The sequence below is a fragment of the Emys orbicularis genome, chromosome 1 (assembly GCF_028017835.1).
Source record: "Emys orbicularis isolate rEmyOrb1 chromosome 1, rEmyOrb1.hap1, whole genome shotgun sequence".
NCBI classification, from domain to species: Eukaryota; Metazoa; Chordata; order Testudines; family Emydidae; genus Emys; species Emys orbicularis.
Window position 1 is genome coordinate 99,695,715 of NC_088683.1, and position 138,324 is coordinate 99,834,038.

General features: G+C 48.0%; 2 protein-coding genes across 4 annotated transcripts in view; both read left to right on the plus strand.

Moving 5' to 3' along the window:
- IFT27 (intraflagellar transport 27) overlaps window positions 1-7,778 on the plus strand; it is an 11,154-nt gene extending 3,376 nt beyond the window's left edge. For 2 of the 3 annotated variants that reach the window (XM_065419790.1, XM_065419781.1), the window contains exons 3-8: window positions 3,253-3,332; window positions 4,653-4,712; window positions 6,053-6,112; window positions 6,756-6,873; window positions 7,201-7,310; window positions 7,481-7,778. In XM_065419790.1, the coding sequence (XP_065275862.1) occupies window positions 3,253-3,332; window positions 4,653-4,712; window positions 6,053-6,112; window positions 6,756-6,873; window positions 7,201-7,310; window positions 7,481-7,579 (527 nt within the window). In that variant the 3' untranslated portion in view covers window positions 7,580-7,778. The remainder of the gene's footprint in view (window positions 1-3,252; window positions 3,333-4,652; window positions 4,713-6,052; window positions 6,113-6,755; window positions 6,874-7,200; window positions 7,311-7,480) is intronic. The other variant, XM_065419798.1, reaches the window with a different exon arrangement.
- A 23,146-nt stretch (window positions 7,779-30,924) lies between these two features.
- On the plus strand, window positions 30,925-89,723 carry CACNG2 (calcium voltage-gated channel auxiliary subunit gamma 2). The gene is made up of 4 exons (XM_065422875.1): window positions 30,925-31,135; window positions 81,129-81,212; window positions 88,094-88,234; window positions 89,188-89,723. The coding sequence occupies exons 1-4, from the start codon at window positions 30,925-30,927 to the stop codon at window positions 89,721-89,723; spliced, it is 972 nt and encodes a 323-aa protein (XP_065278947.1).
- Window positions 89,724-138,324: the final 48,601 nt, after the last annotated feature.

Consider the following 138,324-nt stretch of genomic DNA (forward strand, 5'->3'; position numbering starts at 1 on the left):
TAAGATGACTGAAAGGCATAGGTGTAGTTTCACTTCTATTTGGGGGGGGGGGAGGCAGCTCTAGCCAAACCAACAGGGTCATGCATGGGGTGCAAATTCCATGCCTGCTGAGGCTTGCAGTTTGGGGAGGGGGGAGGTAACACCCCCCATGTTTCCCCAATTTATGTCCATGATGAAAGGGGCTAGGTAAAATGAAAGATTCTCACTTCCCTGCTGGCTTCAGGAACCTTCGAAGGGGAAGGGTCTTAACACAGAAGAGGAGCCACAATGAATTAAAGGGGGAGAAATAACACAATTAGGTAGGAGCATAAACATCAGAGGAGGGAACAAAAAACTCACATGTACCTACTCATGTGGAGGAGAGAGTGGCTTACATTGCTGAGAGTTGCACAGAGGTCAAGGAGAATGAAAAGAGAAAAAGAGTGTTCATTAGCAGAAAGAAGGAGATTGTTAACTATACGATGCACAATGATTCCTTTATTATTTCCAGGGAAGATTTACAGTCAAGAATATTGTTGTGAGCTAATTGCTGAGAAAAAGGGAAGGTTAAGGATAGGGCAGTAGTTAGACGGTGAAGGGAGTGTATTTAAATAGGGTGGTAAACAGCATTTGATTTTTTTTTTTTTAGAGAAATGGGGAAGGTACTGGAGGGCAATGGAATTAGTAACATTAGGAATAGCACAGGGAGCAATGGTGGAAAGATGGGACCAAACTAAAGGAAAAAGGCAGGCAATATTAAATTACTGTAATAAAAAAGTATAATGGTGGATTGGAGTGAGGGGAAAGAATGGAGCAAGGGAAGAGAAGAATGTCACTAATGGGGCATGCAGTGTTGTTGTTGGTCTCAGGATATTAGTGAGACAAGATGGGTGAGGTAATATCTTATTGGCCCAGCTTCTGTTCCTTTTGTACCCTCACAAAACAATTTATTTTCCCAACACTGCTGCTAAACGATCCAATAATCCTGTTTCAATACATGAAATAGAATTAGTACTCAAAGGGCAGAGCAACAAATCAATGTACATAGTTTACTTTTCCAGTTGCATTAAATTCAGGCTTAATTTTTCTTAAGAACTGTGTCCGCTGAGCCCAGGGTGAGAGAGACAAGCTTTGGCGCATATACAGAGCTCTTCTTCAGGTCCTGAAGAAGACTTCTGTGTAAGTTGGAAAACTTGTCTCTCACCATCAGAAGCTGGTACAATAAAAGCTATTCTCTCACCTACCTTGTCTCACTAATGGGGCAATCAGTCTGAAATAAGATACCAAATTAGATAAGAATTTGCACTGAGAGGTGGAAACAAAAGAACTTTCTGCAGTTTGGGACAGGGTGTGAAGAAGCATCGTGTCATGAAACATGGTCTATTATGGTCTATTAAACTATGCATTAGCCTCCCCAGGGAAACAATAGACTGGTCAAAGCACAAGAGAACATACTGTAGGGAACAATCCTGAATTGGTCAAGGTTGAACTAGATCAGCGGTTCTCAAACTTTATTGGTTCATGTACTGCCTTCTTAAGAAGCTGTTGTGAAGTGAACTCCATGACCTTACAGGGCATTTCCATCTTAATTTGTGGACCCAATTCAGCCCTAGTATAAGCAGGTACCGCTATCTATATAATAGGATTTCAAGATTGTGACTCTGATTCAGCAGACATTCTAGACTTCAGTGTGAAGCAAAGGAAACCGCTACAAGCATGGTTGAGAGCTCTTGTTCAGAATATCACCAGGTTCAGTCAGCACTGGTCCCTGTGAGAACCAGGTGGAAAGTTGGAGTCCAAAGGTTCTGTGGCAGTCCGAATGTGACAGCTAATCAGAGAAGGTGGGAATAACAGCTACTTGGGGTAACAAAGAGGTGGAGCAGGTGTGAGCACAAACTTTGGGAACATGTACAAATAGCACCCTTGCTCGTTGCAACACAGCTCATGAAACGAGCTCCATTTTCAGCTTTTTTTTTTTTTTTTACACACATGACTATGAAGTATACCCATGCAATAGCATAGGCTTTCAGCTACTAGTATTAAATATATTTACTGCAGGGCTAAATTTGGCCTATGATTCTGTGAGCAAGTGTCACTACCCAGAATACTCTCCTGCTCCAGATATATGTGTAGCTTTCCCACTCTGTCTCAAAACACAGTGTGTACACACTATGGTAAGGTCAAAACTTACCCCCTTCCTGGATTCAGCTTTATTAACAAAGTAACTCAACACAAAATATTAATTCCAGGCTTGGTTGCTTCCTAGAATCCCTCCTTATGAACTGTTCAGCCTAGACCTCTAGACCCTTTGCACTGGGTAGGCCAGCACAAAGGAGGAGGAAAGTAGGAGTATATCCTGTGGGAACATCAGGACAGCTCTATGCCAGCTTCACAGGAGGTCCTGTTGTAGAGCGTGTTCCAGGGAGTAGCCTGTGCATTCTTAAGATCCAGCAATTCGGTGCCACTGCTATGGCCCATAGGGACTATTACAGCAGGAGTCTAAATTAGGGCAGCCCTGGGGGGTAACCTACACTCGGGGGCCAAACCAGCACCTGGCAACCCCAAAATAGGGGCAGCACAAGCCATCTCCCTATTGTCCCTGCACCCAGCTTTTATGGGTATGAATCAGGAGGCCTTTTCGCTCTAGAGAGTGACACTCACTTCCCTTATGTCCAGGATGGAGCTAACAAACCATCTGCAGCAGGAGTTGCTTAGCATCTCCCAGGGCAACCCCTGCTAAGTGGGGGAGGGTTCATAGGAGAACACTGCCACCCTCTTGCAATTCTCCAGTAGCATGAATGACCTGATCGTCCCACAAACATATTTGGATTTTGGAAGATATGTAATCTTGAGAGAGGAAGGTCTCCTATCACAGCCCCTTCTCCCATCCTAGTCCACAGTTTTTTGTCTTCACATTAAGGTATGCCTGAGTAGGTTTGGGAATCTTTAATTGTCCATGCTAGAAAGGATACAGGACTGACCTGTGAATTTCAGAACAAATGGCAAGTCTGCCCTGATGTTTAGGGACCTCTCAGCCATGGATATTGTAGACACCTAAAGCCAGCTCTGCACATGCAATAGCCACACTCATTTCACCACTTAGACAATTGTCCTATTGATTTTTCTGGCTGTCTTGCCTGTAGTGACTGGTATGAGTAAAATTGCAAATGCAGGTAACCAAAAGTTGTTTGGGGGATTTGGTGGGAACAGGATTGAAGGGAGGGGAAATGAGATTGTCCATCCACAACTAAACAAAGTGCTTTGGCCATGCAGGTGACTCAGCAGTAGGGAAGAGTGCCCTGGCCCAGATGTTCTGCAATGATGGAGCTCATTTCCAGAAAAACTACACACTGGTAAGTTTTGTGGGATGATACATCCAGGACAGGGATTGAGGGAGGACACCAGGCTCAGTCTGCCATCGAGTGACTTCTCTAAAACTCCATGAGTGAGGAATAGGAAACGCCAAGCAGGATGAATTATTGAGGGCTGGTTTTAGCTATTGACAGACCTTTACACGGATGCGTTAAAGGGGGTGTCTAGTAGGGTTTTCTTTCAAAATACTTATAGACACCAGGTTGTAAAGAGAAGCTGACTAGCATCATAGTAGATTTCCATATACCTAGGGAGTTGGCTTCAAAGTTTAACACAGAGTAAACTAATTGCGATAGTTTCCTTCTGTATCAGAATTTTCACAAGCTAGTGGGGTCTTAGACAATTTCCCATTTTCAGGGAGCTCCAAGGGAAAATGGCTTGCTGCAGGAGGAAGCTTCTTACTCCAAGTAGAATATCTGAGTGTGAAATGTATGCTCTTCACTATACAAACATGAAAATATGCTCCATGGCCCCAAGCTCTTGAAATCTAAAGAAACCATTCCAAGAGGAAGAGGATGCAGTTTGCAGCCCTTCCATATAAAAAATATTAATGGTGATAGGTGTACAGAAGCAGGATGAAAAATAAGTCCTGTCACATGTGTTATACATTGAAATAAAGACCAAAAGGAAAACTGGAGAATAGAAATAGAAGAGACAAAAAGGAAAAGAGGCTGGGGGAGGGGGAGAGAAAGTGGAAGAGGCATAAAAAGAGGACCCCAGAATCCTATGTGCCAGCTGCAGCAAAGTACCTGTGAAGGATCACATGGTCAGTGCAGAGGATTCAGGGGGATGTTTTGGAGCAGCCAAGCAGAGAGGAACCAGTGAGTATTGATCCAGCTCTAGATCCGAAGTTGTCAACCAATATCCTGGTATGTGAGCAAATCTCCAGAGGCTAGTTCTTTTCCATCGCCTTTCCCCATGTGAGCAAGTCTCTAGGGGTTGACAGTATCTTTGACTGTAAGAAAGTTTAGAGAGACAAGATCCTGAAGAAGAGCTCTGTATAAGCTCAAAAGCTTGTTTGTCTCACCACCAGAAGTTGGTGCAATAGAAGATATTACCTCACCCACCCTGTCTGTCTAATATCCTGGGACCAACACAGCTACAAAAATACTGCATACAACATGTAAGAAAGTTTGTCGTTAGGACTTTAGGAAGTGTTATTGTGAAGTTGGTTCTCCACAGTCTCAGTTTGATGGTATTCTGGTGATCTAAGATGATTGCTGCACCCTAGAGCATAGTGTGTAAGTGGACAGGCCTCTACAATCCCTGCTGATCAATGTTTTCCTGGTTCTGCTTGACAGACGACGGGCGTGGAACTGTTGGTGAAGACTGTATCTGTTCCAGAGACAAGTGATAGTGTGGTGAGCCCTACTGTGTCACAAATAGGGACAGAAGGAGATCTTCAGAGCACACAGTCCATCTATTACGTGGATGTCTGATATGTCTCATTCCCTTGGATGGACTCACCCGAGGTTTACCTGAATATTAAGTTGGAAACCTGATACACTGCTCATGTGCTAAAATAATTCAAATAATAAATTAAAATAATTATGCACAATAGCTGATTTTTTCCAGTGATAACTTATTTTTAAAACATACATGTTTACATATTCAACTGCAACATGACTTTTTAAACTGAAGCTCTCAGCAATCCAGTTAGGGCCCTGCACTGCCATGTAGGATACCCAGGTATAATTCCAATTCCCTAGAACAGTGGAGACTGAACCCTTTCCAGAATGCTATGTGTTAATGCTCTGCACTACCATTAAGATATAGGTATACTCAGGTTAGCATCCCAGTCTCTTGTTCCACAGATCTAGTTGGTGCTTGGAGTGGAGACCAGGCCTGGTGCACTGCGGCGTAGACCTTTTCACTGTTTATGCAGGAAATCCAGCTACTGCTTTGCACTTGCCCTCTGGGCTAGGTGCACTGTGGAGGCTGTGAGCTTAGCCACTGAGGCATGAGGCTATGTTGCTGTGGTTGTACAAGAAGCAAGTGTGACAGCTTCTAGTATACACCTCCCAAACCTTTCCCCACATAGAATCATAGAAATGTAGGACTGGAAGGGACCTCAAGAGATCATCAAGTTAATTCCCTGTGCTGTGGCAGGACCACGTTAATCTAGACCATCCCTGACAAGCGTTGGTCCAACCTGTTCCTAAAAACCTCCAATGATGAGGATTCCACAGCCTCCCTTGGAAGCTTGTTCTACTTCTAACTACAAGGGTAGTTAAGCCAGTTTTTCCTAATATCTAACCTAAATCTCCCTTGCTGCAGATTAAGCCCATTGCTTCTTGTCCTACCTTCAGTGGACACGGAGAACAATTGATCACCGTCTTCTTTATAACAATCCTTAACATATTTGAAGACTGTTATCAGGTCCCCCCCCCCTCAGTCTTCTTTTCTCAAGACTAAACATGCCCAGTTTCTTTAACCTTTCTTCATAGTCAGGTTTTCTAAACCTGTTATCATCTTTGTTGCTCTTCTCTGGGCACAATACTCCAGCTGAGGCCTCACTGTACCGAGGGACAGCTACCTCCTATGTCTTACAAACAGCATCCCTGTTAATACACCCCAGAGTGATATTAGCCTTTTTTTTTCAACTGCATCACACTGCTGACTCATATTCTGTTTGTGATCCACTATAATCCCCAGATCCTTTTCATGGTCTTCCATGCTAAAACCTTCTTTCTGCTTTCAGGAACTCTTCCTTTTTGACTCAGCGGGGAAAGAACTATTTTCTGAGATGATGGAGAAACTGGTAAGTATCATGTAATAGTCTTCTTGTTCCTAAAGAGGTGCTTTTGCTGTGAAAAGGATCTGAGCTACCCAGTCTGACAGATGTAGCAAGCCTTGGCCTGAGTGGGAGAAACTCCTCTCGGTTACCTATGACCCCTATTCCTTTACTTTCTGAAACTTGGAACAATACTGTAGGGAATCTGTTCCAAAGGAAGGGAGGTGGGATCCCAGAGGAAGCTCCTTTCGCTCTTAAAAAGAAATGGGAATACTAAACTGCGATAACTGTGTGGATGTTTTTGTTTTTTTATGGGCGTTTTTAGAGGAACTTCCATTTTGCCAATTCTAGTATATCAGATTTTTGCCTTCAGCCTGATCTTTCTGTTCCACTGAGACTCTGCCTTCTAATGGGACATAGAACTGCCCTTGACTTTTCACACTCCAGCAAGTGTGTCCCTGTCCCCCCTACATTAGAGACCTTTCCATTGTATCATCTAATTTTGATGCATAGGGTCAGCTAATTGAGCGTGAGGTCTCATTATATCAGACTCCTTTTATTCCTGTCCTGGAATGTATTTCCTGTACAGACACTTCTTCTCTGGGGATGTATTGACCATTGGCCTCATCAGTTTCACTAGAGCTGACAATATCTCCCTCTTGATGTACAGTGGGAGCAGCCCAATGCCCTGTGTATTGTGTATGATGTCACCAATGAACAGTCTTTCAACAACTGTGCCAAGTGGCTGGAGAAGCTGAGGGCACGGACACTTGGAATGCACCTTCCAGGTAGGAGATGGTGAGATTCTTTGCACCCATTCTCATGTTTTATGGCAGCGTCTCTTCCCATTGACATGTGGCATAAAGCATTATCTTAAATCCAAGCCAGGCATGGCTTCCTCCAACTCACCCAGTCTGTTAGTAAGACAGACCAGGGAAGTGCATATTCCAGGTGAGTTCCTTGCTGTCCTCTCTAGCACCTTCTTTAAGCAGCCATAGTCTAGCAATTCAATTTTTTTCCTCCCGTTTTCTAACTCACCCACCAGGTTTTCTGGTATTTATTGCTAACAATTCAGCATTTCTTTTTTCTTTTCCTTTGTTTCACATTTTTTGTAGGTGTTTTAGTGGGAAATAAAACAGACCTGATTGGTCGACGAGTTGTGGAGCAGAAACAGGCACAGGAGTGGGCTGAGATCCATGGCCTACAATATTGTGAGACATCAGTGGTGAGTGTCTTCTCTCTTCTCCATCTGTGGAAGTGGGCGAATTCTCTTTTGGGGGCTCTGTTACAATCCTTTATCATTTAATCGTGGGGGGGTTTATTGAGCAGTTAAGAGTAGAAATAGTTCAATGCTTCCTCCATCCGTTTTTCACATCCTCTCTTCTCTCTTTACAGAAGGAGATGGAGAACATCGAAGCCCCATTCCACATACTGGCAAACTCATTCCACCGACTGTACAGAGAGAAGGTGGAAACCTTTCACTCACTAGTGTGAGGGCCTTGGGTATAGCAACTTGCTTAGCCTCTGTGGGGTTTCTTTTAGTCCGGAAACACCCTGATGCCTAGAATCCCGCAGACTGGAAGATGGAGAGAAAGTGAGAGATGAGATTTTTTTTTCCCCCTTGTGACTGTTTCCTGACCATTCAGAGTAAACCAGAAATAAATATGGGGAAAGGCAGCCTTTCTGGGGTTGAGACCTGGTGTTTCTTTCATGTCTCCGGACTTGGTTTTCTTCTCCGTAAAAATCTGTTGGATAGTTGGGGGGCTACAGAATGGAAATTGCCAGCCTTCTGCTTTGAGATTGCCCCATCCTTTGTCAGAATGGCTTTCCTGCTAGAAACAAGGGTCAGATGATTTGGTGGGGTTTTTGAGATGGGGAAGGAGTAGGGAGGCTAATGGGACATTTCTCACATTGGACAGCCCAGCACTGACATATATCTGAAGGGAGTAGGACTGCGGAAGTCCTTACACGTGGAAAGCATATTCACTAGCAGGGCTGGAATAGACTTTAGGCCCAGAGCCTGTTGAGATGTGCCCAGCAATTATGGCATCTGCAGGGATTCTTCTTGACTCAGGAATGGTTCTTAGATGTGCCTACAGATTGGGGCTTGGCTTACGTGATGTTCCCAGGTTCATCAGCTTGGAGCCCACTGCACTGCTGACGTAGTTTGTGACCCTAATCTATGTTTCTGACTTCTCAGAGTCCAGTTCTTACTCTGACTTGGCTCATTTTCTCTCCCTGTTAGAAGCTGTCTGGCTGCCAGGAGCTTTTCCCCTGTACCTCTCATAACTTGGTAATGCAGTGCCCTCTGCTGGTCCCAGGTCACAAACGTGCCCAAGAAGATGCCACTGTATTGTAGTGAGCAAGAATTGTGCTCCTATCTTCCTTCCCCACCTCCCAGATCAGAGCCTTGGATAGGGCGAATTGGGGCAACCACTCCAGGCCTCGCACTTTGGGGGACCCTGCAGGCCAGTGCGATTGGCCGGCATGGTCGGTCCCGGAAGAGACGAATCCATCACTTCTGCCCTGGACCCCGTACCCCCCTAAGGACGGCCCTTTATCCTGAGGAGGGGTCCTCAGGATTTCAAATAGATAATTTCTCCTGCTCTCTCTCCCCATGTTCTCCCCCCACCCCCCAGCTTGCCTTTGTTTTGTGTATTTGGGATGTGGGGGCTGTTGCAGAGTAAATTCAGTAGTGGCAACTCCTCGCTAGGTCCAGTTTTCCAGTCTCTTGGTCAAATGAGAACCTCATTTCGTTGTTCAGTTTTCACCATCCATTCTCACATTTCCTAGCTGATCACTTGGTTCTGGTATCACTAGTGCATACAGGACACAGAAGGAGAAAGAGGCCACCTGGCTCTAAACTATTGAGTCAGCAGAGGGACTTGTTGAGGTTTGGTATGGGGAGGGGCAACATCTCTAGGTAGAATTCTTGTCTCTAATATAATACTGATGTAGCATGTGTGAGAACCCTTTCAGATCTCCAGTGCAAGGAGATGCACTGCAGTTAGGCAAAACATCTGTGCAGTTCAAGATAGGATGTAGCTCTTTTATTCCAGAAGAGGGACAATTGCAGAGATTCTCTTCTGCTTCCAAGGTCACAACATCTTCCCTTGGCTAAGGGGTGCTGATTTTTCTGGGGTATGCACTGAGTCATTTCTCTGAGACAAGCTTTCCAGGAATCTCTGCTCTTAGTAGGTTGGATGTAATGCATCTAAGTAGGAGATGTGGAGGCAGGAGCCAGCCACCTCCAGCTGCTGTGAATAAGATATAATTATTTTTAATACTGTGTTGAGTTAGTCAAAGAACTTTAGAACTAAAGGCTCACTTTGATTTGATGGCTTCTACTACAGTTTTACTAGTAATGTGCTTCTGTTACATGATGGATCTTTTCATATTTGAAATATTTTTCCAAGTGTGTCTTTGTCACCTGTGGCATGATCTATGGAGGATTAATACCTTGGGGATGGAAGATAAGGGGAAACCCATGTGATTTTTATCTGGGAACGCCTTTCTATCTGCCCCAGGAAAAGCCTGCCATAGCTCTTAATGACTGAAGAAGAGCTCTGTGTAAGCTCAAAAGTTTGTCTCTCTCACCAACACAAGTTGGTCCAATAAAAGATATTACCTCACATACCTTGTCTCGCTAATATCCTGGGACCAACACAGCTACAACGATGCTGCAAATAGCTCTTAATAAACAGTCTGTAAAATGGAGCTGGGTGAATGTTTTTCACTGAATGAAAGCAAAAGCTGGAGAATCTAATTAGAAGAATGCTTACAGTGCTGATTGGTGATTTATAAGCTAGCTGCTTCCTAGGGGTTAGTGAAGAAAAATGCATCCCATTCAGGGAAAGATGTATTGCCTGAGAGTGAAAATGTGTAGTCTAACTAGCTAGCTGTAGGGATTCATCTGCTGCCCCTTTTCCTCTTCCCACAGGCCATGTCTAGAGTAAGAAAACAGGTTGTGTTTAAAACATGGTGGCTAACCTGTTTCAACACACATTTTGAGCACTAATGTAGACATGATTTAATGTCTTTTAAAACGTTAGCTGGTCATGGTCCTCCAAACGGAGGAACTTCGGTTTGACTATATTCAGCTAATGTGTTTCAGAGGCATTCTATCCTGTCTGCTCTAGTATTTTAAAACATGTCAGCTTGTTTTCCTAGTGTAAACGTGGCCCAGCTGGGGAGGTTGGTAGTGGCGTGGAGAAGGGGTGCCTGAGAGCTAGGTGGCTTGTGGGTTTGTTGTGGCAAGGAGGCTGTGGATGCTCAGTATGTCTGTGCATGAGGGAGCTTGGGGTAGCTAGGTGGGCTGAGGGGGAGCCTGGAGCAGCTGGGTGCATGGGATGTGTGAGGGAAGAGTCTGGGGCCCATGTTGGGTTCCCCGTGTCTTCTGTGATCACAGTCAAACCTACATTCCTCCCTTTGAAGGGTTGACCTGCCATCACCTCTTCCCCATGGGTTGTGTTCTCTGCTCCTGTCGCAGTTCCGTGGCTTGCATTCAGAGGGGAGAGCAGTGAGCAGGGCGGCAGAGAGGCTGCCTGCTGAGCAAGAAACCTTGCTGTCTCCCTGCAACTCTACTGCTTCCTCCAACTGTGCAGGACTCTCAATTTCCAGGGTGGATTTTTAAAACCCAGGACAGTCCCAGCCATACCAGGACAGCTAGAAATTCTTCAGGGTAAAAATCAAATAGTCCTGAACATACCAAGTTCCTTTCAACAGTACATAATCCTTCAGTCTCCTTTTTCCTATTTGCTTCATGGCTGAGCAAGCACTTCTTTTTCTTCTCCAAGCTCCCCTCTCAGCTTTCCAGTGGCTCATTTTCATAACCCTGTTTCACTGAGCCCCTCGTTAGCTCTTTCGCTGCTCACCTTAGTATGAAATATCACAGGTTGTTTATGTTATCTGTCTTTGTCATTGCCCCACTAACTGTCCCAGAAAACCAAGTGGCATTTCTTCTCAGCAAGGTTAATGAAAGAAAAACAAATCTGGAGTTTTTAGACCAAACCATTTTGGAGAGATGAGCCGAAAATAGTTGCACACATTTTCAAAAGGGAGCTTCCAGTCTAATTTAAAAATGTTAAAACTCCTGATTTTCACCACACTTCCCAGAAACATTCTACTCTGGAATAAGCTGCAGCAGGTAAAATGTCAGGAAGATCAGCTTCTCTTGCAGAAGCTAGTGGGAATTTAAAAACGGAGCTTACAATGAGAAGTTTGCCTTCAGGCTCAACAATGGAACAGTCCCTGCTGCTCTGTGATAAATGGTTGAACACCCTGAGACAGGGAGGTCAGAGCAGATTCTTCAAGACATTAATTAAGCTGAGGGTCTCAAACATTCAGAAAGGACATCTTGTAGATAAATGATGATAGATTAATATACTATTTGGCCCAAATTCATCCTAGTATAACTTCACTGACAGCAAGGGATGGGTTTGGTCTGTTATGTCCATTGACTCCTTTGGCTAAGGTTCCTTTGTACAATTCATATCTTGGGCAGGATTGACCCTGTAGACAAGAATGGCAGAAGGCACAATGTTGTTGAGGTTGAAAGGAATAGGGAAAGGGAGAGGGTACTGTGTCTGGGGAGTACAAAAGGGGTTAAGCTGTAAAATAGCAATTAAAGTGGGTGCTGGGCAGGCCCCAGCAAGAAACATATAATCCATCCCAATTAGGAACTGCCTCTCAAGAGAAACCCCGAGCCTGATGCAGGTGCTGACAACAGGGGAAAACACTTCATCTCTAGTCTCCGTGCAGTTTCGACTTTGTCTTTTGCTCAAGGCTGAGGGCTCTGCTTTCGGCACCACACCTAAAACATTCAGGTGGGAACTGCTTCCAGTTGCCATCCTGCCTTCCTGTCCCTCTGTGCTTGGACCTCCACTGTGATGAGTCCCCTGCTGGCAGCAGAGAGACATTTCTATTCTTCCCACTGTCAGTCCTGGGGACTCGGCTCCCCCTGCATTGTCAGTCGCCTCTCCCACAACCTGAGCGGATATCTGATTCCTTGCCCGTCTCTCTTAATGGACAGCTGTCAACTATGCCTGTTCTTATCAAGTAGTTTTTCCATCTGGTGGACTGCGCTCCAGGCTCACCAGGCACAGGGTCCTGGGGCTGTGCAGTTTTGTATTTAGGGAGTGCCCGAACTTTCAGAACTGAGGCGGAGGGCTGAGGAGGAGCTGTTAGAGGGCTGTGTTCACAGGCCCATCCTCCCCTTTACCCTGAGGGCCCATCTTCCCTCCAAAATCAGAATGTTGTTTCCTCCTACTGTTGTCATCTTGCCTTGAGAATCCTGTCCTCTTGGCCACTGGCTCATGGTTCTTGACCCAGAACAACAAGGGGGGTGGGGGGAAGCTGCTCGGTCGCAGTTAAGGTTTCCCAGTCCTTTCCAAGAAATGCTCTTGAGTGGGTCATTGAGTCCCGATTCCCAGCCAGGCTGCCCTGAAAGCCCAAGGGTGTCGCTCCGTCCAAGGTGTATTCCCCTGGCAGGATGGCCCCTGGCTAAGCACTGGCAGCCTAGTCCTGGCTCTGCTGGGGTTGCTGCAATGTAACGTTCACAGACACTGGCTCTTCTCATTCTGACTTGGAGTTATTTTTTTTTCCCCCTTGGGGGAGTTTCTCTCATTCTTCTGTCACAGCCTCACATAACTCCTCCCCTGGAGCTGTTTGTCAGTGAAGCCTGGATTTTCTCTTTTCCCTGGTCTCTGAGATCAAATCCAAATCTGGCAATGTTTATAGGGGAAATGTGACAGACCTTGCATGTCAGGCTGGGGTCAGGGATGGGGTCAGTTTGATGAGGTTCCCTCCAGCCAGACATGCGTCAACTGGAGAAATGTGGAGCCTGTAATCACTCTGCATGAGTACTGGAAAAATACCCAATGCCTGTCCCAGCCAGCAAGGGGCACTGAAGGAGCAAGGGGTAGTGGGCAGAGGAGAATATGCAGAGGAGAGATCAACTTCTGTGTCTCAGACAACCAGGGGAATTGCAAGAGCAAAGGGGAAAGAGAATATGCAGGAAGGAGTGAATCTCTTTCCCACCTCACTGAGGGCACCGGGGGAATTGAGTGGAAGGAGATACATGGGGAAAGACCAATATTTGGCCCAGTTCATGGAGTTTACTGTGGAGAATAGAATGGAAGAAGGAATGACCAACCTCTGTCCTGGCAAGAGGGAGAGCTTCAGGAAACAGGACAGAGGGGACCAATGCTCCAGTTTCGGGTTTTGATGTTGGAGTCAGGCTCAACAAGGGTACGCTCCAGATTGGTATGTCTGGAACAGGGTCTGTGTGGAGATGTCATAGCTGCAAAGGATATGGTAGTGACAGGTTGGGCTCAAGATGGTCAGTGCCAGAGTCAGAGCAAGGAGTGGCCATGCAAGGGTCAGCGTGGAGGTGTTGGGACTGTGGTGGGGATGTGAGGCTGAGGTGATGCATGTAGTCTCAAGGGTGTGGGCCTGAGTCATATCAAGGACAATAATGTGGGTCTCAGATAACAAGAGTAGGGTCAACATGGGGAAGTTGGAGCTACTGGCAGTGGTACCGGGATCAGGGAGCAAAGCATAGAGGATAGGATGCTGGGGCCTGGGGACCTGGAGCTGGAAAATGTACAGTGGTAGGGGCTGAGAACACTGTGGTGAGAGTCAGCGTAGCTGTGCTGGAGAGGTGGATTGAAATCATTGTCACAGTATATAAAGCCCCTGAATAGAGCTGGGCCGAGATCTACAAATATTTTCCACAAATCTTTGTGTGAATTAAAACATCAGTTATCTCTGGCCACGTCTGCAGCCCTATTGTATTTTGCTTTCCCCAAGATTTCAGTGATCCAGTCGTGCAAACACTTGCAGAAAATAAATTGTAAATTCATGTGTGAATTATTTGCCCCAGCAACCTGAATATAGACGATACATTCACCCATTCAGAGAGCAGAAACAAAACCACATGACTCGTCACCAATCACAACTAACCCAGACATCCTGAATTTTGTGTTGCATACTCACAGCAAAGACTGTTCACGACCAAGTCATACAGCAAAAGAACTCAACAACAAATATTGACAAATTCAAGAAAATTGCAATCTCCACATGGACATTCTGTGAACAGAAAAAAAGGCTAAATTAAATGAGCAAATTACTTGCCATAAATAATTCACCCAGCTCTTCATGTGAGAGACCTATTTTATTGTGTGTGCTTCAGTTGTTTGGTCTTTTAAGTCTAAGCGAAGCATCACTGACTGCTCTTTTTGTAGTTCATCAGTTTCATGTGGACTTGGTGCAATGTTGCTAGGGCTTGTTTTTGTGGGGGTGGGGTTTCAACCTGAGCATTTTGTAGCTGGGAGTAATGGGGCTCAAGGGCCATTTGGAAGGCGTCAGGCTCAAAGCCAGCTGATGGGGATGTCAGAACATGGGGTCTGGAGGAGATAGCCTTGAGGTGTAGGGATGGTGGGTTTCACAGCTGATGTTCGCATGAAGATACTCAGGCTGGGGTCAGTGTGGCTATGCTGGGCTTGGGGAAAATGTATGGGCGGTAGGGACAGGAGGAGTGTGGGCTGAAACAAGTTTCAGAGTAGCAGTCGTGTTAGTCTGTATCCGCAAAAAGAACAGGAGTACTTGTGGCACCTTAGAGACTAACAAATTTATTAGAGCATAAGCTTTTGTGGGCTACAGCCCACTTCTTCGGATGCATATAGAGTGGAACATATATTAAGGAGATATATATACACACATACAGAGAGCATGAACAGGTGGGAGTTGTCTTACCAACTCTGAGAGGCCAATTAAGTAAGAGAAAAAAACTTTTGAAGTGATGATCAAGATAGCTCAGTACAGACAGTTTGATAAGAAGTGTGAGAATACTTACAAGGGGAGATAGATTCAATGTTTGTAATGGCTCAGCCATTCCCAGTCCTTATTCAATCCTGAGTTGATTGTATCTAGTTTGCATATCAATTCCAGCTCAGCAGTCTCTCGTTGGAGTCTGTTTTTGAAGTTTTTCTGTTGTAAGATAGCCACCTGTGGGGATCTTGGGGCTGGGTACCTGTGGAATTCAGGGGACGGTGGCCAGCATAATGGTTGGACTCAGATCTGTGTGGAGATGCTTGGGGTCGGAGGGAGAACTGTGTCTGGCAATGAGCATGGAGCTGAGTGCGGTAAAAAGCTGGGGATGAAAGAGTGGTGCTATGACTCACCGGAAAGCCCCTAAACTTGGAGGAATAAATAAATCCTTTCCATCCACTGTGGCCTGCCCGCCCACTGAAAGCCTCAGGATATTTCTCTTGGGCAAGAATTGAGTCACTGCTACTGCTGACGACCCTGTCACCTGAATCTGCCTAGTGGTGTGGTTTTTACTATTCACCGAGATAGGAGACGCTGCTAAGCAGAAGTGACAGGGGCTTGCAGAAGAGACGGGGCAGAGCACGTGGCTGAAGAGGAATCTGCTGGACATCAGGCAGTTATATATGCCTCTCGCTGCCTCCCAACATCTTCTATAGCATTGCCCATAACTCCCACCCACCTTTGTGCTCCTGAGGCTGTCCCTACATACCTTTGGTGTGCTGCCTGTGCCCTGCACCCCCATACTGCACCTCCTGCACCTACCTATCTCCTTGGAGCTGCCTGGGCCCTACCTAACACCCATCTTTCTGGAGTCTAAAGCCACAGCCTGGAAGAAGCACTTCACATCCTATCCCTTGGCATGCACGCCTGCCGCTGTCCACCTGGGGCCCCGTGCAGAGCTTAAGCATTGGTTGGCTCTATGGTCTGGCAGGAGCCTGCGCTGGTATCAGGACAGTGCCTGAGCTTGGTGTGTATCTGTCGGGGGGGGGGGTCCCAGGCAGGCACCCCTTTGCCCCCCCATCAGACTGCACTCGTTTATTATACCATCTGTTTTCTCAGTGCTGGAGATGATGCTGGGGATATGTGACTTGGGGCACTCAGGCGGAAACTGGCCTGCACAAGGCCGGCCATGTGTTTGCCTCCTAGCAATGCAGCGGTCAGCAGCAAATTCTTTGCCGCTGCCTCCTCTCAGTAGGGGAGAGAGAGAGCGTGGGCCTGGGTGTGTAGGAGACAGAGAGATGGACTGTGTGGAAGTGGGAGAGAGAGACAGAGATGGGCCAGTGTGTGTGTGTGAGGGTGAGAGAGATGAACCGTGTGAAGGAGGGACAGACAAATGGGCAGTGTGTGGGAGTGAGGAAGAGAAATTAACTGATGGAGGGAGAGACAGACAGATGCACTGCGTGTGGGAAAGAGAAGGACTGGCTGGAGGAGGAAGAGAGAGAGAGCTGTGAAGGAGGGAGAGACAGGCAAATTTGGCAGTTGTGAGCAGGGAGAGAGATGGACTGCGTGAAGGAGAGAATGTGGGGAGAGAGACTATAGTAATGGGTGCGTTAGAAAGGCCATAGATGACTGGATGGATGGAGATGGATACACAGTGTGACAGAGAGATTGTGTGAGTGGAAGGGAGAGGGGCTGTGTGAAGGAGCAAGTGAGCGAGGAGAGAGAGGTGGCAAGAGAGAAGGAGACCTTCATCTGAATGGCAGATGGTATCTTCAACAGGCTGTGTGGAAGAAAGTGGGGGTGGGGGGATGTGTGAGCCCTTCCATGTGTGGGGGTTTGAGGTTCCCTTACCACACACTGGGAGAGGAGACTGCAGGGCAGAATTCGGAGACTGGCAATGTCTCCCTGGTACTAGCAAACAGCACTCACACAAGGTTAGGGTGAACTGACAACACAGAGAAAGGTGTTCCCAGGCCTGAGAATGCAGAGAAACATTCCCTGGGCACTAGCACAGAACCCTTTCCCTTTGTTAGGGTTCAGGGTGCCCTAGAGCATTACACTGCAACCTGTTGACCAGTTGTTTCTGGAGGGTCATTTGAATGAGTTTAAACTGACAGAACAGGTTTGTTTGTGTTGGTTTTTTCTCACCCTGTTCTTCCAGTGTGGGTTCTCAGGTGGGACATGCACCCTCTCTTCTCCCAACCAGGTCTGAGCCCGTGACCACCATCTTAGTGCTCCTTCCTTTTTATTCCTGGTCTTTTAGCCACCCTCTTTCCTCTCTTTCTCCATCTGACTCCAACTGTCCCTTTGTTCTTTTGGCTACATCGCCTCTTTTCTGTTCTTTTTTCCCCTCTCTTTTTTTCCAGTCTCTTTCTTTCTCTGCGACTTTCTTACCTTTTAGATTTCGCTCAGTCTCTCATCTTCCCTGTCCCTTCCTCTCCTCCGTGTTCCAGACTCTCTCTCTCTCTCTCCCAGATTATAGGTCTTTCTCTTTTTGCATCAGCTGACTTCTTCTGGTTACCCCGTTTCAAGTCTCATTTTCTCTCCTTAGCCCCTCTATCCCTTTCTGTCTCTGGCTGTCTGCCTCCTTTCTCTCACTCTCCGGCTGTCTCTCCTGAACTGGGTTGTGAATTCTATCAGCATCAGAGCAGGGCAAACTGTAAAACTGAAGTTCCCGGAGGGCCAGGTTGTGATCATTTTATTTTAGCAATGCCCTTGGATGTATAAAGGTGTTTGAGGGGGAGGGGCAGCATGTGTGCTGGGTGGGGGAAGAGAGGGGAGTGCAGGCCAGAGCAAATGGAGCTTAAGACTAATATAGGTCAGTTGCAGACAAGAGTCCCAGTGGTCTGGGTAAAAGAGGAGTGGCTTGTAGCTTTGGGCGAGATACTGGAAAGATGGCAACTGAAGAGTTTTACCCAAATGACGGATGGATCAGACACACAAGTGCACACAAGCAGGCAAGTTCTGTATCATCCAAGAATGCAACTAGTAGTGAGCGGGATGAGACTCTGATTCTGCACAATTGGCTGCTCCTTTCCCAGGCATCTCCCCAGCTCGGAGAGTTAATGGGAATCTCCTGAGACTCCAGGCAGCTGGTTCTATTTCTGCTTCTTCTGTTTAGCTCCTTGTCCTGTGCTCTGAGTACAGAGGTCGGAGGCATTGCTGGCAGACCCCTCCCAAATGTCCTCTGCCTGCTGGTTGTCTCAAAAGAAATGGCAGCAAATAATCAACAAGCACAGTAAACTAGTTAATGACACTCAGAGGAGAAAGACCCCCCCCCCTCCCGCCATATTTGATATTGCAGTGAAGCGGCTAGGATGTGTGTTCAAGCTGCCCTTTACTGGAATCAGAACTGTCCAACTGTGTGTCAAAGACCATAACAGCTAGTGGAGATTCTCCTTTAGGTCAAGTGGCAAGAGCCTGGAATTTTGGAGCAGAAGGATCAAATTCTGTCCCTGGTGATGCCATGAAATCCTGAGCTGCCATGGTGCGTAGCATAGTGACAACTGTGAAGTGACCTAGCTGGCCACAGATTTGCCACAATATGTGTGAACAGATGCCTCTCTCCCTCCAGACAGCTCCCAGATATTACACAGGGCCACATTAACACACATCATCATAGTGTACAGTAGATGATAGATAATAATAACCATTGATTATACACCCAAATCACAGCCTCTGAAATCCTAGCTTAATTTCTACTAAGATTTTTTAAAAATAGGTTCTTAAAGTTAAGCTCGTAAATCAATATTTAGCCACCTAAATAAGTAGCCAGATTTCCAGAGGTGCTGAGTTTCTGTAGTTTTCTGTAAAGACAGTTGGAGCCGCTGTCTGCTCAGTGCATTTGAAAATCGGTCCACTTATTAGGTGCCTAAATATGAAGTTAAGAGATTAAGCAGGTTTTTTTTTTTAAATCTTGGTCTTCATTCCTAAAGAACAGGCTAGGACTATTATTCTATCCATGACTTCTGTCTATGACAAGCTCTTATACTATGCCGATCACCATGGTGTCTGAGTGCCTCTGTGGTGTCTGACATGCTTAGTTTGACATGTTTAGCAAAGTTCTTCTATATGGGTTCACTTTGTGGTTCCTAAAATTTGTAATATAGGATTGTGTCATATGAAATATTTTCAGGGTTGCCTACAGCAGCTGTGTATCTACAGATGGCGAAACTCCCATTGATTTCAAAGGAGCCATGGCTTCACCCATTATGATTTGAGTTTCTATATGTTTGACCCCTCTGAGCTCCTGTACTCACAAAGTTCCTAAATAGTCTTTGGGTCGTATATTTCTCTAGATTTGTTCCTCTGCAATGTCAGACGTGCACTTACTAATGAATTCCAGAGGGTCAGCTGCTTTCCCCCTTTGGATCTTGCACTGTGACAGAACTTTTGATTTGGACATAACATTTCTTAGAAAATTCCCTGTCTCCATCATTAGCTCTGACTTGCACAGCTGGATGTTAGAGAAATGAGAGGATCTGTATCTCATTGCTGATCCACTAAACTAGCCAGTCTTTTGTGGCAAGAGGGCTGAGGCTGGCCTAAAGGGGAGAGAGGAATGTGTGGATGGCCTGTCACTTCCAGTGGCTGCACTGGGAAAGTAAGTCTGTTCCTTATGAGGTTCAACTGATGAAGTTTCTATGATGCTTCCATAGAGGATCAAATGGAGGGTGCTTGTATTAACAGTGGACCGTGGCTTTGGCAGATGAAAGTGAAAAGGGTGAGGCTGCACAGGGGCTTTTTCTGCACTACTATAATAGAATCATAGAAGTGTAGGGCTGGAAAGGATCTTGAAAAGTCATCTGGTCCAGCCCCCTGCACTGTGGCAGGACCAAGTAAACCTAGACCATCCCTGACAGGTGTTTGTCCAGCTTGTTTTTAAAAGTTTCCAATAGGGGGGATTCCACAACTTCCCTTGGAATCGTGTTTCAGAGCTTAGCAACCCTTACAGTTAGAAAGTTTTTCATAATATCTAAACTAAATCTCCCTTGCTGCAGATTAAACCCATTACTCCTTGTCCTACCTTCAATGGACATGACTTGTTCCTTAAGTACCCTACTACGAATTTCATCTCGCCCTGCTGACTTAAATAACTCTAACTTATCTAAATATTCTTTAACCTGTTCTTCTCTGCCTTGTACACAGGGAGAAGGTCTGCTACCAATAAATATTGATCAATGTCAGAGTGAATAATCCCCATTGTAGGCCTCACTTTCCCTTGCCATTCATTTTCCTGCTTATGCTGCCAGGAAGCCTTTCGAAATCCTTCCATTTAGGTACAATTAGATTTGTCTCCCTCTCTCCTCACTCATATTCTCTGTTTTTCTCTCTTCCTCTTGATTACTGGTATATTTGCATGAAAACAGGGACCGTGTTTCCTTAACAGCCAGTCCACTCCTGCAATGTATTTCCCTACTGGAGTTTCACAGATTTTTTCCTGTGAAATCATTAGCTCACCAGTGGACCCTAAACCTGACCTGACGGGACCAGCAACCAGCCCCTCCTCCTGAAGTGTGAAAAGAATCCAGGGCTAGAGAATGTTCTCATTGTAATCAATGAGAGTTTTGGCATTGGCTTCAGTGGGAATGAGGTTAAGCCTTCTGTCTCTGAATTTTGTTCACTTTTAGCCTTACATGCATATACGCTGCTCCCCCAGTGAGGCCCCATCCTTGTGCCTTCTACTCAAAGCAGTTCCTGACCACAAGATAATTCCACATCCCATTCACAAACCTCTGCCAACAATGGGCAAATGGCTTTTCCTTCTTTGCTGTTTCTAGCTCTGCAATTCAGACATTTGCTCATCCTTGTCTGCAGCCTCCCCGAGCCATTCTGCACGACACCTGGTTCTGGAATTTGCTTCCAGGGTTGCATGTGTCTGTGTGCTTGTGGGTGGATGTGTGGGGAAGGGCAGGTGTTTATGGAAGATTTGGTCAGAAGGGTAGGGGCTAGGAGTGCTATGACAGGTGGATTTCTATGGAGTATTGGTCTGTATGTGGGTGGAGGGATTAGGTACATGTATGGGTGTGAAAGAGCAAGCAGATGGGGGTTGTGCAGGGATATGTGCAAACCTGGGTACTCTGGGGTGGAAGCATAAGGAGGATTAGATACGTGTGGGGTTCATGGAATGTGCTCTGTTTGTGCAACAGTGTGGGGAGGGTTAAATGTGCTGCTGGGAGTGAGAGAAGTGTTCTCCCCAATTGTCTTCGCGAGTCCCATGCAATAAATCTGTGTGTGTGCCTCAGTAAGGATACTTTAGTAATTCTGGCTGGAGTGACTTAGCAGCAGCCTGCCCTCTGTTAGAGCTAATGGGTTACATGCATTGATTTCTTTCCTATTCCTATTGATCAGGCAGTTGCTGAACATACAACACCCACCACAGCATGGAAAGAGGGAGAGAGGTAAAACAGTTCACATCCCAGAAAGCCAGTGCTGTGGAGAATTTGCTATGGAAACCCTGTCCATCTCCACTGCCTGTCTCACCCAAAGGAGGAACAGTATTTCCCTGTTGGAAGAAATCCACCCACAAGGCCCAAGAGGTGACATTTAGCAGCATGTGATTAAAAAGGGGTTAGAATGAATACAACACAGAAAGGTCTATTAGGGGAGCAGTGTGTGTGCACTTCGGGAAATTCCAGGACTGAGGGACCATTTAGACCAATTTTTTTTTTTAAATCTCATCCCAAGAAAAGTGGAGAATCCACCAAAGAAAGGAATGTGTGTGTTTGCATGTATTTGTTTGTGTGTATTGGGGGGATACCGGCATTAATTTAACTTGGAGACTGAATTCCCCTCTTACTCTGGGAAAAGACAGGACAGGACAGGGCGGGGTTGACTGGAAAGAATCGTGTGGAGGCAAAAAATTCAAGATTTAATGGTCATGGAGAAGAGGGACAATGACTAGGAGAGGACAAAGAAGGTGAAATGAGGGCAAAGATGAGAGGGAGGAGGTGATTAGATAAAGGGAGGAAGACAGTACAGCCAGGGATAGCTGTATCCCCCCTTGGGGGGAGGGATAGCTCAGTGGTTTGAGCATTGGCCTTCTAAACCCAGGGTTATGAGTTCAATCCTTAAGGGGGCCACTTGGGGATCTGGGGCAAAATCAGTACTTGGTCCTGCTAGCGAAGGCAGGGGGCTGGACTCGATGACCTTTCAAGGTCCCTTCCAGTTCTAGGAGATGGGATATCTCTATTATTTATTATAGGGCCGGCTTTAGGCCAATTCCCCCGATTCCCCGGAATCGGGCCCCACGGGTAAGAGGGCCCCGCGCCCGCACCTAAGAGGGCCCCAGGCCTTAGGGTCACCGGGCGGCGGTCCATTTCGGCGGCGTGGGGGGGGGGTCCTCTTCGGCGGCATTTCGGCGGCGGGAGGTCCTTTAGTGCTGCGGAAGACGCGGAGCGGACCCCCTGCCGCCAAAGTGCCGCCGAAGACCCAGACCGCCGCCGGGTATTCGAATCGGGCCCCACAGGTCCTAAAGCTGGCCCTGAGTACAGCCCTTATCCCATCCAGAAGTCCTAGATGCTGTTTGTGCACCATAGTACTCATGCATCTGAAAAAGTGAGGTTTTTTACCTACGAAAGCTTATGCCCAAATAAATCTGTTAGTCTTTAAGGTGCCACCAGACTCCTTGTTGTTTTCATAGTACTCATCTTTTCCTTGGAGATTTATTTTGTTCTGTGATCTGGTAGAACAAACAGAGAATAGAATCCTAAAATCACAGATCACTGAGGGTTTCAAAAGACCCCACTTAAACTTTGGAGAGCAAGGATGGTCTTGGAGTTAAAGCATGGAAGTTGGGATTCAGGAGATTGGCAGCTGGTCTGCATGACAAAGTTAGGATGGCTTACCTACATTGCTCAGAGCTGTGAAAAATGTCATGCCCTGCAATGTAATTAAGTCAACCTAAGCCCCAGGGTAGACACTGTGGGGTCGACAGAAGAATTCAGATGAATTTACTACAGCAACAGAAGAACCCTTTCTGTCACTGTCTACACTACAGAGCAGCTACAGCACTGCAGCTGTGCCACTGTAGCATTTCTAGTGTAGACATGCTCCTAGTTTCAGTTCCAGCTCTGCCACAGACTTCCTGTGTGACCTTGAGCTAGTCACTTAGAACCTCATCCAGATCCCACTGAAATCAATGGAAAGACTCCCATTGACGTCAATGGGCTTTGCATCAGGCCCCTATTTGCAAAATGTGGATAATAATACTTTATAAGAGTGGTATGAGAATAAATGCATTAATGTGTGTGGGGTACTTAGATACTATGGTGATGGAGGCCATATGAAAACCTAGTGAGAGAGTGGGTTATCTACTCCACCTTCCTTTGCTGAGATACCTAGTTCCCTCTGTCATGGTTCCACTCCTTCCTAACAAATTACCTTTTCCTCTGCCTCTGGAGATGGCTCTTCTTCTGCACCAATATCACTCCGCTATGGAGCCCTACAAGTTTTAATTCTTGACCTCTTTCCTACCCACCTTCTTCTTCCAAGTCATATTGGCCCATGGAGTTACACTACAGACAAATTTGGCCTTTTATATATATGTTTAATCTTAAATCACTTCAGTCACTTTTATGGCTAGACAAGGAGGCTGGGAGTCAGGAATCGTGGGTTCTCCCAGCTGTATCGGTGATTCACTGTGTGGTCTTGGCAAAAGCACACTTAACTTTTCTTTCCTCAGCTCACTCATTTGTAAAATGTGTATAACAGTCCCAACCTCATTTAGATGTTGTGAGACTGATGGTTGTAAACCACTGTGAGATCTTCAGATGAAAGACATTAATGAAGTGTTGTTACTTATGGACTGTAGATAGCTTTTGATACTGTTAATAACTGCTCTGTTCACCCTCTCTGCTTGTCTCACCCATATCCTTTTATGGCTTTTTTCCTAACCTGCAGCTAAATATCTCAGACTGCAGTGCATCTTTTGGATAAAAGGAGCCCTCTTAAGAACTCATCCCCTTCCACAACTCAGATCTCCCTCTTGTCTCCGCTGTCCACTTGGCATCATCCATGACTCTGAATTCTACTTTTCCCACATCTCCTATATCTGTGCTGCTGCCTACTACCATCTCCACATTGCCTATGAATACAACTGCCTCAGCTCCATCACAACTCCAAGTTTACATCTCCTCTCAACTTTGACTGTTGCAACTCCTCTCTCTATGGCTTCCCCGGATCCTTAGATTCCAGCATATGCAGAATATCACTGTCTGCCTTCTCACACCTACCAAAAAGCTCCACTGCATCACCCAGTCCTCAAACACCTCCTCATCCCTTTCGTAATCTAATTCAGAGTTGCACTCTCTGCTTTTAATGCTCTCCTGTGAACTTGCTTCAGCCCACTTCATCTCTTTCTTTACACTTTCCCCCCATCCTTCACTGACAAAGTACGATCCCTTTCTCTCTCCTCCCCAAATTACATCACTTCTGGCACAAGAACCTACTTGTCTTCTGCTTCTGCCACCTTAAACAGATTTCCTATATCTTTCTGTTTTATCACTCTCCATTTCATTTCAAATAGCATTCAGATCTCCTTTTTCTCCCATAGCCTATTACTTTCTCTCCCATTGCTCTGTAGTTGTATTGCATAGTTCTGTTTAAAGCATATAGTAGTATCTTATTGTAGCTCTGTTATAAAAATCTGTGACTGTTGTTATTCTGTAATGCATTTTTGTATAAAAATGATTCTTTGTATAAAAGATGAACTCTACACTGTATCTCACCAAAGTATGAGCAGCAGCAGCTGCATGCACATTGAAGATTTTGAGTGATTATGTGATTTTGTTTCCTTTGCCTCTTTGCTGTAAATGGTTCCATTTCTCTATCACATCACTGCGGATGGTAGAGGAATTATTCAGAATTGTCCAAAGGCATATTACTAGGATAGTGGGAAAGGAAAATTGTGTCTGAATATCAGGAAAAAGTTGGTAAGAAGCTATATTAGGTCCCGAGCACACTTAATTCCCATTGCAGTCCATGGGAATTTAGGGTGCTTGTCATCGTGCAGGAGTGCGCTCTAGTAGATTGTGGAATAGTCTCCCAAGGGAAGGATCTCCTATTGCTTGTGTAATTTGAAACTATACTGGTCAAAGCTCTAGAAAATGCAATGAAGGGAACAATCCTTTGCTGATGTAGGGAATTGCCTAGATGACCTGGTAGGTCTCTTCTGTCTCTGACTTCTATGATTCTTCTAATATCAATATAATTAGAAACATAATTCTGTTGTTTCAACTGCATTGTTCTTGTTTCAGTTTAAATCTATGTTTTGAGTTTGTTTGATTTTGGGGGAAGGGGGGTGGTTCTGTTTTGTTGTTGTTTTTTCTGGTCCTCTAGTTATATACTGTGGTCCCAGTTGTGCAACACTTACAATGGTTAGCACTTAGCCAAGTAGTCCCATTGGAGTCAAATGCTCACTTGTATGAACAGGGCCCAGATCCCATTGAAATCAGTAGAAGTTAGGTACCTAAATACCTTTGAGGATCTGGGCCTAAGCTCCTTGGGGTGGGGCCTGTCTTTTTGTTCTGTATGTATAGCACCTAGCATGATGGGGTCCTAATCCATGAGTAGGGCTGCTAGGGCTTGTCATACAAATAATAAGGGTTGTACAACTGGGCCCTAAAAAACAATCATAGCACCAGACTATCTTTCCCGCTCCTCATTAAACCACCCCTTTCCGTAATGAGAGCCTAATTTGCAGAGGTGCTGACAGCTGCAGCTCCCATTGACTTCATCTGGAGCTAGAAGTGCTCAGCATTTCTAAAGCACAGAAGTAAAATTTTCAAAAACACCAAGTGACATAGGCACCTAAGTCTCATTGAAAGTCAATGACATTTAAGGCTCCTAAGTGACTATCATTTTTGAAAATATGACTTAGGATACAAAGTCAATTTAGGTGCTTTTGAAATTTTACCTAATTTCCCTAGTATTCCAGAATCACATCCCCATGGATTTTCAGTGTTGTTGTAACCAAGTTGGTCCCAGGATATGAGAGAGACAAGGTGGGTGAAGTAATGTCTCTTATAGACCAGCTGCTCTTGGTGGAAGAGACAAGCTTTCAAGCTTCACTGAGTCCTTCTTCAGATCTGGAAAAGGTAGCCAGATTGTCACAGCTAAGTACAAGGTGGGACCGATTGTTAAGCATAAGGAGTTGCAAGAAACCACTTCAAATGAAGTAGACAATTAAAACCCCTGTAATTATAGGACAAAGAAGGTTTACTAGGTTACAAAATGTTGTATTGAGTCATAAAACCAGCGTCTGTGTTGCAACCATGATTTTTAGTGTCTAGCAGAGTTATAAATTTAAGTTCCCTAGCTCATTTTTTGAAGGCATGTGGGTTTCCTTTGAGGACGAGGACTGATACGTCAGATATAGAGTGATAGCTTTGTGAAAAGTGTTCTTCCACAGGTGATAGGGTGTTTTTTCTCTTTTATCATTTTTCTGTGTGGGTTCATTTGAGAGCATAGTGATTGGCTGGCTTCACCCACATAGCTGTTGTTGGGGCATTTGATGCACAGGATGAGGTACAGCACATGTTGTGATAGGCATGCGTAGGATCCATGGATCTTGAAAGGTGTGTTGTGGAGGGTATTGATCATTGTATCAGTAGAGATATATCTGCAGGTTTTGCATCTGTTGTTCTGGCAGGGTCTGGTGCTGCTTTGAGTTAGTGTGTCTTGGCCTGAGGGGAGCTTACTTCTGATGATGAGCTTGGAGAGGCTGGGGGGTTGTTTGAAGGCTAGAAGAGAGGGTTCAGTAAAGATTTCTTTCAGGATGTGGTCCCCATCAAGCATGGGTTGTAACTGTTTGATGATGCCCTGTATAGGTTCCAGTGTGGGATGGTAGTGACACATAGGGGGTGTGATCAGTGGGGTTTTCCCCCATATTGAAGCAGGTTCTCTCAGGGTATCTGCATGGCCTGTTCCATTACACAGTCTACTCTGATGGAGTGTCCTTGCTTGGTGAAGGCAGGTTTAAGTGTGTTAAGTGTGTGGGACTTTCTCCTCTGAGCATGTCCTGTGGTATCTGAGTGCCCCAGGGATTATATGTTAAACTACACCTTTAACTTTAGTCATCTTTCTTCACCAGAGCTCCTGCCTCAGAGCCCTTTGTACAGCCAGCTGCTCTGTTCTCTCCTACCTCCTGTACAGAGCGATTGTGGATTCTGGGTGTAACTGAACAGTCCATGATGGGCTGAGATCCCCGGAGGAGAAAGGAATGAAAAATGAATGCACTGACAGAGAGGAAATGGATCAGGGCCACCACCATCCTCCCTCTCCTAGAACCTCTCCCTGTCACAGTAATGGAACCACCTTGGGGGAAGGAAAAAAACCTCTTTGATAATCCCACTAACACTAGCTCCTAAGTAGTCTTAGTCTTGGAGCTTCAAGCCCCCCAGGACTTTCCTCACAGTTATAGCCCCTCTCCAAAGATCCCTTTCTGGCAGACGCAATCTCTCTGGAGGGATCCCTCTCCTGTATAATTCTAGTGACTCCCCTGGACTCGAGGTTGGAGGAAGGGGTCTCTGAGGCTATTGGCCTTTCCAGTATCTATTTAGTAATAGAACAAGAGAACACCAAGGGGGAGGGGAACAGCCCCATCCATCCCCTGCTGAAGACAGCGCAGAAAAAGCAGCCGGGGGGGTGGTACCACCTGTAGCCAGCAAAACACGCTCTTTGCTCAGGGGAACCCCCTTTTGTGCAGAAAGAAACCCCCAATTCCCCTCCCCCCAGTAGGGAGAGAGCAGGGTCACCAGTTCCGTCGCTGAGACTAAGAACTGAGCAGAGAATACTCTCTGGCTCGCCTCCTTCTCTTTACGGTGTCATTCCCAACCTCCAACAAGCAAACCCAACACGCCCTGGTTAACACATCCCACATCAAGCACGTGTGTTCCAGACAGATGCCAGCTGCGCCCAGCTGTGCGTGGAACCGCTGCAGCCCATGCCGCGTGTCAGGCACGGGACCGATCCGGACAGGGCGGCGGGGGGGGGGGTGTCTCACTGGACAGGCGAAGGGGTCCAAAACGAAGTCATGAAACCACACTCGGTCCTCCGATCCTCCTCCTCGTCCCCGCCAAGAGGAACGGCGGCGGCTGCTGCGGAACAGAGTAGCTGCTGCTATGGCCAGACATCAGCATTCAGTTGTTGACAAACAAACAAAACCTCCTGAGGGTGTTTGCCATTTTACTCCGTCTTGGGTTACAGTTCTGTGCTCTGAGGGGCAGGGCCAGGTGGGAATTCGGGGGCGAGACAGCGAGGGCTGCTCTGCTGTGGCTGGGTTAGCAATTTACAGGAATAAATAGGATTGGGGCGGGGTGGGATCATAAAGACTCTTGGAGTAGGGCTGGGAAAAGATGGGGTTTGGGCGTTCTCCTGCCCAGCCCGAAGGAGCTTGCCCTGCACACGTTTTGTTGTGCTGCAAGACACTAGCTTTTTGGTAGGGAAAGTGGGAGTCTCCTGGTCCCACCCATACCCCAATGTAGCCACGTGGTTGCCCCGTCAATAAACTTTGTTTCCCTGCTTGGCCAGGCTGTTTAATGCACTGAAAGTCGTTTGTAGACTTTCGTGGGTTTAAATGTGCTTATTGGGACCAAGAAGACAATTAGAGGTCGTGGACAATGAAGCCACACTGTTAAGAGGGAAAGAAGAAAAAGAAAAAAAGCAGAAGACAAAGGAAGAGAGAATGTGTAATCTTCACACTACAGCAAAGCTGTCATTGCCCGTGTGGGCAGAAATGTTTAGTCTAGAAAATTAGGCTAAAACCCAGGTAGTTTGGTAATTGACTTGCAAAGCTGAGAAGCGGGTGTTTTATTGTAGGTCAGTCAATTCGATAGCAGAAGGCAACCTTTAGAGATGAATTTATACCTGGTGCAAAGTGGTTTGTAATTCACTTTTTTTTTTTTTTTTTTTTTTACAAACTCTTTAGCGTTCAGCAGACCTCTGAGAGTTTGTCTTCTAAGCATGAGCTCAGCGGGGGGGGGGGGGGAGTTATGAAATTGCAACGTGTCTCAAACGCTCCAACTGATTCAACTTCCCTGCACACCCCCCCCCCCCGCAGAAAAACAGTGAACCCAAAGCAGCCCTTCTGGTCTCTTGTTCTCTGAACTATGAAACTGATCAGAGATAAATTAAATCTGTAGCATCAGGAATTAGATGAAGTCATTTTTCTCTTTACTGGTGTTAGATTAAAGAACAGCTACACATGTAGAATGACGAGCGAGGTGAATAATGTAATTAACCGAGTGTAATGATACTGCTCGGAAAGGGGGAGAGGATTATGACATGATTTGATGTCAGCAATGTACAATGTTATAGACATGATTTCGGATTCGGTACTAACGAGTTATGTCTGACACAGGAAACTTTAAATACAATTAACTATTCCGACTTTGATTCGAATGGATTCAATCAACGCTCTTTTCGGTTTCAAATGTAGACATGAAAGGAGCATTATTTTTTGAGCGGAGAGAATTCAATTTGCAGCAACTCTTTTTTTAAAAAAAAAAACCCTTTTCATTACTAATCTTTTCAAAATGTCTGCTTGTTGGAGCAGCATTTGGGATTTCAAGGAAAGCTACAAAGAGAGAGAAAGACACCCAGAGATTCATACACTATTGGATAGGAAGAGACAAAGAAATGAGAGGAGAGAGGGGGGAAACCCCACTATGTAACTTGTAGCCAGCCCGAGAATAATGGAGATCAAGTGCTTTTTAAAAAAAAAAATTATTTAATTTTTAATTACCCTTCCACGTTACATTTCCCCCGTCTCCCGGGAAGAGAAACGGCTGATTGAAGTTTTGTGCTGGTCTAATTGTGATGTGAGGGTTGTATTTGGAGCTCTGGGCACGTATAGCTGGAATGCGAAGGAGGCTGGGCTGAGAGCGAGCGAGCGAGCGAGATCCAGCTACGCCTTTCTCTCAGCTCCTGAAGCCTAGGGGAGTTATCATTTCAGGGTTTGGAAGAAGAGGGGTAAAAACAGGAAAGGACAAGTGGGAAGGCTAATCAACCCCCTCCCCATCCTTCCCTGCTCCTCCGAGCAGAGCGAGGGTCACTCGCATTTGTAGACGCTGGGGGAAAGAGGATATAGGAAGAGGAAGCGCTTGCCCCCCAGTTTCCCATCAGCATCCCGGGCAAGAGGCACAGGAGCTGTTCTTCAGCACCGCGGAGAAATCGGTGCAGGGGAGCTGTCCAGATCAGCACCACCACGTTAATGCAGTAGGTGGGAAAGGAACTAACAAGGGAAGAGAGACAGAGGCAGCAAATCCCGCAGCAAGGCACCGGTTCCCTTATTTTCAGAAGCTTTGCCAAGAGGAGGAGGGAAATCCGTCTCGATTCTCTGGGAGAAACCCCCCCTCCCTTGCCCACTTTACCAACAACAACAACTGCTGCTGCTGCTGTGGGGAAAGCCATGGAAGGCAAGACCTCAGCACCTGTACCGCTGAAATCAAGGGCTCACAGTATACTGGGAAGTCTGGTTTGGTGGTAGGAAAAAAGAAAGGACGAAAAGGAAGGAAGAATTTGAACCCCCCAAAAAGCCAACCACAAAAATCCCAGGAAGATCACTGAGAAGAAAAAGGATTTTCATGGCGCAGGCTGCAGAGCTAAGCAAGACGCCTGAAGGTTGCATCTCTGCTCTTACAATCTCTAACTGTCTAGGTCCAGATAATGAGAGATTGTGCTGAGGATGCCGCTGCTCCTGCTCCCCTGTTCACTGTGGAAGCCATCTCCAAATTAGCCATTACATATGGAAACTGGAGACCAGAATTTTAGAAAAAGGGATTAAGGCATCTCATTTTGGGGGGGGTTCTCGCTTTAGTCTTTTTTGTTCTTTTCTTTTGCTTTTCTTTTTCTTTCTTTTTTATATTACAACCGGAACGTTTCTGATTTAAAAGGCAAGCCTCTTCCCGTGCGGTCTTTATAATTTACACTGTTTTCCGTGGGCTTTCTTATCTCCCTTTTTGATATCTCTCTCTATATATACCCATTATATTAGTAGTGGAATTATTATTTTATTAACACATACACCCCAAGAATCAGAAGGCGGTTGGGTATTTGTATAATGAAGAATTATGGGGCTCTTTGACAGAGGTGTTCAGATGCTTTTAACCACCGTTGGTGCTTTCGCTGCCTTCAGCCTGATGACCATAGCTGTGGGGACCGACTACTGGCTTTACTCCAGAGGGGTTTGCAAGACTAAAAGTGTCAGTGAGAACGAAACCAGCAAAAAGAACGAGGAAGTCATGACCCATTCTGGATTATGGAGAACCTGCTGCCTGGAAGGTATTTGATTCCGGATCTCCTCACCCCTCCCCAAATAAATCTCTCCACATTCCACCATTTTCTCACTTCCACCATGGAACAAGGGTGGTTGGGTTAGTTGCTGAGGAAAGAAAAAGCAATAAAAGGGGTAAAATATGCTCTCTACTCTGTTCCTTTATCCTTTCCTCTTCCCCCCTTCCAACTCCCCCCCCTAATTGGAGTAATCTATGCATTGTGTAAACATCCAGAGACCCCGTTAAAAGCAATTGTGTGATCCGCCTCTTTCCGGATCATTATTGCCTGGGAAAGCAAGCGAAATACTACATAACTGGTGCACGGTTGGCTATAATAACAGAGTAAAATAATTGCTCTCCTTTGCAAATTGCTTTGATGATCATAAGTCTGGGAACTGAGAAAAACGGCAAAACACTTCATATGTAAATATCAAGTTCCCTTTATGGGGGGAACACACCTAACCCCCAATCTTGTTCTGTCTAAGCAGCCTTATTTGGAAAATCCGAATGATTCCAGTCAGCTCAAGCAGAGTTCAAGAGCATTTCGTAATGTCTCTGAGCAGCCACACGCTGCTGGGGTGGGTTTTGTTTTTGCGGGTTTTTCCCCCCTTCTGAGTGTTTGTTCTCGTTAGAGGGTTACTGCAAAGTCTAAAAATAAATAAGTCTTTGAACAGAAAACCAGCCTAAGTATAATGTGGTGAAACTGAGCAGCAACTCAGCTCCCACCTACAGTGACATGTCTGATGGCCACTGGAGAACCAGCAATGCAGGCAGCCCCTGGACTCAGACGCTGGGGGGAGAGGAGGCCGGCAATTTGCTTTTAAATCTGTGTTGTTTAGTATTGCTATTGGTGTATGTGTGCATGGGGGGGGGGTCTTCAAATCACGTCCTGGAAGGAGAGGGGCACGGATGCAAATGTCTGGTTTATGGAGACACACACAGAGCATTTCCGCGGCTCGTAAAATCGGTGTTCAAGACGAGACTCTAAGCAGAAGGGTCGATTGGGGGTGGGGTGGGGACATCCACAGATAATGTGCATGTATGTCCATGTCTCCATGGGTCCACCTTAACCGAATTAGCCTTGATCGCTCTGATGAGGAGGAACGGGAAGTGGATACCGCAGAATTGGTTTTCTAAAACCAGCCCTGGAGGTTTGGGGGTGGGGTGGAGGCGGGGAGGGAATAAACTGTGTTCTGTCCTAACGTCTCTCACCAAAGCAGGCTGTTTGGAAATGGTTGTGGTCCGGGAAGAAGCGCGAATTGTCCCCCCACCCCACCCCACCCCCTCCTCCCCAGTTCTTGGTGCAAACGGTTGAGTGATGGCTGAACATGTTTTGAATAGCTAAGTGACTTCATTGAGCGATGGTCTGTTTGACGCATACTGCATTTGGTGCCCTTTCTCTCTCCAAACCGCTGCCTTTTCACATATTCTGCAGAGGAGCTCTCTGCTGAATACTCGATGCTAGCTCCAAGCCAGAAAATCAATATCAGTAAATTAAGCGGGGAGGTTTTAAACACACACCTTCCACACACAAAAACCAAACCCACCACCCCAGCATGAAGAGCCTCTCAGGCAGCTTTCAGCCGACTCGGGGAACGAGACAGCGACTTCATTAAACATTGATAAGAGCCCTTCATGGAAAAAGAAAAGCAAAGCGAAATGAGTAGGGGAGCTTTGGGGGCAAACAGCCTCTCGGTGAGCTGTGTCCCTAGGCTTGGAGACCTAGCGGGGAGATGAAGGCGAGAGATAAGAGGGGGGAAAGGACATTGATGTAGGGAATATTGTGCATTCCGATTGTGTGTCTACCCACAGGCACGTAGCTATGGCTACAATGGGGCGGGGGGGGAGAGGTTGCATTCCTTCTCCCCCACATTGGACCGGCCCCTAAAGGCACAGGGACTGACATGGCCTCAGCTGGGACCACCCCTAGATTCCAAGCGCTGGAATATTTACATTAAAAGGTCAGAATTGCCCCCCTCTAGGGTGACCAGAGCTGCGGCTATTAGGGGCTTTGTCTTGTATAGGCAACTACCCCCCACCCGGAAAAGCGTCCCGATTTTTCACACTTGCTATCCGGTCCCCCTCCCCCAAGGAGCCATCAGCCCCTTGCACTCCCTCGCTAACGCGCTCCGGGGCTCTCTCCCTCGCTCCGGGAATGAGCTCCAAGGGTTGGGAATAGCAGCCCTGAGATACAGACAGACAGACAGACAGCTGACTTGCCCCTGCAGGACCCTCTCCCCCTCAGCCTGCGCTGGAAGGGCTCAGCGCCCCGCCCCCTGGCAATACCCAGCTCCCCCCTCCCCACCCCCCTTTGTTTAATTGCTCTGCCGCCAAGCCGTGTGAACCTTCCGCGGGAGATGAGGCTTCCCATCCCACTACGGGGGAATGCGGAGGCAAAGAGGGAGGAGGGTGGAGGGCACAGCTACTGCTCTGCTGCTAATTAACTAGCCCAGCTGCTAAAATCGGCCTCTCCCGAGCGGCAAGGCCAGGTAGAGTTTGCACTAAAACTTTGACGGGGGGCTGGTGAAGGAGTTTTCGCGTGGCAGCACAGCTTGCTGGCCAAGGATGTGTGCAAGGGGGGGATTTTAGGGCATTCACACTAAGCGGGATTGGCCTTTGTTGCTGGGACAAGTCAGCATTGCCTCATGCTTCCCTGGCACGGGCCTTCCCAGCAGGGATTTCTGTGGGGTTGGATTTCTTTTCATTCCCCTTCCCTAGCTGACCATATTTCAAATCTCTTTGTCAAGCTGCTGTCTAATGGTTGCAAATGAAAAGCAACTTTGTGTTTGCTTCTCATCTCTCTGGGGTTTTTATTAGTGCGGTTGGCTTCCCTCCCTCCCTCCCCCCAGTCCTTTCTGGAGAGAGAATCAGAAACACTTCTCTCACACACCCTATTTGAAAGCTGGCTGCTTGGGGGCCAGGACCTGTTCCTCCCTTCCCCACAGAGTTCACCAGTGGCCTGGCACCTGGAAGGACAGAAGGCTGAGATCTCACCTGGGGGCTCGGCTAGATGACCCCCTTGCAGTCCCTTCTAACCTCATGATTCTGTGAAGTGCACAATGAGTGGAAATGGCAAAGAGGGCCCTCCACCTGAAATCCCCCACATCTACAGGGTGGCGATAGGTTGGAGTTTTTCCATGAACTTCAGTGGGCTTTGGGTCAGGCCTGTGAGGTGAGGAGGGGCCATTGATGTGTGAGAAGCTATACTGCTGGAAAAGAACTGAGGAAGTAGTCAATGTTTGTTCTCGGCCTATTGGTAGGAAGACACTGTCCAGGCCACTAGCATGGGGTGTTGCCTTGGTCCTCCAAGGACTCAGTGAAATCTGGGCTGGTGCTGGAGAGTGGTGGATGAGTAATGTAGTAATCATTTGAAATTGGGTTTTTCTTTTAGAAATATTCTTGTAGTTATTTACCTTTATATAGGCCAGGTGTGGCTGGGCACCCTGATAGATGCCTCTATTCAGGGTTCCTTCTGCTTCACCAATCAGTCTCAGTTATCACCTAGAGCTCTCTCCTTCCCTGGCCCCATCTATCTCTCAGGTACTTATCTGGCCCCAGTTACCATCCTGTCAGCCTCCATGTTCATTCTGTTTTTGGCTCTCTCCACCCATTCTGTTCCCTGCGGTGATCCACCTCCTCAGTCCCCCTCCTGAGGGAATAAGAGGGAAATTTAGTATCTCAGCCAAGATTTCCAAAAGTGATTAGTTATTTGGGGGAAGGGGGAGCATGTTTTTCAGGGGCACTTTCTGAAAACCAGGTCCCTTTAAGGTGTCTCAAGTTAGGCACCAATACATTCAAGCACTCAAAGTCACTAGTCCCTTTTGGAAATCTGGGCCCCCTGTTCCTTCTTTGTGAGGGTTCCACTTCTTTCAGATGGTAGCTTGGCTCCCCACAGTGGACTTCCAACCTTATACTGGAGGACCTTCTGTGCTGAAGTGAATAAGGATTCCAATCTCAATGCTCTTTCATGGCAGAGGGTCCTTTTCCCTCTTCCTCCAGCCCACCAATGAGCTCCAGTCCTACACTAGGGTAAGAGGAGAAATGTAGTCTCTGCTCATGTTAAGTACCAAACTAGCTATGTTTTCTGATCTGCCTCCAGGTACCTCTCTCTCATTGAGCTGCACTGTCTAAGCAATTTCTCATGTCACTCAAGAATCTTTGTGCCGTTTTTCTTAAAAGGGCAGAGACTGGCTCTTTTAATATAAAAACCGGCACTCTTTTTTAATTGCTCACCCACCCACCAAACAGCTCAGATCTGTAAACTCACTGCACCCATGGATCTGCTACTCTACGCCTTTTCTGCCTTTAAGAAAGTTGCTGATCCTCCAAACCATTTCCCTCTTTGCATGGAACCTTTTGTATATTTATTATTATGAATGATACTTCTGGTCTAACTGTAGATTTCCATTACTAGGGACTAAGTTGAATCTCCTCTTATAGAATCTTAAAAACTGAAAGACAGTCGTTTATTGGGGCCTTATGAAGGCTAACAGTATGTTAAGAACTATTAGGAAAGAGCTAGAAAATAAGACAGAAATATCACAATGCCACTGTATAAATCCAGACTGTACCTCCACCTTGAATACTGTGTGCAGGTCTGGTCACCCCATCTCAAAAAGGATATAGTGGAACTGGAAAAGGTTCAGATAAGGGCTATGGAATGGCTTCCATATCAGGAGAGACTTAAAAAAATTAGGGTTGTTCAGCTTAGAAAAGAGAGAACTGGGGGATGGGGGGATATGATAGAGGCCTACAAAGTCCTGAATGATGTGGAAAAAGTGAATTGAGAAGTGTTATTTACCCTTTCACACAATACAAAAAACAGAGGTCACCTGATGAAATTAAGAGGTAGCAGGTTTAATACAAACCAGAGGAAGTACTTTTTCACACAACGCACAACTCACCTGTGGAACTCATCACCATGGGATGTTGTGATAGCTAAAAGTATAACTGGATTCACAAAAGAACAAGATAAATACATGGAAAATAGGTTTATCAATGGCCATTCGCCAAGATGGTCAGCAATGTAATCCCATGCTCGGACCGACCCTAAACCTCTGATTATCAGAAGCCAGAAGTGGAAGATGGATGGATCATAATTGCCTTGTTCTGTGCAGTCCCCCTGAAGCTCTAGTACAGATACTGGGTAAGATGGACCCTGGTCTGACCCAGTCTGACAGCTCTTATGTTCTTAAATAGAAATGAACTGTATTTTGTATTTCTGTATTGTTATTGGCTCTGTCATGTCTTTATTATTAGAAAAGGGACAGCTCTAAGAGGCTTTTTATACTGGAGAGGAGGGAGAAAATAGTCCGGTGAGGGAAGGCATGAGTGATGTGCGCAGGGTTAGACATCCCTGTAGATCTCACTGGTGTGAAGACAAGTAATTGAATGGATGTTGGTGCAGAAAATAATTCCTGCCTAGAGACCCTTCCTGAGGAAAATTAATGAGCTGATCTGTTTCTCTTTCCAGCTTGTTATATCTGAACAGTGCATAGGAGTTTAGTGCAATTTCAGCGTTCGTGAAAAGGAAGGGTTGACAGCAAAATAAAGCAGGGTGTAGGCAGACATTGGGTAAGCTTTCTCCACACAGTTCTGGCAACATACCTCATCCTTGACCTGCGTAGACCCCCTGTTGTGTCAGTCCTGTGCCACCTCGCAGCTTTGTCATTGTACCTTGATCATGATCGGCCCCTCAATCTCCTGTTATGGTCCTGGTCCCAGTACCGCCCCCCACAGCTCTGCCAATGCACCTCTGTTCAGCCCTGCAGAACTGCCTGTTACTCTAGTCCTTGGCTCACACAGCTTTGCCAGTGCCCCCCAGTCCTGACTAGTAGTACCCCTTGCTGTTCTACTCCTGGACCTCCTCTGAGCACATGTTGTAAACAGCAACAAATTAACTAGGGTCCTTGTACCTTCAAGGTCCAGGATCACAGGAGGCCTAGATGCAGTGCTGAGCCTGAGTCAGAGCAGCAGGCGATGGCCCAGCGCATAGCTGATTGCTGCTGGCTTTCCACCTGCTAAGGGGAGGGAGGGTCTGGGCTGGCTGGCTGCTTCTTCATTGTGAAAAAGAGCAAGGACTCAAAAGTGAGGGAAAGATCACATTTCATTAGTGTGAGGGACAGCAGATAGGAAGTTTGCGTATGGAGCCCTGAAGCTTTGGTGGTTTTGGTCCTCCTCTAGACTTAATTCATAGCTGTCTGTAAATCATGGCAAGTTGTGCAGAGCTTTTATGATGTGGGTGAATATCCAACAGGCTGAGACCAGCAAACTCATTTCATTTGTGAGCTATGACAGGTTTAGTGCACATCTACAATGGTGAACGGCTGGGAACTGACTTCTAAATAGCTCTAAAAGAGCAAATATGAATCCTTCTACAGAGAGAGAGGGAGCAATGAGTTAATATTGTCCTGAAATGCACCAGGAATTGCCTTGTTGAAGGGAGTGGGTGGGAAATGTAGTGGGAGGGATACAAAGATGTAGTATGGCAGCAGTAACGCATAAAGAAATTACATGGGGGATACGATAAATGTTCTCTTTTCCAGGGAGACAGAGAGCTATTTCTGTTTGATGTTTCCATTTTAACCCATGCATTTCTCCGTGCACCCCTTTACCCATTCTAGTTTGGTATAGTCTAATCCAGAGTTCTTTAGTGGGGAGGGGGGACAGTAGGCAGGGGTGTTGGTGAGGTTTTACATCAGCACCATCCTATTCTAAAACAGAACCCAAAAGCAATGGTAAGCCTGGGAGCAGGGAACCCTTCAGAATCTCCGATCACTGCCCCTGTTTTAAGAACAGATTCCCAACTGAACATGCCCTTTTCATCCCTGGGGGAAGCCATCACTCCTCCATTCTGTGCCGTTTCTGCCCTCCAGATTGCGCTAGTTGACAGGAACTGTGCTCCCGCACATCACACATGAGGTCCTGCCCATTCCAAAGGGGTCACAGAAGAAAGTGTGTTTCACTAGAGAATTCAGCTGCTGCCCACCCCTTTCCTTCCCCCAAACATTCAGCGATTTAGGGTGTGTCAGGGGGATCATAGAACTGACATTACAGAAAATTCACCTCAAAGTTAGGGGTTTTTCCTTGCGTATGTGACCTTACCTCTACATCTCTGTTCCCAGCTTTTTCCTCTCCCTCCATCTTTGATTCATTCTAGCCATCTCCATTTTATTTTGTTCTCGTTTCTCTCCATTGTTTTCCCTTTTTATTTTCTTTTTCATCTTCATCTCCCTTCTGTTCTTTCTTTCAAAAGCAGCTGTCCTTTCCCTTCATTGCTTCTCTCATCTTCACTCCCGGTTCTCTGTTGTCCATTCCCCTTGCCCCCTCTCTTGTTACATGATCTTGTCCTCTTGCTTTCCTTGCTCTGTTCTTCATCCCCTTTGCTCCTGCATTCTCCTCTTTCTGTCCTCTCTCCTCTCCTCTATTCCATTATCCCCCATCTCTGGCTCTTCTCTATCTCTCCTCACTGAAGGATCCCAACCCTTTTGAAATCTGTTCCTCCTTTTCCACTTCTGAATTGTCCCAGCTCCCCCCAGCTTTATAAACTGTCTCTTTTTTCCCTCTCTCCTCCCTCTTCCTTTCACCCTCATCAGCTCTTGCTATCCTCCCTTCCTCCACTAAGGAATTTGACAGCTGTTGCTGTTGTGAAGGGGAAGCCAGAGTCCACACTTTCCTGCCCTCCTTCCCCCATTGCCTCCTCTTCTTCCCTCAGGGGGAATGCTGCCGCCACTGGGGCTGTCTGAGACATGAGTCCCCCCTTCTTCTGCTCTCTTCTGATAGTTGCCTGCAGTTGAGCCAGTTCCTCCACTTTGCTGCCTCCAGCCCTTTGTGACTGGAGGCCTCATTGGCAGCTCGGCAGAGGATCGGGCTCAGCTGCAGGCAGCCAGCCAGTGGGCCAGAAGGAGCTCACGGCAGCCTTCAGACATGAGTTAGTCCACGGTCCTACCAAAAAATAAAGGGTGCCATGGCCACAGCCCTGGGCAACTGTTGTGCTGTGACTAATCTGTGACTGTCAGGGAGAAGTGCCATGGCAAACATTCATTCCCAGCAATCTGTTTATATTGGGGAGGTTTTCTTTGCAAGAAAGGAAATGAAAGCTGAGATTAGCACTGACATTTAAAGGATTTGGGGGTGGGGGCAATGCCTGCAGGCTGCTGCTTGAGCCCCAAATGAATAGCTAGATGAAAGGACAACGTGATGACAGATGAAATTTAGTGAGGATAAATGCAAAGTCATGCACATTTTGGGGGAAAGAAACAGGACCACTCGTACACCTTTACAGTTTTCTAAATTAACAGCATCAGCTCAGGAAAGGGACTGGGTAGTCATGGTAGATAGCTCAGTGAAAACCTCTGCTCAGTGCGCAGTTGCAGGCAAAAAAAGCAAACAAGATGTTAGGGTGCATAAAGTACAGGATGGAGAATAATATGGAAATGATAATGCTTTTATATAAATCAATGGGGCGGCCTTCTCTGGAATACTGTGCAGTGCTGGTCACCTCATCTCACTAAGGTTATTGCAGAACTAGACGGGATTTAGAGAAGGGTGACAAATATTATTAGGGGCATGAAAAAAACTCTCAAATGAAGAGAGTTTGAAAAGATTGGGATTGTTCACCTTAGAAAGGAGATGGATGAGAGGGGATATGATTAAAGTACATGAAATAATTATTTGTCTAGATAAGGTAGGTCGGGAGCATCTGTTCTCCCTGTTGTGACACAACGAGGGACCATGCAATGAAATTGAAAGGTAGCAAAATGAAAACAGATAACGGGAAATACTTTTTCACTCAGTGTGTAATTAGACTGTGGAACTCACTGCCACAGGAAGTTGTTGAGGCCAAGAACCTTGTAAGATTCAATGAGTGAATGGACATTAATGCGGATAATGGGAATATCCAGAGTTGTCATAATTAATTATGATAACCATTTTCCACGGGGTCTAAAACCTCTTGCTTCAAGTCTTAAGCCAATCTCTCATTGTTGGAAACTAGATTGAGGTCTTTATGGGGAGAGATTATGTCACATTTTCCTGCCGTGGTGTTCTTACACCTTCCTCTGAAGCATTGGTGCTGCTCGCTGTCAGAGACAGGATACTAGACTAGGTGGGCCACAGGTCTATTTCAGTCTGGAAATTCCTATGTTTCTAAATGCTAGCCCTGCTCAATTGCACTCATAGGCTTTGAAGTAGCCTGTGTTTCTGCTACTGTCAATGATTGCCCTAATTTCACAAACTGATAGTGAGACTAGGTCATTTTTATCATATTTCCCTGGGTAGGATCCAGGGATCGAGGGCAATTGAGCGTATATGGAATTAAGGCGAGTCTTTTCCTTTGTACCCTATTGAATAAAATGAGTAGTCAGCAACGAAGATGCTAGATATGTGCAAAGAATTATTCCTATCAGACTCCTGGCTGCAAGAGAAAGCAGTAGGCTTTGGGCCTCTTTGATGCCATCATGACTGAACTAGAAATGAGGTTGTCTCCTTTCTCTTGCCTCAGTGGGAATGATTACTGAACTGGCATTCGATGCCGTACAACGCCGTACTGTTTCCATACCCAACAGCAAAGGGCCTGATTCTCCTCTCACTTACCCTGAAGTAACTCTGGAGTAACTCCACTGAACTTAGTGGAGTTGTATTGCTTTTTACACCAGATGCAAGTGGCAGGAGAATCAGGCTCATACAATGCAGTACTTGTGTTTAGTGAGTGAAACAGGGATCTCCGCCACTGTCTTTCTGTGCCCTTCCCTTTCCAGCACACCTTAGGGACCCAGAGCTAAATTGGATGCGGGTGTAAGTGGCTGCAACACCAGTAAAGTCAATGGAGTTGCACAGCCCCTTATACCAGCAGTAAATTGGACTCCCACTACCACTTTCTGGGAGCTGCTTCTATTTTTATGCCCATCACCCTGTCTAGAGAATTCAGAAGGAGACTAGAACAAACTGGCTTCTCTCAGGCGCAGATTCCTTTACTAGATCAGCAGCTTGATTTTGAGAATATGCAAAATGGCAGATGGGACAGTCTGGCTTTGAGTCTCTGACCACGAACGCTCCACCATTCTGTCTGTCTCCTTCCTTCCTTCGGAGCCTTCTGTGTTTCATTCTCCCTTCTTCACTGCCATCCCTCCCCATCTCCTGTTACACTCTTTCTCTTAAGAGCACAGTCTCCTCTCATTTTCCACCCCACGCACACAGAGCCCTCACACGTCAGGTTTTCACAACAGGGCCCGGCTTAGGAGAGGCAGGAGGCAGAATCAGTAGAATATGCTGACTGAAGTTCATACCCCAGCCCCCCACCAAATCTGTAAGCAAATACCCCTCAGAAGCATTATGGGCTTTATCCTGAACCTCACAACCCTGAGGCCGTATACTGATACCTGCCAGCTTTTCAAAACACAAAATGAGGATGATCTGTGGACTGCGGTATCCAAAAGGGGTCAGATTTGGGCCCACAGTGTCCCCTCTTTCCTATCCAAAGCTAGGGATTTGTTTGTTTTTGCTAGAAGCCGCCAAACCAGCAATAAATCAAAGATTCAAAATGTTGTATAAAGCAAACACTCTGTCAAATAAAAAAATAACACTAGCTGGCTACCTCCCCTGGATGGTTTTTTCCTTTCCTTTTTCTCTTCCCATTCCTCACTTTCTCTTCTCCATACCCATGTGCCTTTTTTCAGTGTCTGTGTTTCCTTCCTACCAATTTGTCTCCACATTTTCATTCTTCCTAAACTTGCTCTTTCTCTGAGACCCTCTCTCTTTCTAAAGGCCTTGTTTGCGCTAGCAGTTTAGCTGCACTGGGATTGATCACAGTTTAACTGTGAATGTAGACAAGGACACACCCTGGGCAGCACCAGTTCAGCTAAACCAGGGGTAAACCACAGCTTGCTGAGCCCAGTGCAGCTAAATCAATTGCTGAGACCCAGCCATTGAAACGGGGCTATTTCCGACTGAAGACAGTGCCTAAGACTTTTTCTTTTCTGAATCAACTTTTCTCTACTCCCACCACCACAACCACCAATCCACATCTAATTTAAATTTAACTGTTTGTTCTCTCTGTCCCACTCTCTCCGCCCCATCTCTGATACATACCCTCCTCCCACACACACACACACAACTTTGGTCCTCTTGACCCAACATTTCTAACCCTTTGGTCCTCTTAGGGTGGGGGTCAGAGCTAGGTCCTGTTCACCTTCCAAATGCAGCTGATTAGAATGAGTGGGTGACAGCGTGTATTTGGGGGGGTGTCCTCTTCCAAAATGCAAATGAGTTGACTGCCCTGCTATTAAGGTGGAGGGTTTGGGGGCTGAGGATTGCCCTCATTTCTTAGTGCACACGCCCCCCAAGAATTGCACCCAGCATGGGTGGATTCTAAGAAGTCAGTCAGAAGTAATTACCGCCGCTTCATTTAGATCCCGAGCATTACCTTTTCCCTTAGCCCAAGGAGAAACTATTTGGGCATTAGTACCGTCATGGCTTTTTGAAGGTCAATAGCAGAGAGAGGGTGGGAGACATTTTTTCTCCATGCTTATTTCTGAGCGGGAGAGTGAATGAACTGTGATAAATGTTCAGCCGGGTTCTGTACATCGCCAGAGCTGCGTGGGAAGGTGGCAGGGAAAAGAGAGGCAGTCGTCTTCTACGGGCAGCTGCCTCTGTCCCTTAAGGTGTCACCAACACCAGCACAAAGACAGGTGTTGGAATGGGGATGCTGGAGGTCAGGGGATCTCGGCAAAAAGAATGTATAAATAATGGTCCCCCTGGGCAAAGAGAGAGAGAAAAGGGGGAAAGAAGAAGGGGCGGCAGAACTGGAAGAAGCTAGGGACGGGAGGAGTGGTTTAGAGAGAGGATATATTGTAATGGGAAGTGGCTAAAACAGCCTGGCAATGCCTCATTAGGTGACGGCCCCCTTAAAAGGCAGACGCAATGGTGGGACTGGAAGGTTCCCTTGCCTTTGGGAAGTGACTTTGGCTCTCAGAAGAAACAGCTAAGTGGGGGGTGTGAGGCAAGGATTGTATCTGAGGCTCAGCCCACAGGGATGTGGAGAGGAAGCAGCTGAGTGAGGGAAAGACACCCCCCCCCCCCCCGCAAAAAAAAAACTGTTCTGGAAACACAGCCTGAGAAAGGGGGAAATTCAGGAGAGACCAAGGGGCTCTGGCCACAGGACCGTCCCAGTCATGTCACCTCCTGTCTTTGATGCACCCCAGCCTATTCCAGCCAGCTGCAGAAGACCTTAGTGCTTCTGAGGAGACAGCACAGCTTGGCACAGAAGTACCTGTCCAGTGGCCCTGCTGTATCTGCACAATTAGCCCAAGGGAGCCAGGCATAGGGCACTTGCGACGTTGGCCCCAAACTATCAGAGATGGAGAGATGTACCTCTTCCCCCAACAACCTACTAAAGCCGGCCACTTGCATGTCTGCCAGACACGACAGGGTTTAACAGCATCCCGGTCCCCCAAGTCCCCCTCTTGCTCTGCCAGTGTCTTCCGGAGAGGGAAGCATTTATCCCTTTAAATGAAGAGGAATTTCACAGGCCAGATCAGTGAGAGTTCAGAGTAAAGACTGTGATTAAACTGAGGGAAGGCAAAGACAGCGAGGGTGTGTGTCTGGGAGATCAAGGGCTTGGGATCATGTAATAGATCCGTGTGGGATTTGAAGATTAGAGAAGCTGAAAGAGGGCCATTTGTTCTATCTACCAGGGGTATTGCTATGGCCTCCATTTCTGTAGTATCTGACCACCTCACAGTTCTTAATGGATTTCTCCTCACAACAGCCCTGTGAGGTAGGGCAATGCTATTAGCCCCAGTTTACAGATGGAGAACTGAGGCACAGGGAGACTGAATGACATGTCCAAGGTCACCCAGGAAGTCAGTGGTGGAGCAGGGACTTAAACTCAGGGCTTCTAAGTCATAGCCTCATGCCCTGACAGTTGCACCCTCCCCGTTCTACTGTATGAACTGCCACCATGTCTGTCCTGCCACAATCACATACAGGAATATGTGATTGTGGAAGGACAGACATGGTTTTCCAGGAGTTAATCTCAGGAGCTGGAGTGAGATCACAGGACAGGTGTGTTTCTTTGTGCAGCGTGATTATAAGTAGGTGCACATGACAAGGACAGCAAGGGGAGAAAGTTACGAGAGAACCAAAACTTCTGAGAACACTGTGTGTATGGAGAAGCAAGCCCAGACATGGAGAGAGTTTCTCCCAACTCCCCACCCACTGAGTAGATCAGACTTTTCTAGAGCTGGATTGGCTGAAACAGCAGGGGGGAAACCTTGGCAGAGTGATGGTCCCTTTAGGAGGCAGGTGGCATAATGGGACAGGAAGACACCATGATCAGAGAGAAACAATGGGAAGGGGGCTGTGCCCCAGGTCCAGTTCACTGTGTGGGAGAGGAGAGGCACTTCATTTAGACACATAAAACATGCCCAAGGCAGCAGGATCTACCCTCTTCCTGGAGTCTGCCATAGGCAAGGGGATTTTGGAGATTGTGCTCTAGTGGGTGGGGCTGTCATTGCCCCTAGGTGCCTGTTACAAGAACAGGAAAGACCAGAGAGTGGTGGGGAGGAAAAGTAAATCACAGGAGTTGAAGTTAAAATATTTAGGTCCTACCTTTTTCCTAGAGGACATTTACCAGACACATCCCCAGCCTCAGAACCTGGAGTATAAGGCGGCAAACTCTTTATTTCTCATCCCTTCCCTTTTGTAAAGGAGAAATAGTCCAAGTGGGGAGGGAGAGTGTGAAGGGAGAGGAAAGAGAGGAGATCGGAGTGGAGCAGACAGGGAAATGGGGGACAGGGACATTTGCAGGATCCATAGATTCCAAGGCCAGAAGGGACCCTTTAGATCATTTAGTCTGACTTCCTGTATAACGCAGGCCATAGAACTGCCCCCAAATCATTCCTTTTGCATACATGTCCATGTAAGCAAACTTCATACAAACATAGCCACCCCTTGCCTGGGCTCTCCCCTGATTCGTTCTGGTATCATTCTGTATAGTTTTGTGCTGGGAGACTGGGATGTAACTTCAGTGGCAGCTACTTAGGACTTTGATCATGCAGTGTCAATTAAACAGGGGAAGCAAAGCTTGATGTTCCCCTTCATGTGCTGCTCCTTAAGGACCAGAGAGCTCATTATTATGATTATAGTATCATTATTATTGCTACTTTTATCTCTATTGCAGCATGCCCCAGACGCGGTCGGCACACCTTTGTACTAGGTGTTGTACAAACATACAGGGAGACATGGACCCTACCCCAAAGAGGTTACAATCTAAGATGACAAGCACCATACCACAGGTGTCAAAGCAGGATACAACCAACATATGTACAACTCTGATAGACACCATATACATATTTATATACACTGTTGTTTTCTACATCAATAAAAAGAGTATTTCAACAACTGACTACCCCTCTTCCTGTGGGGTAGTGGAGAACGAGATGCAGAGTCTTTTCCTACCTTAAATCTGAGAAAATAATCATAGGACACTAGTTACTCTCTGATCCCTTTCCCAAGATTGATTGTGTTTAAAGTTGTTCCCATTTGACAGCTGTTTGGTGCCCTGTGTGAAATGAATTGACTGATCTCATTTTAGTTCTTAATGGACAGGTCTCTTAGTGAGGAGCCTAAAAGGGAGCCGAGCGCTTTTGAAAATCTGTCCCCACTTGTGAGTGCTGAGCACTTGGAAAATTGGGCCCCATGGGATGTTAATCCACCATCACAACTGGATCTCTCATTTGCCGTCTCAGCAGAGAGAGGCCAAGGACTGAATGAGCCATAGAGCCCAGGCTCCCATATCGCCTCTAGACATTGTCCCTCCAGGTCAGGGCCGAGGGTCATTGGAGAGGCAGCGCTGCAGTGCTGCTGCCCGGGCTGTTGCTGCTCTGGGGATAAATTGAGAACTGCAGTCTCTAGGGCTGTCAATACAGCACGATTGACCAGTGTAAACTCATTCCGTTTATGAAAACTAAACAGTGCAGGAGTTACTGGCAAAGAAATGTTTTTCTGTGAAAAGAAACAAAACTCTGAGCTGGACATAGCCGCCTGTTCAGCTGTTCGCGACATCGGTTATTCTGGGTCTCCTTGCTCATTCTCATTGAGCATGCTGGATCTGCCGTGGCTCTTGATGCCACGGCACTGACATCATTGTTTTCTTGAGGAAAGGGTGGAATTAGATTCATGAGCCAGTTGGCCCCTCTCCAGTGATAAATCCAGGGAAGGGGCTCAAAGAGAGGAAATCCCCAGGGCGAACCCCTCATGGAGATGCCACCACATCGTTCCATCAGGGAGGGTGCTGCACTCACTCAGATAATGGGCCGTGGGTTCCAGCCCGGCTTTTCCTCTGGACTCGGCGTGAGGAACTGGGCCTCCACTGCAGTAGCTGTTCCCAAGTAATGTACTCATCAGAAATACTAAAAATAGGTGGCAATGGAGTATCAGGTCAGCCATTTGGAAGGAACAGTGAAGGGCACTGCTTGTGTTTTATGAACTGAACTATAAAGTGAGAATGTCTTGGTTGGTAATCATTGGGAGAGTGATAAACACTTGATAGGTGATCAACAGGGAACTTTGCTTTCAATGTTGTGACTTTTTTTATCTGCCAACACTCCCTGGAGCGACCCTTGATCTTCCACTTGTTAACGGGATGGAACCTCCTGTTCTTTTCAGGACCTAATTTAAGAATATTGTAATATCTCCTTTTCCCAGACTACTGATTTGCGGTGCCTGGGTCACTCATCAACTTTTCATGAGTTACTAGCTGAGGCCACACTAACCTAGGTCTTAAGAACTGGGTTGTGTATATATAGGAGAAGAGGGCGAGATCAAAGAGGAGTTGGTTCAGATATGTGTGGGGGTGTATGAGAATGAGGGAGGGAGTTCAGGTGTGTGGCAGGGAGAGGATAATGGGGAAATTAAGATTAGAGCACATAGAAGCAGGAATGATGGGGGATTAGGATTGGGTTAAAGAAAGCATAAGGGCAGAAAATGGGCAAGACCATGGGGATAAAGGGAGGTTTAGGTTATATGTGAGAGGACGGATGAGCAGAGTATTTGGGCATGGAAGGGAAGGTAGCAGAATTTGGGAAGGGAGTGTCGGGAGGGGCTGGAGGAGGAGTAACTAGATCAGGTGTACGGGTTGGAATTGTGGGATTGAGATAGGTTTGTTCACAACAGATCCTGTTAGTTTGCTGAGTCCCTTCACCGTATGGACTCTGGTCTAGCAGAGTTACACTTGATCCAGGACCAAAAAGGGGGAGCAGAAATGGCTTTAAGCTACCTTTATGTTCCTCTGATCCTGAAGTTGGCTGGGGGGTAACCTAGCTGCCTCTGGGCACCAAGGAACCATTCTGGTGGCCAGGGGATCATTGTTTTTCCCTTTTCCTTGACCATCTCCTCTGCAGTGGGGGGTGGCACAGGGAGCTGCTAGGATGGCTTATGCCATTTAGGGATTCCCCCATACTGGAGGAATCCTCAGGTTGCAAGTTATACAAGTTTTATGGCTGCTTTGTGCCACCAAGTGGCCCAGAGCAACTGGAGTGAACCAGAGGATTTGGCCCTAAATTTGAGTATCAGCTGGTTTACGTTAATATCTGTGGGATTCTAATGGGGGGATTGCCAAATTGTCTCAAGACAATTTTTGAGTGTCTGTCCTATGTTCTGCAGAACATTATAAAGAAGGTCCCTATAACCTCACACTACACTGTTACAACTGTTGTCTTATCAGACAGCCCTCTTAAAAGTGTCAACTTAAATTATAACTGAAACACCCAATCTGTAGTCAGCCAGTCCAGTTGCTGGATGATAGAAAAAATATCCTGATAAAAAAAATCAAGGAAACTAGGAAAAAGCTATTTTCTAATAAAACTGCAGCCCACCAAAGAGCAGCCAATCTACCAAGAATGATGTGCTCATACACCAGGGTGATGAGTGCAGTGGAAAAATATAAATGGGTTGACAGAAAATGCTACAATAAAATAGAGATTATTTAATTACACTTTGGTGGATTAGCTGCTCTCTAATTGGCTGAATCACTTAATGGGTGTCTTCCAGAAGCCAATCACAGAGGGACAGTTCAATAAAGCTATAGTGAGCAACACTCTGCTGCGTCATTCGGCATCCTCTGGTGAGAATGATTAACTCTGTATCATAGGCAATAATCGTTGTCACGGGGTCATTCTAATGGGTCACGCTGGGTTATACTGGTAATTTTGCCCTGATTATATCAGGTACTGTTGTGTCATGTCTTGGTTTATGCTGGGTCATTTGGACATGCTAGGTTATCTAGATGGTCTATTCATATTCCTCTGAAATACTACTTCTTCAGGGTTGAACTGAAAATGTCAGGAATTTTGTTGGACTATCTCAAGGGGATAATGATAATGGTATGTTGTGTAGCATGTCTAGCTCAAACCGGTTGCTGCTTCCTACCCTGGATGCGGTAGCTTTTCAGGGATGTGTGGCCCTATGTCTGTTGCGTACCCTTACAAATGTGCATTTACCTCATTTAATCGTTTAAATAGCTGCAGTAATTCTCCATTGTACATATAACGAATCCTATCAGTACTCTAAAAATGATAAATGTAGGAAACAGCATGGTCCTAAGGGCATCCGCTGTGTGTGCATCGCACACATGAAGATGATATCCATGTGATAAATTATGTAGCTGTGTGCTGACTGAACAGCAATGTGATAAATGAAGTTATCATGCACCTTTGACTGTTTCATCTGGCCTCTGCCCGCTCACTCACTACATCTGTCATTCGAACACTCTAAATCCCTGGGCAACATCAAATAGCCACCATTTAAAAAAAAACCTTAACCAGCCAAAGAGATATTTTCTCCTTCCTCTTCAAAGAGTAAATTTGTCCCTTCCCCCCCTGGAAATTAAACTTGCCCAAGGCCCAGGATGGGTAAAATACAGTCCTGGGCCAGTGACCTTCTTATAACTAAAAAGGGCATGAGTTTAAAGTTCATTACATTGCCATGTGACTCCACAGAGTTAAAAACAGGGGCCGAGAATCTGTCCCGTGATAAGGCTGCTCTACATTGCTAGTTTAACTGGCTACCTGGAGATTAGGAGTTTAGGAGACATGAGCAAGGGAAGAGTGTTGCCAGAGTGCCATAGTTCTACAATGATCCCCAGCAGCTGCAACAGCATGTTCGGGCCATGAGTAACCTGGCACAATTTAGAGCAGCCCTGTGGTTACTCTAAGTTGCACTACGGACCAAACCAGCCCCTGCTTTTCCAATGATCAGAAAAACACAAAGGCAGCATAAAGATACCTTTAAACCACCACACCATCAGTCCTGTTCCAAGTACATCTCAGCCACACCTGACAATTAGGGCCAGGTGCTTTATACCATTGAGAGGCTAGAGGTTTCTAGTTTCCTCATAGGACCCAGCACCCACTTAAGATGATGGAATTTAAAATTGTGACATTTATATGTATATGAAAGTGAGGTTACGTCACTTTTAGAGATATTTATGGCTTCCTCTGAAGCCTGTATGGTTGGATTCAGAGGAACTAAGATACCCAATTTTACTGTTGGAGGGATACAAAAAGAGTTCCAATAACATTCTTAAAACTCTGATAAAACAGGTTTTTTTCCCCCCTGCAAAACGCATGAATAGAGAATGACAAAGGGGGGGGAGAGTATAAAGGTTTCACTGGCACCAATCAGGATGATCCCTCTAATACACCTGGTCAGAACAAGGAAAAACGAAGACTGAAATATGATTTTCTGAAATAAATGGCCCATTTGACATCACAAATTTCATTGAAAATGTTTTAGCTAATTATCTCTGTGAATGCTACAGCTGCCTGCCACTCATGCTCATACAGCCATCTTCTTATATGGCCCTCCTTACCATGGTATCTGCGCACCTCACCATTTTTAGTTATTTACCTCTCTGAGATAGGGAAGTTTTATCAGCCTCGTCTTATAGACGTGTCACAGAGAGACTAAAAGTGACTTACACAGGGTCACACAGGAAACCAGTGCTAGAACAAGGACTTGAACCCAGGTTGCCCAAGTCTCAAGCTAACACTCTGATCAGTGCACCAGCCTTCCTAACATGCTATACTGCATTATGTCACCTGGTTCTGCAGTTTATCAATGTATTGCCTGCCTATCAACACGATATATGAGATGTATATAGATAGTCTATAAAGTGCTCCAGGAATGTCATGGATCACAATCATTCGCTTATTAGATCTCATTTGGGTTTTACAGTACTTCTTGCAAGGGCCTAGATTGTCTGAACATAGAAGGACTCTGTAGGAGCCGCAGCAGATACTGCTGGCCTTCTCTAGGAAACAGCCAGAAAGAAGTTATTCCCTCTGCGATTCAAATCAAACCCACATTTTCTTCAGCAGAGCTATTTTAAGTCATTCATTATCTTTTTGCTCTCCAAAGCAAAGACTGTTTGATACTCAGAGGTTGCTAGAACCAAAGGGGGAAGAGAGGACACTGGGGTATTATTCTTCCTGCAAATTCAGACATATTTGGGGCTGGGAAAAGATTTTATGTCTTGTAATAAAAACACCAAACACTTCACATTAGAAGAAGCCAAAAAGAAAAGAGAGAAAGAGAGAGAGAGAGAATCCTTCCCCTTGAAGTCTAGGGTAGTGGGGTTTTCTAGCACTAGCAGAGAAGTTAAACCTGCAATTGACAGAATGGGTCAGATCCTCAGCTAGCATAAATGTGTGTTGTGACGTTGCACTCCATATGTTTATGGAAATATGGTTAGAAGTGTAAATATAATGTAACTGGAATATGCTTTATGTAAAAGGTCTCTTGTAAGGTATCATTACAAATCTTATAATCTACTGAGTGTGGTCATCCTATCTTGTATCTAAAACTAGAAATATGAAGTTAACTCAGAGGTCCTATTATAATTATGCAAAGTGTGGGCCATTAATGGTGGTTTAGAATCTTGATGGCACCCATTGACTAGGACAATTGGCTGTAGATGGTTTATTTACCTGCAAGCCTTCTTGTGGATGTGGGGGCCAATCTGTGGGTAATGAAGAATGAGGTCTTACAGTGACCTGTGACCATATCACCTAAGACTGGAATCCATTTTTAACCTGGTGCTTTTCCATTTAGAAGGAGAGGTGGGAACCCAGAGAGACAAAGGGTTCCCGCCTTGTGCCAAAGCTATAAAAGGGAGTGGAACAGAACAAAGGGGCTGCAGTCATGAGAAATCCCCTAGTTATCACCTGAGCTGGAACAAGGACTGTACCAGGGGAAAGGATTGGGCCCAGACTAGAAAGGAGTCTAGTCTGTGAAAGAAGCTTATTGGACCATCTCTGAGGGTGAGATTTACCTGTATTCAGTTTCTTAAATGTTTTAGGTTTAGACTTGCGTGTTTTGTTTTATTTTGCTTGGTAACTTAATTTGTTCTGTCTGTTATTACTTAAAACCACTTAAATCCTACTTTTTATACTTAATAACATCACTTTTGCTTATTAATTAACCCAGAGTAAGTAATTAATACCTGGGGGAGAAACAGTTGTGCATCTCTCTCTATCAGTGTTATAGAGGGCGGACAATTTATGAGTTTACCCTGTATAAGCTTTATACAGAGTAAAACGGATTTATTTGGGGTTTAGGTTCCCAGAAAGACTGACTACTGCGTGCTGGGAAAGTCCCTGTTAACTGAGCTGGGCTAAGTGAATCTTAGTTTCTCTGAACTGCGGGGGGCGTGGCCCAACCTCTTGGTCTGTGCTGGAGTCAACCGGTGTGTCTAGCTCAGCAAGACGGGAGTGGAGGGAATCCTTTTCTGGCAGGAGGGTTTGTTCTCAGTGGTATCCCAGCACATCTAGTGACAGTCTTGAGGGAGTTTCTGTGACCCAACCTGTCACAAGTGTAACGCTGGGGACTTTACTGGAGCTACTCCTGTTTACACCAGTTGAGGATCTGATCCAGTAGCTCTCGTTTGGCCTTTGTGATGTGAGCAGGATTTGGCTTGCAGGTATTGCCAGGATAAATGGGTGACAGTGCCAGGGTGAATTGGGGGGTTTGGCTTGACTGGCAACACAAAACTACACCACTCTTTGGTGACTCAGCTTGTCTTTTCTGCAGTGTCTGGTAAGAACAGTTACCAGAGGTGTACCTTTGCATGAAATGTTAGGCCCAATTTTCCACCTCGCTCTTCCCACAGGAGTATTGAACTTCATAAGGAGGCTTCCACATGTGATCTTCTGCTGCACCAGCAAGACATGAAAGGGCATCAAGATTATCCGGCCACAAAGGTCTGGCTGTAGGTGCATTGCACAGCTTAGATGAAGACAGGATTTGGCATCTCCGATCACCGCTCTCTTTCTCCCACACACTGAACCAACAACCCACCTGGTCCCTTGTCTATGTAATTTCTCTCTCTGTCTGCATGTCTTCTCATTCTACTCATTCATGCACCGTGGGTGCCTTTAGTTCTCAAGCATATCCCAGATCGTTTCCATTGTCCGCTGTAGAGCTAAAAAGGCACCTGCTGAATATGACTGAACAGAATATGACTGCGCAGCATCAGGAGCAAGTGATCAAAAGCGCCACACCTGGAAAAGAGCCACATAGGACTGGCCTATGCACCATGCCAGTCCAAACACTATTCTAGTCATAGTGTAGGTCTAACAGCTATAGTGCCCAGGGAAGCGACCTGTAGCCCCATTACTACACTAGTAGTTGTTGGCTACTTGGCTAGCATTGCCCACTGGAACTTATGCTACTTTTAGAGGCTAGCACTTGTCTGCCTGAAATTCTTCTACCAGCTCCAACTCTTTCGGAGTGGCGTTGGTAGTGGGGAAGGGTGGGGCGAAGCCACAGACTCGATTCTATTCTGGCAAAGAGGCAAGGAAACAAGGGGGGTATAGGATCCGGGAGGACAGTGTAACATGCAAATTTAAAGAAAGGAAATATGAAGACTTTACTGTCAGCAGATGTTGTGGCTTAGTTAATGTTCCATTCGCTTACTCCAGTTTCTGAGGCACTGTGAAAGCTTGACTTAGGTGCTGAAGAATAGAGGGCTGGGGGGTCTATCAGAGACATAGGAGGCAGGGGGAGGCTTCTGGTGTCAAGTTTAAGCTACCAGACAAAACTCCACCTCACAAATACGCACATGAAATACACTCTTGGAAGGTGGACAGTTTGAATGTGGTTTTATTATAAACAATCCTTGGTTCGCAATGGCGAGCAAAGTTTTTGTAATTTTTTCTGCCCTTCTGGATAAACTTTCGTGGGTTGAATCCTCTGTAAAGTCCTCCCCTCTGTTCTTGGGGTGGTGGTGTGAATCCAAGAACACTCTGGCTCTTAATATGGTGAAGTTTAGCAAGTGAAGAATAACTCTGAACCAAAAATTCAAGCTCCCCTAGTTAAACATCGGGTTGTTGCAGGAAGTGATGGCACACTAACAGGAAGTAAACACTGCACTGTGGTATATAAGGCTGTAATGACATGTCATTTACACAGCTGAGTCAATCACATGGTGATTATAAAGCAAGAAACTCTGTGAAGATGTAACTATTTAAAATCAGCTTAGGAGAAGGGAGTGTGGTTCAGTTTGGAAGGAAAATGGAGGGAAGGCTGTGTGGCAGGACTTCTATTGCTAAATGGATGTCTGCTCCATGGTGGCATTCCCCACCCCCACCCCTTTCTTGTCAGGACAGTGCCCAGTCAATGGAACTGCCTGGGGTGGGTGGAAGACATCTAGCTAATGAGGAACAGATGGACACCCACATGCTATAGCTGCTCTTTCCTCAGCTCTTTCCTCATTTGCTTAGTTTCTGATTCCTGTATTCTCCCCCACTGCTGAGCTTTGCCCTCTTTTTGCTTTTAAATACCGAAACCCACTTTTTTCAGAATGTTCATTCAGTTGGAAAAGTTGGAAACATTTTGTTTCAGCTATTTTTTAATAAAAGCAAATGGAGTGAAGGGCTAGAGTGCCAAAATGGAGGAGGAAGAGAAGCTCCTGTTTGCCCTTTGGTCCAGTGGTTGGGCACTCCCCTGTGATGCGGGAGACCTACCAGTTCATATCGTTACTCTGGAGCAGGCACTTGAATTCAGATCTCTCCTCCATTCCCCCTTCAAGGCAAATGCCCTAACCCCAAGGCTATTAGGTATTCCAGGATGGGCCTCTCTCAATCTCTGCCATTGAAATTGTTCCGCTTTGTGTGAAATACTTGAATAGTCCTTGGGCAGGGATTCAAACTTGGGTCTCCCACATCCCGTGTGAGTGCACTAACCAAGCGGTTAAATGTTATGAGGGGGGCACAGCCACCTCCTCCCTGTTTTGGGGTGTGAATTTATCCCTAAAAGCAAAAAGGAGACATTTTGGAAATATCAAAAAGGTTTGTTTCCATTTTTCCACTTTCTTTATTTTTTTTACACTGAAACAATTTGCCCAAATTGTCACGAATGCACAAAACGTTTCAGTCAACCCAAATCTGCATTTTTTGGCGGAAAAAAAGTTTCAGGCGAAAAAATGTAGAGTAGGCATAGCGCCCCCTACTCTCCCAGTTCCAGAGCACCTACCCGGCTCTGACAATGCACGTCTTTTCTGCTCTGCGGGGGAACAAGGGGCATACGATGTACAATTAATACATTTAGACTGCTGTGCCCCAGGGTAGAGGAGTAGGCCGTGTGTAATGGAGATTATTATACTCTAGGGTGCTGTTTATTTAGTGCGACCTGTTTTAATGATTTGGGAAGGACTTTCCCCAGGATTTTCTTGATGCCGTCCTCTGGAATAGGCAGTTTATCCCATTGTGAGAATTTCCGTGTCCATCCTCCCCACACTCTCTGTAGCACACTGGTGACTTGGTTAGAATAGGTGCATGTGATTAGGGCTGGTGACCTGAATTTTCCTTCCACTTCTCTGGCTCCCTTGCTGCCTGAGGACAAGATCGGTGTCAGTGTTCTTTTGTTCTTGTCCAGTACACAGCAGATTCCAGTAATATGGGCTTGCTGGTCTTCCAATAATGGCCTTCAGCAATTTGAGAAGCCAAGTGCACACTGGGCCCTGAGAGAAGCATGAATCCTCAAAAGATGTGTGCATGTCACAGCTCATAGGAGGGAGGCCAATGCCCCTAGAGGTGCTTACGCAGATGGCATATTTCCATAAGTCCCTGCCTTCCAAACCATGATGAAGAGAGAAGAGTTACCTTCCTATCAGGCTCCAGTTGGTTTTTATTAATACAGTTGATTTTCCCCGAGATCTTCTCCCTGAGAGATTTGATGAGAAGGTCAGTCCCTGAGACTTTTCTCACTCCTTCTGATGACAGCTTTACTTCATCACTTCGATGCTTGCTCACAGGCACGGGGTGGAACTGACCCCCGGGTTTAAGTTTGGGAAGGAATCTGTTCACCCTGAGACATTTGGACAAGGACCTTGGGGTCTTTTACTTTCCCGTCAAGCACAGAGCAGAGACTGTAATTGTGGTTCAGGAGGGTATATTCCCCAGGATCAGTCCCTTTCAGTTGCAGTGGGCAAATGAGCAATCACTCAGTCCATCCCATCTTCTTCTGTCTGTCTAATTCTGAAGCTGTCGCTGTGTCCTGAACAGGGATTAGCTTTCTTCGCCACTCTGGTTTGGATGAAAGGCCGCCACAGCTCCTTTGTGCTCTCCCCGCCAGCTCCATTTGTGACATTTCCTGATGATTATGTAGGGCACAGCTTCTCCTCATCACAGACCGCATGGATGAGGGAGGCTGGCTTCAGAGGTGGTTGATTTAGAGACCTTACACAGGGTGGGGGAGGAACCAAGTGAATCCATTTGATTTAATTTAACCTTTTCAATGATATAAATAAGCTGGGTCCCTACTGCATCCTCACCAGAGCACACAGACCTTTGGCTAGCGCTCAAACCCAGGCCCTTCCTGGGGTCTGGCTTTATTGGCAACTCAAAACTATGACACAGTGTAAACCTCAGCTTAAGCCCCCTCCCTGATCTTGGCTATTCCTAGAGTTTCCCTCCAAGACCTTCTATATGTCTCTTCTCTAGTGTCCCTTTCCCAGAGGAGCACTCCCACCTCCCTTATATCCAGGGTCAAGTTAACAAGCTGCCCCTGCCACAACGAGTCAGCAGTGCTTCCGCAGCTGTACGCAGAATTCTAACACCTACTGGCAGTGGTGGGAGGGGGTGTCAGCTGGAGAGCCTGGTACATCCCTTTTCCTCCCCACCAATCAACACCTACTTGCTTTTTTCCCTGTGCAACCCACTCAGCTCCTAGAGTATCATATAACTCCTAGGAGACCTAGTCTCCTTGCTGCCTACAGCTTTTCCAAGGCTACAGCACAGGGTTAGGTCCATGACCAAATTTTGGAATCTAGGATGGTGGGAAGTGCTCTCAGTCTCTTCCCTCACCAGGTAATGAGCCTGACCCTCCTCCCATGTGGAGTTGGCATACATTTCCCCTTGCTCACTGGAAGATTGCAGCCCAGGGATAAGTCCAGGAATCCTCACGGACATAGGTTACCAGAATAAGATTTGGCATCTGTAGCAGCTCATCTCTAACTTAACATTCCCATACTAATATGTGGGTGTGTCCCAAGTCTACTAGGCTGGACACAGTCTCCACTTTCTAGCTGCCTGGGCACAGTACACTTCTTGGTCTCTGAGTCTTGAACCAGACCCATATCTCTCCTTAGTCACAATTATTATTGGAGCAAAATTTCTTCTTGCACCTCAGTTTTTCCACACAAGAAAGACACAAAAGAGCTGGTGATTTCCCCATAAATTTGGGACCAGGATCTATTTTGGGTTTCTTCTCTTGTCCATTAATGTTTTTTGATCACTCCCCTGCCTGTCTAATGGAGTGTCCCTCCGATTTAGAATGCAGCTATGGCCATGATGACATCGTCAGTGGCTCCATCACCAGATATTCCTCCCTTTGCTGTACAGCCTCCACCAGTGTGGCAGGACAGTGCCAGTGCACCCCAGTCTGCACCCTCCCAGGGAGACTTTCTGTGTACTGCTCTGATATTATGAAGGCCATTAGTTCCCCTCCTGTGAAGGTCTTGGATTTGAGACAAGTGATCTAGTAAATCAAGGTGAAGGTGTGCAGCCACATTCCTGGGAGCCAAGGGCTGACCTCCAAACCATCACTGGAATACTTCTCTCAACACCCTTAGCTGGCCCAAGATAGCTACTTTCATGGCCTGTAGCAACATCTTCACTGAGGGACTGGAATGCAGTTTGTGCCTCTGCCATCAGAAAAGGTACTAAACCAATAAGCCAGGCCCACTGATCTGCAGGAGCTACCTGCTTGTGGGACAGCTTCTGATCACAGCGAGGACAGGGAAGGGCTGGGACTTACTGGCAGCCTAGGAAGTGCTACCAGATTAATAAGTTTCTGAATCAGCTGGTTTTTGAACTGTTGCTGCCCATCCTGTTGAACCGCAAGTAGGGCTTGCTTCTTCTTTATAAATTGCTGCAAGGTCTAGTAGGTTATAGCCTTGCCTGCTTGCTGCTGCTGGAGAACGGCAGTCTGCTCTGCTGTAAATATTGTCCCACCAGCCTTTTCAGGAATTCCATTTTCCTCCTTTGTCACAGGGTTACTGAAAAATCTGGCTTCTGGCACCAGCCAGAGTCCCCACCCCGTCTTCAACAGAGCACATGGACCCTGAGTTAGTGCTCAAACTCACCCCCTTCCTGTGCTATGGCTCTGTTGGTAACTCAAAAACAGTAACACTTCATAAACCTCAGTCCAAGCTTGGCTGTGCCTTGGGTTTCTCTCCAAGAGCTTCCATCTTGGCTCCCCAGTCCTCTCTCCCCAGAAAACCACCTCCTCTCCATTATAATGTGCTATTGCTGCCGTAGCATAGCATGGCAGCAAGACCGCCGCAGCTTTATGCAAGGCTCTGTCCTCTGCCTCTGGGGTGGATCAACACCGGAGTTATGTCACCTTATTACATGAGCATTTGGGCTAATCCGGATGATTTTCTGTATTGGCCAGGGCATAAGCAGCCAAACCAGTAGTGTCTGCTGGGCCGGGGGTCAAAGGCAGTAGTTGAGACTAGTTAGCAAGCTGAGTCAGAAAACAGGTACCAAGGTCAAGCCGGGCCAGGTCAAAGGCAAGAATCAGGAGCAAGCCAGAGTCAGCATCGTTGCTCATAGGCTCCCTGGGATAACTTCCTGGTTTAAATGGTTGGCATGTGGTTCTGCCACTCTGGCCTCTTCAGGTGATACTTCCTGTGATGCCGAACACTTCAGTAGTTGTTGGGTGCTGGTTCCTCAGTGGTAATGTAGAGTCATTGGTCGCCTAGGACCCTCCCCACCCCAGGTTCTAGATCCAGAGATCTTTATTACTCTTAGGTCGAGTTTTTTAAACCTTATCATTTTTGTTGCTCTCCTCTGGATTCTCTACAACTTGTCCACGTCTTTCTCAAAGTGTGGTGCACAAAACTGGACACAGTACCCCAGCTGAGGCCTCACCAGTGCTGAGTAGAGTGGGACAATTACCTCCAATCTCTTACATACGACACTCCTGTCAATACACCCCAGAATAACATTTGCCTTTTTAGCAACTGGATGATATTGTTGACTCATATTCAATTTGTGCCCCACTATAGCTTCAGCTTCTTTTCAGCAGTAATACCACCTAGCCAGTTATTCTCCACTTCGTATCTGTGCATTTGATTTTTTTTCCTTCCTAAGTGAAGTACTTTGCACTTGTCTTAATTTAATTTCATCTTGTAAGTTTCAGACCAGTTCTCCAATTTATCATGATCCCTTTGAATTCTAATCCTGCCCTCCAAAGTATTTGCAACCCCTCCCAGCTTGGTGTAATCTGCAAATTTTATAAGTCTACTCTCCACCTCATTATCCATGTCATTAATGAAAATATTGAATAGTAGCGGACCCAGGAATGACCCCTGCAGGACCCCACTAGAAACATCCTCCCAGTTTGACAGCGAATCATTGATCACTACTCTTTGAGTATGGTTTTTCAACCATTTGTATACCACTTTATAGTAATTTCATTTAGACCACATTTACCCAGTTTGCTGATGAGAGGGTCATGTGGGTCTGTGTCAAAAGCCTTATTAAAATCAAGATATATCACATCTACTGCCTCCCCCCATCCACTAGGCCAGTAACCCTGCATACTTGACATGTTAAACCCCATCCTTCCCATTCTACCATTTGAAGAGTGGGGTCCCAGCGAGATGGGGTGGGTGTCAGGATGCAGTATCAGGCTGTGCGGGAAAAGTGAGCTGTTGTTACTGAATGTGCAAGGGGGTAAAATCCAGAAAATATGATATCAAATATTCATGAGCATTCAGTCTACCTTTTCAACAAATTTACTTCAGTTGTGTTCATACCCTGTTTCTGTTTGCTTTTTGTGAATATTCTAGCAAACAAACTTACTGGCAGGAATTTTCACTGAAACAGAAGATTTACAGTGTATATATTTGCAGAGAGCTAAGGTTGAATTAATAATCACAGATATTTCCTTGGGAAATCTGATACTAACAGTTATGATTAGAGCGGATTGAAAATTTTCACTCAAAACTTTTTTTCTCAATGACAAACTAGTTTTTTAAAATATTGAAAATTTTTGTGGAAAGTTTTCCTCAAATATTTTCAGAATTTCATTGGAAGATCAAAATGTTTCAGGAAACTGAACATTTTCAGTTTTTGGTTGCTGAAAATAGAAAAAAAATGGTTTTCAGAATTTTTTTTCAACAAAATGTCAACATTTTCCATATCAAAATAAACATTTTTCTGACCAGTTCCAGTTCCAGTACCATTTGGCCTATGTGTCCAATCAAATCAGAACTGAATTTCAAGTCTCAAACACTTAAAACAAGACTATCAGCAAATGGTTTGAAAACAATTCATATGCTCAACTATGTTTGCATAAAACGTTCTTAGAACAGTTTCAACCAATTTGAGGAGATTGCGATTTTTCTTTGTAGACAATTTGAAAACAGAGGGGAATAAGGGTTAAATATGGTGAATAAATTTCTTATGGTGGACAATTCCCTCATCTCTAGCTGAAAGTATCCAGAAAGTTTATTTTCTGTTGATCTTACACAATAGTGTGTTTCTGTGTTGCTCAGCATTTTAATTCCTGTAATCTCTTGCCTGGGGTATTTGGTGCATCTCTATTTGAAGAACCCAGATTGGACTGACAGAAAATACAATACAACTGTATTTAGTATAGAAGCTCTAAAGCAACCTGTAGCTCAAAACACAACAGAGAAAACAGTACAGGAACAAAGTCAAATTTTTAAATAAAAAGATAGCAGCTGAGATAAATTAAGGGGCATTGATTGGTAAAACGGATGTTTTCAGATAAGATTTGAAAAGATCTGGGGAGTCAAAGAAACAGAGAGTTACAGGGAAATTATTCTGAGCCTGGGAAGCTGCCAAGGAGAAGGGTCTCCTGCCACCTGTGGCAGTGTTATGAAAAGGGATAGTAAGGAGACTGGTGCAAGTTGGACTCTCTGAACTACAAGCTGAAGTAAGTAAGATCTATAATGCAGGCTGGAACAAGTTCATGTAAGGTTTTAAAAATGAAAGAGGGGAATTTGAAACTTGACCTTGAAATGCATGGGAAGCCAGGATAGGTGTCTGAGAATGGAGGTGGAGTGGGTGATATTGTCTTGTTTTGTTGTATGTGTGAGAAGATGGACATCATGTGAGTCTGGAGAGCTGGGATTTGGGAGGCTGTAAAAGGAAGTGGCAAAGGTCAAGGTAAGAGGAAAGAAAGGGAGGGATGAGGAGTTCATCAGAGGGAACGCCAAAACAGCTGCATTCAAAGGCAATTGTGCAGAAGCAGTGATAGGCAGATTTGGAGTCACAGGAGATGAGGGAGGAGAAGGAAAATGTACAGTCAAGGATGAGGCTCAGGTTACAGATAGAGGAGGCAAAAGAGGTCTTTGTCGGGGATGGACATAGAAGGGATACAGATATATTTGATTAAGAATGCCTTTGAAGCATCCAACTGAATAAAGCTGAGACAAAGCCACAAATTTACATGGGCAAGAGAGACAGAAGGTGAGCAGGGAAGAGCCAATAAAGGTGTTAAAAATATTTACACTTGAGGATTATCGACATAAAGGTGGTAGCTAAGGTTTAAGGTAGGAAGAAGATGGGGACGAGGGGACACGTGTGGTTTAGTGGACTAAGCATGAGCAGGCCTTGATTCTGTTCCCAGTTATGGTACTGACTCACTGTGCCCGGCCTTGGGCAAGTCAGATACAGCCAAATTTTCAAAAGTGCTCTCTAGCTTTGTGTGGCTTCATTGTTTGGTGTCCAACTTGAGATACCTTGCATGTGACTTGCAAGGGTGCTGAAGACCCAACTGAAGTCAGACTGAAAATCAAGCCCCTCAGGTTTGGCCCTCAAAAATGGTGGCACACAAAATTAGTGAACATTCTGAAAATGCTGACCTTACTCTTCCTGTGACTCAGTTTTCCCATCCATACAATGGGGATAATAATACTTACCCACTCCTGTAAGATGCTCTGAGCTCTGTGGATGAAAAGTACCATACAAGTGCTATGTGTGATTATTATTTTTATTAGAAAAAAATCAAAAAGACCTTTACTCCATGGAGGTGGGCTCTTTGCACTGAGGAGGAGTCTCCACCATGAGAACTGTTAGGTGAAAGGTTGTTAAGAAACCAGAGATACCTTCATAACTATTGATACACCCCAGAAGGATGGCATGGTCCACATCCACTGTGTCAAAGGCTTCCATCATGAAGCCCAGGAGAATGTAGGGAGGCTTCATAGAAGGAGATTATGAGATTTCAGTGCGATGGTCAGGGTGAACCCAGACTCAAAAGGGGCAAAGATAACATTTGTGAGCAGGCTAGATAAAAATGGATGACTTTAAAATTTGCTTTTATTGAAATTGTAGTTTTTATATAAATTAAATACAGGTTTATTTTTAAAAATAAACCCATTTAAAATTAAATTTGAAATTGACAACCTATGTTAAGGCCTAAACTTATTATAAGCTATCAAAGTTATTTCACTTAAATACAAAATAAATATTAAGTAGTACATATTTACTACCAAAATTTTAAAGAAAGTCAGACAACAGAACTGGTGGAAGTCACTGGTTAAGCACCTGGAACCAAAGTTGGTTGATGTGCTAAACCAGTTTTCGACAACAGTAGCCTCTTCTACAGGCGGGGAAACTATTTTTTTCAATTCGGTTTATTCAACTAGTACAGTTCAATCAATACGTCATTCAAAGTTAAAAAAACAACTGGAAACTGAAGAAGCAGGATAGCTTGTTTTCCTCTTCCAATCTCCGAATAAAAACTAGGTGTGAGAGGATGAGCTCTACTAGTTTAATCTTGAAGGATATGGTGACCAGAAATAATCAGTTCATTTCACTAACTACAGATAATACTTCCTTTGTTCAATTAATCAGTTTCAAATGCAAAACCTGTTTTGATACATTTTTTTCCTTCTACTTTCCAACACATTTAAGGTAGTTTTGCTTAATTTTAAAAATGCTAGATTTGTGCATTTTAAATTGAATTTTAATTTCTATCCAAATGGAATTTGACAGAAATCACAAGTAAAAAATGAATCATTTAGTAAATAAATGCATCAGTCACCATTTTCTAAAATATTTTAAAAATGTAAAAATTAAGAATCTGAACAAATGTAAGTTAAGCTATATAATTGCTTAAATAAATGGGTATAGATATAGTGTATCCTCTTGGTTAGCACAAAGAAGCATTAAATTTAGTGTAAAGGCTGTATTTAGTTGCAAATCAATATGTTTTAATGATTACCAACCAATGAGAATCAACTTCTTTTTAGAAAAATAACTAAAAAGTACAAATACAAAACTTGATCAGAATCGATTATTTAAATCAAGGGTTTCTGTGTTTGATGATTTAAATCGGTGATTTAAATTGCTTCAATTTAAATCAATCCACCCGGTGTGTGAGAGAGAAGTCTTGAGAGGAGACTTATGTCAGAAGCTTTCAAAGATCTTAAAGTGAGTGGAAGGAGAGATATGAGGAAGGACCAGTGGAGGGAGGTGTTGAGCCTACACAAACTATTATCATATATTGGGTCCATTTTACATTGAAAAAAGGAAGCAAGTTTCTCGTGCTTGTCTGGAGAAAGACCAGAAGGCAAAGACAATCTGGGTGTGCTGGAAGAGAATTAATGGTATAGAAAAAGGGAGCAAAGATTACTAGGACCTTTCGAAATAAGAGTATCTCTGTTAGAGTAGCTGAATAGCTTCCCAGATCTCAAAGTGGACATGGAGATGGGACATGCACCACTGTTTTTTGAAGTGCTGATGAAATGTTAACCTGTGTGATTGAGGATCTGTAGCTGGTCTGTATATAAGAAAAGCTTGAAATGATGGAAATAGGGTAGATTTTCATGTGGGAGAATATAGGAAGTTAGCTAAGAGTGGGGAATAAGACAGCATTGTGGGTATCATAGATGGGGCAATGGAGAGAATGTTCATACAACCAAAGAATGGTCAGTGGAGGTGAGATCATGAGAAGAATCGGAAAGAAGAAAGGGGGATTATAAAATCAAGTGGTGTAGCCATGGGTATGGGTGAGAAAAGGGGAACATTAGACAGCATTAGAGGAGTCAAGGAAGTTAAAGGAGACAAAATTAAGGAGGACATCAAGGTGCACAGTGAAGTCAAAGGAGAAGAGATTAATCAGGGGAGAGTCACACTTGAAGTGGAGAAGTGGCAAAAAACCACAGACCGTAAAAGACTGACAGAATAGGGGAGGTGAAGGAGGAGAGATTCAGATGTACTCTAAGGAGAGAGAAGAGAATTTGAAAGAAGGATCCAGTCACAATTCCAGTATCTGGGTCCATCTTGTTTCATATCCTAAGAGTTCTGATGCCATCTTGAGAAAATGACCTCCCTCGCACAATGAGATAATTGTGCATAGAAATAAATTTCAAACATATATGTCCGAGTCAGGCTCTTCCCCTGCATTGATCTCATGTGACTATAATCTCCATTCCTGCCTTCCCTGGAGCCACTCCTGCAGCTGGCTGTCACCTTCTCTGCACCAGGGAGAGGCTCTCTGTTGGTTCAGGCATTAGATCTGTAATTTCGTCTCTTTCCATATCTAAAAACAGCTGTGAGTTGTTCAGTGCTGCTTATCCATGCAGCAGATCTAGAGCTTTCTCCCAGTGGCAGAGGGTAAGGAAGGATGAAGGGACTCTTTGTGGGGAATAGATCACCAAGCTAGCTGGGTTTCTTTCTCAGTTTGGCAGCCAGCACTAGCCCTGGGCTGACGGAGGGTTCCTTTGGAAGGACATAGCCCCAGTAACACTACAGATAGTAGCATAATCTGCTCAGGAATCAGCAGTGTGTGGAGGACAGTCTGTGTCTGTGACAATGCCTTCCTTACTGCCTTTATGGGGAGGCGCTGGGACAGCAGGGGCTCCACCACCATTTGCCGCTCCTATAGGGAGGATCTGTGACAGAGCGCCTGTGTCTGGGACAGTGAGAAGCCGTCACCCTCTCAGTGTGGCGTTCCTGTACCAGTGGAACCTGTACTACAGTCACTGACTGGTAAGGTGGGCCGCTCCCTGGGGCAGGGCCCTGTTGTATAAAATTAAGTCTCCTCATGTGTTATTGATTTCTTGCAATATAGACTAGATCACACAAGCAATGCTCAGGAATAGAGAAGCCCAGTGGGACTCTGGAGTATGCTTAATGCTCGCATGAATATATCCAACATGCTGCAGCTAAATTATCTTCCGTGCCTACTGTTCCACTGGTGTCATCATCTCTCCTTGAATCCCTGCACTGGCTTCCGATCTCTTTCTACATCAATGTCCAACTCCTCATTTTCATCTTCAAGGCCTTGCACTGCTCTGTTAGTCCCTACAGCTCCTCTCTCGGCTCCTATCCTTTACTGTGCTAACTTAGCATGCCTCAGCACGTCCCTGAGCGCCTTCTCCCTCCAGCCATGACTCTGCACCATCTCCCATGCCACCCTCTCTCTCTGGAATGGCCTCCTTGTGCACCCCCTTGTGCACTCACGTATTTCAGCTGGCTTTCCTATCCTAACGTCCCTCCGCCACGCCTCTGCTCTTGACAGACTTTGCTCTTCAGTGAATTTAGTATATTGTATTTTTAGAATGAGAAACAATGCCAGAAAAGATACACAACTCAAACCAGGAACAAACAAGATGTGAACATACAATAGCTCATCTCAAGATGCTTTTCCGTCACAACCACTATCTGTTCCTTACCCTAGCCCCCAACCTCTTGGTCCCAAACCTGCTCCTCTTAAAGTTAATTGGTGTTTTCCCACTGACTTTAATAGCAGCAAGATCCAAACTTCTATTTCTCATCATTTGCTGTTCTATGACTAACTAAGGGCCTGATTCTGCAAGAGGCTGAGTGCCTCATGCGAAATGCAAAACACCCTCAATTCCTACTGAGTTTCAGGTACTCAGAACCTCACAATTTGGGGTCCTAATATTGTAAGAGCCCTGTGGCAAGCTCCTGTCTTTGTAACTGCCTTTAAAGTGCCATGCACACACCTGTCATTGTAGAAATGCATAATAATGCTTCACTTTCTGAGGATACAGCATTAGCAGGGAAAGTCTCTCCCACTCTCCCCTCCTACTCTCCCTTTGTGTATCTGCCTCTCTCCCATTGTCAAAATTTAGCATCCTACACAGTGCGGCTCAGTTTTGCTTTGACATTTTGGACTGTATCCAGTCTCTGCTCTCTGTCTCTCTCTGCCTGTCTTGGCAGGTATTCTACACACAGCACTCCCAGCGAAGCAACCAACGCGCTCTCCTCTGCCCCCTGCAGGAGATCTTCCAGTGCTGGGTTTGTTACAGAATCCCTGTGGTTTAAGCAAAGTCTCTCATTGTTCAGCTGAGGTGTTTAACTGCCTCTGTGCTGCTGCAGACTGTTATGGCATTTCACTGAAACAGGAGCACTTCAGTAGGGACAGGAGCCAGCCCTGAAGATTCATTTGCACCACGTATCTGTTATGGCAGCTGGGAGGAGAGGTGAACAAAGTGGTTTTGGTTCTAGTTTGGCCAAATTTCACTTGGGGTTTTTACTAGAGATTGACCCAAGAATCTTGGGCCAAGATGCAAAATTTGGTGCTGGATTCAAACCTTCCCAAAGATAGGGATGATTGAATCTGGAGGTTTGGTTGGAGACTGTCTAGTTTTGGCTTTCCAAAATCAAACCCAGCAGTGGTCAAGGCTATGTTAACCAAGAGGCCCCTGAGGTCCAAACTGCAGGATGCAGTGATTCTATAAGTTCCATTTTGAAGAAACAGACAGACAGAGGAGCAGCAACAGCTGAGAGAGCTGAGCGAAGAAGTCCCTGAGGAGCAGCTGGCCAGCTGTGTGCTTAGCAGCCACAGCTGTGCTGGCAGGCCTAGAAGACGATAGATCAAACCACGTGAGGAAAACTATGTCCTAGACTAGTGTCTCATGTAAACATCACCCCTGTATGTGCAGCCTCATCCCCATGAGTGACCCTACAGTAACAAACCAGTGCACAGAGCAGCAAACAACCCTATTGTGGTTAGCTTTTCCGCATAGTCCAAGCCTCTGGACCCACTCTATAATATCAAACCAATGTGCTCAATGGATGGAAAAAATACTGGAAAGATAAAATATTTTAGCATCAAACTTCCAAGGAGTTATTATTACGCAACTGCAGTAATCAGCCTCCCCTCTATTCCAAGTAATATCCTTCCTCCTCCTGTGCACCAGGAAACCTCAGACCTCTGTCCTCCAAATCTCATTCCCTTTGGCCAGCCTTCCGTCACTGACCTCGACCTTTTCTCATAGGCACCATCCAGAAACCCAAACGCTCCCATCTGGAACAGCTGTTACCTTAGCAATACTGTTCCATCCAGGGAGTACACTGGTGATTATCCTTTGGTCCTGGGCTGTGGGCAAAAGCTTACTGCAGTCCAATTGCTTGTGAGCACTGGGGCTGCACACACTGATTTGCTGAACAGTGGGTCTGTACCTGCAGTTTGTTATTCTAGGGTCTCTCCTGAGGACTGGTGTTGCATGCTGACATTAGTGTAGGGACATTCAGGAGTGCTGGGCTTGTTTAGTGTGTTAATGTAATCTAGTTCTGGAGTGCTGGTTTGGTGTAGAGTTCTTGCTGAGTACTGGCCATGGCACAGAATGAGATGTGTCAGGAGTTGCTAGACGTAACTGCAAAATTAAAGAAATAAATCCATACCATTGCATTTTAAATAATGTTATTGTGCATATTCCACTCGGGTATTCAGTGGGCACTAAGAGAGAACAGTTTAGCAAGCAACATTCTTGTCTCTGGGCCAGTGCACTGTGGATTAAAGTTCAACCCGAGGAGTTGTGCTCATCTGCAATGCTGCACTGTTGGCGGAGCATCCTGTCAAAGAAATACTAAACCGAGTTCTCCTCTGGCCATCTCTGGTGGGCTGCCAAGGGGGCTGTTAAACCTCCCAGAGCGCTTTTGGAACAGAGTAAGGGATAACCAATATTCCCTGTCTCAGTAAACCTGGGTCTGTTCTCAGAGGAGGTGTGCGTGAGTGATCACTGAGCACATAATGGCTGCCATGTTCATCTGTGGAGTTGCTGCACCAGGGGACCTTTCTTAGCGTAGTATGAAGGGCCTTGAGTTCCCTGGAGTATGAAAAGTGCTCAAGGAATCCCAACTCTGATTCTTCCCAAAATAAAGTCCAGACACAGACGTGCTGTATGGAATAGCAAGACCAGCTTCAGAGTCTCTGTGAGGAGAGCCACCTCATCTCACTCTGCTCCTTACCTGCATCCACTCCCGCGACACCCACCCAGAAAACATTAGAGCAGCCAGGCAATCCCTAGCTGCTTTGTCCTTTTCCCCAGGACGTGAGGGCAATGAGATGAAAGGGGCCAGCATCTGCTGTGGGAAGGGTCATCTTGGGGTGAAGGGGAGAGAAAATTAGGAATTCAAATGCCCTGATGTTCCCAAATTGTGTTGACCCCACCATCATGCTGACAGTCCTGCGTAATCATAGATCATGCACCCAAGATCAGTAGACACCACTGAGCAGGATCTCTTCATACTGTGACTGGATGGAGGGAGGAGCGGTAAGGTGGCTCAGAAGAGGACGGGAGGACTGGATTGAATGATGCTTGTATAATTGGTTTGCTCCACTCTCTGGATTATTTCCCATGGGCTCTGGGGTATTTTTTTTAATTATTAATAACAAATAACTTTAATATAGCACCTTCCATCCTGAAGGACCCCAAAGCACTTTACATAATTTATAAACTAATTACTATGGGCCCAATTCTGCTGTGGGTTACCCCGATGTAAATGTAAAGGAATTCCACAGACAAAGTTACACCAGAATGGTGCCAGTATAACTAAGGCCAGAATCTCTCTCTCTAGACCCAAAAGGATATGTCAGAGACAGGGCCGGCTCCAGGCACCAGCTGAGCAAGCTGGTGCTTGGGGTGGCAGATTGTTCGAGGCGGCATACTGCCCAATCCTAGGGCGGCACGGCTGCTTTTTTTTTTTGGTTTTTTTTGTTCCCTCTGGCCGCCCTGTAGGGGGCGGTGGTGCGGAGAACCAGAACGCCCTGCAGGGCAGTCCTCTTCCTTCCCTCCCCGCCGACCGGAGTGGAGCCCTCGCGGCAGGCGGCAGGAGGCGGTGCAGTGGGAGGGGCCGCGTGGCAGCGCCCCTGCTGTAGCCCTGGCCGCCCCCTTCTCTCTCTCTCCCGCCCGCTCCCTCCCCCTCCTCCCCCGCAGCTGGTCCCCCTGCACCTGCGCTCCGGCCGCGCCGCAGGTTTTTTTTTGCTTTGCCGTTCTGGCTGCCCTGTTTTTTGTTTTTGTTTTTGCTTGGGGCGGCCAAAAAGCCAGAGCCGGCCCTGGTCAGAGAGAGAGAGAGAGAGATGCAGATGTGGGACTGGATGGAGGAGATAAGCATTTTAATCTCCTTTTCCCTGTCTAATTTAAAAAAAAATCAAGGAGATTTCATATGAAAAGTGACAAGAACATAATGTTAGGGTTGCAAATTTAAACCCTCAAAAGTTGGGAAACAGAAAAGCTAAAGTTCTCACAGCAACCTTCAGTCACCCATAGTGACATGAAGTCCTCCAAATACTCCCTGTTATATAGAGTGGGTCCAATACTGTCCTCAAATATACCCCAGATGAGTTGCACAGATAGATCTGAGGAGAAAATTTAGTCTAATATGGTGAGTTAAGGTATAAACTCTTTGGGGGTCTCTAACTCGCATTTTTCCAGAGCCTAGCACAGCTCTATTCATTGGGGCTTTTGAGAACTATCATAGTATGGATGAATAATAACGAAGGCTACGTTTTAGTCACAGGTATTTTTAGTAAAAGTCATGGACAGGTCATGGGCAGTAAACAAAAATTCACCACCCGTGACCTATCCATGACTTTTACTATATACCCCTAACTAAAACTTGGGTGGGGGGGCCATAGTGCTCTGGGGGGGCAGTGTGGGGCGCTGCGAGTGCTGGGGGATGGCCAGAGACCCTGCTGGTGCTGGAGGAGAGGTGGGTGGCGCACAGCCCGGGACCCCCGCTGTTGCTGGGGTGGGGGGCGGGTGGTGGTGCGCGGCCTGGGATCCCCACTGGTGCTGGGGGGGAAGGGTTGGCAGGCCTGGCAAGCTCCCTACCCGGCTCCACATGTCCCCGCAGCTCCTGGGGGAGAGGCGCCATGGGGATCTCCGTGTGCTGCTCCCACCACAAGCACCGGCTCCACAGCTCCCATTGGCCAGGAACCACAGCAATGGGAGCTGCAGGGGCGGGGCCTGTGGGCACGGGCAGCAGGCAGAGCCACCTGGCCCCTCCGCCTAGGAGCTGAAGGGACATGCCGGTGGGAGCCGGGAAGCCTCCCACCCTGAGGTAGGTGCCGCCTTGCACCCCAACCCCCTGCCCCTAGCCCTGAGCCCCCTCCCACACACCCAAACTGCTGCTGCTGCTGTTGGCCCATGAGATGCCCGGCTCTGGCAGCCCTGAGCCAGCACCAGCCACTGCAGAAGTCACAGAGCCTTAATAATAACCATATGAGAATTTTTGCATTTCCTAACTTTTGAGGGTTGAATATTGTAACCTTAACATGGTTACATGAATATGATTTCCTTTATTGTATTATTATTTTTAATTAAAAAAGAAGAAAAAGAAAAGCATTTAAATACTAACTCTTGCCCTCCAGTCTGCCATCTGCATTTCCCAGCCCCCCAGATATCTGTTCCTGGAAGTCCAGCCACCAACTCAAACTACACATGGTGGAAATAGCACTGCTTATCTCCTCCCCACACCCTACCCACTTCATTTCTCTCACTACAGATAATTACACCACCCTTCCAGTTACTAGCCTCACAGTTTTGGTGTCACATTTGATTCCCCTCCCACACATACAAAGGCTGTTGCTAAATCTTGCATGTACTTCCTCTGTAATATCTCTGAAATTCTTCATTTACTCTATCTATACTGCTGAAACTTTTCTCCATTCCCTGGTCATCTTTTGCCTTAACTACTGCAAGCTGCTCCCTGGCCTCCCCAGCTCTCATGTTATTTCCCTGGAATCTATTCAACATGCTGCTGTTAAAATCCTCCTCCTTACACTCCATCTAGCTATGCCACCCCACTTCTTGAATATTTGGCCTGGTTCCAGTCTCACCTTCAAGGCCTTGCATAGCTTTGCCCCTGCTTACATCTTCTCTCTAGTTGCCCGTGTTTTCTCCCATGTACCCTATCTTTTCGAAACACACCTTGATGTCTGCTTCTCTCGTCTTCTCACAAACCACTCCAGGACCTTCCCTTTTATGTCTGTAAAAAGCCGAGAACATTATAATGCTGTAGAAATAATAGCTAAGTTCTCTGCTGATTTTTCCCTGAGTACCTCCACAATTGCATAGTCACAACTTTGGAATTCCATAGTGAAATAGCAGCAGAAAACCAGATCTACCTACCTAATAGCTCTTCTCTCCTTCTTTGAAATCTACCTCTAATTCCAGTATGCCCATCACCGTTGTGTCAATGCACCATATACAGAATGAAGGGCAACAGTCCTACATGTCTTTTGGTGAACCTACTAATCCTTTTGGTTCTACACTGCTTTTTCAAATGAGATTCATCTCCAGGCTTGATGCATAATGCTCCAGAAAAGAGTGTCACGACCCTACACAGAGCCGAAAGTTTGTCCTGTTCATGTGTAACATGGATTTTTCTGTTGCTTCTATTGTCGTGCTACTTGTTAACATTTTAAATCAGACTGGAGACTAGCAATTGTAAAGTTCAAACATTTCTGAGTTAAATTATTTTTAGAGTTAAAACATCAGAAACGGATGTACAGATTTTGCGCAACTTTTCTAGACAAATCTATCTGTTGGCTGAGACAAATGATGGGAAATTTCAAGCAAAGATGTTTTTGTTTTAGAAAGTTATGATCCTATGAAAGAGGGTGTTTTTATATGAAAATTTCCATCTATATGTTAATGATAGGTTTTGCTACCAGGGATACTATACGTGTACATACAGAAATAACTGTAGCCAGTTCTGAGGTAGAATGCATCACCTATTTAACAACTCACAACAACATTACTGTACAGTTTAGGATAGGAAGTAAAGAAGAATACCATATCCAATGAATGACTGAATTTTAGGGTGGCGGAATGTTATTAGTCCAGCTGTAATGTGGCAAGGAGAATCAAGCTAATGGTCCTACCGGGGATGGGGTGCACTTAATAATCACAAGTTCTATTTCTATCCTATATAGGTTTTTATATTGCACTAACCATTGTTGTATCTGAGCCCCTTCCAGTATGGCATTTAGCGATGTGACTAATATCTGTCACGTTTGGTTCATTCCTTCTTTCATCCTATCCCTGGAGGGAGAATTTGTGTTTGCAGTGTATTGCCTGGTTTGGTAGGGTTTAGTTTTGTTTTGAATGTCTACACTGCAGTGTGTTTATGTTAGAGAAGGCCAGGTTGAAGAAGTGCACCTTGCACTGGAAGTGGAAGGCGGTGAGATTTGTCGCAGGCCTTGGTTCCTGTCGGAGCTTGTTTCTCAGTCTTGGCTTATCCCCCCACCCACTCCCAAGCTTTGTCTCCTGTCCAGAGGAGCTTTCCCTTATGACAGAAAGTTCCATTGTGCCTGAGGAGCAGAGTTCTGGAGTACATGGGCAGCACCTCACCTACCTTTCACCTAAAAGGTGGTACCTCCGCTAGTATAGCAACCCTTTGCACCGTGCTGGGACATTGGTTCTCACTCAGATGTTCAAGCTGCAACTGCTGAATCCCCAACATTACTTCTTGCAGCTCAGCCCCCTCTAGCACCAGGGCCAAGACCTTCCACAATAGGACCCTAAAGTTAGGCTTTTAAATCCATATTGAAACAGCTAAATAAGTGGCCTAATTTTCAAAAGTGCACAGCACCCAACAGCTCCCATAAAGGTCAATGAGAGCTAATGGACAGTCAGCACTTGAAAATCCAGCCACTCATTTAGGTGACTGAATATTAATTTAGGAACTGAAGCCAAGATTTTCAAAAGTGACTAGCGGCTTTGAGTGCCTCATTCTGGGCTGCCCAATTTGAGACGCCTTAAAGAGGCCTGATTTTCAGAAAGCAGATTTTCCTGACAATCAGGGGTCTCGGGCTAGGCAGTCAAAAAGGGGACACCCAAACTCATGAGTCCCTGTTGACAATGATGGCTAATGGACGTCTCCAATTTTTGAAGGTCTCTACCGATATGTATAAATGTGAACTCCACACTTAGTTTCCCATGGTGCTCTCTGCTATTTTTCATCTGTGCACAGACTTTGGCTCCGAGCCTCGCTTCGCCAGCTGGTCCCAAACAGACTCAGCTCTGAGAGGGGGACTTGGAACAGACAGAAATGTGTATGTCTCTCTCTCTCACAACATGATTTACCTACCCCTTTCACACTTTGTTTCTGGCAGCTTTCTCGTGGGTAAATATTAAATACCAGTTTCATCAGAGATCAGGATTACTAATAAAACAGGAAGTCTAAACCTGGTTGGTTTTATTTATTTTGCTTCTGTGTCCTCTGCTACCATAGTATCTGAGATTCTCACAATGTATTTATCCTCACAACACCCCTGTGAGGTAGGACAGGGCTGTTCTCTCCATTTTACAGATAAGGAACTGAGGCACAGAGAATAAATTACTTGCCCAACATCACACAGAGCATCTGTTGCAGAACAGGGAAGTGAACCATGACTGGTATCCTAACCACTGCATCCATCCTTCCTCTCTGGTGAAGAAAGCAGTCTCATCCAGCTCCCTTTGTACATCTCCCCAGAAGCCCTCTTCCCCAAAACCTGTGCTGAGAAGGAAATATCCAAAAGCATTCTGGGGAAGGAGGCTTTTCATCCCTGGCTCCACCTCTGTCTGCTTGTTGCTCTCAGATGTCTTTCCCTCTACCTCAGGCTCTCTGTCTCCAGATGTACAGTCCTGGCCACTCAGAATTCCTCCTCCCCTGCAGGAAAGGGGTGTTTCTTTCCCAGGAACTCACTGTTATTCAATGGAGCTCCTCCTGCAGCCACGGAGGACTTTTAAACAGACATGGCCATACAAAGTGGTACAGAAGTAAACTGTGTTACTAACAACATAGGGCCAGCTTCTCAGTTGGTGTAAACCAGTGTAGCTCCACTGATTTCATACCATATAGTAAGGGTAGGATATTTCAAACCATCAGGGGTGGGGGGTTGGCTGCCCAGTTCCCATTAATTTCAATGTGAATTGGCCATCCAAAACCCTTAGGCAGCATTGCAAATCTCAGCCTCACGTACTATCTCCACCCTGCCTGTCCCAACTGGAAAATATTATCCCTTTGGTCTGTGCGTTTTGGGGGTGCCCTGGAGTGCTAGTCTTAGTTCTTCAGGCCGCCATTTTCAGAAGCTTGAGCAGGTGCAAAGTAGCCATTTGCGCGGCTGTGGGAACCCAGGTGATATTCCAAGCTGGTGTTTGGTTGTGCCCAAGCTGTATGAGAGCCGAGTCACTTGAATCCTGTAAGGGGGCAGAGTGGGGACAGGGATGGGGGCATGGTCTGGGCCAAGGAGCATTTCCAGAAAGGCCCAGGAGCAATCCAGGCCTGCTCCAGGGGCTCCAGAGTAAGTCAAATCAGAAGTTTGACTAGCCCAGGATGGGCGGCTTTAGGTGTTGAAGGAGCCCCTCATTGGCTGTGCCACAGCCTGTGCACCTGAAGGCAGGCAGTGCAGAGTAAAGATCCCCACACTTACCTCTTAGGGACAAGACCTTGGCTGGAGAAGGGAGACAGACAGGATATATTGACGGTGTACAGGATTCACATTAGAAAGGAAGAGGAGAGGCAGGATTGGGACAGGACCAATAGGAAATGGGGGGGGGGGCATGGAAAGTGTTGGGGCTCACACAGCAGGGCTTCAGAAGGGGCAGGTGACTGGGGGGTTGGGGAACAGGGAGACAGCACTGAAGACAGGAGGCAGTACAGAACCGGCCCACTTTAGGGTTGCTTCTCATGCAACAACTCAGGGAAGGGAGGTGGTAGGCAAGGGAATGCCAGGCTCAGAGGAGAAGTTGCCCTTGTCCTTCTAACAGGGTCTTGGGCCCATAGATAGGCACCCAAATGGCTATTTGTACCTTCAGAAAGTGTTGGACACAAGGTAGAGAAATGGCCCCTTCACTGCTTCGCATCCCACTCCTGCAGCCCCTGAGTGCAGAACGGGGAAGGCTGTTTGAACAGCACTTAGGAAGACTGGTGACCAATTCCCTCCCCCACCCCACGTGTACTGGAGGCTTTGCTATCAATGCAGGTGCAGGGGAGGTCGTTCTCCTGTCTCAGCAGGCCACAGGTGCCCCATTAGAGAATCGCTGAGTGACCTTGGAGCAATGGAGGGGACATATACGCCTTCTCCACACCAGGCTTTTTTTGAAAGATTTCCCACCATTGCTAGTCCATCTCAGGCACCCATCTGGCCCCCATTCCAATCGTTCTGGGCACCTCACAGTCTGTAATGTGTTGATCCTTGCAATGCCCCAGTCAGAGAGGGCAGAGCACATTTTACCGATGGGACCTGAGGCACAGAGGGACAAAGGGAGGGATTTGCACAGGTATGTCGGCACCTCGCTCGTAGTGAAACCAATGGGAGTTAGGCACCTACGTGTCTTTGTGAATCTCACCGCAAGGGTGTGTCTGTACTGTGTTGTAAACCCAGGTCTGTGGGACCCGACTTGTGTCATGGCTGTTTCCAAGCCCATGCTTGAGCATCCAAACTGCATTGTAAACCTGGGCTTACAACTGCTGGATCCAGGTCTCACAGCTGTGCTAACACATCCATACTGCACTACGCAGACCTTCTGACTCGGGTCTGTGGCTTGAGCTATGTGTATTCACATTATAAAATGACAGGGCTTGGACCCGAGTCACAGCAGGACTGGCCTCTGATCAACCCCCTAGCAGGGTCCTAGGACTCCGGACCAGAGTGCTTGCTGACCCAAGTCAGACTGATTTGTGTGTGGACAGAAGGGGAGCTTGGACTCAAACCTGAGTCAGAGCTGGGCTTAGTGGGCAGTGTAGACATACCCTATGTGAATGTCTAAACTGCAATATAAGCACAGGGTTAGTAGAACTCGAGTTAGCAAACCCTGGGTTTGTTACCTAGGGCTTGAGCATCTACACCAGGGATTGACAACCTTTGGCACGCGGCCTGCCAGGGTAAGTCCCCTGGCGGCCCGGGCTGGTGCAGGTTCAGCCAATCACAGCTACCACTGGTCGCAGTTCACCGCTCCAGGCCAATGGGGGCTGCGGGAAGCGGCGTGGGCCGAGGGATGTGCTGGCCACCGCTTCCCACAGCCCCCATTGGCCTGGAGCTGCGAGCCGCGGCCAGTGGGAGCTGTGAGGTAAACAAACTGTCCCGGCAGGGGGCTTACCCTGGCAGACTGCATGCCAAAGGTTGCCGATCCCTGATCTACACTCATTTGTAACCTCATGTTAGGCATTATTGAACCCTGGGTCCCAACCTGGAGATCCAGCATCTATACTGCACTATGCAGGCCTGCGTCCAACCACCCGTAGCCCACACTTCTTAGCACCCTCCCAAAATGTAGCTGCTTTAGCCCTTTGTGGTGCAGTGTGGAAAAACTTGACTGTCCACCAAACTTGACTGTCCAGAGAACTAAGAAAGTCAGCCCATGGGATTGTTGGAATACTTTTGGTGGACTCCTGGAGCACGAGTCCAGTAAGGCTGCATCTACACTGCAAAGCAATACGGCGTGAACCCTGGATTCCAGTTTGACTCAGGTGTGGTCCCTCCACCCTTGTGGGGTTCTGAGACCCTGGGTTCAAGCTCTAGGTTAGCACAATTTGTGTGTAGAGAGAAGGGGGATTAGGCTTGAGCCTGAGTTCAAATCCTGGGTTTACACTGCATTATAGACGTACCCTAGGGGCATGGCCCTCCGCAAGGGGTGAGGCCCAGGCTCCAGCCCAAGTCTGAATGTCTACACTTAAATTTTATAGCCCCGCAACCCAAGCCAGCTGACCCGGGCCAGCCGCAGGTGTTTTATTGCAGTGTAGGCAAACCCTAAGTGACTTGGTCACACAGGAAGTCTGTAGCAGAGCAGGAAATTGAACCTGGGTCTCCTGACTCCAGGTTTGTGCCCAGACCATGGCAGAATCCTTCCTCTCATCTGGCTGGGCTCCAGATGTGTTAGCAGCTGGGGTGCTGGGCAGTGGCAGATTAATGATTTTGCCGCCCCTAGGCCCTGAAATAATTGCCGCCCTGCCCGCCCCTGGCCCCGCCCCGACTCCACCCTTTTCCCGCCCCCATTCCAACTCCTTCCCCAAAGTCCCGCCCCAACTCCGCCCTCTCCCTGCCCCTATTGGATCCCTTCCCCAAATTCCCGCCCCAGCCCTGCCTCTTCCCCCAGCGCGCTGCGTTCCCCCTCCTCCCCCCTCCCTCTTCCCCCGCGGCGCAAGCACTGGGAGGGAGGGGAGGGGAGAGAAACAGGACACAGCGGCGCGCTCGCGGAGGAGGCGAGCTGGAGCAGGGGAGCTTCTCCATGGGTGCTCAACTTTGCGGCCCCTGCAAATTTGCCGCCCTAGGCCTAGGCCTTGTTGGCCTAGGCGATAATACGCTGCTGGTGCTAGGGAAGACAAAGTTCTGATGGCCAGCAACGTTCTTACCACTTTGGCATGACGATATGCTCTGAACAGGGTTAGACAACACAGTGGTTAAAATGACAGCAGACACATGGAGCCCTGTGTGCACCAGCACTCCCAGCTTTGCTGCCAGTGGTGGAGCTAGACCAATGGCAGCAGTCATAGGCATTTTTCAGACTAAAGCCTGGTGCAGACACAGCGTGAGCAGCAGTGCCTGGAGGGGGCATAGTGTCATTCAGCAGGGAGGGTTTGAAAATCCCAGTGGCTGGGCACCTGCTGACCCTGAGCACCCAGACACCTTGGGCACCCATTACTGGAAGTGGATTTTCAAAGAATAAGCATTGCCCCATGCGGTGCACTGAAGTTTGCCCTTGTTGTCTGAGGGTATGTCTACACTGCAATTAAAAACCTATGGTTGACTCGGGCTCGTGGGGCTCAGGCTAAGGGGCTGTTTAATTGAGATGTAGACGTTCGGGCTTGGACTGGAGCCCAAGCTCTAGGACCCTGCAAGGTGGGAGGGTCCCAGAGCTCAGGCTGCAGCTGGAGCCCGAACATCTACACCACAATTAAACAGCCCCTGAGCCCGAGCCCTGCGAGCCTGGATCAGCTGGCGTGGGCCAGCCACAGGTGTCCAATTGTAGTGTGTAGACAGACTCTGAGTGCCCAGAATCTCTGTGGGGTACCCAAAGGAGGTCGTATGAAAACTGTCATGCACAAGATGCAGCATCAGTCATAAGCAGCCTGATTTTCACACAGGGATTAACCAAGCTAAAAGACAGGAAGGAGTTATGGAGTGAGGAGGAGGGGCAGGGAATCATAACTGCCTAAGTGTGCCAGGAAGCATAGGGTTCTCTCTGCACACACACACACACACACACACACACACACACACACACACACACACACACACACACACACACACACACACACACACACACACACACACAGTGTCTCGGGCTCATTCCTGGCCATCTGTTATTCCTCATTTGCTGGGGCACTGACTCTGTCTGCTGTCCCCACCACATGTGGTGGGAGGGGGCATTCCCTGTCGAGGAGGCGGTTCCATCCCAGGTGGGAAATGTGAAAGCTACGGCTGGAGGCTTTTCTGGTGCCACCACGTGAAAGGGGACGGCCAGCTGAGGTGCCACTGAGCATGGCCATGCTAAAGGGTTTAGAGCTGCAAGCTAACAAGAGGTGGAAGGTGGGCAATTTAAGACCAAGGGAAAGGGAAAGGGGTAGTACATAACTATAGTGGGGACAACATAGTCTTGGTCCCCTGCAATTCTGTGGGCAAAATGATATCACTTGTGGTGGGTGAGAGTTGCTTTTCTGGAGTTTAGGAAAACAGGGGAGATTGGGGCTGTAGAGCAGTCAGCCTCAGCCAGGGGCCCAGCAGACAGGTTCTAGGCCAGACTTTCACAGACTGCTGGCTATCACAAGCAGTCAGGAGCAAGGAGCCCCTCCCATGGCAAATGGGAGCACGTCACATGGAGAGAAGTAAAGATTGAGTCAGCGGAACCTGGCCATTCACGGACTATGTCCAGGCATCCATAAAAACAAGAGGGAAGGGTTTGTGCCACACCTGGGCAAAGGCATCTCAAGTGCCTCAAGCTTTACCTGCCTTCCATGCAGATGATGTGTGTGCAGGTCGTGGTGTGGATTCGTGAGGCTTGAAAACTTCGGAGGCACCCAAAGATATTTTGTTCCTACCTCCTAATATACTCAGGTCTTAGACTCACCTCTACTGTGTCCCAGCTCCTTAATGGGAGCTTCTTGAATTGGTTGTTAGATACCATGGTGCCTTAAAAAATACCAAAGATCAGCAGATCAGATAGATAGGGTCAAAGCAGGGGGATTTGATAGTGAGGAGTATAGCTATCAGTACTGCATGGACAGTTACATGGTAATGACTTGCATTAAACGCCCTAAGTTCTGCTCAGGCAGAGTCTGGGCTCAGAGTAAAACCTGGGATGGATTATTTGTGCTTGGTCTCTTCTTCAAATGTCCCAAAGTCCTGTCCAGGAATACGAGAGAATCTTCCCAGGACATTCGCCTAACCAGGACACCTGCATTGTTCCTTGCATGGCCTCCTGATGGAAAAGGCTGGGGCTGCAGTATGCTGGGTGCTCCTCACAACCAACACCATTCCCTCTGTGCAACAGCTAGGACCGCATCCTCCATTCCTGACGCTGTGTTCTGGGCATTGTTAGGATTGTTCCTTGTAAGGCAGTGTAGTTCCCCAGCTTCTCCCAGGATTCCTCACTCTCCACAATCACTGTGAAAGCTCTCCTCCCTTCAGCCCATCCCAATTTGGGAGTGCCAGTGCCAGGAACGTAACCCCCAAGAGCATCTAATCCATAAAGTCAAAGAATCTGGGCCAAGGTCTCCTGCACAAACGCCTCTGCACTGGCTGAACTCCTGCTCTGGAGCCCTAGGGACAGGTGCCCCCAAACCCAATTGCCTCAGTCTCTGTGCAGACACAGCAACTTCCCTTCTGGGCTAGTCAAGGGCAGTTAGTTTTACCTGGATGATACCACTGTGAGGGTAAATCCCAGGAAAAGAGAGGGACACTGCATTGGGGGGTGGGGAACCCATGGAGATTAATGAGATTGTTTTCTGCGTGGCCTTGTTTTGCAATCGGATGAATGTCCTGATACCAGAAGATAGGGGCTGAGTGATCCCAGTTCTGTGTTGTAACCACGGTTCTTCTAGTCTGCCCCAGCTTTCACTCTGTTCCAAGGTGTCAGCAGGGGTCAGGGAGCTGGACTGCCACCGCCACCTACCGAAATGTAGAGTGTGTGGTTGGAAGTATGAGGACATGCTGATAGCTGTGTGTGCATGTGCATGTTGTAATGTATTGGCCAGGGCTTACTTGTACCACTGCTGCTTCATGGCTGGCCTAGCGAGGGTAAGAGCCCTACTATTCTTGACAGTAAAGGGTGGTTCTCCTTTAGCTCAAGTGCTAAAATCCTGAGGTTTTTGAAGCTGAAGGGCACATGCTGTACACCCCAAAGCTGCATGTGTGCAGTTTAACCAATGCCCGTTAGATCTGGATGTAGCTCCCAGATTCCTTTCCATTTATGTGTAATTGGGTGCTATTGAAGAATTAGAGGGGGGTCAGAGAAGATTGACAAGAATGACTAAAGGCCTGGAAAAACTCTCCTATGACGAGAGATTGAAAAGACTGGGATCGTTCCGCTTAGAAAAGGGACAAATGGGAGCAGACATGATAGAAATACATTAAATAATGTATGCTCTAGAGAAGGTGGAGCTGGAATGTCCGTTCTCCCTGTCTTGTAACACAAGAACAAGGGGATATGAAATGGCAAACTCAAAACTGATAAAAGGAAATACTTTTTCACACAATGTGTACATAAACTGTGGAACTCACTGCCACAGGAAGTCATTGAGGCCAGAATTTAGCAAGATTCAGAAAGGGAGTGGACATTTATATGATACCAAGAATATCCAGAGTTAGCATAGTTAATGCTAACAAAATTTTTTGAAGGGGTCTATAACCTCATGCTTCAAGGTTTCAGCCAGTCTCTGTAAGGGACCAGGATGAGACCTAATGTGAGGGGAAGATTATCCCACACCTGCCTACTTTGTAGTTCTGACCCTTTCCTCTGAAGCATCTGGTGCTGGCCACTGCCTCAGACAGGATACTGAGCTAGATGGATCTTAGGTCTGACACAGCAATTCCTATGTTCCCATGTGCATATGGGGATGTGAAGGCGTGTGTGGGTAGGATAGGAGAGAATGCCCAAGGGCTTAATGTGAGGGTATGTGTTGCCTGCGAAGGGGGCAGAAAGAATGACCCAGAGGGGAGCTGCTTGCCTCGGCTGGTTTCTGATGTTCTCATTTGTTCTTTCTTCTCTTGTTTTGCAGGGAATTTTAAAGGTCTGTGTAAGCAAATCGATCACTTCCCTGAGGATACAGATTATGAAGCTGACACAGCAGAATATTTCCTCCGTAAGTCTGCAGGCTCTTTTCCTTGGAACTGATTGTGGGTGCGAGCGCTGGGTGCCCTTTGCTTCCTGTAGATGACACTGTTCAAAGTCTGGTTCCCTTGAGGATTAACATGCCAGATGAGGCAAAATCTGGAAGAATTGACTGGGGACATCCCTAAGACCTTCTGAATATCTGTCTCAGTGGGTCCCCTGCCTTCCACTAACGAATCCACTCCCACCTCCACAAGACCAAATCTACCGGATCCTGCTAGAGTCAAACTTGCACTGGCAATTAAAGGGTTTTTTAATTAAAGGTATTTAATTATGATAAAATTCTGTAGCCCCTCAGCCTCACCCCCAACTCTAAATACATTGGAAGAATATTGATAAGGAGAAGGAAGCATTTCCAAGGTGCAAAGAGAGTGTCCCGTTAGCTCTCAGATAAAGCAAAACAGATAATAGGCTTCCAGTGAAAATTACTCTAAGGAGAAAGGGAAACGACAGAAGCACTGACTGTGTCACCAGTTGCAATCATCTCTCAGGTGGGAGGGACTGAGTAACCCTGTGGATAGAGGGTATGTTAGAGAGACTTGCAGAGAAACTGCAGGTCATTTGTTCCATCTGATCCCCAGGCAAGGAGATTAGAGGGTTTGAGTATGGGGTCGCAAGCCTTTCACTTCTGAGTCGCTGAATCTAATGCATGCCAGGTCATTTGTGACCAGGAGTCACTACCCTCTGATAATTGTCAATCCACATAAAATGAGTCAGTGGTCTTCGTCTATTTCTGGAGCAAGTAGTCACCTCACAGAAACCATCACCATGAGAGACACTAATTAGCAGCCTTGGTAGCAGTCTCAGCAGAGCAACCAAGGACTGAATGGGCCATAAAGACTGACCTCCCTTAGATGTAGTAGCCCCTCCATGAGGGGCGGAAGGCACACTAGTGGGGAGGCTGGGATAGTGCATGTGTGTGTGTGCACTTGGGGGAGAGGGGCACGAAAGTTTACACCACTTCTGCTTCTGCTGTCCCTGTTGGGATTCATATATTGAATTCTTATACTGTGATCATATCCGATTTCAAAAACTGAGTAGGTTTGTGCTGGTCAGTGCTTATATGGACAAGCTCTGAGGAGCTCCTGCTTCTGTCACCAGAGTTGTTGATCGGACACCTTTGGCTGACAGAACATTCACTTAAGTGGGCTGTGGATAAGAGACAGAGAGCGGGTGGTACAGGGAACTGCATGGGAAGAACAGAGCCTGTTGGAGCTAACACTTCTCTTTGGAGCACAGAAAAGACTGAAGAGCATGTACCAGGGCTTAGAGCATGGTGTGTCTCTGGAAGGGGTACACAAGTGGAAAGCAGAGACAGCAGAGATCAGAGCCCAACTTGGGACATGAGCCAGCCTGGAAAGCTGTGCAGTTCTGTGTGGTCCATAAAACCTTCACTGATGAAAAGAGACCACTTTTGTTCAGTGCAAAAGCAGAGGCTCGGTCTTCCTTTACAACAGATGCACAGGTCCCAGCAGCTAATCTCTACCTCTATGTCCTGTTGTCCCTCCTTGAGCACAGTTCCTATTGACATCATGAGAGGAGATCTTTGCTCTAAAGGAGCCCAAAAGAAGTGGCTTTTAATTGTGTGGGCTAAGCATCAGGGATCTGCTAGGGCTGGGAATCTCTAGGAGTCACCAACTATGACTCATGTGTGTTTGGAGCATGCTGGAGGCCCAGCAGCACCATGGAGTTAGAAAGATTTGGGATTCTTTCAAGATTATGACTGTGGATGAAAGAGGGAGACTGTGATAGGATTTAATCATCAATTCTAAAATATTTGCCCACCTGCTGTGGTTTTAAATAATCCCCTGGAGAAGGTTTCCTTAAAATGTATTTCTGTTGCATTGCTTGCCACACAGCTTGAGGGCCAGGGCTGCAAACGCGGGTGACACTCATCAGCAGAGGGATGGGCACGCTGGTTTGTTGCTGTAGAGTTACCTCTGAGCACAGGTTTGCTAGTGAAGAATTGTTTGCTGGCATTGGTCTCTTTTTAGCAAACAGAGCTTTGGAGCATTTGTTTTGGGGAAGAGCCCACAGAGGGCTCCAGATCACTGTCTCCTCCAAGAGGAGACAAGTGTAGGTCAAATGGTAGGTCTATTATCCTTGACAATGTTCCCTTCAAAGCAAATCCCCAAGGTGGAATCCCTTAGGAAAGAGCAGTGTTCAATGAACTGAAGCGGGATATTGGGGTTTGGGCAGACTTAATGAGGTACTTGCTGGGTCATGTCTGGTAGAAGGAGCCTCATGCTGAGCTAGGCCTGACTGGAGATGGCCTGACTTGGACAGGTTCTCCCAGGACTCCTGCCAAATTGGAGCTTGTTGAGGCTTCACCTGAGCTGGGGCTGGTAGTGTTGGCATGACTATCTAGGAGGTTGTTTCTGATCTTTAGATTAGATTGTTGCCTGGATCAGAGTGGGCAGGAGATTGGGATGGCAGGGAGCCTGATTAGGACTCAGTTTGGTTTTGCTGACCATTCAGATAAGATGGCTCGGGTTCCTTGCAATCAAGTGGCCGGTGTCAGGAGGAAGGGGGGGAATGTCAGTGTGTTTCTTTGCCACAAGACTCTGAGGCTGGGTAGAAGCCATTCCGAACACATTGCCAGCTCTCCTTCCCTTCAGACGGCATGGTCTGCACAGGCCGGCTAACAACATTTTGGCACCTGAGGCAGGGAGCTCAAATGATGCCCCCATGCCCCCTCGCTGGGGCCAAAACTTTGAAAGGTCTCAATTCTGCCTTCTTCCTGTTCTACTCCTCTCATGGTACTGCTCTGCTACCTACCCCAATAAAGGAGAACTAACAACTTAAAATGCCTTGTTCAAAAATTTTAAGTAACACAACTTTCAAATGCCTGAACAGCAAATGTAACTTTTCTTGTCTGGCATTTTTATCTGTTTGAATAATCAAAGTGATGCTTTCCATGCCTTCTTAGTTGCAAAGATTTGAACTGCTTCCTGAAGGTCCACAGTCTGGGCCAGCTCATGTTCTATGGAGATGGTTGCAAGGCCGACCAGCCTCTCCTGTGTCATTGTGGAGCGTAGATGTGTTTTTATTAACTCCAGCTTGGAGAAGCTGCGTTCTCCACTGGCAACTGTTACAGGAAGTGTTAGAAGTATGCGCAGAGCAACAAAAGCATTTGGAAAGAGGGTGGTCATCTTATTTGTGCACATATATTCCAGAACAGTCTTTGGAGTTGATTCTGCTGAAATGTATTTTGAAAGGGCTTTCAATTCATCACCTAAATCACTCGCATCAATATTGCGCATGTCATCATGTGTCAACACTGTCTCTAGTGCCCTGCATTGCTGGTGTAGGTCTTCTTCAGGTATAGTGTGGAGTTTGGGAATATCATACAACATCCCAAATATACTGCTGTGTTCCTTGAGCTGCATGAAACGTTCTTCAACTGACTGTATTGCACAATCTAGCACCTGGTTAAAGAATTCAACTTTGAATTGTTGTTTGGGGTCTCTTATGGGATTATCCTGTGCCTTGTAATCAGAATGTCTTCTTCTTCGGTGACTCTTGTATTCTTGAATGAGTGGGAAAATAGCTTCAGTGTGAAGTTCCTCTGCCAACTTCTGTGCACTCTTCAAAACGTTTTGAAATCCCTCATCTGGCCGGTAAGACTGTAGGTATGACTTTGTCCAGTTGTTCCATTGCTCCAGATATATCAAGGTCAACACCTTGGAGTCTTTTGCTTACAACATTTATTTCAAACAGTATGTCATGCCACAACACTAAGCCACACAGACATTTGAAGTTATGTATGTTTCTGGTGATTCCATTTCCCTCTGCCACTGTTCTCCCATGAACAGTTCCTATCATAGTATTATCCTCCATAATGGCAACTATGGTATTGTTTGGCACATACAAATGATCTGAAGTGCCACGCAGTGCTAGGTTTTGGGTAGCAAGCATTCTCACAATGGCAATGAGCCTTTTCAGAACATTTTGCTAGTAAAGAGACTCTGATGCAATCTTCTCTTGATGCTGATCATCTATGGTGGCCTTTAACCTTAGTCTCATCTCAAGCTCTTTCCACCTATGGAATGCTCTCTGGTGATTTGCTGCCTTCTCATGGCATGCCAGATTTCTAGCCAGATTTTTCCAGTCCTTTGTTCCTGTAGAACCCAGTGTGGCTGGAACATTAGACTGGAAGAGTTTGTAACAAAAACAGAATGCAGCATTCTGGGTTTTTGAGTACATAAGCCATGGCCTCTCCACTGTGTCACCATTGGGGATTTCACGCCAGTAATGTGTTGGATGGAAACTTCTGTTTTCATTGTCTTTGGAGAACATGAAGTTTTTCACTTGCTGTGGCCCATGCAGTACAAGGAAGTCCCTCAGGCTACTGCTCAAGTGGGTCCACAGTCCTGGATCATCTAGACTTAAGGAACTAAACTTAGCAGCAGCTGTTTCTTGCGCCTCCACCACACTCTTCTCTGAGCTACACTTTTCTTCAGGAATGTGCATGGTTACATCCATTTGAGATGGAGATATGGATGCTGCAGTAGCTGCCAGGTCACCTGCACTCTGACTAACTGGAAGATCAGGCATCTCCTCACCACTCACATCCTCACTGGGACCGGAAGGCTCACCATGAACATTTGTGTCTATGTATCTCAGGAGAGCTCCTTCCTGCTTAGATAGAAAAGCTTCCTTTGCTTTCTTTCTTTTTCTGCATGCTGCCCCAGAGGGGCATTTTCTTCTTTGACTCATGACTGCTGTTCTGTGCCAGCTATAGTGGCTCTCAACACTCAATTGAAGGAGACTAATAAGCAGGCTGGTAGCAGGGCCTGAGTGAGGGAAGATATCAGCGTCTTAAGGGCCTAACTGGCTCCTACTAGTTCAGTTGACTGCCTGTTCTCCTCAAGTGGGTTCAGGGAAGCAGCAGGAAACAGGAAGCTCCCTGAGAAGCTGGTGTTAATCAATCCAGGCTCCTGGGGGTGCTAGAGAGGTACATTAGAGGCTCCTCCTCCTCCTCTCTCTCCCTGCAGCTCCAGCTGCTTTCTGTTATTCCCTCTCATCTTTTCTCCTGCCTGCCTGTTATGTCTCTTGTGCCCTCCTTCCTCCAGCACAGCACTCCACCATCTCTGTGCATTTAGAGCAGAGAGAATACATATGCACCAGCAGCAGACACAATTTTCTACACTCTGGGTCCTAGTGGCGCCCTCCTCCCCCCGCGCGCACACACACAGTCTGGCACCTGAGGCGGCCGCCTCAGTTCGCCTCATGGTAAGGCCAGCCCTGGGTCTGCACTGGACTCTGGAATGGTACGGTGGGTTCAGTGACAGCCCCTCTCTTCCATGGTCATTTGACTATATGGAACTTCAGAAATGAATAAGGCAATGGAGCTGAGATTAAGGCCAGAGAATCCTGGTTTCACCCCTTGAAGTGTCCTCTGCTCCCAATTTCACACTGTGACCTTGTGTTCTCCCCAGCATGTGATGCTAACAATTTCCACAGGGCCCCTCCATACAGCGGGCATCCACTTGGCATTTGCTTGCTGTCACCTGGCTCCCCACTGTTCAATCTTCCCCTACTTTCCCCAAACCATTAGCACGGTTATTCCCATCCCATTCCCTGAAGTAGAACTACGTAGGACTGGAGAACAGGCGAGAGGTTCCTCACACCCCTTTGGGTTTATAGCAAGCAGGGATTGTGCTAGAGTCAGCACCAGCAAGAATTCAGTGCCTGATACGAGGGATAGATTCTCCCCCAGGGCCTGTGAACTGACCGTCCCTGCTGTCTAGGGAAACCCCCTTTGTTTGCTTTATTCAGATTGATTCTCCCACCTTTGCGCTGAAAGAAGATTTGCATTGGGCTGTTCTTGCATTGAGGCATGTTCTTTCTCAGCCATGTGTTTGTTTCACTCTGTAGCATCTTCTTCTTTCTGCTGGGAAGAGAGGAGAGGCCTCTCTCATAAAAATACTGACTGTACCTGCTGTGATGTATTGTGCAGCATGTGCCAGTCCACAACACTGCTCTCTGCTGGACAGAATATGGAGGGAAGGGGCGAGGGGGGCACAAACGCACACCACCACCATCTGGTGGCTGAAATAAGTGAGAGCTCCTCCCGGTGTGTGTGTGTGTGTTTGCACACGCATGTGCACTGCTCTCTGCTGGATGGAATATGCATGAGGTTGTGAAGTTGCACCTTTAGCTCGACTGTGCTTCTGGAGGATTAGGTTGTGAGTTTTATTTCCCAATGCCAGTGAGGGCTGCAGCCTCAGCCTATAGCCACAGACTGTCACCCTGCCTCAGAAGCTGCTTTCCAACTCTCTACAAATCTCTCCTTAGGAAGCGAGTTCACTTTCCAAATGATGTGCAATTGACTGACTCTTTGGGTGAAACGTTTGGGACGCTGGCACTGCTCTTTAAAAACCAAACTGCATTGCATTATAGATGGGAATAATAGCTGAAGGGCCCTACTCAGGAACACGGTGTGAACAAAAGCAGGAGTGAGAGGTTTGCAGGCGGTTCAGCCAGGTTATGAAAGAGTCCCAGGTAAACTTCTGCCACCAGGCCCCCTGAGTATGCCACTGGCTTCTGATAGTCTCAATGACAATCCAACACATGGGTGATCCATTTGTGACCACTCTCTCCTTCTGTTTCCTCTCGCCCTCCCCTTCTTTCTCTTTATTCCTCCCTGAATCACTCTGCCCTCTCCATGTTTCTCTCCCTTCTCTGTTTCCTCTCCTTCTCCCCCACACAATACATGCCATTGTTTTCCTTCTGTATCTGTTCCCTCCCCTCCCCATCTCTTTGTCTCCTGTGTTGTTTTCTCTTCTCCCTTTCCTCTGTCTCCTACCTGTGCTGTTATTTCTCCCCCTCTCCCTCTCTTTTTCACAGGGGCTGTAAGGGCCTCTAGTATTTTCCCGATCCTGAGTGTGATTCTGCTTTTCATGGGTGGACTCTGCATTGCAGCCAGCGAGTTCTACAAAACCCGACACAACATCATCCTTAGTGCCGGCATCTTCTTCGTGTCTGCAGGTAAAGGGACGAGGGACAAATGGGCTGGGGGGATGGAAGACTAAGAGCAATAGCAAGGAAGATACCATCAGGGAAAGAGAGTGACAGGCTGTCCAGGTGATGGAGCAGCAGGGGCAGAAGGGAAAGAGGTGGTATGTTTGCACAGGCAAAAAGGGCAACATATATTTTTCAGTCTAGATGAGCTTTATTTCAGATGAATTAAAACATTCAACCAGAAAGAGTAAATATAAAGTCTCTCTGTGTGTGAGAAAGAGAGAGACAGAGAGAGAGAGAGAGAGAGAGAGAGAGAGAGAGCACACAGTGACTCACTCTGACATTCTGCATCTGAAGTGACACACAAAATGGCAGCTTCTCCCTGCAGAGAGATTCCTTTACATGTACAAACGCAGTAAACAGAAAACAGAATCCCAGCTCCCTTCAGTTACATGGCTACGTCCACCACTGGACAGACTCTGACATCAGACAGATGGAGCCATGGGGTCCCTGGACTACTTCTCAACAGGGTGCAACCACCTTGGGTGGAGGAAATATAGGAAATCAATTTCTCCAGGACAGGGTTAGAGCAGTGTTGGGGTGCAGGGCTGGGAAGGCAGGATCTCAGAATTGGATGTACATGGAGACTGAGCTCCTCTCTACATCTGCTGAGGGAGCGGGTCTCACGGAGACAGGCAGGACTGACTGGGGTACCAATAGCAGGGTGAAGTTTAGGATTCAGTGAACATGTGGAATGAATTGCTCTCTCACCTGAGAATCCCCAGAGAGGGCTCCAAGCAGGGCAGGGTTGGAGCCTAGTTTGGGGAGCTGTGAGCAGACAGGTAGCCGGGCCCTCACCAGCACTGGACTACTCTTGGGAAGACCGGTGGGATCCTAGGCTTTAACCTTGCACCTCCTGCTGTCCTTTCCCTCTAGGATACTCTAATGTTTTCCTCTCTCTCTCTTATCGTCGCCCGCAGGTCTGAGTAATATAATTGGCATCATTGTGTACATATCAGCCAACGCTGGAGACCCCTCCAAGAGCGACTCCAAGAAGAACAGTTACTCCTATGGTTGGTCCTTCTACTTTGGGGCCCTGTCCTTCATTATAGCTGAGATGGTGGGAGTGCTGGCCGTCCACATGTTTATTGACCGGCACAAACAGCTGCGTGCCAACGCTCGTGCCACGGACTACCTCCAGTCCTCCGCCATCACCCGCATCCCCAGCTACCGCTACCGCTATCAGAGACGCAGTCGCTCCAGCTCCCGTTCCACTGAGCCTTCACACTCCAGGGATGCCTCGCCCGTCGGGATCAAAGGGTTCAATACCCTCCCATCAACGGAGATCTCGATGTATACCCTGACCAGGGACCCCCTGAAGGCTGCTACCACCCCCACCGCCACCTACAATTCCGACAGGGATAACAGTTTCCTCCAGGTTCACAACTGTATCCAGAAAGAGAACAAGGACTCTATCCACACTAACACAGCCAACCGCCGGACCACCCCGGTATGAAGCCGCCGCCAGGAGCTGAAAATGGGGAAGGAGCAGGCGGGAGGTGGGGAGGAAACAGAAGAGGAGGAGCAGGGGCACCAGGGCGGGCAGGGGAGGGAGAAGAGAAAGCAACCATGGGGGAACCTTCCAAAAGCAAAAAACAAAAACAAAACAACAACAACAACAACAAGAAAAGAAACAAAAGAAAAGAAACGACAATGACAAAAAAGTATAAAAAAATAAGAAAAAGGAAAAAAAAGAAAAAACTTTAAAAACCAAGAGAGATTTAAAAAAAAATAGAAAATAAATTCAAAAGAAAATGCATGATTTCCCATGTACCATTATTTTAACATTTAATAAAAACAAATTTAAAAAAGGGAACCAAGAAACAACAACAAAAAACAACAAAAAATTAAGTGGGAGGAGGAGGAGGAGGCAGCTCTTTGGATTTTTTCAGGTTTCATTCTTTCATTTTTTTGGTTTGTTTTCTGTTCAGTTTTAACCCGATGTGGACTCACAGGCTCCAGGGGTGGGGGGTCTCCAGGAAGTGTGTGTGTGTGGGGGGGGGTTAGCAGTGATGAGTGTATCTGTGGGAGTTCTAGGGGTTCGTGATGACCCTGGAGATCTTGGGGTTACTTGTGACCTGCTCAGACTTGCCAAGACCCTGGGATCAAAGGTGATTCATGTGTCTCTTGTGGGCCCTTGAAGGGTTAACACTGACTTTCCTGTCCTTGGGAATCCCAGGGGTTAATGCTGATTCCCTGGTCCCCAGGGCTCCCAGGGAGTTAATGGTGACCAACCTGGACTCACTAGTCCCTGGGGATCCTGTGGTTAACAGCAACATTGCAAAAAAAAAAAAAAGTTTCTAAAAAATAAGTGGCAATTTTTTAATAAAACAAAACCAACTATAAATAAATGTAAATACAGTAAGTGGATTTACTTGCAAGAAAACCAGATAGTATTTTTCTTTTCATTTTTGTTTTCTCCAGCTTTAAACTGTGAAAACGTGGGAGTTGGGGGGAGGGAGGGAGGGTAATGCAAATTAGCAGGGGGGGGCTTGTAAAGAGAAAACGGAAATTGAATCCCTTTAACAAAATGAAAATCGCTGAGAGGCCGGAGCTCACCCGGCTGGCAGGAGGGGAGAGGCTCCCCGCTGGCCACAGGGCTTTGTGCTAGACACACATCTCTCCCTGAGGAGAGGAAGATGCTGCTATTGGGGGGATGGGTGACAGACAGCATAAGGACTATATGCTAATAAGGAGACTAGCACTCACATGCACACTCCCATCATGCATGCAGTGGATGCTCCCCGGGGTAGGCAGACATGGGATGCCTACTGCTGTATATACCTTCAAATGTCAGTTTTGCCTAGTCACCAAGAGCCTGACCCCCACCCCCGCTAAAACCAAGGAGAGTCTGTCCATTGACCTCAATGGGCATCGGATTGGGCCCCAAGGCTTGGACAGACCTCGTCGCGTACAAGGCCTGATTCCCTACTGCCTTGCCCCTGCGTAGTCGTTTACACCCAGCAGGGTGGGTGCAAAGTGCTACCAGATTAGAGGTCCCCATTTGCTTGCCCCAGTGGTAGTGTTTTACCCTCATTCTGTCCCGGGGCAGTGACTAAAACAGGTGCAAGGCAGTGAGGCCCTTGAACTCCTATATACATGCTCTCCTCTTCCTGCTCATACACACTCTGGGCCTGATTCTCCTCTCCCGCTGGTTTGACCCCAGATAACTCCACTGCAGTTACTCCTGGTTTACACTGGTGCGCATGAGAGGAGAATCAGGTCTACAGTCTCCCACTCATACGCGCACTCGTCCCACCACATCATTGCAGACATCTGCCCTCCCTTCCCTGCTTCCTTCGAGAATGTAAATCCTGCAAACCTCCTCACCATGCCTGCAGCACCCATCCATCCCAGGAATTATCACACGCACCGGGAACTTGGCCTAACATTTAGCGCCAAGGCTTTGTGCTGAGGAGAATCAATGTGCCAAGGAGGTCCTAGAAACCACTTGTAATTCAGCTCCCTTTATAATGCTGCTACCAGGACACAGAGAGGGATGGCGGGGAGAGTGGGCAAAGCAAACAGAAGGAGAGCCTTATCAATATGCCGCCGTGTGTCACTCAGTCAGCTACAGACCTGACCAGCCCAGGGCCAGCACAGATTGAGAGAATTCTCCACGGACGTATGGACAACAGAATCCCTTCTGTTGCATCCAGGGGCAGGTCCAGGGCTGCGGGTTTATTGAGTGGGTCAGTTGACCCTTTCAGCTGCTCAGCCCCACCCTTGACTCTGTTCCAATTCCTGCTGCTCCAGTTTTAAAGGTTGTTAAGTCCAATGGTTCAGCTCCCACTGGAGTGTAGACACTGTTCCTAAAACGATTCCTGGCCCCAGAAATTGCTGCTTTATCCTACTTTCCCTCTCAGCACAGGAAAGTGGGGTCCCTTCCAGGGCAGGGTTGGGGAGCAGCATGTGGGAAATTTAAGTCCAAGGTTAAACGAATTCTCTCTAGGTCTTGAGGGGAAGGTCTGGCGCTGATGGAGAAGCACAGAGAAAGCTTAGATGAAACTGATCATCTAGGTGGCATGCCTCAGTCTGTACTGGGTGTCTGGGATTCCTGCTGAATTCCAGTCACCTCCCAGCCTGCCATCCCCACCTGGTCCCCAGGCCTTTGAAAATGTAAAAGAATAGATGAAAAATAACCCCCTCCCTCCACCTCCAAGCACTGAATTAAAATTGGTTTCCCAAACTCCGGCATAGACAGAGTACGGTGTTTGGGGTTAAATCCAAAGCTGCTTTCGAGAACTTGATGCCCACAAAGTTCTCGAGCATTCGCAGAGTGGAACGAGAAGATGAGTGAGCACCTGGGTGTGAGAGAGGGGAGAGAAGGGGGAGGACTAGGACTGGCGGGGAAGCTTTTTCTAAGGATATTGCTCATGTCCAGCTCAAACCGGTTCAAGAAACCAACCTCCATTTTCTTTATTTTGTGGGGGTTTTTTCAGACTGTTAAAAAGAAAAAAAATTAAAAAACAGAAAATTACAAAAAAAAAAAAAAATCCTGGTACATGAAATAAAGATTTTTTTTTTTATAACTTGGTCCTCGTTTATGTGGCTTTATTGGGAAGTCTTGAAGAAAAGAATTCTTGGCCTGCCAGAGGAGTCCCTCGGGGGAACAGTGACACAGAGTAGTTTGGAGGGAAGAGCTGGTCCGGTTAGGAGTTCTGGCTGATGTTGCCACTTTGTCTGGTCTTCCCACATGTTTGCGGCCCAGGAAGAAAGGATGACGTGGGGGCTTGAGGGGGAATAGGTTTTGCCATCCTTATGTTTGAACTAAATGCAATTAAACTGGAGTTGTTGGTGTGTTTGTTTTCTGGAATAGCAGACATGAGACAAGATGCATTGTGGGCTTTTCCCCCCTTTCTTCTGAAGCATCCCGATGACAGGCCAGTTATCTGGCAATGTTGCCAACTCTCGCAATGTTAGTAATGTATTTTAAAGCCCCAGCTCCTGGAGTCCAGGGGAGAATCTCAGCTTTCATTTCAAAATAAAAAGTTTCTAGCTCTTGTAGCTATGGAGAAAAGTCTGCAAATATGAAGCTAATGCAGCCCCAAAACCAGAAGGCAAATTAAAAAAAACACAACTTTTTTAAACATCTCATGTATTTTAAGCCATTCATTATTTTTGGGGTGCTTGACTCACAATCTTTGAATGCTTGAAGCTGGCAATATTAGGCTGGCAGAGAGGCAGTAGGGTTCAAGCTGCTGCAAGCAGGCTCAAGGAATTAGGAAATGGGGCTGGGACCAGACCCCAAGGGGAGCCTCCTCAGATATACACCCTTTGTATTAATTGTCTGGGTCTGTTACATCCTGGCACCTTTGGATGTCCAAAGCATGACTGGAAAATTTGGGGCAGAGATGGGGATAGATATTTTTGGGCAATTTGGGAGGAGGGAGGATGCCCATGTGAGTGGAATCAGCTGCCTTTGGCAGTCAGTGTCTATAGAGAAGAAACTCCACGCTGGAGGGGAGTGAGGCAGAGGAACAAGGATGGGGTGAACTGGCTCACCAGAAATGTAACTGAGTTACCAAGTCTTTGCCCAAAATTCAAACTCACCCCATCCCCGCTCCCTGATGTGCAGCCAGAACTCAAACCGGATCCCCAAACTTTTGTCCTAAACTCAAAGGAACCCCCAATATCATCAACATCTCCCTCCCCCTGCCACACACACACACACACACACACACACACAACTTTGATGGGGCTAGTTAGTTGTCATTTGTTTTCAATTTCACTTTTGCAGGCTGTTTGCTTCCTGGTTCCAGCCAAAAGCAACACTGCTTAAAACCCTGCAAGGAAAGGTTGTTGTCTGTGGAACGGGGGCCTGGCTGGAACCAGGAAGTAATGGAGAGGGGAAATGGCCTGACAAGAGGGCTCCGGACTTGACACAGCCAGGAGAGTAGGAGGTGCTTTGAGTGACTGAACTACCACCAAGCCTTCTGGAGCTTTGCCTGATGCTGAGTAGGGGCTGCCAGGGAACGAGGTGACACACAGCTGAACAGGAAGGAAGAATCTCTGCATTAAGCAAATAGAGAGCAGCTGGATGGAAGCAAAAGGTAGTGGGGAGTTATACCAGATTATACCAGAGCTGGGAAGAAAACCCAGTAAAGGGCAGAATCCAGCCAGAGAAATTAAACAGACAGTGATGAGAAGTGTGAGGAGGAGACACAGGGTTCCTGCTCTTCCAACACAAAGGGCAGAGTGGGTAAAGCAAAGTCAGCGGAGGGCAGATCCGGCACATTCATCGGCATGAAAAAGGCACGGTGGTGTGAAGGAGATGCTGGGTTAGGGCAGGCTTGAGAGGCCATGCAGGCGGGGGCAAGCCCACATCCCTGCTGTTTGCTGTTCAAGGGATAATGATGGTGCTGGTGGCTCAGAAGGAGCAGCAGTGAAAACCCCTCAGGTACGTGAATAGCACCAATGGGGAGGGGAGGGAGTGTGCGTCCAGAGCCCTGCTAATATTAAACTGATGATGCTGGTTACGAACACTTTGCATTTCTCTGGCCCCTTCCATCTGAAGACATGAAAACACTTTGCAAACAGTAACACCTACAGACTCCCAGACTCCCTGTGCCATAGTCTCTCTAGGTCAGGATCCTTATCAGAGAAGAAACCAGAGGCACATGAGGAAAGTGACTTGCTCAAGGTCACACAGTGAAGCAGTGGCAGACCCTGAAATAGAGCCCAGCTCTCCTGACTCCCAGTCCTCTGTTCTAACGACTAGGCCATACTGTGTGGAAGAGCCCAACCAGGAGGAGCGGAACTGAACCCCTGACTCACAGACACAGGATGGCAGCATATGAACAAAGGGGAAGCCTTTGCAGGGGGCTCAGAATCCCACAGGGAGGGGGGAGGAAATGTTCTTGCAAGGAGGAGCCAGAGCAAGTGAGGGGTGGGGGGGCTGCAGACACCTGTGGTGGGAGAGATGAGGAACAGTACTCTGGGAGGCACAGATCCTGACAGCAACATGGGTGAGCTGTGGGGGGGAAGGGTAGCAAGGCAGGCAGGCAGGCAGGGGAAATGGCAGAGAAAGTGACAGTAAGAAAAACCCAGAGATGATCTCATAGGGGAGGGGGCTATTAGATTTGCTCCTAGTCCTAGCCTTAACGCTGGGGGGCGGAGGGGACTTGTCATGGCTCGTACCTGGAGGCTCATGGATTCGGGGCTGGATGGCCAGGACACTGCAGAGCTTCGGTGCCCGCAACCTGGCGGCACAGGAGTTAGCGTGCTGGAGTCGCCGGTGCACTGTGCCTGACAGTGCGGGTGCCACCAGGGTGACTAATTCCTGGTTTCTGCAGGGAATATTACACTTCCCTCCAGCCCCAATTTCCTTGTTGCAGCCCCCCCAAAAAGAAGACACTGCTGCTGCAGTACTTCTATTTTGTAGCTGCCACATTCTGTATTGAAGGGGGAGCTGGTAACCAACTGTCTTTGAATCTGTTGGAAAGGTCACAGCAAAAGCCACTGCTCCTCCTCGGCCTGAGTGAACAGCCTCAGCAGCTAACCCAGCACGGAGGAGACAGATTGTGACGGCTCCCGGGTCTCCTGCATTGGCAGCGCAGGGCACTAACCACTGGCGCTCCTAACCCACCTGCTCCCACGGGACAGCAGTCCGGGCAGGAAAACCTGGCTAGCTTGTGTGGCAGCGTTCGCCAGAAGGCCGGCTTGGAACCTTCCACTCCAGATAGGCTAGAATCCCACCCCTCCTCTGCAGACGGAGACGCTTTGAGCTGATGTGTGGGAGCAGCAGGGTTAATTCTGCTGTGCGACTGGGCCAAAGGCAGAACGGCTCTCTGGGAATGAAGGGGTTGAAGCAGCAGGTTGGCTCTCCCCGGGCTGACACTGATGGATTACAGTATGTCCTCTGTATTAATAGCACTGCAGTTCTCTCCTCTGACTCTCGCACCCGCCTGCTGCATCTTGCACTGATCAATACTGGGGCCTTGCATTAAAATTCCACAGTTCTCTCCTCTGGTCACTTGTAAACACCCTCTCTGCCCCAGCACTCTCTTCTCTCCTCCCGTTCGCTAGCTATCTGTCTCCCTCCCCGCAGTTCTCTGACACTCCTTTTCTTCCCTCCTCCACAGTCTTCCTAATTAGCATCCACTTCCCATTCCTAGCGCCAAGCTTTCCCCCAACCTGCCGCATATAAGTCACTTATTCCCATTAAGTACAAAGGGCATGACTTGTATCTCCCCAGGAAGCACCGCACACACAAAGCCACGGTGTGATGCAGCATGGCTGTGTTAGAAAGGATACAGCACCGCAACCCCCTTCCTTCCCCCTATTGCCGCATTGGGGTGCTGGGAGACTGAACAAGACCAAGCTATAGAATATGGCCCTTCATTCAACATTGAGTCACAGCTGTTGTATCAAGCTGGGGTTGCTGAGCTTCCGTTGCCATTTCTCTAGTTTACCCTCTCTGGGTTCACCCCCAGGGCAGTGAGATCTGTCCCCTCTCCCTTACTCTTTTCCCTTTAACTCTTTTCGCTTTCCCTCCTGCTCTGGACATCACTCAATCCATGCCTGTCCCGTTCCTCCTCCCATCTTTCCACCTCCTCACATCTGCTTCTCAACAGACACCCAGCAGTCCATCAAAGTTGTCCGCCTAGCTCCTTCCACTTGCCCTGTCCTTTCATCCCAGCAAGGATCCTTCTGCTGAATAACTATCCTCCAGATTTCCAGAGCCTGCCTATCCATTGCCCTGCAGGCATTTCTGTGTAAGGCACTACCAAGTCCAAATGGGATTCACCTAGCAACAGGTGGAAATGGCAGCCCATGGTGTGAAGAAGCAGGCTCCTGGAGCCTGGGAGTATGACCGAGTGCTGCTCCTCACCCCATGCCCTGAGCAGAGGACACTGCTGGAATAGCAGAGAGCTTACCCCTTGGTTCCCAGTGTGGGGGACAGAGCCAGCAGATGCAGCTGTCTGGGGCAGTCAAGGCTGTCTACTCCTTAGTCTGCAATGGGAGATAGGTGCTCACTTCCTTCTGTGCCCTCTGCTGTCTCCATAACACTCCCGGCCCCCACCAGCCCAGAGGACAAGAGGCTGGGTCTGGAGATCTAAACCTAGATCTCCCAAGTCCCACATGGCAGGGCAGGAGCATTAATCTCACAGCTCATTCAGCTTGTGTTGGACCCTGGCATTGGGATGGGGCCAGGGATCTGAAATGGCCTGGCAGTGCAGTGAGCTGATTGCAGGGCACCAGGACCTCATCCTTCCTCTTTTCCTTTTTTCTTCCTTTCCCTCTCGGCCGCTGCTCTTCTCCCTTTTTTTGCTCCGTGCTGGCGTGGTGCACAGCGGGCACTGCTGCCTCCTGCAGGCTGGTATCAAAGCTCAGAGGAAGCCTGCACTGGCCCTTTGATCTGCATGTTTCAAGCTGCCAGAACAAGCCAGTGGGACGCCTCATCCCAGAGATAATTACAGACGCCTGGTGTTCCATTTCCACTCATCCTCCAGGGACCCCTTCCACAAGCAGCGGCAATGGGCCTGCCTGGAGAACGAGGGCACGAGGAAGGGATGGAGCTCCAGAGCAGGCCAGGAGCCCATTCAGCAGAGAACAGGCTCAGGGCTGAGGACCCTGTTACTACAATGGGCATCACACACACACATGTACCAGGAACAAGGCAGCCATGCACATGGGCCTACTCTTCTGGGGCATAACCATCCTCCCATTCTACTCTCCCCTCCACCTGCTTCTCCTCTAGGGTGAGACATGGTCCCCCTCCCCCTCCTGGTTCCTGCCAGCCTCACCAGGACAGAGAGGCCTGAGCTCCCCAGTACTGAAGAATGCGACTGGGAGGTGCCGAAGGAGCCAGTGGCCTCTCCATCCCCACTGCATTGTTGCCCCGTCCCTGGGCAGCTCTCGGAAGTTGCTGGCCTCTCCTTCATGGCTATGCATGGCCAGGTCTGAGACAGACTGGGAGAAGGATGGGGTGAATTCTCCCTGGCTGGAAAAGCCATCATCCGAGCTAGGGACTTGTAAGGTCCCCCTCACCAGAGTAGCGGAGCACCTTGCAACGCTCCTGGAGCAAGAGAACAGAAGAAGGCAATTATGCAAAGCACTAGCAGGTAGGAGCTAGGTATTAATAATAGTGTCATACGAAAGTAGAGTGAGGAGTGAAATAGCCCCTGGACCAGCTCCCAGAGGGGACAATCATGGCAAGAAAGGATGGATCAGTGAATAGGGCTCTGGATGGGGACCCATGAGACCTGCGTTCAGTTCCTGGCTCGGCCACAGACTCCTTGCGTGGTCTTGGGCAGGCCGATCTACCCTCTGCCTCAAGTCCCCATCTATAAAATGGGGATAATCTTTCCCTACCTCCCAAGGTGTTGGGAGGCTAAAATCCATTCCAGCATGTGATGCACTCATGCTATGGTGGTGGGGGGGCCACATCATTACCGAACTGTGGAGAAAGTGATTCCTCCTTGGGATGTGGCCTGTCCAGCAGGGATACGTGATTCTCTGCCAGGGAGAGATCTCTGTGCCTGGGGTCGGTGGATCAGTGGTTCCCTCCTAGGACTCTGGAGTGGGATGCTTATTCTGCCCAAATCCCAGAGGTGTTTTTAAGGTACAGGGGATTGAGAGTGAGAGACAGGGAAGGGATAAGTTCCGGGGCCAAACACTGTGAATTCAGTTCAGGCCTCAAGGGGTGCAAACAGGGGCAGGCTCTATATAATAATAAATAACTGAGCACTTACACTGCACTGTTCATGTTCAAAGCACTTCCAAACATTAACTAATGAATCTGTCGTAGTAAGGAATGTTTTAAAAGGACAGAGCTGAAAGTAAATGGCTCATGGGTGGCTGTGAGCACATTTCCCCTGTTTTCAGGGGTGGATTAAGACTATATTGGGCTTGATCCCTCAAAACCACCCTCCCCAAGGCCCCCCACCACCACATTCTTGAGTCACTGGCACTGTGTGCTACCCTTGCCACCCTAATCAGAGTCACACTTCCCAGATGCTGCCTGCCTGCCCCCGCTGTCCCTCAGGTCATGTTGTGAAGTGATCTGTGGAGTGGAGTGGAGTGGAGGAGGGGGCACCATGGATTTAGGATGCATGTCCTCTCTAGGTCCTGTGCTGGCAGCAGATGGCCAGCTGGCAGCAATCAGCTGTGCTTTACCCTGTGTGCTGCTCACTGACTCACACTATGCAGGGTCCTGATCCTGCAGCCTCTCCCAAAGGGTTAATGGTGCCCAGGCTGAGGGGACAGCATTGCCCTGTGGGTGATGACTGGTGGCTGCTCATGTGGGTCTGGAAGTCCTCAACTTTACTCTTCCTCTTTATTTTTCTGTCTAAGCATTGGCCTCATCTACCCGGCTTTCCTTACCTCTTCCCGTGGTAGCTTCCATCTGCAGGCTTGGTGCAGTCCCTTCTGAGGATACATGCCTGGCCTAGCAGGGCAGGGATAAATCTGCCTGGCTCCTTACTATGAGATCAATCAATGTACTGTAGTATCAGCTGGCAAGCCCAGCAGGTCTCAAGGCCCACCCCCACAGGGAGTCAAGAGCTAGCAGACCATTCATAACTCAGGAGGAGTGGAGCTGTGATATGCTAACCCTGACCCCAATAGGACATAGTCATGGGGAGCTCCCATGCCCCCAGCACTGCAATATGAAAGGTTTGTCAGGGGGGGATTTCTTTTCCTCAGTTTTAGGTGCCATGGGCCATACAGGCCCTTTAACAGGAGGAACTCTGGGAACCACCTGAGTGCCTCCAGGCCGCACTTGCCCAGTACAATCACGTGGGCAGAGGAATTTGAGGAAGTGGGAAGGGCTCTGAATTGGGGTAGGGGAGGGAAGAGGAGCTGGAACTATGTCACTGGGGCACCGCCCCACTCAAAACCATGAGAAAACAAAATCCATGTAAAACGAATATGCCCTTGTCCCAGTGCTGTGCACCATTCCTAGCTGGTCATGGAACAGGATGGACCTTCCAGCTGAAGGACTCACATAAAGGCAGCCACTCCAATGCCCCAAGTTATATAGGGCAAGTTCTAGTAGGGGGTGCAAATGGAAGAAGAAGCAGCAATCGCCTTCCCTGAATAGCCAGGCAGCTGCAGCTGAGAATTGAGGGTCACTTTCAATATGAGCACGCACAACTAAGGCAAGTTAGTGTGAGCAGCTGTAGACCTGCCCCTGGGTGGTGCCTGAGTTTGCTTCTGGCTACAAAGGGTCTGATGTTAATGTTAACTCTCCTCATCCTCAGATGTCCCTCTGTGTGAATGTTCCATAGTGTGGTCCTGTTAGCCTGGAGCACTGTTTGTTCTCATTTCTGTGTGATCTACACTGACGGCCATGCATGTGGGAAACCTGGGGACTTTGATATTAAAATATTCCAGGGCATTAAACACCACTGTGCTGAGTATGTCTGATGTTGGATCACAGAGAGAGGGAACTCATTCTTCCAGAGGTGAGCAACAAAGGCCAACCCCACAGCTATTGCTGCAGTACTTCCTAAAGCCTGTTTTGATGCTGCTTCAGGCAGTGCATTTATAATCTACTGGCTAAACACGGGGTCAGGTTGCCCTCTAGTGACTGCCTCACATAGCATCGTAAGAGCTCTGCTACTGTTGTCAGTGAATGCGGATTCTCTTTCATCAAGAGACAGTGAACTCTGGTTTTGAAGTAGAATGATGAGTCTGGAATCTGTCCCCCCTGCTGGGGATCATGATGTCTGTGTGTCTGCAGCATGGGCTTTTGTTGCATGCTCATCAGGGCTAGCTCTGCCTTTGAAGTTGGACCTGTATCAACTTGAACTGAGGTCTTTTAATCATGAGGCCAGCGCTCTCGCCAAGCCTGTGCTTTAGGGTGGAGTCCAGCTATTTCCTGACACTAGCAGAGTTGATACTAGTTAACTTTTTGAGAGATCTGTCATCCTGCTGGCAGGTCTCACTCTTAGGCCAACGGGAGGAGCTGGTCTCTTTCCTGGGTACCAAAGGGTGTGTGACCCCAGACTGAGCCTGCTGGACTGGGGTGGCAGGGGAGTGGGAGTGGAGTGCAGAGCCTTCAGCGTCTAGGTCCCCAGTCCCAGTGAGGCCCAGTCCCAGTTGTATCACAGTGAGAACTGTTATGGAAAATGAGGGTGGGGAGGTCTCAGTGCACTCTGGGCTGATTGGGTGCTGGTGGTGTGGAAAGTCCTACGGCCACTGGCGCTAAGTAGTCCTGTCACTGGTAGTTTCAGGACAGAGGCCGAGGATTAAGGTGGCTGTGGAGATGAGCTCACCCCTAGGGGTGGATCCTCAAGGACAGTAGCAAGGGGTTGGCAAGGGAGACTGTGTGTAGGAAGCTTGCTCTGTGGCTGGTCCTACCCCTTCTGTACCAGTCTTGGAAATAAAGTACAGGGCTTCACTCTCCAGGGACCAGTCAAGCGGAACCTTTCGCCACCATTTCATTCTCTTCATTCTTTTTTAATTCTCTAAATGTATTTATTGATTGATTTAAAGAGTGTTGGGCACTGGGTCTTTTCATTCCTTAGGAGGCAGTGCCATCCAGTGGAATAAGCTCAGCATAGCAGGAAGAGGCTTCCCTTCTCCAATCCTTCTCTTACCGGAATAACACCTAGTTCTTACAGCATTTCAACAATAGATCTCAAAGCGCTTTACCAAGGAGGGCAGTGTCATCATCCCTATTTTACAGGTGGGGAAACTGAGGCACAGAGAAGGGATTTGTCTTACCCAAGGTCACCCAGGAGGCCTGTGGCAGAGCTGTGAATAGAACCCAGGCCTCCTGACTCCCATCCCAGTATTTCACTAGCACCCACCATGTGCCAGGTGCTAGTGATACAGCCCTGAAGAGCTTCCAATCTAAGATGACCCTTAGGTCATTAAGAGGAGAAGTAAATAACTGAAATGCAAGAAATAGATTTTATTAAAATTATTATTACAGTAGCACCTAAAGGCACCAACTGAGTTGGGTGCCCCCATCGTGCCAGGCACTATACAAACACAGTCAGAGTCAGTCCCTGCCTCAGACAGCTTACAATCTAAATAGACAAGACAGACAAAGGGGAAGGGAAACTGAGGCACAGAGAGGGGAAGCCACTTGCCCAGTGTCACAATGCAGGTCAGTGTCAGAGCTGGGAATAAACCAAGATCTCCTGACTCCCAGTCCAGTGCCTGTTCACTGACTAGACCACACTACCTCCTACGAAGGAGGGAAGCCTGTATTTGCCATCAGATTTGCAAAGAATGTTTTCCAGTTAAGCACGGCTCCCAGCTCTCCCTTCCAGCTTCTCCCAGTGGAGCTGCTCGCTGTTGGCATTCTCCCTTCCCCTCGGCAAGAGGTCTCATCATGGACACAATTAATATTATTTATTTACGTATGTGTTGTGCTCACTGCTGTACAAGACACAGTGCAGGCAGCCTGTGAGCATGTACAGCTTTAGCAATGGAGGCCAGGTGTTTAGCAGGGGCACTCTGATGAGTAATTAAAGTTTGCTGTTTGGCCAGCCAGCAGTGCAGCCGACACAAAACTGTTATGCTAAACTCAGTGGGGGAATTGTTGGGTGGCAGGTGTATCCTAAGAAGCAGAGTCAAGCACAACAGCAAGCCAGCTCACCCTCCACTAAGGGCTGTAGCTGCTCCAATCCCCAGCAGATGTTGAGCTTGTTAGGCCAAAGGGGGTGGCTAGGAGGGAGGGGTTTGTTCAGGAGGCACAGCACAGTCTGGGGACGTTTCAAGTATGCTAATAAAATCCCGCTCGCCAGTTCTGCTGGTTAGAAGCTATGTGGGATCACGTGCCTTTCCCCACCCCTGCTGCTCTCTCACAATGTTTCACAACTGCGGTGTTCTGCTGTAGTCGTCAGGGAGTTCAGGAAACCTCCCCTTTCCATCATCCCAGACTAATTTATCCCCTCTATATTAAAGCCCATCGACACCCCCTCTGCGCTGTCCTGCGTGGTGCTGTCTGTACAGTCCAGGGAGCAGGTTGCCTCAATTCAGAGGCAAAGCTCAGATCTGACCTCTAGTATCAGCTGCGACCTTGGGAAGTGCGTTAGTCCAGACGGGGGCTGTGTCTTGGGCTACTGCAGTGCAAGGCTGAGAATGTGTCTCCTCTTTTCCTGCTACCGCAGGGTGTGTGAGGCCTAATGGAGGACATATGTAGTCAGGCTTTGCCAGAAGAGACAAAAGCACATGGGTGACTCCTCCAAAGACGGAACTGAGCAGATGGTGCTGAAATCTGCTCAAGAGGAGAGAAGGGACCCTGAGGCTCAGAACGCTGTAGGCCCTGAGAACCACATGCATTGAAGCCTTAGTACACCCCCAGGCCCAAAGCAGCAGGCTACTCCTTCCACTAACTTCTCAGGGCAGGGTTCTGGGCCCCATTGGCTGGTATGGGTCTATGCACCCTCTTTCCACTTTTTCCTCACTCAGGCCAACAAGCTTGTTGCACCACCAGCTGAGGTGAGCAATGGTGGGCAGGGTTAGAGTTAAATGGAGGGGCCCCCCTCCCCCTCCCCCAGACAGACTCTTGAACCCACCTCTGGCTTAGCCAGTGCTGCAGTAGCTGTGAATTCTCAGGAGAATGATGAGACTGGGCAGCAGGGAAGATATTCAGAAGGTGGGACGGGGCGGGGGAGAGGAGGAGGAGGACGACACCACTGTTGAAACAACTTGGAATACGCAGCAGAGGATAAGTATTGCAACTAATGTTGTAGCCTGCACCTGTGTTTGTGTAATTATCCTGGAGACAGAGCTGTACAGAAAGCAGGTTCATGCACTGGCCTGGGACTTAGGAGATATGGATTCAATCCCTGGCTTTGCCACAGACTCCCTCTGTGACCTGAGGTAAATAATTTCATCTCCCGCTGCCTCCGTTTCCAATCTTCTGCTTGGATGTTGTTCCCTTTATGCCACCCTTTGTCTGTCTCATCTATTTAAAGAGTAAGCTCTTTGTGGCAGGGGCTGTCTCGTACCATGTGTTTGTACAGCACCTAGCACAACGGGACTCGGCTTTTGACTGGGGCCTCTAGGTGCTACTGTTAATACTACTGAGATTAATGCTAAGGTATAAAGGGAAAAAATGTGTGTGGTCAGTTGAATGCTTCTGTGACAGGTGGTGTTTCAGTCAGGAAAGTCTGTGTCTTACATGTATTGCCTGCAGTCATATTACATCATGCTGTGATCCCATCAGCACTCACAAGCTAGGCAGGGTCAAGACATCACTTGATGTAAACTTGTGTATTGAAGAACCACAGAGCACCAGGTTGGATTCCCACAGCAAAAGGGCCAACTTCTATTAAAACAGAGACAGTATTGCAAGGATCACATCACCAGCCTTTCCACCACTCTCCTCTCTATACAGCTCTGTCTCCAGAGTACTTAATGAAACACAGGTACAGGCTAGAACATTAGTTAGAGCACTTACCATCTTGTGCCTCTTACATAATTATGTGCCACCCAATTACCACAGCACCACTTTTGATGTAGTTCTCCTCCCAATGCCTCTGTGAGGTAGGGGAGTGCTATTATCCCCAATTCACAGATGGGGAACTGAGGCATATAGAGGATATGGCCCACGTCCTCAAAGATATTTAGGCTCCTAACACGCACTGAAATCAACTTACTCAAGGTCACACAGGAACTCTGTGGCAGAGCAGGGAATTAAACCTGGGTTTCCCAAGCTAGGGCCCTAACCACTGCACCATCCCTCCTATTTTCTCAGGGGTGCCTAACCAATAGAAACACTGCAGGTACCTGGGCTCAGCTCACTAAAGTACTTGGCACCTAAATCCCAGTTTTGGCTGCACTGCGATCCCCAAAACTCCGGTTGAACCCTGCAGACAGTGGACCTACCTATCTCACTAGACGTAATCGGCTCTGAGGAAGTACCTGAGGCCCTATATCAACTGAAGAGTAGTAAAGCACCAGGCTATGATAAAATAGATACTGAACTGTTAAAAGCTTGAGTGGAAGTGCTGGTGAATTACATGTGCAGATTGTACAAAAAGGTTTGGGAAAAGGAGATTTGTCCTAAAGATTGGAGAGAAGGTGTCATCTGTAAAATTCCTAAAAAGGGGGACCAGCATATTTGTAAAAAGAACGAGGAGTACTTGTGGCACCTTAGAGACTGTACTCCTCGTTCTTTTTGCTGATACAGACTAACACGGCTACCACTCTGAAACCTGTCAGCATATTTGTGATAACCAGAGAGGCATGACACTCCTATCTGTACCTGGAAAAATGTTTTGCATTATAATTGTGAATAGGATGAAAACTGCTGCTGATAAAGTACTCAAGGAAGAACAAACTGGTTCAGGTTGTGTTCAGACCAGATTTTCACCTCAAGAAAACTTATTGAGAAAGACTCCCAGGAGAAGACAGCTTTTCACGTCCTTGATTTTATGAAAGTATTTGATAGTATCCACAGAGAAACCCTCTGGAAAATCCTGAGACACTATGAAATTCCAGCAAAGATTTTTAATTTGATAAAAGCTATGTATGACAAGTCTGCGTGCTGCATCAAGACAGAGAAAGGAGTCACGGAATGGTTAAAGATTATTACTGGCACACGGCAAGGTTGTGTACTATTCCCCACTTCTCTGCTACGTTGTCATAGACTTTGTGATGAGATGAGTGGCAACTGCTGCCGAGGACACTGGTATTGTTTGGGCAAGAGAAAAGCTGCAAGACTTTTACAGATGCTATAGTCATAATGGATATAAACTTGGATTGAATAAAAAGACACATTTTTCTGTGGGGAAGCAAAGAAATCTGTAGGGGACATGAATTCTGTGCCCTCACAGTGGTGCAGAATTCCTCCAGGAGTAATAATATAACCCAAATGAGAGAATGTGGAACTGAAAGAGTCCATTGTACATGATGAATGTAGCGTGGGCTCCGCTACAACCTACGCATTTCCTGCTGCCAAGTCATTGTGGTTACATATCTTGCAGTACCAAGGAAATCTAAAGCCTCATCTGTTCTTGAAGAAGGTATGACTCCACCACCATCACCACATTTGGTGACCTGTTTACCCAGTACTCCATTTCTCCAAATGATTTGGGAACTCCTGAATGTCAACATCCTCATTCAGGTTCTTTAGTCCCCTTGCAGGCCATCTCATTAGTACCATGTCAATGACATCTCAGGGTTATTCAAACTACAGAGTCACTTGCAACCGACACCAAAGCACACATGAGAAGAGCTGACATCATTTGACCCTTAGTTCCAAGTATGGCCCCTGTGACAGGTTGGGTCACAGAGACCCCCTTGGGACTGCCACCTGATGTGCTGAGACTACTTCTGAGCCCATTTTCCCTGCCAGCTTGGGACTTCAGAACCCTGCCTTGTTGAGCCAGACACGCTAGCCTGCTGCAAACACAGACCCAGGTCTGAACCACATCTCCAAAGCTGCAGACTTAACTGAAAACAGCTTAAGAAGTGTTCCTGTCTCTAGCACCCGGACTCCAATGGGATCCAAACCCCAAATAAATCCCTTTTACTCTGTACAAAGCTTATACAGGGTAAACTCATAAATTGTCCGCCCTCTATAACACTGATAGAGAGATATGCACAGCTGTTTGCTCCCCCAGGTATTAATTACTAACTCTGGGTTCAATAATAAGCAAAAGTGATTTTATTAAGTATAAAAAGTAGGATTTAAGTGGTTTTAAGTAATAACAGACAGAACAAAGTAAGTTACCAAGCAAAATAAAACAAAACACGCAGGTCTAAGCCTAATACATTTAAGAAACTGAATACAGGTAAATCTCACCCTCAGAGATGGTCCAATAAGCTTTTTTCACAGACTAGACTCCTTTCTAGTCTGGGCCCAATCCTTTCCCCTGGTACAGTCCTTGTTCCAGCTCAGATGGTAGCTAGGGTATTTCTCATGACTGCAGCCCCCTTTGTTCTGTTCCACCCCCTTTTATAGCTTTGGCACAAGGCGGGAATCCTTTGTCTCTCTGGCAGTACTGGATTTACCATGGCACCACTGGCGCCATGGCGCCGGGCCCACAGTCGAAAGGGGCCCTGGCCCGCTCTTCTCCGCCCCCTGCTCTCTCCTGTGGGGTCAGAAGCTTGATGCTGCCACTGCTGGGGCTCCGTGACAGGCTCTGCCGGCAGCCAAGCTCCTCCCCCGCCTCTTTCCCCAGCGTGCTACGTTCCCTCCCACCCTCCCTGCCGCCGATCAGCTGGATCAGCTGCTTGCCGGCAGGAGGGGGGAGGAGGAGCAGAGCCGCAGCACGCTCGCCACTCCGGGGAGGAGGAGGAGAGGCGGGGGCGAGGCCTTGGGGAAGGGGCTGGAATTGGGGCATACCCCTTCCAGCCCCCTGCGTGAGCACCCCCACGACCCCAGACCACACCCACAGCCCTCTGCCCACCCTGACCCCTGCACCCCCTCACACACCGCCAGCCCCTTGCACCCCCTCACATACCCCGAGCCCCCTGCCCTGACTCCTGCACCCCCACACACACACACCGAGCCCCCTGCACCCCCTCACACGCCCTGACTCCTGCACCCCCCACACACACACCCAGCCCCCTGCACCCCCTCACACACCTCCAGCCCCCTGCCCTGACCCTGCACTCCCCTCACACCTCCTCAGCACCCCCTCACACGCCCCCAGCCCCCTGCCCTGACCACTGCACCCCCACCCCTCCCCAGCCCCCTACACCCCCCAGCCCCTGCCCTGACGCCTGCATCCCCCTCACACCTCCCCATCCCCCTGCACCCCCTCTCACCCTCCTCACACACACCCAGCCCACAGCCCTGACCCCTGCATCCCCCACACCTCCCCAGCCCCAGCCCTGACTCCTGCATCCCCCCTCACGCCCCCCAGCCCCTGCCCTGACTCCTGCACCCCCCACATCCCCACCGCCATCCTAAGAACCAAACAGGAGCTGCCCCAGGTAAGCACTCCACAGCCCAACCTCCTGCCCCAACCCTGAGCCCCCTCCCTCGCCCTAGCTCCTGGCCAGACCCCGCACCCCAACATTTTTTTACAATATTTGGAAAGATCATTAAGTGGTCCGTCGAGACCCTCTATGATTTTCAAGTGGTCTGTGGAAAAATAAGTTAGACTACAAAAACAATCAAGGTACCTCACTTTATTTTCATTTACTTGCTATTACTTATAGGAGGAGGATGAAGAAAAAAAGAATGAAAAATGGGGGCAGAGGGAGATAAGAGAGAATGTTCTTTTTCTTGGCTGGGTCCCAAGGAGGAGCCCCAAAAATGAAGCTGAGCACAGGGCTGGGGGGCCCCACTAACTATAAATCTACCACTGGCTGTCACGTCACTTGGGCTGGGGATACTGTCAGGGCTGGTGTAACCACTAGGCAAACTAGGCGGCCGCCTAGGGCGCCAAGATTTGGGGGCGCCAAAAAGCGGTGCCCAAAAATTTTTTATTACACTACAGTGGAGTCACACCTTATGTGGGGGTTAGGTTCTAAAGTCACCGCGTAAGAGGAAAATCGCGTATGTGAAAATTACCATAAAGTACAGTATACACAGTATACACCAGAACAGGGGTCCTCAACCTACGGCACGCATGCCAAAGGTGGCACGTGAGCCGATTTTTTTTTTTTTTTTTAATGGCAGGCTGCAGGTCCCAGCTGCCACTGAGCCTGCTGCCGACCTGGGGTTCCGTTCACTCAGTCAGCAGCAGGCTGAGCAGGGCCAGCAATGGGCCGGCTCCTGCCAGCTGGGGTCCCAGCCACTAGCCCCGCTCAGCCCGCTGGGGTCCCAGCCAGCTCCGCTCAGCCTCTGCCGGCCTGGGTGAATGGCCTGGGGTTCCGTTCACCCAGGGTTCCATCCGCTGGCCTGGGGTTCCGTTCACGCAGGCCGGCAGGAGGCTGAGCGGAGCCGGCGACTGGGAACCCGGCTGGCAACAGGCTGAGGTGCCAGCTGCCGGCCCCGCTCAGCCCACTGCCGGTCTGGGGTCCCGGCCACTGGCCCTGCTCAGCCCGCTGACGATCTGGGGTTCCAGCTGTCAGCCCCTTGCCAGCCAGGGTCTCGGCCACCGGCCCCGCTCAGTCTCCTGCTGGCCTGGGTGAACGGCAGGAGGCTGAGCGGAGTCGCCGGCTGGGACCCCGGCTGGCAGCTTAGTGAACAGAACCCCAGGCCAGCAGCAGGCTCAGTGGTGGCCAGGACCCGCAGCCTGCCATTAAAAAAAAAAAATCAGCTTGCGTGCCACCTTTGGCACGCATGCTGTAGGTTGAGGACCCCTGTTCTAGTGTATACAGTGTATACTGTGTGTACTGTACTTTATGGTAATTTTCACTGTACGCGATTTTCCTCTTACGCGCTGACCTTAGAACCTAACCCCCGCGTAAGATGTGACTCCACTGTATTCATTTTTGAAAATTTATAATAAGCGATGCTCCAGGGGGGGCGCAAGGTGGAAGTTTTGCCTAGTGTGCAAAATATCCTTGCACCGGCCCTGGATACTGTGTCAGCTGATCCCCACAGTCTCCAACCTACCTGGGCAGTACAGCAGACATGGCCCTGCCCACTAGCTCCTCTCCACTCCTTAGCTCATCCACCACTACCCCCCTCCCCCCCCCCGTAAGGCTTAGCCCTCTTACTTTTAAAAATGATTGCTTGCCCCTCTCCCCCCCTCAGGATTTTCTGGCAGCCCTGTTGCCAGGTATCCAGTTTTAGACTGGAAACTCCGGTAGAAAACGGGACCTGAGTGTCTGGTTAGCTGTGCTGACTGGAAACTAAATGTCCGGTTATAGGAGTAACCACATTAGCCTCTGCTCCTCCCACTCCCAACACCCACCCCAGAGGGCTGGAAGAGAACCTGTCCTGCTGCTGTGGGAGGAGGGGCAGCTCAGTGCAGAGAGAGACAAAGAGAATGGGCTAGAACCAGGTAGGTACCCGCTCTATGTGGGCAGGGGCGGGGGGGATCCTGTTTACCTCCTCCCCAGCTCTGCTGGGCTTGCAGTTTACCCCTGACCCCTCCCTTGCTCCAGAGACCAACCCTAGCTCCTGCCCCACTGTGCTTTTACCCCCGGCCCCTTTTACAATCATTCCCCGGGGGGCCCACAAATATGTTTGGCGCGGGGCCCACAAAAAGTTAATCCGGCCCTGCTCTCTGGGTTCCCACCCCTCCTTCTAAATGGAAAAGCACCAGTTTAAAGATGGATTCCAGTACCAGGTGACATGGTCACACGTCCTGTGAGATCCCAAGCCTTCATTCTTCCTGGCCTGACTCACAGGAAGGTTTGCAAGTAAACAGAACCATTTACAACCAAGTGTCCTAGTTGATGGGAGCCATCAAGATTCCAAACCACCATTAATGGCCCACACTTTGCATAATTACAATAGGACCTCAGAGTTATATTTCATATTTCTAGTTTCAGATACAAGAATGATACATTTATACAAATAGGATGACCACACTCAGTAGATTATAAGCTTTGTAATGATACCTTACAAGAGACCTTTTGCATGAAGCATATTCCAGTTACATTATATTCACCCATTAGCATATTTTCATAAAATCATATGGAGTGCAAACATCACAGCCCCATTGTTTCTTCCTATGCTAAAGGGGACTTCGTATGGGTATGCAGAAGATCAAGATAATGGAGATAGGAGTGAATGCTGTCAACCCTGGCAGATGTACGATGGAGAAGAGTACAAAAGAGTTGATGACTTCATTTATCTTGGAAATTAGATATCCACTAATGGCCAGCTCACTAAAGAAGGCAAGAATAAACCAGTGGATTATTTTCCCATTTGCAAAACATCTGGAAGAGTAAGACGACCCAGCTACAAAGTTAAATGATATTGTACAATGCTATTGTCCTTCCACACTAGTGTATGCCTCAGAAACATGGCAGCTGGTGGAAATACATAGGAGGAAGCTGGCTGCACCACTAGCATTTAAGAAGACTCTTGGGAATTCATTGGAGAGATTGCATAACAAATGTGAAAATGCTGTGCCATATGGGTCAGCAGACTGCAGACTCAGTAAGTAGACAGAGACGGCTATAGTGGTTTGGCCATGTCATCGGGTTACCCAGTGGCAGAAGCACAAGGTATGTCTTAGCTTGGATTTCACCTGGAGGGAAGAGAAAGCATGGAGGACAAAGAATGACCTATTGCAGGACGATCAAAAAGGATGCTGCCATCTTGGAGACAACTTACAATGGAATCAAACATGTTGCTCTGGACAGACAGCAGTGGGCAAAATGGCTTGCCTTGAGCCCCTAGGCACAAGACATTCTACGTAAGTAAGTCTGGGATGTGGGAGACCCAGGTTCAATTCTCCCCTCTTTGCCAGAGGGGGAGAAAGAATTTGAACAGGGGTTTCCTACCTCTCAGCAGAATGGTGTAATGCGGGGCGAGAACTAGGCAGTTGCTTAGGACCCTGAGCAGCTCAAGGTGGCCCTCATTCACTTTTTGTTGTGTGGAAGGCCCCAAAAATATTCTTGCCCCCAATGGCCTAGAAGCAATTCTGGCTGTAACTACTGAGCAATGGGATATTCTCATGTGGGACTCCCTCAGTCTGTCCTGTTGAAGCTGTTCCTCTGTGGATAAATAATGAAAGAGTGACTGGAGCAGAAGGAATGGAACTGGATCTCCCATCTGCCAGGTGGGTGCCCTCACCACTGGAGTACAGAGTCATTCCCACTCTCTTTCCCTCTCTGGCCCAGTGACTGGGTCTCTCACATCACAGATGAGCGCTCTAGCCTCTGGGCTACAAGTGGACACCTCCTCCTCCGGCTGTTTTATGTGGAGTGAGGCAGGCGCCTAACTCATTCCCTCAAGCATCTAAGCTGCCTGGCTCCAAGAGACTGGTTCCCATTCGTGGATCACTAAGCAGAGATATGCACCTTATTTCCAAGAGAGGGGTGGGGCCTAGCACACAACCCTGACGTTGGTGTCTCCCATTGGCTAGCTTAGGTGGCTAGCTTTTGTGGATCACATTCTAAGATGCCTGTCTCTCCCCATTCATTGTATAGGAGCCTGGGCACCTAACTCAGGCTTTGTGGGTTGCAGTGTTTTCCCTGTGATTTTCTAGGCCTCTAAAAGTTAGAGATGCATCAGCATTTCAACACCTAAGTCGCTTCATAGATCCCTATCTTGGTTTTCTAATTTAACCATGTGCTATAAACTTGGGTAATTAGCCTGCTGGTTGCTGGAATAAAATACAGTGCATAGTACAGATTGAAAATAATGATCCTCCTGGTAGCTAGCAAGGAGTCTGTGGGCAGTGAGTTGTGAATGAGTTCAGACCCTGTTCCCTGATGCAGGCTCTGGAAATCTGTGGGGAATTCAGCAGCTGAGGAACAAAGGAGTTTAGATAAGCTTTGTCTGAATAATGTACATTGTCTGGACTCTTACCTCTTAGGTTAAAGATCCCCGTGAGAGATCTTACAGTGGTGCCCATTGTAAATAAAAATAGGTAAGGGGAAGGGAAGTGGAGAGCACTAATTCTGGAGAAGATAAGTTTTGTTGGGTTGACACATGTCCGAGCCCATATGGGGCCTGGACCTTTCTGCCCACCTTTTTTCTAGCTGGTGTGAAGGGGGGAACGGTGTACAGGCCAAGGTAAGGAAGATGTTTTAAGCCTAGGATGGCAGGAGGAGCTCAAGTCTGTGAGATAAGCAGCAGGAGAAACCTGTACACTGCACAGGGCTACATATCCTCGGGAAGGGCGACCCCTTGTCCTAGCAGCGCTGGGGAGGCAGCCAGTAGAGCTAAACTTTGGAGCTGGAAGCTGGTGGCTCAAGGAGCTGGAGGATGATCAGCAGCCTTCCAGGCAGCTCCAGGATGGTGTAGGAAAAGGTGGCCCCATGCAGCAGTGGAGATCAGAGTGCAGTGGAAGCATGTAGCACAGACAGAACAACATCCTGAGTAGCCAGTTAGAGGCTGCAACCAGAGGGCTGTGGCAGGGAAGGCACTGGTTTGGGAAGCCGGTGGAGGGTAGCTTCGGCCCATGAACAGCAGAGCGAAGAGGCATTGGATGCAGAGCACTTTTTGTGGATTATAATGCTTGTGGACAGCTGAGCAGCCAGATGGCTCATGGCCTGTGGCATGAGAGAATATTGCAGAGAGTGGCTGGACTGGGAACATGGGAGGCAGGAGTTTTGTTTTTAAGAGAGCTGGGAGGAAATATGACCCGGGTAACTTTGTAAATACTATGGTTATGGGACTTGGGGTGGGTTGCGGTGAGGTGAGGAGTTAAGATCGAGATTATTTTTCTTGGTTTCTGGGTCTTGTAGAGAGGCGCAGAGGAATGAGAGGTTAGACATGAGCAGCATTACAGTCCCTATGGGCAGAAAATGTTCAGCAGGAGGAAGGAGGGTTGTCTACTTTTTTTAAAATCAGCTATTAATATAGTTCTTAAAATAAGAGAGGAAGGACCTGTTGGAACATGGTTGTGTAATGTGATGGCTAGTCTTCCAACTCCATCCCATCTGTCAGATCAGCATTCCCCCATGAAGGGAAAGAGTACACGGAGAACTAGTGGCCCTCAAGGCTGAAACAGGTCCTCACCCAAAACCTTCCAGGTTGTCTCCAGTCAGGTCAAGGGAAATGAATGATTCTTCGATACAAGAGCCGTACAGGCACGGCAAGGTTAAGCCTGATTCGTCAGGCTGGATTCCGTTCCCTCTGTTCAAGCCTGATTCTCAGCAGCATTGTACATCCACAATGATGGGAGAAACTACCAGAGAGTGAGAAAAGGCACAAAGGAAAGAGTCTTTCTCTGATAGCTGGGATGCGGCTGCTCAGGCATTTACATTGCTTACGTTTTGGTTGTCGGCCATGGAACTTTATGGGGGCCCTCTTTTGTGGATGATGAATCCCAGTGTGGTTTCTCTGCTGTGGTCCAGAGTTGACCTCCTGGGATGAAGAGCTGACATTTGCCTCCCAATAGAGGTGATTGGGTGCTGGTAAGGAGCCTGAAAAGATGTCAGGGATCAGGTGAATGAGATGAGTCATTGCCTACAACTTCAAGAGGCTGTTACAAAATCAAAGTAACCTTCTAATGGTTACTGCCTTATTCTACTTAGCTCAGCAAGACCACCGGCCCTGATGGCGTACAGTCAGTTTGGCAGAACGGTTGCTCTTGTACAAGCCCTGGAATTGTCATGGAGGACTGAGAGCCTTTCAAAGAGAATAACAGACTATGACCACAAGGATATCATTGGGCAGCAGTGCCCAGAGTGCTGGAGCAAAACTTTTTACTTTCACTGACTTTACCAGTGCCATTGTAGCCCCCAAAATGGAGAAACAGGGACCAGAGAAGTATAGGATGCATTCCACAAGGGGGCAAACAAACCCCTTGAGTAGTTTAATCTTGCTGAATTTATAAGCATCTTCTAGGAAGAAACAATGGGGCCATACTTGGAGCTAAGGGTCAAATGATGTCAGCTCTTCTCATGTGTGCTTTGGTGTCAGTTGAAAGTGACTCTGTAGTCTGAATAACCCTGAGATGTCATTGACATGGTACTAATGACATGGCCTGCAAGAGCCTGAATGAGGACGTTGACAATCAGGAGTTCCCAAGTCATTTGGAGAAATGGAGTACTGGGTAAACAGGTCACCAAATGTGGTGATGGTGGTGGAGTCATACCTTCTTCAAGAACAGATGAGGCTTTAGATTTCCTTGGTACTGCAAGATATGTAACCACAATGACTTGGCAGCAGGAACTGCGTAGGTTGTAGCGGAGCCCACGCTACATTCATCATGTATAATGGGCTCTTTCAGTTCCATGTTCTCTCATTTGGGTTATATTATTACTCCTGGGGGAATTGTGTGCCACTGTGCAGGCACAGAATTCATGTCCCCCACAGATTTCTTTGCTTCCCCACAGAAAAATGACTTTCTGACGGGGAAGCAAAGGGAAGACGCAAGAGCAGTCATGTGCCCCTCCCCAGCAGTGTGGGTGCATCCTTTCGGGCACCTGGAGCAGCTGGCGGAGAAGCTGGGGACGTACCAGCTGGTGCTGAGTTAGACCCATCCGGGACCAGGTCACACCCACCCCTCATCTGCCCACTCCCATGCATCCAGACCCCCCCAGACCCTCTATCAAGCCTCACCCCCCTGCATCTGGAACCCCCCCATACCTGAATCCCTACCCCAGCAAGCCCCAACCCCTATGCACCTGGACCACCCCAACAAGCCCCACACACCTGGACACCCCACCCCACTGAGCCCCAACCAGCTCACCCAGACCCCCATCCCACCAAGCCACACTCCCGCAGCACCCAGACCTCCCTGCTGAGCCCCCCACACCCAGACCCCTCCCTGCAGAGCCCCAATCACCTTCACCTGGACCCCCCTGCAAAGTCTCATTGCACCTGCACCTGGAGCCCCCACCCAATGAGTCCCTGTGCATCCAGATCCCCCTGCACCTCCCACTGAGCTGCCTGCACCCTGCTTGCCCCATACAGAACCCTCTCATCCCACACCTGGATCCCCCCACACTAAGCCCCTCCACACTTGGATCCTGCCAGGCTGAGCCTACCTGCCCACACCTGGTGCACCTGGCATAGAGGGGCAGGCCCCCGGGGTGTTTCTGGGGCAGGCCTGGCCCTTGCACTGTGTAAGAGTTGGGTGCAGCCTCACTGCTGAGTCCATGTCCCGGGGGTGGGGGTGGGGGGGCTGAGCTGCAGGGTGATCTCCCACCTTCGTGCAGCCAGTGGCCTGTGCTCCCCACTGCCGTGCTGGAGCCTCCAATGTTATTTATTGACAAGTAAAATTTGCAGAATTTTAAATATTGTGTACAGAATTTTTTAATTTTTGGCCCAGAATTCCCTCAGGAGTAAATTATGCACCCATTCTGTTCTCATGACTGGAAGACATTATCATTGCTTCACCCTCCTAAGCACTACACAGAGGATATTGCTGTTTCTTCTGTGCTCCTTTTTCACACTCTTCTTTTTTTGCTTTGCTCATTCTCTGCTCCTTTTCCCACCCTGTCTTTCTGCTTTGGATCTTGTCCCTTTGCTCTTTTCACCACTCTCTCTCCTATGCAGAATGTCAACCCAATAATGTTCCACTTTAGCCCACAGTATTAAGTTAGGTAAAGTGTATTCATTCATCCTTAATAGGAATAAAAAACTTAGTTACGGGCTATATTATTATCAGGCCACTTGCATAGAGCCTTAGGGCCTGCTCCTGCTCAAGACAGTTGGCAAAACTCCCATTGACTTCATTGGGTGCATTAGCAGAGTCAAGAGAATGTATGTAATTAAAGTTGCCATGGCACAACTGAAATTGGGCTTGGTGAGACTCCCACCAAACTGTTAATGGGTTACTACTAACATACTGAAATGTGTTCCCTGGATCTGCCCATTGCATTTGTCCTGTGAAGGGTGCTTGATTGTTGGGCTAGTACAATTACTGATTGCTTGTGTTTTATAGGATATATTTCTATAGGCATATTATCTGACGGTTGAGCAGGTGTTGTTGTAATCTCGCTGCTGGCTGGTGAGGGGATATTGTGGTTTTTATGTGGCTTCTGTTCCCTCTCCTCTGGAAGGATTTAGCAGTGATGGATTAGGTAGGGGAGAAACTTTGCATGCCTCTGGCTGAATAAAGCTGTTAGTGTGGACTCTCCTTGAATTATGGGATCTTTTAAGTGACCTTACAGTGGAAAATCTCAAAAGAAATGGATCTTAACCGGTGAGCTGCAGCCCTGAGTGGACTGGGTCTTGCTCTATCTATTTAGGTACTTGTGGCCCTTATCATTGTTCTATCTAATCACCTCACAATCATTAACAGATTTTATCCCCAAAATCTGTTGAGGCAGAGAAGTACTCTCCCCACTTTACAGATGGGCAACTGAGTCACAAGGTAGATTAAGTGACTTGCCCAAGATTCTGTAGGAAGTCTGTGGTTGAACCATGAATTGACACCAGGTCTCTTGAGGTCAGTGTCCTATCCACTAGACCAATGTTTCTCAACCAGAGGGTCTGGAAAGGCAATCGGAGTGCCATCAGCTTTCAAAATTTTATCCTAAAGCAAAGAAAATTTTGCTCCTCCTCTTATAGACTCATAGACTTTAAGGTCAGAAGGGACCATTATGATCATCTAGTCTGACCTCCTGCACAACACAGGCCACAGAATCTCACCCACCCACTCCTGTAACAAACCCCTAACCTATGCCTGAGTTACTGAAGTCCTCAAATCGTGGTTTAAAAACCTCGAGGTGCAGAGAATCCTCCAGCAAGTGACCCGTGCCCCACGCTGCAGAGGAAGGCGAAAAACCTCCAGGGCCTCTGCCAATCTGCCCTGGAGGAAAATTCCTTCCCAACCCCAAATATGGTGATCAGTTAAACCCTGAGCATGTGGGCAAGACTCACCAGCCAGCACCCAGGAAAGAATTCTCTGTAGTAACTCAGATCCCACCCCATCTAACATCCCATCACAGACTATTGGGCATATTTACCTGCAAATAATCAAAGATCAATTAATTGCCAAAATTAGGCTATCCCATGATACCATCCCCTCCATAAACTTATCAAGCTTAGTCTTGAAGCCAGATATGTCTTTTGCCCCCACTACTCCCCGTGGAAGGCTGTTCCAGAACTTCACTCCTCTAATGGTTAGAAACCTTTGTCTAATTTCAGGTCTAAACTTCCTAATGTCCAGTTTATATCCATTTGTTTTTGTGTCCACATTGGTACTAAGCTTAAATAATTCCTCTCCCTCCCTGATATTTATCCCTCTGCTATATTTATAAAGAGCAATCATATCTCCCCTCAGCCTTCTTTTGGTTAGGCTAAACAAGCCAAGCTCTTTGAGTCTCCTTTCATAAGACAGGTTTTCCATTTCTCGGATCGTCCTACTAGCCCTTCTCTGTGCCTGTTCCAGTTTGAATTCATCCTTCTTAAACATGGGAGACCAGAACTGCACACAATATTCCAGATGAGGTCTCACCAGTGCCTTGTATAACAGTACTAACACCTCCTTATCTTGACTGGAAATACCTCGCCTGATGCATCCCAAAACCTCATTAGCTTTTTTAATGGCCATATCACATTGGCGGCTCATAGTCATTCTGCAATCAACCAATACTCCGAGGTCCTTCTCCTCCTCTGTTACTTCCAACTGATGTGTCCCCAATTTATAACCAAAATTCTTGTTATTAATCCCTAAATGCATGACCTTGCACTTTTCACTATTAAATTTCATCCTATTACTATTACTCCAGTTTACAAGGTCATCCAGATCTTCCTGTATGATATCCCGGTCCTTCTCTGTATTAGCAATACCTCCCAGCTTTGTGTCATCCGCAAACTTTATTAGCACATTCCCACTTTTTGTGCCAAGGTCAGTAATAAAAAGATTAAATAAGATTGGTCCCAAAACCAATCCCTGAGGAACTCCACTAGTAACCTCCTTCCAGCCTGACAGTTCACCTTTCAGTATGACCCATTGTAGTCTCCCCTTTAACCAGTTCCTTATCCACCTTTCAATTTTCATATTGATCCCCATTGATTTAGCTAATAATTCCCCATGTGAAACCATATCAAATGCCTTACTGAAATCGAGGTAAATTAGATCCACTGCGTTTCCTTTGTCTAAAAAATCTGTTACCTTCTCAAAGAAGGAGATCAGGTTGGTTTGGAATGATCTACCTTTTGTAAAACCATGTTGTATTTTGTCTCAATTACCATTGACCTCAATGTCCTTAACTACTTTCTCCTTCAAAAATTTTTCCAAGACCTTGCATACTACACATGTCAAACTAACAGGCCTATAGTTACTCGGATCACTTTTTTTTCCTTTCTTAAAAATAGGAACTATGTTAGCAATTCTCTAGTCGTACGGTACAACCCCTGAGTTTACTGATTCATTAAAAATTCTTGCTAATGGGCTTGCAATTTCATGTGCCAGTTCCTTTAATATTCTTGGATGAAGATTATCTGGGCTCCCCAATTTAGTCCCATTAAACTGTTTGAGTTTGGCTTCTACCTCGGATGTGGTAATATCTACCTCCATATCCTCATTCCCATTTGTCATCCTACCATTATCCCTAAGCTCCTCATTAAAGACTGAGGCAAAGTATTTGTTTAGATATTGGGCCATGCCTAGATTATCCTTAACCTCCACTCCATCCTCAGTGTTTAGCGGTCCCACTTCTTCTTTCTTTGTTTTCTTCTTATTTATATGCCTATAGAACCTTTTACTATTGGTTTTTATTCCCTTTGCGAGGTCCAACTCTACACGGCTTTTGGCCTTTCTCACTTTATCCCTACATTTTCTGACCTCAATAGGGTAGCTTTCCTTGCTAATCCCTCCCATCTTCCACTCCTTGTAGGCATTCTGCTTTTTCTTAATCACCTCTGATGCTTGCTCATCCAGCTTGGTCTACAACTCCTGCCTATGAATTTTTTCCCCGCTCTCCCAGCTGCAGCTCTGGCCGGACCACGGGAGCCCCGCAACACAGGCTGGAGCACGGCAGCCCTGTGACCCCATGACCCTGGCTGGAGCTCCAACTGGACCACGGCAGCTCCGCCACCCCGGCTGGAGCTCCGGCCAGCCCCGCGGCCCCGCAGCCCCGGCTGGACCGCAGCAGTCCTGCAGCTCCGCGACCCCGGCCGGACCGCCGGCCGGAGCGCGGCAAGCCCCGTGGCCCTGCATTCCTGGCCAGAGCGCCGTCCGGAGCGCGGCAGCCCCGCGGGGCCACCTCCCCCAGCCGGCAATCCGAAGTGCCACCCCAGGAATCGGGCCCCGCACTTGCTAAAGCCGGCCCTGAACCCAGGAGTTCGGACTTCTCCTGGGAAACCATTCCCCAATTCAAAGTCCCTAGGCATAGCAAGGCCAGGGCCCCCTCGGTTCCCATTGATTTCCATGCTCAGCAGCTCACTGGGTCTGGCCCAGCTCAGAGACTCTCAGCCTGGGGAACAGTCTCCCACAAGGGAAGGGCTGGGAGCCCCATTGCTGGGACCTTGCCAAACACACTGGAGACAGCTCTGGAGAAGCTCCTCCCCGGTCTGAGAGCGAGGGGCTCCTGAGGGCTGTTTGCAAATCCAATCTCCTTTGGGAGAGATCTCTCCCCCTCTTTCTGCCTCTCCCCAGACAGACAGGGGACGCCCCCGAGGAACCCTAATGCCACTCACTTGTTCTGGTGACGGAGCGATGGATGGAGGATGTTCAGGGTCGTCCCTCGCCCTTCTCCTCACTCCCCAAGCCCAAGGCAGGCTGGAGAGGGTGGTGGTGACCTGAGGAGTTACCCTGCCCAGCAAGCAGGCAGGGTGATGGCACGGGGCGATCGTGAAAACAAGAGTCTGTCTTATTGTCAAGGGACGGAGAAACTCGGCCAGCAGCAGGGGGTGCAGAACACCGCCCTAGTGCCGGGGTGACAGCGCCTCCGGGATCCCGACATCCCAGCACTTTACACATCTTCCTGGAGCCTCCCGACCCCCCTGGGCTGTCGGGACTGCGACCCCAACCCCACTGATGAGAAACAGGCCTGGGGAGGGGAAGCTACAGGCTCAGGGTCACACCAAGTGTCAGAAGTATGGATGAGACCCAGCAGGCCTTCTTTCCAGGCCCCTTCTCTAGCCACTGCTGCATGCTCCCTCCCACAGCTGGCAATTACAAGCAGGCCCCCATGTCCACTCCCCCTGCCTTTGAGAGGGAGTGTGCTCCGCTGGAGTGACTGGACCGGGGGATTGGGAGTCAGGACTCCTGAGTTCCATTGCTGGGTTTCCTGTTGGTTCCACTGCTGGTTGTTTTCCTTTTCCTGTGGGATTTTGAGCAAGTTGCTCCCCCCTCTCTGGCTCTGTCCCCAGCAGTCAAATGGGGATTTCATACTTTCCCGCTATTGGAAAGTGCTGGGAGAAGCCCCCAGCAAAAGCTGCTCTGACAGTGCTAAGCAGCATCTGCCCATTGAAGGTGGGAGCGCACTGCCCAGGAGGAGGAGTGTTTGGCTCTGGGGTTTCACTTCAGCCCAGTCTATAGAGAGGGGCCCAGCCATGGACTTTGGCTCAAGAAGGCCAATTCTCCAATTTGTTAAGGGCGTTTTGAATTCCAATCCTGTGCTCCAAAGTGCTTGGTGTCATTTGCAAATTGTAGAAGCATGCTCTCCACTCCATTTTCCAAATCCTTAAGGAAAATATTGAATAGTACCGGCCCCCGGACTGATCCCTGCCAGACCCACTAGGTAAACCCTCTCCGTTGGACAGACAGACACGGAGAAGGGCTCTTGGAGTCTGGGCTTTCAACCAGCTCTGCACCCACATTACACTGATTGCATCTAGACCACATTTCCCTCGTTCGTTTGTGAGAATGTCCTACGGGACTGTGTCAAAAGCCTTAGAAACACCAAGAGAGATCACATCTACTGTTTACCCACCTCCACTAGGCCTGTAACCCTGCCAAAGAAGGAGCTAGGATTGGTTTGGAATGATTTGTTCTTGACAAATCCATGCTCACTAGTCCTAAGAACCAAATTATCCTGTAGGTGCTGACAAACGGATTGTTTAATGATGTATTCCAGTATCTTTCCAGCTATGGAAGTGAGGCTGGCTAGTCTGTAAATCCCAGGGTTCTTTTTGTTCCCCTTCTAAAGATAGGTCCTGTCTTGTTAATGGATGGGAAGATGTTCTTTTTCAGGGATCTCAGACGAGAACTGGGGCACAACACCTGGTTTGTTAAGGCCACAAAAATGGAGGCAGGAACCTCTTCTCTCCTGCTGGCAAAGAACCCCAGGTACCTAAAAGACAGGGACTCACATCCCTGAATGGGCTTTTAAAAAGACAATGGTTAAAAAATTTGGCCCCGACCATTTCTTGTTTCCACAAACTAGATATTTTAGCAAACTTTAGAATTCCTTGGTGCTAAACACCGAGAAATTCCCCTTTCTCTTTCACAGAGGCTTTAACGCCCCTTATCTCACTCAGGCTCACGACCGCCCAGAGTTCGAGAATTGTCCCTGTTCGCATTGGACAGATGGGGAGGAGCCTGAGGTACAGAGAAGGGAAGTGACCTACCCAAGGGCCTACACAGCAAGGCAGTGGCAGAGCCAGAAAGAGAAGCCACCAGTCCTGACTCCTGTTCTAATGGACAACAAACCCCCCAGAGTCACGGCAGAGGTGAAAGTAAGCCGGTACGGTACAGTACGGCGTAGCGGCAAGAACCAGTAGGCCGTGCCGGACTGGACCGGCTTCCGCGGCGGTGATTTAAAGGGCCGGTGCTCCAGCCACTGCGAGGAGCCCCGGGCCCTTTAAATCCCCACCAGAGCTCCGGCAGCCGGGCTCCCGCGGTGATTTAAAGGGCCCGGAGCTCCACGGAGGCCAGAGCCCCAGGCCCTTTAATTCGCCCCTGAGCCCCGGGGCTCCCAGCCGCCTCTGCAGCTGGTAGCTCCAGGGTGATTTAAAGGCCCTGGGGCTCCCACCCACAGCTGGAACCCTAGGACCTTTAAATCTTGAAAGGCCCCGCCTCTTCCGGTTGAGGCCACACCCCCGCTCAGGACTCCGGCGTAACGGTAAATCCTTTAAGTTACTTTTACCCCTGGGCAGGGATAGAGCCCTGGAATCGAGATGGTGGGGAAATTTCATTGAAACCGTTTCTGTCAGAAAATCCCATTCAGACTAAACCAGTTTGTTTCTTGAACTCATAACAAGTGGGATGAAAGTTCTTTGCAAAAATATTTTGTTGCAAAACAAAAGCATCTCCTGTTTGTCACAGTGTGTTAAATTGTCTCCTCGCACACAAAAAGGAGACACTTAGATCTCGAAAATTAGATAAGATGCCTCAGTTTGAGCTAAGTAGTTGCTGCTCTTATCAATTTCAAAATAAAAAAATACAAATAAAATAGACTATTTCAGCTATTCTATTATGTCACAATCTGATCTGAGTAAACGTGATAGGACACCTCATATTATGCACTCCTCCTAGTGACACTCTCCAATGGATCCCCATCCTCCACCCACCGTGAGGTAGGTAGGAGCGGATCATTATTATCCCTACTTGAAAGAGGGAGAAGCTAAGGCTGAGAAAGGAGAATTGACTTGTCTTAGGTCACACAGCCAGTCAGTGGCAGAGTTGGGACTAGGACCCAAGAGCCCTGATTTTCAAACTAACCATCGGATCTTGAATTTCATACATTGAATGACCTGAATAAAGTGCTCTCAGATGAGTTCCAGACCAACAACAGTGCACAGTAATTATTCAGCAGGTATTTTAGGAGAACTGCAATGTTAGAGAGAATCATGAGCTGCTCAGAGACAATTAATGCAGAGAAGCAGCATAATTCATCAAACATATAACTGCTTATGACTTATTTAATTGGTCTTAAAAGAGAACAACAAGGACCTGAGTCTCCTCCCTGTCAATAACCCCCTGCTCAGCCAATCAGGGTAGCGGCTGAGGACGGGAGGCTGAGGGTTCTCACCAGAGAGCCCAAAGGATGGCCCAGGTCACTGGTGGGGATCATTGGCGTAGCCAGGTTCTAAGAGCAGGGGGAGCAAACATTAAAAAGGCACCCCCCCATGGCTCCTCCTCTGGCCACGCCCCCCTTGGCTCCTCCTCCGGCCATGCTGTGCCGCCCCCGTGGCCCCCCATGGCTCCTCCGGCTGTGCCATACCGCCCCCGCGGCCCCCCATGGCTCCTCCGGCCGTGCTGTGCCGCCCCCGTGACCCCCCATGGCTCCTCCGGCCGTGCCGTTCCGCCCCCGCGGCCCCCCCTCATGGCTCCTCCGGCCGTGATGTGCCGCCCCCGCGGCCCCCCCATGGCTCCTCCGACCGTGCCGCCCCCCCGCATGGCTCCTCCGGCTGTGCTGCCCCCGCTTTGCCTGCAGGAGGTCAGTGCCGGCCGGGCAGGCCAAGCTTCAGAGTGGAGTGTGGGCCCCGCCCGCTGGCGCCATGGTAACCCCTAACTAAGGCGCTGCTTTTGGAAAATGTGCTGAGGGGAAGTGGCTGCTTCCCCTGCACCCCCCCCCCCCCCAGCTACGCTACTGGTGGGGATCACTGCCGGAGCACTATTTCAGCCCCACATTTTTGGGTCGACCTCCCACAGTGGGAGCTGAGAGCACTCCCCCGCGACACACAAACACACACACCCTGGTGTTGGGAGGGGAACAGGGGAAAGGACAAAAGAAGCAAGAGAAGAAGAGAAAAGAGGGAGGGATGGAGGAAAAGGTGAAACAAAAAGGACAAACCCCAATGTCCCCAGTGATTCTAAGGGACAAAATCCCAGGTGCGGAATAAAATTCTGCCTCCTTAAGCTCGTGTTTTCCATGCCTAGAATTCAACTGTCACCAGATGGATCAGACTGAACAGGTTTCAAACCTCGAGGAGGCTCTTACCTTCTAAACAGGGACGTCTGCTTTCTAGTACAATCACGAAAAGGGAAGGAGAAAACTCGAAAGAGGTTCCTCCTGCCGCTCACGTACATGAACCCGAATATTCTCTCAGTCCTCAAAGAGAGACCTTGAGACAGAGACGTGCTGAAGCAAAGTCACAGGAGTCTCTGAGGTTTCCTGGGCCCCTCGCCCCTGTCCTGCCTGGCTGATGTCAGTATCTCTCTGTGAGGTCACCACCTTTGACCAATAGTCTGAGGTGCTGGAAAAGGCCTTTGTGATGTCACTGCCACGCCCCTTCCTTGCTGTGCTAATGTCCTGCCCCTGGCCAGGCACTTTGGAGGTTTGAGCTACTCCCTGTGGATCACCCCACTCAAGGAGTGTTCATTTTAGGAAGCAAGCCGACTAGACAGTAAAACCTCAAACGCTGCTCCCAATGCTACACTCAGTTTTTCAGAAATTAGTAGACTTGATGGCCAGAAGAGACCATTAGAGCATCTAATCTGACCCCCCTGCATGTCACAGGCCTCCTGTATGACACAATAGCTACTTTGGGGGCAAACACATTCCAGAAAGGCATCTAGTCTTCATTAAATGACATCAAGAGATGGAGAATCCACCACTTTCCTTGGTAGCTTGTTCCTGTGGTGAATCGTTCTCGCTGTTGAATATTTGTGCTTTATTTGTAATATGAATTTGTCTCTTTTCACCTTCCAGCCGCTGGGTCTTGTTATGCATTTCTCTGCTAGATTAAAGAGCCCTTTAATACCCAATCTTTTCTCTCCATTAAGGCACTTCAACACTTCAATGAAGTCACCTTTCAATCTTCTTTTGATAAGCTAAACAGGTTGAGCTCTTTCAATAGCTCACTAGAAGGTATTTTTCTCCAGCCCTCAGAACATTTGGTGGCTCTTTGCTGCCCCAGCTCCAATTTCACAACATCTTTTTCAAATGAGGACACCAAAACTGGATGCAGTATTCCAATATCAGTCTCACTGATGCCGTGTCATCTCCTGTGATGTTATTGACATAATCTGTAACTGTGTAGATCACCGTTGCGACCACTGTGATATATTTGCAGCCAATATTGTATAAAGGTTGTTGTGTAAGGGGTCTATGGAGAGGTTTTGATTGGCTGATTATAATTATGCTATCTGTATATGTGTATCAGTTTTGTAGTTGATGTTATGAATATTGGCTCTATACTGTCTGTATTTCAAACTTGTGCTATGCTTCCAGGGAACACCCCAGACAAGTTGGTGTCAGTTCTGCCTAGCCTGCTTGATGGCCCACTAAGGACCATGAGCTATACAATCGACGCATTGAGAGAAGGCAGATACACCTTGTGACTCAGCAAGGCATGCAGGGACCTGCCTATGGACAGCACTCTAAGGTTTTTCTATGCAATGTGCTGGATAGAGTGTCCTTGGGACAAAGAAAGCAAAGACCACATGGCAAGAGACTATCTTGCCTCGTCTCCATCTTGTCTTCAATCCTGCTTCATACCTCTGGAGGATCTTTGCTACAAAGTGAAGCTCTATACGAAGCACTGCCCCATCCCAGCTGTGGATGTACTCCAGAGACTTGGGGTCCTTTGAGAGAACCTTTTGTCTTTTACTGGGGTATTGGGTTTCATAACCATTCATCCCCATAACGAGTGGCACTGGCGGTGATACTGGGAAACTGCAGTGTCCACGGGAATTGCTTGTGTGACTTGTGGTTGGCCAGTGGGGTAAAACTGATATATTCTCTGTTTGGCCGGTTTGGTTTGCCTTAGAGGTGGAAAACCCCCAGCTTTGGGCTCTAACTGCCCTGCTTGAAGCAATGTGTCCTGAATTGTCACTCTCCGTTGGGTCCCGCCAGAACCAGCATCGTTACACCTCCCTATCCTACTCCTGGCTCTGCCCCTAGGTCTAATGATGGCTTTAGCCCTGTTCACCACAGCATCACACTGGGAGCTCATCTTGAGTGGCTTCTCCCCTCTGGCCCCTAAAGCCTTTCCAGAGTCACTGCTTTCCTGGATGCACTTCCCCATTCTGTAGGTGTGGCCGGCATGCCTTGTTGCTAGGTATAGGACCTTGCATTTGGCTCCCAGCCACTTCCCCTCCTCCAACCACTAGACCCTACCGCCCTTCCATAAGCCCCATAGCTCCCACTTCTCCTCCACTGGGTACATAAAACTACAAGTCCCAGAACTCTTTGCTTTCCCCATCCCACCTCCTGAAGGGGCAGCCAATAGTCCAGCGCCGGTTGGTGATTGGCAGGCGCGCGGGCCATTGGGGGCGAGCCCGTGCCCGGCGCTGCTGGCAGCGGGCGATGGCGGCACTGGGCTGGGAGCGGGCGCTGCGGCTCGTGCTCTGCGCGCTGGGGCTGGCGCTCTCCGTGTATGCGCTGCATGTGGAGAGCTTGCGGGAGTGGGACCCCGGGTACCGGGCCATGTGCGACCTGAGCCCCTCCGTCAGCTGCTCCAAGGTCTTCACCTCCAGGTGCGCGGGGGGGACCGGACCCACGGCATGACTCCCCTTCGTCCATTGCAGCCCCCGGCCCCATGGTATGACTCCCCCTTGCCCCACTGCAACTCCCGGCCCCACTGCACGACTCCCGTCACCTATTGCAACCCCCAGCCCCATTGCATGACTCTCCCTTGCCCCATTGCAACCCCCCGCCCCACGGCATGACCCCCGCTCCCCACTGCAACCCCCAGCCCCATTGCATGACTCCCCTTCTCCCATTGCAATCCCGGCCCCATGGCATGACTCCCCTTCTCCCATTGCAACCCCCGCCCCACGGTATGACTCCCCCTTCCCCCATTGCAACCCCTCGCCCCATGGCATGACTCCCCTTCGCCCTATTTGAACCCACGGCATGACCCCCGCTCCCCACTGCAACCGCGGCCCCATTGCATGACTCCCCTCCCCGCACTGCAACCCCCGGCCCCATTGCATGACTCTCCTCCCCCCACTGCAACCCACGGCCCCACGGCATGACTCCCCCTTCCCCCATTGCAACCCCTCGCCCCATGGCATGACTCCCCTTCGCCCTATTGCAACCCCCGGCCCCATTGCATGACTCCCCCTTGCCCCATTGCAATCCCTGCTCCCCACTGCAACAGCCCAGCCCCTTTGCATGACCCCCCTCTCCCCCATTGCAGCCCCAGCCCGATTGCATGAACCTCCCCTGCTCCCTACTGCAACACCCCTGTGCTATAGCCCCCTTTCCTCAGTCTCCCTGTACAGTGACATCCGTGCTCCTGCCCTCCCTGTGCACTAGTCCCCCAACTGCCCCAGCCCCCCGTGCAATAGCTCTGCTGCCCCAATCCCATGCGCTGTGTTCCACCCTGCTGCCCCCTGTGCTGTGCCCACAGCACTATGCCATGCTGCAGCCCTGTGTGCCTATCCCATGGGGCATACCCCGTGTACCTATCCCATGGGGCATACCCCAGCCTCCTAGGCCCTATGTGCTTTCCCACTCCATGGGAGAGCCCTGTGGTTGTGCATTCTCTGCTTAGTCCTTTCCTGCTGCCTCAGCCCTGCTGATGACCTGGCATCTATGTTTCCAGCCTGTCCCCTTTGTGCTCTGTGTTGCCAGCTCCCCCAGTTTGTTTGGTAGATCCAGAGAGACCCTGAGATCATCTGGTCTGACCTGGTGAGCGCAGGCCGGTCAGTTTCACCCAGTTACCTCTGTGTTGAGCGGGATCAGGCAGAGAACAGGCATAACTGAGGGGGCCCCAATGCCTGAGGCCCTCGCGGTGCCAGGGAACGGATTAGCTGAGATGTGCCCAGGTGATCCACGCTGCAGAGGGAGGTGAAGTCTGCCCCAGGGTCCCTGCCAGTCTGAGCTGGGGGAATTCCTCTTCCCAAATCTGGCAACCCTCAGTGAGCCGGACCCACCAGCCAAGTGGCTAGAATGTGGTTTCGTGGGAGCTCAGTGCTCTTGCTCAGCTCTCAGAGACAAGGTTTGTCATCTTGGCCCTGGTTTGTACAGCGCCTGGCGCTGTGGGCTGTTGATCCTTCTTTGGCGCTTCTAGGAGTGGCTGTAAGGATACCGAAACTGGGGAGTTGAGGTGGGGGGTGAGAAACATTTTTTTAAGATATAGGGAAATGTGGTTATAAAAAAGCAAACATTTGGCAAAGGAATTGGGGGGGGCACTTGAAACTACTTTTCAGTTGGAGGACAGGGGAGCACTTGAAACTGCTTTTCATTTCATTTGGAGGCCCTTGAAACTTCTTTTTAAAATGTTTTTGAAGGGTCTGGAGTGAATTACTGTCCTTTTTAGTAGAGGGGGAAAATGTTCCTGGGGGAAGTGCGGTGGGTGGAGGGAAAGTACCATAGTTAAGTTTACTCAGTCTTCTGCAAACAGCGAGATCGAACACAGGGATGGGACAGAGGTGTATTTGAAGTTATGAGTATTGTCTATGCACTTGTATCGCAATGTGTTTGGTTCTAAGTAGCATTCATGAAGTATTTGGTCAGTTTCTTGAGAAAGGAATTTTCAGATTAAGTGCCCAATCAAGAATCACTTAACTCACAATGGACCTTGGGAGACTCCAATCCACGTATGAGAAGCCTTCCTGGGAACCTTCAAGGTAGCATGTGAGCAATGGCTGCTCTACCTGTAAAGAACTGAGTCATGCATGGACATGTGACTTGCCCATGTGACTCCAAACTCCACCTTGCTCCTGTGCTTTTCCACAGTAAGAACAAAGGGGTCCTTCCACACGGCAGAGGATATAAAAAGCCCTGGAAACCCCTCCATTCGGGAGGAACTTTGCTACAAATTGAAGCTCTGAACAATGGCCTGAATGACCCATCCCAGCTGTGGATGTACTCCAGAGACTTGATTTGTGCCTGCAGTTTATTCCATCACTGCTACAAGCCTGAACCAAGAACTTTGCCATTTCTGTATGTAATTGATTCCTTTAACAATTTTAACTCTCCTCTATATTTCTTTCTTTTTATGAATAAACCTTTAGATTTTAGATGCTAAAGGATTGGCAATAGTATGATTTGTGAGTAAGATCTGACTTGTCTATTGACCTGGATGTGGGGCTTGGTCCTTTGAGAGAACCTTTTTTCTTTTACTGGGGTATTGGTTTTCATAACCGTTCATCCCCATAAGGAGTGGTGCTGGTGGTGATACAAGGGAACTGGAATCTCTGAAGGAATTGCTTGTATGACTTCCGATTAGCCAGTGGGGTAAAACCAAAGTCCTCTCTGTATGGCTGGTTTGGCGTGCTTTAATAGTAAAGGACACCCAGCCTTGGGCTGTGACTGCCCTGCTCCAAGCAATTTGTCCTGAATTGATACTCTCAGTAGCGTCCCGCCAGAGGCCGCATCGTTACAGGGATCGTCCGGGATTACAACTGGGAAGTCTCTGAAGCTCAGGATGCGCTTCCTCAGCTAGGGGAAGTATGTAACCCACACGCCTTCTGGGTGTGGTGGTGTGTCCCAGCTAGTGGCACCAAGACCACTTAGAGGGAGAGATAAAACGAGTCTTCTCTACAGCCTTAGCTAACAGCCAGGTGGCTTTTAGCTCATGCTGTAGAGGCCCATGCACTAAGCTCCAGAGGTCCCCAGTTCGATCCCACCCACCGACGACCGGGATCTGTCAGCGTTACAGAGGCAGCTGCCACCCCAAGAAGGAGAGAGCTGCCATGCCACGCCCGGCCGCGAAGAGGTGCCAAGCACCCTTCAGAGCTTCCTGTGATAAACTGTGAACTTTGGACAATAGCGGGGTGGTAGGAAGTGTCACCCCCTTGTGTTGCCCCCAGAGTGTCCTGGGTCAGAGCCCAGTGGGAGGCCCTGGGCTCCCCCACCATCTGCTGCGCCCTTCCCCCCCTGGCTGAAACCCTGACCACTAGGCAATATCCCCACGAGCGAAGGCCATCACGAGGCATCCATCTTCGAAAGTTTGCAGAGGATGCGGAAGCAGAAAGGGGAGAGAGGATGAGGGTGGCTCTTGGGAAGAGGGAGAGAGGGAGCCTTATGGGAATCTCTTGTTTATTGCCATCAACCCAATGATCAGATCATTGATGCCTAGAATCTTCCTTGACGTGTTGTAATTGATTGGATCTAGATTTTAAAACGGTTCCCACATTTGCAGATGGAGAAATGTCAGCGAGTTGAGTGGAAGGCCAGTGCAAGCTCAGCTAATTATGCAATGTGGCTTATGCCCCATCTAACAAGCTCCTTAAACAATAACTCCCAATTTTCATTCACATTGTTCTGTTTAGTGTTTTTCTCCAAAACACTTTCACTAATCCTTTTGGTCAGCTTTGGAAAGTTAGCCCTTTCAGTGCACCCAATATAAATATTGCTGGTTGGGACTCCCCTCTATTGGTCATAAGAACAGCCATACTGGATCAGACCAATGGTCCAGCCAGCCCAGAATCCTATTCTCCCACGGTGACCAATGCCAGGTGCCCCAGAGGGAATGAACAGAACAGGTCATCGTGAAGTGATCCATCCCCTGTCACCCATTTCCCAGCTTCCGGCAAACAGAGGTTAGGGACGCTTCAAGAGCATGGTTTTGTATCCCTGCCCATCTTGGCTAATAGCCAATGATGGACCTGTCCTCCATGAACTTATCTAGTTCGTTGTTGGACCCTGTTATAGGCTTGGCCCTCACAACATCCTCTGGCAAAGAGTTTCCCCAGGTTGACTGTGTTGTGTGAAGAAATACTTCCTTTTGTTTGTTTTAAAACTGCTGCCTATTCATTTCATTTGGTGATCCCTAGTTCTTGTGTTATGAGAAGGAGTAAATAACACTTCCTTATTTACTTTCTCCATACCCGTCATCATTTTATAGACCTCTATCCTATCCCCCCTTAGTCATCTCTTTTCCAAGCTGAAAACTCCCCTCAGTCTTATTAATCTCACCTCGTACGGAAGCTGTTCCATACCCCTAATCATTTTGATTTCCCTTTTCTGTACCTTTTCCAATTCCAATATATCTTTTTGAGATGGGGGGACCAGCTCCAGTATTCAAGATGTGGGCATACCATGGATTTATAGAGAGGCAATATTACATTTGAGTCTTGCTATCTATCCCTTTCCTAATGACTTCCCAACATTTTGTTCGCTTTTTTGACTGCCGATGCACATTGAGTGGACGTTTTCAGAGAACTATCCACAGTGACTCAAAGATCTCTTTCTTAAGTTGTAAGAACTAATTTAGACCCCATCATTTTAGATGTAGAGTTGGGATCATGTTTTTCAATGTGCATTACTTTGCATTTATCACCATTGAATTTCATCTGCCTTTTTGTTGCCCAGTCACTCAGTTTGGTGAGATCCCTTTGTCACACTTTGCACTCTCTTTTGGACGTAACTATGTCCATGGGATCACCTTTATCCACATGCTTGTTGACTCCCTCAAAGAATTCTAATAGATTCGTGAGGCATGATTTCCCTTTACAAAAACCATGTTCACTCTTCCCCAACAAATTATGTTTATCTATGTGTCTAATAATTGTGCTCTTTATAATTTCACCCAATTTGCCTGGTACTGAAGTTAGCCTTAGTGGCCTATAATTGCCAGGAGCATCTCTGTAGCCTTTTTTATGCATTGGTGTCATATTCGCTATCCTCCAGACATCTGGTACGGAAGCTGATTTAAAGGACAGGTGACTTATTGCTGTTTAATTTATGAATTTGTTCCAAAACCTCCTTACTGAATAGTCAAGTCATGATCACTGGCCCCAGAGCAGCCACGGACATCCAGTCCAGTGATCAGTTCATCTTTATCCACCACAAGGAGGCCCACAATAGAGTCACCCCTAGTTGGGTACTAAACTTTGTATTAGAAAAGTATCTATAATTTTTCAAAATCTCCAAGGATGAGTTACTCCTGGCTACGGGAGACCTCCCCCGGCTGTCTCCCAATAGGAAGTGCCCCGTGCTAACCTCATTTCTTCCCACAAGTCACAGACAAGTGCAAAAGGAGAAACATTTCCTGCTCTCTGGTTTGGATTCAGTGAACTGTGCCAGCCCCCCACTGGTTCCCCTGCTGGGCTGTGTTAGTTAGCAGATTGATCCCTATCCATTCGAGGTCCTGGGGTTCTCAAGAACGTAAAACAGGTAATGATGTGTCTAATGCAGGGGTTCTCAAACTTCACTGCACTCTGACCCCCTTCTGACAACAAAAATCACTACATGACCCCAGGAGGGGGGACCGAAGCCTGAGCCCTCTCGAAGCCCAGGTGCGGGGGGAAAGCCAAAGCCAGAGTCCCCCCACCCTGCGTGGGGAGGCCAAAATTGAAGCCCAAGGGCTTCAGCCCCAGACAAGAGGCTTGCAACCTGAGCCTGACTGCATAGGGCTGAGGCCCTCAGGCTTTGGCTTCGGCCTCAGTCAGTGGGGCTCGGGCTTTAACTTTGGCCCCAGGCCCCAGCAAGGATAAGCCAGCCCTGGTGACCCCATTAAAATGGGGTTGCAACTCACTTTGGGGTCTTGACCCACAGTTTGAGAACCGCCTCCCTGCCCACCGCTTTTTGTACCCTCTTTCCCCTACCTCAGTGGGCTGTAACCAGCGACACGAACATTCCAGTCATACGCATCGTCCCCCCAGGTTTCCCCATTTCCCCTCCCCAGGGAGAATTTCCAACTCCTCTTCCTTATTGCCCAGATTCCGCTGCCAAGAGCAGTGTTGCTTCCTTTCATGAGTTATATCCTGCAGGGCACATACACCGCAGCACAGCATTCCCCTGAGTCCACACTTGTGTTCCTGGCTTGCAGATCACCCATCCTGCAGTGAGAGACTCCATCTCCTGTGTCCCTTTCTTCCCTCCATAGGGGCTGCGGCCTATGGCAGGAAAGAGCCAGGTGGTGGTTGGAGAAACTCTAGGAGGAATGCTATGGGATGGCGCTCTGATCTCCTCTTCACTCTGCTTCTTCCCACCCCCACCTTTGGGGTAAGTGCATCACCTTCTCCTTACTGCCTGTGGGCTGGAAACCAGAGATGGCAGGAGAGAGGTTGCCCACTCAGCCCATGCACAGGAGGATCCATTGCAGCTCACGTCCTCCTGCTTGTCCCAGCCCAGAGGAATGCATGACACCGAGCCCGGACTCTGTGACTGCATTAGTCGCCAACAGGGGAGTGTGGCGGGAGAGGACACATGTCTACACAACTTTTTCTGGACTGCTGCGGTGGGGGGAGAGAGGCCAGATTCCATCTGGCTCTTTAGGACTCTGAGGAAGCTCTGGGATCTGGAGAGAGGTCTCTGGAGCCTTGGAATGTGCAGACATGTGGCTCCTACCTAGTCCAAAGTAACCTGCCGTGCTCCCCCCACAAGAGCCATATTAACAGGCAACACTGCTTCTATTGTCTTGGCCACATGTATCGTGTCCTTTTTCTGGTGGCTCGTCCAGAAAAGGAGGACAAGAGCTCACTACTGCTACCACCTGAGGGAGTTGCTGGGTTGAGATCAGCTGGTAGAAGGAGGCAATAGCCCCAGAATCTGGGACTTCAAACCCCTAGAGTGACCTCTTACCTTTATAGACCCCTCCCCCCAATCATACACAGCTATTTTAAAGTTTAGCCTGATAGCAAAGAGACCCCTTTTCAACCCTTCACCACACGAGAGAAAGCCGGCAGCATTTGTTATTAACTATTTATTTCTCCTCTCCTGGCTCCCAAACTGCTTCTCCTCCCTACTGCCGCCAGCCACCTTCAAGTTCTCCCTCTTCTCTCCCTGGCTCTGCTCACTTGATTGCAGTAGCTCAGCGGATGGTCCAGCTTTACTCTTTCACTTCCATTCTTCTTCACTTCTTTGGGTGGCTGCATTTGCCATTGAGCAGGCTGATGGAAATACCTGAGTGCTCTGTCTAGGCCAGGGGTCTCAAACACACGGCCTGCGGGGCTATTTCTCTAGGTAAGCGGCTCCGGGCCAGAGCCCAATGCTGTCCTGCACCCCAACCCCCTGCCATGAGCCCCCTGCCTGCACTCCCGCCTGCACCCCACACCCCAACCCCCTGCCACACCTCGCACTCCCTCCTGCACCCCACACCCCAACCCCCTGCCCTGAGCCTCCTGCCTGCACCTCAACCCCCTGCTGCACCCCAACTTCCTGCTCTCAGCCCCCTGCTGCATCCCACATCCTTCCTGCACCCCAACTCCCTGCCCTGAGCCCCCTGCTGCATCCCCCACCCCTTCTACACACTAACCTCCTGCCCTGAACCCCAACCCTCTGCCACACCTCACACTCCCTCCTGCACCCTGCAGCCCAACTCCCTATCCTGAGCCCCCTGCTGCACCCCACACCCCAACCCCCTGCCCAGAGCCCCCTACTGCACCCTGCACCCCGACCCCCTGCCTCACCTCTCCAACTCCCTGCCCTGAGCCCCCTGCACCTCAACTCCCGCCCTGAGTCCCCGCCACACCCCTCCTGCCCCCTCTGGGGGCAGGGCCGGGGACAGCAAGGGGGGGTGTCAGTGATGCGGCCCTCATGTGGCCCTCATGGTCATTTGAGTTTGAGACCCCTGGTCTAGGCTCACAGGCCCAGCAGCTAAAGCCAAGCCCCGCTGAGAGCAGCGGGAGATTAGCCTGCAGTGTCAGGAGTGGAGGCTTGGCCCATGGGGACCCAGGCACTGCACCTTCATGGTGAATCCTCCAACCCATCACCAAAGGGCTCTTCCACATTCTGCAAACTGGCCTCACGGGCTGACTGTCTAGGAGAACAGAAACCCTTTGTTAGAGCCGGAGAGTCTCTTGCCACGGCTCCCTGAGGGTCACAGTGAAACACCTGCGAGTCTCTAGGAGGCTCTCAAGGAGTTCCCTGCTCAGTCACTTGGCACCCACTAGCAATGGTCTCTGACAGCGGCATTGCCAAGGGGAGCTCAGCAGATGGTCCCTTCTATGGCTTACTGAGTGGGAGGGAGGTTGGTCTTGTCATTTAAGGCCTAGTGTCAGAGTCAGGGCTCCTGGGTTCTCTGACTTCGGAAGTGGGTGGAGTCTAGTGGTTGGAGTTGGACTGGTATCAGTCCCACGCTTCCTTCGTGACTCTGTCAGGGACGTTGTGTGTGACCTTGCAGCCAGTTGCTTTCTATCCCTATGCCCCAGTGAACAGGGATAATACTGACCCCCCTCAGAGGGGCTGGCAGGGGTCACCAATGTCATGACTCAAGTTGGAATGAATTGTGCTCTTGGTGGTGAAGGGCCCAGATTCAGTCCCCATGGATGCCCAGGGCGTCTGTATTGTGGCCATGGTTTGACTCACCTAGCATTACAGGTTGTTTAGCCCGGTCCTGGCCAGGCGTGGTGCATCTGCTCCTGGCCCTCTCTGGCACACAGCTCCATCACACCCAAGAACATGGCCCACCACGGACAATCTATCAGCTCCCATCTGGTGTTCAGCTCCAAGATGGATGGGGAGCCTTTCTTGGGATGAAGGCTTCTGATAGTTTCTGCAACTTTGACTTGAAGTAATTCCAGGCCTCCTCCGCCTTTAGATCCACAAGTGCTTTAGTCCAATCCACTTCCCTAACTAATTTCCTTAATTCTTTAAAGTTAGCCCTTTTGAAATCAAAAATCCTAGTCCCAGATCTATTTTTGTTTATCCTTCCATCTAGTTTGAACTGAATTAGCTCATGATCATTCTTCTATGAGGTCCTCACTACTCACCAAAACCAAATCTAAAATGGCATCCCCTCTTGTTGGTTCTTCAACTACTTGGTGAAGAAATCCATCAGCTATCGCATCCAGGAAAATTTGAGCTCTATACTAGCACTTGTCCTCCAGTCTATATCTGGGAAGTTAAAGTCTCCCATGATCACACAATTCCCATTAGTGTTTACTTCATTAAAAAGATTAAAGCGGTCTCTATCCATATCCAAATCGGATTCCGGCGGTCTGTAGCACACCCCAAGCACTATCTCAGGGGAGGCTCTAGTAGCTTTCTTTCCCAATGTGATTTTTGCCCAGACAGACTGTCTTATCCATTCCATCACTTCTTATTTCTTTACAGTCTACCTCATCATCAATATACAATGCTACTCCACCACCTTTGCCTTTATTTCTGTCTTTGCTAAACAGCACATAGCCTTCAATACCTGTACTTCAGTCATGACTACTATTCCACCATGTTTCTGTTATCCCTATAATATCTGGTTTCACTTCCTGCACCAGTAGCTCTAGTTCCTTCATTTTGTTACCTAGGCTCCTCGCATTAGTGTACAAACATCTTAATTTTTGCCGTTTGGCCTCACTGATATTCTTTACCCGATTAGGCACAGACATTCTACCACCAGTATCACCTATTAGACTGGTATCTACACTACCCTTCCTCCTTATGTCCATTCTCAAACCCACGGCTGTATCCTTTCTTACTTTGTTTTCTTCCTTCTCAATGTTAAATTCCAGCGTGGAGATTACCTGGACATCTCCCAACCATCTTCCCCCAAATTCCTAGTTTAAAGCTCTCTTAATCAGTTGTGCCAGCCTCCATCCTAGAAGTCTATTTCCCTCCTTACTCAGGTGAAGTCCATCCTGAGAGAACAGTCCACACATGCTTACCCTTCATGGTCAAATATTCTGTCAACCTCTCAAGACACACACACAGATAAACTAAATAGGATTAGAGTTATTATTGATTTTTTTTATCTTCTATAGTAAATGTTAGAGGGTCACAGAATTTTTTTACTTTGAATAAGGGGTCATCAGCCCCAAATGGTTAAGAACAACTTCTCTAGACCATCCTGCCTACCTTGCTATGCTGCCCTGCCTGATACACATGGAGAGAGACAAGGTGGGTGAGGTAATACCTGTTATTGGACCAACTTCTCTTGGTGAGAGAGACAAGCTTTCGAGTTTACGCAGAGCTCTTCTTCAGGTCTGGGCTGAAGAAGAGCTCTGTATAAGCTTGAAAACTTGTCTCTTTCACCAACAGAAGCTGGTCCAATAACAGATATTACCTCACGCACCTTGTCTCTCTAATATCCTGGGACCGACAGGGCTACAACAACACTGCATGATACACATGTAGTCAGGGGACCGGCATTCTGTTCCTCACTGTACTACAGACTTACTGTGTGAGCTGCTGGAAGTCTAACCTGTCTATACCTCGATTTTCTTTATTTGTAACATGGGGATAATATTTCCCTGCCTGGCAGGGTCATTGTGAAGCCTAATTCTTATTTGTAAAGCACTTTGAGATAATTGGATAGAGAGTACTATACAAGTGTAAGCAGAGTCAGAATGAGTTCTACCCTGACATCTGGTGGTGAGCTGTGGAAAAGGACTTCAGGGGCTGATCTTGTTTGCATGGGAACACACCCACCCTGCCTAGCATGATGGACTGCTTGCCCAAATGGTCACTTTGGCTGCTGTGGGATCCCCAGTCTCTTTGTTATTGGGGCAGGAGTAATAAAGTGTTGTTATCCTGGTTATTAGAGCTGTACTTGGTATTTTATGATGGAGGGACTCGCCCTCAACTAAGTAGCACTCACTAGGCAAGGGACATGGGTTCCAAAACCTAATAAATGGAGAGAGGCTGGGTGTAGGTATGTGTATCTAGTAGGGGTGGTGCTACTACCCTTCTGAGTGCTTCTCTCTCCATAGTGTAATAATGGACCTAATTTTGACTCAGTTAGGGGTCTTGTTAGGTGCTGCAGAGCTGAAAGCACTGATTCCTAGGTCTAAGCATTAGATCTACTTTGGGCTACTGGTTCTGAGTGTACCAGCACTGAGGCCCCCTACTAAGAGCTGAAGTTACTAAGAGCTGAAATCACTGAGAGCTGTGTTAAGTAGGGGGGGCCTGAAGACAAGTTGGTGAGAGGCTAGCAGGATGGCTAGTGGAGAGGCATGGGAAGCGGAGAGAGGCAGCTGGTGGTGAAGACTGCAGCAGAA

Excerpts from the sequence above, each read along its gene's own strand:
- CACNG2 (XM_065422875.1), top strand. The coding sequence starts at position 30,925 with ATGGGGCTCTTTGACAGAGGTGTTCAGATGCTTTTAACCACCGTTGGT. Across the intron at positions 31,136-81,128 it reads GAGAACCTGCTGCCTGGAAG|GGAATTTTAAAGGTCTGTGT; the intron begins GTATTTGATTCC and ends CTTGTTTTGCAG. Across the intron at positions 81,213-88,093 it reads CACAGCAGAATATTTCCTCC|GGGCTGTAAGGGCCTCTAGT; the intron begins GTAAGTCTGCAG and ends TCTTTTTCACAG.